This window comes from Leucoraja erinacea, chromosome 28 (assembly GCF_028641065.1).
Source record: "Leucoraja erinacea ecotype New England chromosome 28, Leri_hhj_1, whole genome shotgun sequence".
Classification (NCBI taxonomy): Eukaryota; Metazoa; Chordata; class Chondrichthyes; order Rajiformes; family Rajidae; genus Leucoraja; species Leucoraja erinaceus.
Window position 1 is genome coordinate 8,399,102 of NC_073404.1, and position 144,179 is coordinate 8,543,280.

General features: G+C 43.1%; 1 protein-coding gene across 2 annotated transcripts; it reads left to right on the plus strand.

Annotated features, from left to right (window-relative positions):
* The first annotated feature begins 13,145 nt into the window (after nt 1–13,145).
* Nucleotides 13,146–110,809, plus strand: rpa1 (replication protein A1). 2 transcript variants are annotated; one of them, XM_055657648.1, is made up of 18 exons: nt 13,146–13,207; nt 13,879–13,918; nt 25,931–25,978; nt 30,962–31,034; nt 39,324–39,432; nt 49,818–49,906; nt 51,949–52,032; nt 52,431–52,563; nt 63,803–63,905; nt 75,830–75,898; nt 79,277–79,469; nt 79,892–80,031; nt 88,281–88,429; nt 91,248–91,377; nt 97,332–97,508; nt 98,081–98,188; nt 101,577–101,663; nt 110,312–110,809. In XM_055657648.1, the coding sequence occupies exons 1-18, from the start codon at nt 13,161–13,163 to the stop codon at nt 110,414–110,416; spliced, it is 1,884 nt and encodes a 627-aa protein (XP_055513623.1). In that variant the 5' UTR covers nt 13,146–13,160; the 3' UTR covers nt 110,417–110,809. The 2 variants fall into 2 exon arrangements, with proteins under 2 accessions (XP_055513623.1, XP_055513624.1); XM_055657649.1 differs by lacking the exons at nt 13,146–13,207; nt 13,879–13,918 and adding an exon at nt 16,781–16,941.
* Nucleotides 110,810–144,179: the final 33,370 nt, after the last annotated feature.

Below are 144,179 nucleotides of genomic sequence, written 5' to 3' on the forward strand. Positions count from 1 at the left end.
AGGAGGAAATCATTTCAGTGGCTCGCCTCAAGCCCGCCCACGTGGATATCGATGGCCCGGTGGTGGTGGCTCATCCCCGGCGTAGAGGTCGTCTGCTGGCCGTAGCTGACCAGGCACGCGTGTACTGAGCTCAATCCTCGTTTTTTGTTTGTCAATAAAACGTCATTTAACTCAACCTGCCTGTCTCGCTAAAAAGCTATAATTTTCCAAAACCTCATGAATAAATATATTTTCAAGTTTTGTCACTGATTTGTAAAATGAAGATTGCATTTTAAGTTAGAAAAACATTTCTGCAGGAATTATGTATAAATGTTAATTTATTTCCTTCCTGTGTTCAGCCAATGTACTGTATCGGTAACAGCTCCTTGTAATTAGAATACTTTATGAATTTTAACGTGAATGCAGTTGTTTAATTGTGACTGAGGATTTAATTGTTCTCATTAGCATCAGCATTGATTTCATGTGGAGTTGCTGAAGAGTTGTCTCTTTCAGAGCTCATCTCCCACTTGCTAATTTTGTCTCCTGTCTTCATCCTGTTTATCTTTATCATTCTCTCCACCCACCTTCCTTTTCCTATCTTTAGGTCTGCAACTAACACACTTTCATCATATCTGTGCCCTGTTGCCTATTCGTTTATGATTTATGCAACTATTCCAGCAAAAGACTATTTTGTAAGCAATTCTTATGATACCAATCATTCTTTATGGTTATTCACTGCATTCATTTAAAATGAATCACTGATGTTCTACTAATTGAAGAAACTGCTTTAGATCTCGCCATATTTTACAGGCGGCACAGTGGCGCAGCTGGTGGAGCTGCTGCCTCACTGTGCAAGAGACCCAGGTTTGATCCTGATCTCGAGTGCTGCCTGTGTGGAGTTTGCGCGTTCTGCATGTGACTGCACAAGCTTCCTCCAGGTGCTCCAGTTTCCTCCCACATCCCTCAAAATATACCGGTCTGCAGGCTAATTGGACTCTGTAAAATGCCCCCAGTGTTAGTAGTGGATAAGAAAGTGGGATAACATACAACTAATATGAACGGGTGATTGAAGTTGCCGTTTATTCATGGGGCTGAATGGTCTGTTTCCATGCTACATCTCTAAAATGTTCATGGAAGTCCAAGCCGTTAAATTGAAAGTACTTACATATACCACACAATGTAAAGATAGCTGTTTGATCCAAATTGGTTCAATCTGATTTTATCATTCAAAAAAATTCACAGTAGCATCTCTCATCAGGACCAGACCATTCAGTGCTGTTAATGACCAGATGTTTGGTCTATTTTTGTGCCAATGATTTTAATTTTTGTCCATACACTCTTATAAAAATTCTTCATTAATAAATTATAAATTGTGGAAGTTGAAACATGCAACTAGAGTGGTTGCGTGCTACAAAAAGTATAGTGCACACTATTTGATTGGTCTATTTTGAAGCGCATAGTAATCATAGTTCCACGGTCTGATTGGTTAAAACCTTTCCAATTGCCTCATGCCTCAGGCCAACCATTCCTTAAACACTCAGATGGTTTTTTGTTACTTTAGATTCAAACTTTTCCAGGGACCTGCCCATCCAGCCTCCATAAACTGTCACCCATCTAAAACTCTGCTGGGCAGACCTATCTCTCCACATCATCGTCTATGTATATATTTTGCTTCCCTTATCCCTAACCAGTCTGAAGAATGGTCTCGACCAAAAGCATCACCCATTCCTTCTCTCCAGAGATGCTGCCTGTCCCGCTGAGTTACCCCAGCTTTTTGTGTCTATTTTCGGATTAAACCAGCATCCGCAGTTCCTTCCTACTCATATTATGTCTTGCTCAGCCATTAAGATCAGCCATTATCATATTAAATGGCGGTGCTGGCTCAAAGGGACGAATGACCTACTCCTGTTTCTATTAACCTTATTTTCAAAGCTTAGGAAAAATAGCTGATCAATCAATGTAAATCCTCATACCTTCTTAACACTGCAATAGTCCAAATTATAATCTCTCTCCCATTACTTTGGTGCAACAGTTGTTGATCTGGCATTTATATTTTCTCCAAAATTATCTCCTATTATTCATATCTCATCATTGCCAATTGTGTTGCGTACTATCATCCCTTTTGCACTTGGATTTTCCTGCCTTCCATCCAGTCATAGACTTTACATTTTAATATTTTTTCCCTATTACCTTGTTGGCGCCTCTGTACTCGTTTAAAGCCTGCTTATTTTTTTCCCGCTTCTAATAAAAGGTTATTAACCAAAAACATTATTGATATTTTTCTCTCTGCAAATGCCACCTGAGCTGCTAATTATTTTCAGCATTATATAGAACATTGCACGAGAACAGGACCTTCAGCCCACTAAGTCTGTACTAAACATCTTGCCAAGATAAGCTCTCATCTGCTTGCACACAAATCATATCCCATCATTCCCTACACATTCAGGTGCCTATCTAAAAGCTTCTTAAGCGCCATTATTGTGTCTGCCTCCACCGCCACCCCTGGCAGTGGGTTCAAGGCACTCAATGCCCTCAGTGTAAAAAAGACTCCCCCACATCTCCTTTCAACTTTGTCCCTCTCATCTAAAACCTATCTGCACAAGTCTTCTGACCCTATCTCTGCCTCTCATAATTTCATATATTTTGGGTCCATGTTTGTAATTTTAGGAAATGCACATCATTTTGCTTTAATATCTTTGATTTCCGCATACATGCATATGATCAAACAATTACAGCTTGCATTAATGTGGTGCATATAAAGATGCCAAATGAGCCATGGCACTCATAGGAGAGTATTAAATAAATTGGCAAATAACCACATAAATTAGTCAGTAAGTTGGAGCATTCTGTCTGAATGTTATATCAAGCTTCTTCAGATGTAAAAGAGGTTGAGGACAGAGATGGCAGATCAGGGGTGGGAGGGATAATTAACATCACAGGAAATTGGAAGCTTTGGATCCTCCTTAAGCACTGAACCGAGGTGTTCCATAAATGGCCACCAGATCTGAATTAGCTTTCCCCAAAGTCATGTGTCTGGTGGCAAAATCTCATTCAGATTGGAAGAAATACAGAGGATAATCTGTTTAAAAGAGAGAGTGGTAGAGTGGAAGGCGAGGACCAGAAGAATCCTATCCTTGGGAAACCAAGAGTCAATCCAGAAGGCCTTTTGCACTTGGCTTCGACCATTACTTTTCTGGACTCCCTTTACTGTACAGTGCTTACTGATGTAAAGAGCTGCATGGGAAGAAATGCAAGTGAATTGCTGCTTCACCTCAAAGGAATTTTGGGCCCTTGGATGGTGGGAAGGGACAAGATTAAAAAAAGTATAGGAGTTGTATTTCCTGTGGTTGCATGGAAATGAGGTGAAAAGCTCTAACTTGGTGAACTTGCAAAGGGAATGGTTCCTTCAAAATACTGAAAGGGAATGGTAAGTGAAGATGTGTTTGGTGATGGAATCTCATTGATATTGGCAGAAACTACAGTGGATAATCTGTTGAAAATGGAGACAGGTAGGGTTGAAGGTAAGAAACAGGAGAATCCTATCCTTGGAAAACATGGGCATGGGAGACGCGGTTAAAGGAAAACACAGTTGCATTTTTCATTTTTTCAGTTCTGACTAATGATAATTGACTAAACATTAATTGTTCCTTTTTCTTTAAATGTTCACCAGCGTGCAGGGTTTTCCAGCATTTTTATTTTTATTTGAATTTTCTGGCATCTGCAGTTTTTTTTTGTTTTTCAGTGTTGACTATCTGCCTGGTCACTCAGTTGATAATCATTGTTTGGCTTAGATGAGATCCGATGAGAAAAAAAAACTACGTAGAGGGAAAAGAGCATGCACCTCATCTTATCTGCATTTTCACTGGCAGCAGGACAGATAAATAGATGCAAGATTAAGTCAGTCTAGAAAAGGCCTTCTGGATTGACTCTTGGTTTCCCAATGATAATGTACCTGCTGGATTTTTACCTCAGCACTAACTACATATATTTTGCTTCCTTGATGGCAATGTCAATTTATCTCTGTCTTTAATACACTTAGTGACTGAGCCTCCACTGCTTTCTTAAGCGGAGAATTACAAAGATTCATCATCTCTGGATGGAAAAACTCCTTCTCATTCCTGTACTGAATTGTCAACCTCTTATTTTGAGATTGTGACCCCTGATTCCGGACAGCTCATCCTCATCTCCCTATCTACATCCTTGTGTTCCTAAAAAAATATATATATTCATCTGTGATCATCTCTCGTTCTTCTAAAATAAAGGGAGCATAAACCCATACAACAAACTAGCCATTAAAACAGACAATCTGGAGAGCCTTCACTAAGAAGGGTCTCGACCCGAAATATCACCTATTCCTTTTCTGCAGTGATGCTGCCTGACCCGCTGAGTTACTCCAGTTTTTGTGTCTATCTTCCCTTTACTGTAATATGCTTACTTAGGTGGGGAGCCAGACTTTTACATAATATTCTCGATATGGTTTCACTGCGGCCTCATATAACTGGAGCAAGACATCTCTCCACTTGCACTCAAATCCTCTTGCAATAAAGGCCAATATTGCATTTGCTTTCCTAATTCGTGATGATGCAAATAAAAATGCCATCTAGTGGACGAAGCATGATCAGCATCTTTGAATCAACTCTCTCAATGATTGATAAACACATCACGTTCCAAAAGAATGAAAGTGTTTTTATTTAATGGTCCATGCTTCAGAGGACAATTTCCAAATCGACCTCCATTGTTATTATTACATACTGTATAATTGTGTGTAACTCAACATAGGTGCAAGCAAGACTTGACTTTCATATGTGGATCGGAAGGGTTTAGACAGATGTGTGCTAAATCATAAATGGGACTAGCCCAGAATATCAACTTGGACGGCATGGACAAGGTGGGGCAAAGGGCCTGTTTCCATGGTCTATAGCTCTATGACTCCATGACTGTTACTTTTTTAGATTGTAGCCATTTTCATTTCATCCTGACCATGGGTGCTATCTGTGAGGAGATTGTATGTTCTCTCTGTGGGTTTTTTCCAGGTGCTCCGGTTTCATCCCGCATTCCAAAGACGTGCAGGTTAGTAAGTTAATTGGCTTCTGTAAATTGCCCCCGGTATGTAGAATGTGAAAATGGGATAACGTAGAACTAGTGGTTCAATGGTCGGCATGGACTCGGTGCGCCAAAGGGCATTTTTCCACGCTGTATCTCTCTAAATTAAACATATACGGTGCCTCTCATATTCTTCTTCCAGCAATTGTTTGCGACCATTTTCAGCTGGAAAAGCTGGGAAATTGATCCATTGCTACTTCTCTCTATGGCCCCAAGCGCTGGAGTAACTCAGTGGGTCAGTCAACATCTCGGGAGGACATGGATAGGTGAGGTTTCAGGTCGGGACATTTCTTTAAATGTACACAATTGTCCAGGTTTATCTTGTCCACGAAAGAGCAAGACATTTCAACACACCAATTAATGATCCTCAATTCTCGTGAAGAGTTTTTAGGCTTTAGACTCTAGAGATACAGGGTGGAAACAGGCCCTTCGGCCCATCGAGTCGACACTGACCAGCAATCGCCCAGTACACTAGCACTATCCTATACACTAGGGACAATTTATAATTTTACCAAAGCCAATTAACCTACAAACTTGCACGTCTTTGGAGTGTGGGAGGAAATCGGAGCATCTGGAGAAAATCCACATGGTCACAGGGAGAACGTACAAACTCCGTACAGATAGCATCTGTAGTCAGCATCGAACTGGAGTCTCTGGCTCTGTAAGGTAGCGACTGTATTGCTGTGCCACTCTGCCTCCCTAATGAAATGTTGAACTGTTTTTCTTTCCACCTGAAGAGTCCAGCATTTTCTGTTTCTTTTCAGATTTCCAGCATCTGCACTCGTAATCATCAGCATATTGCAGTAATTCTGACTCACATCAAATTGCCTACTACTCAGATAATTAAAATTGAGTCGTAGTTGTTTGTCACTTTGTCTTCTAATAAGACCATGACATCTAGTGTTGGATTGTGTACATGGGTCACTGATTAGACCAATGTGGGCTTAATGGATCCTTCCAAACTGGTTTGTTCGCTCACATTTCAGACGACGTATAGCTCGCTGTTGGCTTCTGTCGTCGTCCAACATGTTGACAGAATTGGTCGCCGCCGGACGCGTCACAGAGTTCATCGTGTCCTCGTTTCTGGGGATCGCTACGAGGAGGCTTCTGTCGCGATCCCCTCCAAACTGGTGACAGAGATGTAGGAATGATCTAACATCAGTGGTTCTTCATTTTCACGATTCTATTTTCATCTTTGCTTCCTCCATTCTAGCTTCCTCATATCAGCGAGCACTGTTTATTTTGTGGGTATGCCAGACAGGATGATCCATTGCATGTTGTTCCCTGTGGAATGTGTCGATGTTGAAACTCTTGAAGGATGTTCCAAGAGACTCTTTGAATCTCGTTTTCTGCCCACCGCACGATCTCTTGCGCTCAGTCAGCTCTCTGTAAAATAGCTGCTTTGGTATTCTGTCATTATTGGTATTCTGACACATCCAGCCCCTTTCTTTTAATGACGTGCGGATGCCTGGGAGGTTTATTTGGGACAGAATCTGTGTGTTCGAAGTCTTGTCTTGCCACTTGATGTGAAATATTTTGTGCAGGCAGATCAAATGGAAGCGGTTAAGCAGTCTGGCATATCTGCTGTATAGGTTAATGTCTATGTCTTGCGAGTGTAAAATTTAACCAAGCTTTCCTGCACATCAGTGCAAGCTTGCACTGAGTGTACAGTCATCAGCAAAGAGGAAGTCCCTTAAGTTGCTTTTTCACACTTTGATTTTGGCTAAGGTTGAAAAGAGCACTATCAGTTCTGTATTTAAGGTTGATCCCACCTTCTTGACAGCATTAGACAGCTTTGCAAAAAACACAGCATTAACCTTTGTGGAAGTAAGCATAAAGCTTTTATTCACACCATCGGTGACCAGGAATGTGTCTGGAGTCTCTCCATCAGCCATTATGGCCATATACTGCAATAGAGCTATCGGACAATTGTGAGGAACTTTTTGAGGCAATCATACCTTGCTGTGACATTGCATAAGCCTCCACGACAGAGCTAAAAGCTTTTGTCAGATCTACCAAGGTGATGAACTAGTTGCACTTTAATTCCTGGCACTTCTCTTGGAGATGTCTTGTTGCAAAGATCATGTCTACTATTCCAAGACCTTCACGGAAATGACATTGGTTTTCTGGGAGTCGACCTCCGTCAAGGTGAGTGATTGGCCTGTTTAACACGACTAGCAAGGATTCTACCAGCAGTCGAGAGTAAAGAGATTCCTCTGTGAATATCACAGACTTGATAGTTCCCCTTATGTTTGTATAGACGTGTAGTTGAGGTGTCTTTGAAGTCCTGGAGTGCTTATTCCTGGTTCCAAGGGACATGAGGTTGCTCTGTCACTTTCTCAATCCTGAGTGGCTCCCATTCTTTGAAGATTCTACTGGTATTGCATCTGCTCCTGGAGCTTTTCCACAAAACTGTGACACTGGCATTTGAACTTACGCAAGGTCTGGGGATTCAGCAATATCAAGGTTTATTGTAAGATGTGGAAGGTGATCTAATGCTTTATCCCTTACTTTCGGTGGTCTATTTCGGACAAAGACGAAATGCTCTAAAATGGAGACACAATGAACTGCAGATGCTGAAATCTAGTGTAGAATACAAAGTGCTGGAGTAACTCAGGTCATGAAGCGCATCTGGAGAACATGGATAGGTGATGTTCTGGAATCCTTCTTCAGACTGATCACATTAGGGCTGGAATAATTGGAATAGTAAATGGTCGGTGGATACAGGTAAGTGGGGTGGGGGGGGGGGGGGGGGGGGGGGGGGGATGGGGGGGGGGGGGGGGGGGGGGGGGGATGAGCAAAAAGGTGAACTAAGGCTAGTCCTGAAGAGGAAGCGAAAATAGGTGTTTAGAAATTTTTGCAAAGTAATTATCAAGAAATAACTGAAATATCACATTTATATAAGTAATCAAACCCTTTGCTATGACATTCAAAATTGAGCTTGGGTGCATCCTGTATCCATTGATTATCCTTGAGATGTTTCTACAACTTGAATTGGTTATACATGATTTGGCACACACCTGTCTATATAAGGTCCCACAGTTGACAGTGCATGTCAGAGCAAAAACCAAGCCATGAAGACAAAGGAATTATACGTAGACTTCCGAGACAGGATTGTGTCGAGACACAGATCTGGGGAAGGGTATAAAACAATTTCTGCAGCATTGCAGGTCCCGAAGAGCACAATGACCTCCGTCACTCTTAAATGGAAGAACTTTGGAACCACCAGGACTCTTCATAGAGCTGGCCGCCCGGCCAAACTGAGCAATCGGGGAGAAGGGCCTTGGTCAGGGAGGTGACTAAGAACCCGATGGTCACTCTGACAGATCTCCAGAGTTCCTCTGTGGAGATGGGAGAAACTTCCAGGACAATTATATCTCCAGAACTCCACCAATCAAGCCTTCATGGTAGAGTGACCAGAAGGAAGCCTTTCCTCAGTTAAAGGCACATGACAGCCAGCTTGGAGTTTGCCAAAAGGCACCTAAAGGACTCTCAGACCATGAGAAACACAATTTTCTGGTCTAATGAAACGAAGATTGAACTCTTTGGCCTGAATGCCAAGCGTCACGTCTGGTGGAAACCAGGCACAGCTCATTACCTGGCCATCACCATACCTACCATGAAGCATGATGATGGCAGCATCATGCTGTGGGGATGTTTTTCAGCGACAGGCTCTGGGAAACTAGTCAGGATCGAGAGAAAGATGAACGGAGCAAAGTACAGAGAGATCCTTGATGAAAACCTGCTCAAGAGCATTCAGGACCACAGACTGGGGTGGAGGTTCCCCTTCCAACTGGGCAACGGCCCTAAGCACACAGCCAAGACAATGCAGGAGTGGCTTCATGACAAGTCTGTCAATGTCCTTGAGTGGCCCAGCCAGAGCCCGAACTTGAAGCCGATCAAACATCTTTGGGGGGACCTGAAAATAGCTGTGCATCGACGCTCCCCATCCAACCTGACTGAGCTTGAGAGGATCTGCAGAGAAGAAAGGGAGAAATTACCCAAATACATGTGTGCCAAGCTTGTGGCATCATATCCAAGAAAACCTGTGGCTGTAATCGCTGCCAAAGGTGCCTCAACAAAGTACTGAGTAAAAGGTCTGAATACTTAAGTAAATGTGATATTTCAATTATTTATTTTTAATTACTTTGCAAAAATTTCTAAACACCTGTTTTTGTTTTATGGAGTATTGTGTGTAGATTGATGATTTAAAAAATTTATAATCAATTTTAGAATAAGGCTGTAACGTAACAAAATGTGGAAAAGTGAAGGGGTCTGAATACTTTCTGAATGCACTGTAGGTGAAAGTGCAGGGTGAGGGGGAGAGAGAGGGGCAGAACTACTATGCAGTAGTTGAAATGTGTGTGCTATGGAGAGGGGAGGTGGTGCTTCGGCAAGATCATAAGACATAGGAGTGGAATTGGGAAATTCAGCCCATGAATCTTCGCCTCAATTTGATCATGGCTGAACTATTTTTTTCCCCTCAACCCAACTCTCCTGACCTCCCCTTAACCTTTGACGCCTAGAAACCTATCAACCTCTGCTTTACAAATACCCAATAACTTAGCCTCCACTACCGTCTGTGGCAATGAATTTCACAGATTCACCACCCTCTGGCTAAAGAAATTCTTCCTCATCTCCATTTGAAAAAGAGGGAGTGGGGAGGTTAAAGGGAAGGGTAAGTGGCAAAATTGGAGAATTCAATATTCATACCATTGGGTTGTGCTCTAAGATCTGTTGCTTTTCAGTGATGGGGGCCAATCCATCTGCACTTAGTAGAGGTGAATCACCAGCTGGCTGAGAACTACACTATATACAGATTTTTAGTCTTTCTGATCAGCTTGGCTCTGTGTTTCATCTGCCTTGTAACTGAGCCATGGACCCTACATCTTGTGGAATTTTTTTTGGGCACTCTGCAAATGTTGGAAAAGGCATCCTTTTAAGAAATGAATGTAGGATCGCTCTGGTATTTTTTGTCAAGCAGAGACTTGATTTCTTTTTCGTTTTCATTTCAACCAGTCTGGTTGTTTCCATGTCTTGAGGCCATATTTTTCATAGACAGTTCTGTGTACAATCTCTCTGAGTAGGGGCCAGTTCAGATTAGCCAGCTGGTCATTCAGTTCTGACACAAACTCTTGTTTCACTGCTTCAAAGTCGTGCTTCGTGGATGCCTCTTAGTAAGGATGTGGAGTCGAGCAAAACACAAAGTGCTGAAGGAACTCAGCGGGTTTAGCAGAATCTGTGGAGGGAATGGAGAGACGACTATTTTGGGTCATACTGAAGAAGAGTCCCATCCCAAAAACATCTGTCCATTTTCCTTGGCAGGTGTGCCTGACACATTGAGTGCCTCCAGCACTTTGTGTTTTGGTCAAGATTCCAGCATCTGTAATTTATTGTCCCTTTGTGTGAAGATTGAGTTTGGAGATAATGAGCCTGTGATCTGTCCAGCACTCTACACCACATACGGCGTTAGTCACTCTCACATCATGCTGTGTTTTATTTCTAGCGACAACATAATAAATTAGACACTACTGCTTTGAGCGTGGATTTATCCAAGTGAATATGTGATGATTTGGTTGATGAAACATGGTGTTAGTTATGATTATGCCATGCAGGTTGCACAGTTTAAGTAGCAGCTGGCCATTATTGTTACACTTTCCAGCTCCATTGTTGGCCAATGGCTTCTTTCCAGGCTTGGTCGTCTTTTCCAACTTTTGCATAGAAGTCTGTGACCCAGTTAGAGCTGAGATCACCAAATTCAGATCTTCATTTCACTTGTCTTTGGTTTCATTTACATTTGACATTGTGGGGGCATATACACTGTTATGTTTAATTTAGTTTAGTTTAGAGATACAACTGGGAAACAGGCCCACACCGACCAGCAATCCACGCACACTAACACTATCCCACACACACTGGGAACAATTTACAGTTTTATCAGCCAATAAATAAACCTGTACTTTTTTGGAATATGGGAGGAAACCGGAGAAAACCCACGCAGGTCACGAGGAGCAGTAAAAACTCCGTACAGCCACCACCTACAGTCAGGATCGAAGCCGAGTCTCTGACGCTGTAAGGCAGCAACTCTACTGCTGCGCCATCATTCTGCCACTGACCAGAGAGCATTTTGTTTATCCTTCAATATGAATTGTAGAGTCATGATCCTTTCATTAATCCCCTTGGGGAGATGTGTTAACTGCTGAATTTAGTCTTGATGGCAAAGCTCCAGATTCACAAACAGATTCTTCCCGACAACCATCAAGTTCTTGAACACTTCAAAACATTAACTAAACTCTGAACTGTCTCAGTTACACTAAACACTTCAGGTATTTTTGAACTAGTATTGGGGTTATTAATGTATTGATTTTTTTTGATTTATTATATTGCCTACGAGTATTGTGTTTACAGGCTTGTTATGCTGTTTCAACTAAGAATGTCATTGTTCCGTGGTCAGTACATGACAATTAAGCACCTCCAACGTGATCCCACCACTAGCCACATTTTCCCATATCCACCCCTTTCCGCCTTCCGCAGAGAACGTTCCCTCTGCAACTACCTGGTTAACTCATCCCTTCCCACCCAAACCACCCCCTCCTCAGGTACCTTCCCCATGCAACCGCAGGAGATGCAACACTTGTCACTATACCTCCTCACTCAACTCTGTCCAGGGACCCCGACAGTCCTTTAAGGTTAGGCAGAGGTTCACTTACACCTCATCCAATCTCATCTACTGTACCCATTGTTCAAGATGTGGACTCTTATACATCAGCGAGACCAAACGTAAACTGGGTGATCGTTTTGTGGAACACCTTAGCTCAGGCCTCCTGAACCTACATGATCTCCTGGTTGCCGGACACGTTAATTCTCATTCCCATTCCTACACAGACATTTCTGTCCTAGCTCTCCGTCCTACACAGACTTTTCTGTCCTAGCTCTCCTTCCTACACAGACATTTCTGTCCTAATTCTCCTCCATTGTCACAGTGATGCTAAACGCAATTGGCGGAACAGCATCTCATATTTCGCTTGGGCAGCTGACAGCCCAGTGGTATGAATATTGATTTCTCTCACTTCAGGTAGCCCCGGCATTCCCTCTATCTCTATCCCTCCCCCACCCAAGTCGCACTAGCTTCTCATTTTCACCCTACAAACAGCTAACAAAGGCCTGTTTCCTTTATCATCGTTATTTTTTTGCATATCTTTTATTCGTTGTTCTTTATCTCTCCACATCATCGTCTATATCTCTCGTTTCCCTTATCCCTAACCAGTCTGAAGAAGGATCTCGACCCAAAGCATCACTCATTCCTTCTCTCCAGAAGCTTTTTGTGTCTATCTTCGGCTTACACCAGCATCTGCAGTTCCTTCCTACACAAAAACTCTGACTCAATTGACTCTTGATCCTTTGCAATTTGCATACAGGAAAAATAGATCAACAAAAGATACCATCTCCCTTGCACTAGATTCAGCTCTTGACACTTTGACTTGCTATCTGTAAAACAAAAGCTCACTGTGCTGTAATAAAAATGGAATGTTCTTTTATTTTTTGTACACTTTATTACTTGTAAAAATAATTGGATACGGGGAAAATAATTGCTTGTCTGTGCAGGATGGCTAGAGGCAGAAAGTCATCTGCTGAAATCTCCAGAAAGAGGCCCAACCATATTTGGCAACCTTGATCAGTGAAGGAACCAAGAACAAGTGAGCAAAGCATGCAGCAATATAGGAAAAAGGCAGCAGAATTTCAAATGGGCAAACATTATATTTTGAATAAAGTAGAATTCAAGCTAGAACTGAGAACATATCATTCGGTCCGAAGAAGAGTCCCAACCCAATAACATCACTTATCCATGTCCTCCATAGATGTTGCCTGACCCGCTGAGTTGCTCCAGCACTTTGTATTTGGCATTTGGAATGGGAACCTGCTTGTGTTATTTCAGACAGCTCAACGTTGACTACAAGATTCCAGGCTGACATTCCAATGCAGTACAGAGGGTGTGTACAGATCGATTGATCAATTAAAGCTGTCTTGATTGATTGAAAGAATCAGCATGCCAACAGGCCTTTCAGCCCATCGAGTCAATGCCGACCATCGATCACCCGTTCACACCAGCTCTATTGCTGAGTTTACAATACAATACAATACAAATTTATTATCATTTGAGCCCCAGTGAGACTCAAACGAAATGTTGTTTCCACAGCCATACAAACAAAGACACTGTCTTACAGACATACACATAATTAAATGGCACAAAACATCCATCACAGGAAGCCACTGTGATGGAAGGCAAGTCTTTTCTCTCCCCCTGTTCTCCGTGTCTTCCCGACAAGCTCAAGGCGGGTGACTACCCACGGCCATTTTAGGCCATTTACGGCCCCCGCTCCCGGTCTGAAAGTCAAGGTTGGAACCCCCAATGCAGTCCCACGGCCAGAAGGGGGTGATGTACAGACGGGCTGATTGATCAAGCGGTCTCTCCCCCCGGACCCGCGAGCTCCCGTTGTTGGACCTGTGGCTGCGTGAAAGCCCCAGGAGTCGAGCAGCAGCGAACCACCCTTTCAGGCCCCATCCCCACGATGTCAATGCTCGCACCGCATCGATCGTTCAGGCTGGAGGCCGCTCCACGGTGCTAGGCCCCAACGACAGCCGAGACCCCAGGGAAAAAAGTCGGGTCTCCCGCAGGGAGTTTAAAAGTTTCCCCCCCCCCCCCCCCCCCCCCCAAGGTCCTTTAAAAATACTGGACAAAAAATAAAAAAAAGACAGACAGGCTGTAGGGGCCGCTGCAACGTCGCGCCGCCAATAAGAAGCAAGAAGGTCCTACTGGCGGATGTACAGGGCCCTGGTGAGTTCACACCTGGAATATTGTGTGCAATTTGTGTCTCCTAATTTGAGGAAGAACATTATTGCTATTGAGGGAGTGCAGCTTAGGTTCACGAGGTTAATTCCCGGGATGGCGGGACTGACAATATGATGAAAGAATGGGTCGACTAGGCTTGTATTCACTGGAATTTAGAAGGATGAGAGGGGATCTTAAAGAAACATATAAAATTCTTAAGGGATTGGCCAGGTTAGATGCGGGAAAAAATGGTCCCAATGTTGGGGAAGTCCAGAACCAGAGGTCACAGTTTAAGAATAAGGGGTAGGCCATTTAGGACTGAGATGAGGAAAAAAAATTTCACCCAGAGAGTTGTGAATCTGCGGAATTCTCTGCCACAGAAGACAGGTTAGACCAATTCACTGGATGTTTTCAAGAGTTTAGCTCTTAGGGCAAAAGTAATCAAGGGATATGGGGTAAAAGCAGGGACGGGGTACTGATTTTAGATGATCAGCCATCAGGGCCGAATGGCCTAAATCTTCATTTACTTAATTTTGATCGCAATTATACAAGGTAACGAAGTTTTAGATGCATTATCCCTTCTAGAATTGCCATTGTACCTGTTTTTCTCTTGTCTGGGAATGCGATAGAATTAAGGAAGCATGTTTCTCAGTGGAAAGTTACTGAATACTGGATCACAATAACCCTGGAATGTCGGTAGCTATTTTGATTAAAAAAAACAGCGCAGCAATAACTGGTAGACCACCCGTGCCTGTTACCGTTAGTTGCGTAGAAACATTGCAGTAAATGGGGGCTTAGAAATGGCTCGAAGAGGGGGAAGTGGCTGCTGCTTGAAAGATAAGATAGAATAATGTCAAGATGTCCTTGTATTATGTTTGACTTGTATTAACCAACTGTTGGTGAATAAGATTGACATAAACAAAAAGTATGTTATGACTAATTAAATAATTGGTACCCATGTAGTAGATACAAAACGTTGTTTATTGCACAGAATAACTGTTGGCTAAATCTGCTGCGAAGTCAATAGAATAGTGAGCAGTTAACCATCTCTCCATATCATGCAATAAAGTCTCTTGAAGGAAACCTCAAAGTCTCTGCTTTTCCTTTTCCTTTAATTTCCCTCTAAGTTAATTTTTTCCACGCACTCTTGCACCTATTTTTCTATGTTTCTGTATCTAACCCATTTTTGCATCCAACCCATACACATTAGGACCAATTTACAGAAGTCAATTAACCTACAAACCCGCACCTGTTTGGGATGTGGGAGGAAACCGGGGCATCCGCAGGAAACCCACACAGTCACAGGGTGAACGTGCAAACTCCACAGACAATGGCAGAGGTCAGAATCAAACCCAGCAGCACAATTGTGCCAACATAATTGCAATTGATAAAACCAAAGGAGACTCAAGAAACTGCAGATGTTGTAATGGATGCTGGTTCCCACCCAAAACAGTGCATTCCTTCTTGGAAATAAATGTAACCTGTAACATCCAGGATCAGCAATAGCTTCTACCCAACAACCATCAGGCTATTGAACACTTACAGTATCTCTAATTACGATCTGCCTGGAGAGAAGGAATGCGTGAATTTTCGGGTCGAGACCCTTCTTCAGACTAGTTAGGGATAACAGAAAGGAGAGATACAGACAGTGATGTGGAGAGATAAAGAACAATGAATGAAAGATATGCAAAAAAGTAACGATGATAAAAGAAGCCATTGTTAGCTGTTTGTTGGATGAAAATGTTGCACCAGCTTCTCGTTTTCACCCAACAAACAGCTAACATGCCTGTTTCCTTTATCATCGTAACTTTTTTGCATCTCTTTCATTCATTGTTCTTTATCTCTCTACATCATCGTCTATATCTCTCGGTTCCCTTGTCGCTAACTATTCTGAAGAAGCCTCGACCCGTAACGTCACCCATTCCTTCTCTCCAGGGATGCTGCCTGCCCCGCTGAGTTACTACAGGTTTTTGTGTCTATCTTTGGTTTAAACCAGCATCTGCAGTACCTACTTACATGATCTGCCTGGGACGGTTGCACTTGGGATTTTGGGCTTTCTTTTGTTTTTGCATTTTTAGTTTTTTCTCAATTGCACTTAATAGAATCCCCTTCAATTTTGTTTGTTTATACTGTTATCTATTGAGAATATGTTTACAAACTGCTGCATGTAATAATTCCATTGTGTAAGAAGGAACTGCTGATGCTGGTTTATGAAAAAAAGGACAAAAAAGTAACTTAGTGGGTCAGGCAGCATCTTTGGAGAAAAGGAACAGGTGATGTTTTGGGTGGAGACCCTTCTTCAGACTGAGAGTCAGGGGAGATGGGAACGAGAGATAAAAAAAGATGCAAAGAACAGACGAATGAAAGGTATGCAAATAACAAATCAAAGCCCGTCTGATGATAAAGGAAAGGTGGAGCCCACAATGGTCCATTGTTGGCAGTGGAGAAGGAGAATTTCATTGTTCTGTTTCGGGACACATGACAATAAAACACTCTTGACTCACCACAGATGCTGCCAGACAATGAACTACTTCAGCACATTCTGACAAAAGCAAGCTCTCTCTCAATGGTTTGCACGACATCGCGTAGGACTATTTGACAGAGCGGGGCTGTTCACCAACGTTTATTTGATCATGTTTATCATCCAACCGGTGTAACTAACAGCACTACCTGGAGAGAGAGAGAGAATCAGGGCTCCGATCGTGTTGTGCCAACTTTGGTGCCAACGTCTCTGACCCGCGCCATCGCCGCGCTCCCAAAGCTCAGTCCGCGCGCACGCGGAGCCGCCGACGTCAGCACGCAACCCTGGCCGTGCGTGCGCCGCACTCGCGCAACGAGCGTGGTGAAGCCGAGTTGCGTGGGAAGTGTTGGCAGCGCGCATGGGCCGTGGCTGCGGTGACCGGAGAGAACGCGCGCGAGTTGTGGAGAAGCTTTTGGCGCCAGAGCGGGAGTGAGAGCGGCTGCTGAAATATCAAATCTGTTTGGAGGCCGGAGAGATGGCGGCTAGACTGTCCGAGGGGGCTATTGCGGTATGTCTGCAGCGTCTTTATTAACTTCTTGGAAACAGTGGCTACGTTGCTGGTTACACAACACGCCAGCATCGCAGTTGGCATTTTCTTTCTAATTAACATTTCCTCATGTTCTTTAGTGCTAGTTTGAGAGAAGTGACATGTAAAGCAGCCATACACTGGACAGTACTTTAATAAGCCCTGTTTGGTATGATAAGGTTCTGTGAATGGTATGGAACTGCCTCTACATACCAAACAGGCCCCAGACCTTCAGCTGGAGAACACTGCAGATCTGGTATTGCCATATTTCCCCAGGCATGGAGTGAAATGTAAATATGTCAGAGTATCTATGAGCAGGGAAGCTGCTCTTTCCAGGTCAGTGTTTTCTTAAGTGAGCAGAATTTGGATAATTCAAATTTCGAATGTGTTGCATTTCTATTGTGCCTTTGCTTTTATGATTTGGATGGATAGGCTGTGGGGAAACCTTTACAAAGTTTGTATCATGAGGGTTTTAAATAAGGAGACGATCAAAGTATTTTTCTCAACGTTGGGAAAACAAACTAGAGGGTATAGGTTTAATGTAAGAAGGGAAAAAGATTCGTAGGCGACATGTGGGACAACTTTTTGACACAAGATGGTGCATATAGAGAACAAGCTGCTGAGGAAATAGTGGAAACAAGTACACAAGACATTTGGACACTTACATAAGTAGGAAAGGTTTAGAGGAATATTGTCAAGGTACTGGCAAGTGAAACTAGCTTGGTTAGGCAACTTGGGATTGGCATGGACCTGTTCACTTGGGCTGAAGGTAAAGGATTCCTGTTCACTTGTTGTATATCTTTTGCATGCCTGATGTTTCAGGGAAATGCAGTTTATGGTTACAACTCTAGCTTTAAGATAGTTGAATAGGACGGACTTCAATATTAGGCAGGAAAAGTATTTAAGTACAGTAAGTCCGCATCAGATATGTGGGAGTCATTTAAAGACCTGATTGTCTGAGGGATCAAATGCTCCCAGGTGGTAAACCACAAAAGCAAGTTTTGAGGAAGGTGGGATTGGGGAAATAAAGTAAGCAAATGTTGTCCATGCGTTAAAGAGTCAGGTTAAAATCAGAGGATATACAAAAGAGGAAATACTAGGTAATCCACAACATGTTAGGCCAGGTGAGCCTTGTTTGACCAAGGATACAGTCATGGAGGATAGTGAGATCAGTGTAGGGTTTACCATTGCTAGGGCAGAGATGAAGAAATAAGTTGTTGTTTCTTGGAAAGCATAGGATTTAATCTTCCTTTTTATCCCAGGATATTGAGAGAAGGAGATCGTACAGGCCTTATAAACCACAGGCAAGGACAGGGAGTAGCAAATGTCCATGTTAAGCAGGTCATCCACAACATGTTAGGCCAGTACCTAACAGGGATGGCTGAGTGATTTGTTTTTAGGTGGTGTCGAAGAGCGATTGAATAGGACCGTCAGGGCATGCCTTACTAACCTGAGTGATGGTTTTTAAGTGGTGACGAAGGCGATTGAAGATAGGGCAGTGGATGTTGCCTACATGAATTTTAGAAAGGCTTTTGACAAAAGATCTATTAGTAGGATGGCCCAGGAGATTAAGATGCATGGGATCAACGGTTTCTTGAAAGTTTGGATTCAAAACTGGCTTGCCCATAGTTGTGAAAAGGTATTATTCCGGGTGTAAGTCAGTGAGGTGTGATGTTACACAGGGATTTATGCAGGGACCTCTTGAGATGTATAAACTATTTTGACATGAAAATGGGTTGGTTAGCAAGTTTGCACACAACAAAATTGGTTGAGTTGCAAATAGTGATTGAAAGGATACAGTGGGGTTTGGATCATCTACAGGCGGTGAAATGCCAGATGGAGTTTAATCCGAATAGGCATAAGGTGTTGAACTTCGCATGGTTGGATGTGAAGGGAAAGTATACGATTAATGGCAAGACCTTGAACAGCATTGATATACAGAATCTTGGGGGTTCAAATCCATAGCTCCATGAAGGTGGCAACATGAGTAAATGGAGTGAAAAAGAAGGCATATATATTTGCTTGCCTTTGAGTTGTGGCATTGAGAATAGGAGTCAGAAAGTTATGTTGCAGCTTTATAAAACTTCAGACTGAAGAAGGGTTTCGGCCCGAAACGTTGCCTATTTCCTTCGCTCCATAGATGCTGCTGCACCCGCTGAGTTTCTCCAGCACTTTTGTCTACCTCCGATTCTCCAGCATCTGCAGTTCCTTCTTAAACACAAAGGCAAGCTGGTGTAACTTTGTGAGAGGGGCAAAGAGACGTGTGAGGTAAGTTTTTTTGCAGAGACTGGTGGGTGCCTGAAACGCACTGCCAGAGGTGGTGATGGAAGCAGATTCAACAGTGGCATCTCCAAGAGGCTTTTAGATTGGCACATGGATATACAAAGAATGGAAGGATATGGATCACATGCAGTCAAAAAAATATTAGTTTACTTTGGCATCATGTTTGATACAAATATTGTGGGGTGAAGGACCACTCTTGTGCTATACTGTTGTGTATATTATGTAAGATCCCATAAATGGCAATGTGATAATCGAGACGGTAACGCTGCAAAACTCTGATGTCACTATGAATGTCAATATTCAAACACCAATCTCCAAGTCATTCACTTGATTACTGAAGCATAAGGCTATCAGAGATCTTCCTAATGGTTATGGCTCAAGGATGAGCTGGTTGAATCACCAGCCTTCAAATAGCTTTAACATGATTGGCAGTGACCTTGGATAAAATCTTGTTATCGACATCAAGACATGAGATTGAGTGTTTTATGATCATACTCTTGACCCTCTGCTATTAGATAAGGGTGATAATTCCCTTCCTTGTGGATTCTGAAATGTTGCCAAATAGGGCTGTACACTTGCAGTTCCACAAGGCCAAGTGTAACAACTGGCGAGCTGTCATTTCCATGAGTCTTACATTTTTTTTGAAGGAATGCATTGACCTCATCAGTTCATCTAGGGTTAATGGTTTGTCAAGACTCTTCTGCTTGCTGTCATTTAAAACCTCCAGAAGAGATGGTTGTAGGATGCTGTGCTCTCTATGGCATTTAGGATTGTTCAGCTGAAGATGAAAAGATTTATAGATTTCTTATTTGTCACACTGGCAGAACATTTCTGAGCCATTTTTACTACATGCTGTTGATCACAGAACTCTCTTTGTGAACCTTTTAGAAGGAACACGAGCATGTGTTGTTCTGCTCTGCAGAATTGGCTCTGGATCAGATGATTATCTTGGACAATTCTTGGGCAAGGAACAATTCATCCCGACCCTTCGCTCTGTGTAATTTTGCATTGTTTCACATAGTTGGCACTTTTCCTTCTGATTCTCTTACTTTCTGAAAACTTTTGTGGATGAAGAACTCGTTGCTTCAAGAGTCAACTGTGTTTAATTGTCATATGTATCAATAATGGATCAATTAAATTCTTGCTTGCAGTAGCATGACAGACCTATAGCATAGTACACTCTTAACAAAATACAAAACTTCAATAAATTAGCAACTGCAATAAAAGTGCAAAAAAAACCTCCAACGTCCTTAGTGCAACTAAGGACAGTCCATAAAACTTGATGGTTGTCAGGAAGAAGCTTTTCTTGAACTAGGTGGTCACGGTTTTCAGACTCCAATGCCCTCTTCCCGATGGTAGGAGTGAAATGAGAGTGTGGTCAGATCAAGTCATGTCAAGTTTATTTGTCACATACACATACGAGATGTGCAGTGAAATGAAAGTGGCAATACTCGCGGACTTTTGTGCAAAAAGACAAACAACCAAACAAACTATAAACACAATCATAACACACATATTCTTTTTCATAATAAATAATGGAAGGAAAAACGTTCAGTAGAGTTAGTCCCTGGTGAGAAAAGCGTTTACAGTCCGAATGGCCTCTGGGTAGAAACTCCTTCTCAACCTCTCCATTCTCACCGCATGGCAACGGAGGCGTTTGCCTGACCGTAGCAGCTGGAACAGTCCGTTGCAGGGTTGGAAGGGGTCTCTCATGATATTGTTGGCTCTGGAGTTGCACCTCCTGATGTATAGTTCCTGCAGGGGGATGAGAAGTTCCCATGGTGCGTTCGGCCTAACGCACTACTCTCTGCAGATTGGTGTGGGACTGACGTTGGCTGTCCTTTTGAGGCAGCGCCTATTAATTCCATCTGTGTGGGGAGGTCAATACCCGTGATGGATTGTGTGGTGTGCACCATTTTTTTAATCTTCTTTCCTGGGCATTCGACTTGTTGAACCAGGCCGAGACACAAACAGCCAATATGCTCTCTGCTGTACACCTGCAGATATTCAAGAGAGTATTCCTACCAGTTTGCCACCAGTGCACCAATCTCAATTCCGCAATTTGCATAATCCCTCTTAGATTCATGTTTTTTGGCATCAATGGTTTCATATGCAGCTTCCATAACCCATTGTCACCCCCTGAACTATCTTTAGGTAATAGAGACAGTGATCAGAGAAAGACACTGGCCTTCCAGATCGATTTTAGATTGTGTTTTATAGTGGTGCTCCATCTGAAGGGTTACTGAAGATTTTATGCAACTTGACATATTTTACTGTTCCAATGAATAGTTAGGGTATGACTGAGTTTTGCTGATGTCTCTGCAGTTGAAATCATCCAGATAATTGGCCTGGATGTTGTCAGCAACAACAGGAAAATAAAAATCACGTTGTCTTCAGTGATGAACAAGTTATTTCCATTCATAGAAACATAGAAATAAGTGCAGGAGTAGGCCATTCGGCCCTTCGAGCCTGCACCGCCATTCAATATGATCATGGCTGATCATCCAACTCAGTATCCCGTACCTGCCTTCTCTCCATATCCCTGATCCCCTTAGCCACAAGGGCCACATCTAACTCCCTCTTAAATATAGCCAATGAACTGGCCTCAACTACCCTCTGTGGCACAGAGTTCCAGAGATTCACCACTCTCTGTGTGAAAAAAGTTCTTCTCGTTCAACAGAATACTCAAGCCAATGGACAATTTGCTGCATCCTGATCAGATTGATTGCCGTGGAGGTCACCATTGTGACCACTGCCAATTAATGCTAAGGGGCAGTAATCCACACCCTGGCTAAAAGAGCAGCTCGCTTTTCATCTTTGTGAGATAACTGAAGGTCATAACAAGGTGGATAATGCTTTTGACATTGCACAAACTATTGTTAGTGATTAAAATGGACTGTTTAAAGTTGTACCATAATAGATGTGTGGTTTCAATGTTCCAGGGCGTGCATGTGCAAGGTGTACCAGAACTGGGTACAGGTTTTGATCTCTCCAGCTGCAGATTTCCAATCTGGAGAAATGTGTGGCTTTATTGGGAAGACCCATTTCATTCACATTTAATTACATGATTTCTGTTCCTGGATTCCCAGCATGCATTGTTCTGTATGCCATCACTCATGGTTTCAGAGAGCTAGAGCATGGATCGGTCTTTGTGTTGGTGGTCCAGGTTTTGTATGTTGGTCCTGTTGCTCCCAGCACTAGTACTCTGCCTTTTATTTGAAGTGTGTTGTTGGTATTCCCTTTTTGAGTCATCCCAGTGTAACTGGATCCTCGATTTCCTCATCGGCAGACCATAATAAGTACAAATTGGCAACAACACTTCCTCGTTGGTAACCATCAGCACAGGAGAACATAAGGCTGTGTTCTGAATCATTTGCTCTATTCGCCCTATACCTAAGTCTGTACAGCCAGATATAGTTCCAACATTGTCTTTAAATTCACTGACAACACTACAGCGAGATGAATAATGGGTAATGATTCAATATAGGATGGAGATTGAATGGTGACAGAACAACAATCTGGCTTGCAACATTAAGGTGAAGGAGATAATTGTTGACTTTAGAAGGGGAAAGCAGAGGAACCACAAACCTGTCGTCTTCATTGGAGAGAGTCAACAATTTTGGAGATCGTCTCATGCAGGAATTTGACGATCTGATCTGGGCCCAGTTCATTGATGCAATCATTAAGAAAGCCCATCAACCCTTCTACGTCATTTGGAAGAATGAGGAGATATGGTATGTCAATGAATACTCTTTCTAACCTGTACAAGTGTACAGCAGAGAGGATATTGACTGGTTGAATCACAGCCCCTGGTTCGGCAACTCAAATGCCCAGGAAGAAGGAGATTATAAAGAGTGATGGACCCCGCCTGGTCCATCACAGGTACTGATCTCCCTATGGGATCTATGAGATGCACTTCCTCAACAAGATAGCCAGTTTCATCAATGACCTACAACACCCTGGCCACGCTCTCACTTCACTCCAGCCATCAGCAGAAAGGTATAGGATCCTGCAAACCATGACCACCAGATTAAGAATGGCTTCTTCCCAACAACCATGCACACTAACCTGAACCATCTTTGGTTGCACTAAAGACTGGGTAGTTTTGTGCACTAGTATTGTGGTTATTAATTTATTGAATTTGGGTTTGTTTTATTATCTGAAGGCATTGTGTTTACAGGCCTGTTATGCCATGCAAGTAAGAATCTCATTATTCTGTTGTTGGTGCATATGCCAATTAAAAGCTCTTGATTCTCATGACATTTTACTCTGAAACCAAGTAGTATGTCAATGGTAAACAAAAACCTGTATGTGACTGACATTCCAGTAGGAGAATTACAAAAAATATGCAATAAAGAATACAATTATCAAGAAAACATAATTTAAAATCAAATATTTAGGTACATTCCAGTGTTGAAAATGTTTTTGTACTTCTTTTCCTGCTTCCTTTGAACAGTGAAAATCTACATTGGATGTGGATGTCATTGGAAAGATTGCCATTTATTCTTTAATTACCTCTAAATTGACAATATTCATGAGTCAAGTTGTTGGATTTGATACCATATGCAGACAGATTTTGTTAATGAAAGAAAAAAGCTGGTGATACATAAGTGGGAAGCCTAGGTGGAAAGACAAAATATTTTAAGGTTATAGTTTGTCAAGTATCATTGGAACTAGTAAAGCCAATCATCAGATGGTATTTAAGTACTAATAATGTAATTGTCAGAAGCTGAAATGCTGTTCTTTGAGACTGAGTTGAGCTTTGTTGAAACAGTATAGGAGGCAAAAGACAATTGAATGGGATGAAGAATTAAAGTAAATGCTCAAGGACTCCCTTGTAGATGACATAAGAGGATCCGCAAAGTGATCACCCAATCTGCGTTTGTTTTTCCAGTTAAAAGACGATCGAGTTGTGAGCACTTAAAAGATGTATTCAAGAGAGAGTTAGATATAGCTCTTTGGGCTAAAGGAATCAAGGGATATGTGGAGAAAGCAGGAACAGGTACTGATTTTGGATGATCAGCCATGATCATATTGAATGGTGATGCTGGCTCGAAGGGCTGAATGGCTTACTCCTGCACCTATTTTCTATGTTTCTCTACACTACATCAGAGTCTGTTATGGGATTCCTTTGTTAAGTATACAAAGGTGTGGCCTGCAGAAGATCATCAACTGAGTGTAACCAAAATTTCAATACTGGGGATTTTCAATTGAGTGTCGATGTCGGTCCACTTATTTTTCCAAGGAATCTGGAGATATTTTACAGAGACATGGCGGCATTTTTATTTTGGCTTGTGATGCATGCTGGAAGTGGCACACTCTATTCTGTGCTCTTTTATGACTAGAGATTTCTGGCAGATATGAGATGGTTCAATGATATAGTCAAAGCCTTTCTGAAATGAAACATTCTCACTGACTCTAGGGAATCCTTATCCCTTCACCGATGAAAGTGGAGAGGGACCATTCGGAATAGTATGGATAATTTGGAGGTTTGGAGCATAAGTGGCAGAAGGAGTGGTTCATCTCATAACTACCCACCCACTCTCTCCACCTGTGGAAGACTGCAATTCCCACACTGGCCCGATTAGTCACCTTAGAACCCAGAAAAACTGGGTGGAAATGAGCATCCCTGATTGCAAAGTACTGCTGGGGAGGAAGTAGAAGGAAGACACTAAAACGGAAGACGTACAAATGGTTTGCTGCATCCCCTTGTATAATGGGAGGGGAGATGGTAAAAGTGCATGTATTGCATCATCTGTGATTGTGTAAGAAAGGGATTGCTATTTTCAGGAATGGATAAGTGAACCAGGGAGTCTCGAGAGGGGGAGATGTGTCTCATGATGACGTCAAATTGACAGTGGCCAAAGTTATGTAATATGATCGATTGAATGTGAAGACTGGTGGGGTGAAGGTATCTGTTTACTGCCTCAATTTTGGAAGAGAGGAGTTGGCATGAGAGAAATATACGTGGTGATTGGGCCATGCATGGTTAAGGTTTTGATGAAATGTGGAGTGGGAAGGAAACCGCTGCAGAAAAGGCCAGGTTTTTCAGAAACACGGTTGTGGAAGTTGTAGTTGTCAAAATTGATATGACAGACCCAGAGGGAACAGGAGAATGAAAAAGAATTGTGACAAAGTACGTGGGAAGAAATGTAGTCAACATAGCTGTGGGAGTCTGTGCGCTTGTAATGGATATAGGTCATTAAACTATCCACTGAAATGGAAGTAGAGAAAGAAAGAGAAGGGAAAGGAAAATTCTGAGATGGATTGTCCACAAGTGAGATCGAAGAAGTGATTGACAGAACTCTGCAGTCAATGGTACATAACTTTAGATAATAATCCCTGTAATGTAACCACAATGTGACTATCATGTAAAGATGGGAGGAATACCTTCACATAATGCTGAGTAACTTTGATTTTGTGACTGCAGTCTGAATTCTGGAGATTTATTTTGGGGGCAGTACTAAATAGTACAACCTTCTATAATGTCAAAGAAATGGTGCAACAGTTGTAAAACTGCGGTGTAACGCTTGAGTCATGTGTTGTAAATTCCTTTATCAACACCGACATGAAGTACTTGAGAATCCAAATGTTCGCATGTGTATTAAATCAAATGTCTTGGATTTTATATTCCTGTAGTAAAAGCAAAGTTTATCTTTACTAATAACTCTTCAACTTTGTTTTGCAGTCGATAGTTCAAGGTGGAACTCCTTCACAGCCACTTTTACAAGTTATTGTAAGTAACCTAATTTGTGCTCAGCTAATGACTTTATAATTAGATCCACTGATTAGCCATTATGGAAAGTTGTATTGTTATGCCTAAAAGTAAGTCCTGTAACACAGAAAATAACTGTTTGTGAACTTTATGCCACTTTAGTTTAGATACAGCATGGAAATGGGTCCTTAGGACCCGTCGAGTTCACACTGACCATCACTTTTGTTAGGGGCAATTTATGGAGGTCAATTAACCTATGAACTTGCACATCTTTGGAATGTGGTGCCTTGAGAAAACCCACTCAGTCTCACAGAGAACGTACAAGCTCTACACAGGAAGCATCCGAGGTCAGGACAGAACCCGGGTTTCTGGCGCTCGAGACAGCATTTCTACTGCTGCGCCGCTGTAGAAGTCATAGAGGGAGAGTGTGTCATACAGTGTGGAAGTAGGCCCTTTGGCCCAACTTACCCACACTGACCAATGTCCCATCTACACTAGCCCCACCTACCTGTGTTTGGCCTATATACATTTAAACCTGTACCTGTCCAAATATTTCTTAAACATTGCGATAGTATCTGCTTCAACTTCCTCCTAAGATAGCTCACTCCATATACCCATCACCCTTTGTGTGGAAAAAGTTCCTATTAGATTCCTATTAAATTTTTCCCCTCTTCATCTCAAACCGATGTCCTCTGGTTTTCAATTACCCTGCTCTGGGCAAGAGACCCTGTGTGTCTACCCGATCTATTCATCTCACGATTTTGTACACCTCTGAGATCACCTCTCATCATCCTGTGTGCCAAGGAACAGAGTACAAGCCTGCTCAACCTCTCCCTATAGATCAGTGCCTTGAGTCCTGGCAGCATCCTCGTAAATCTTCTCTGCACCCTTTCCTTGACACCATCTTTCCTATAACGTGGTGTCCTAAACTGAACACAATACTCAAAATGTGGCAACATCTTCTATAACTGCAACATTACCTCCCAACTACTATACTCAATACTCTGATGAAGGCCAATGTATCAAAAGCCTTTTTGTCCACCCTTCTATCTGTGGTACCACTTTCAATTAACAACCACTTGTAGCTGCACTCCTAGATCCCTCTGCTTTATAATACTCCCCAGAGCCCTACCATTCACTGTGCAGGTTCTGCCCATGTTAGTCTTTCCAAAATGCAACACCTCACATTTTTCTGTATTAAATTTTCTCAACCATCCTGGCCCAACTGATCAAGATCCTCTTGCTATTTTTCACAGTCATCTTCACTATCTACAATACCACCCACTTTTGTGTTGTGTGTAAACTTGCTAATCATGCCATGTATTTTCTCAACTAAATAATTGATATAGATGACAAACAGCAATGGGCCCAGCACTGAATCCTGAGGCACACCACGAGCCACAGGTCTCCAGTCTGAAAAGCAATTTTCCACCATCACCCTCAGCTTTCCAGAAGCCACTTTTCTACCCATTCATCTATCTCCTTGGATCTCGTGGAATCTAACCTTCCAGAGCAGCCTACCATGTGGGACCTCGTCGAATGCTTTGCTGAAATCCATATATACAATGTCTACAGCTCTGCCTTCATCAACACTTGTCACGGCATATCAATTGCCAAATCATCTTTTTTTTTTAACTTGATCCATCTTTTGTTGCAAGGGACTTTATTCACTTACAGACAAATAATTTTGATAATATTAAAGTTCTCTGTCCTTGAATATACTTGACAACTGATCCTCTTGTGCCTTGGGTTAGAGAATTCCAAAGTTTCACTATTGTGTTGGTGATAACATTTCTTTCATCGCAGTCCGAAATGACCTATCCTTTATTTGGATTTCAACCATGGCAAACATCATCATGATTAACTTCCCCCACCCCCCCTCCCAAAAAGTAATCAAATTACGTAAGGGTTCTTCATGTTGGTATAAGATTGCCACCCCATGTGTTTCTACTTGAGTGGGTATTGGCCTGTTCTGTTTAATCTCTCATTGGATATATCTGAATGACCAGGAATCAATCATCTGTCGAGTCTTCATGGCATTTCCTTAGGTCGGCAGACCAGAGCACACTATTTTAGGTATGGCTCTATAAAATTTTAGCAAACCTCAGTGGTGGAATGCCCAGTTTGCTGTGGGATCCATCATGGGTTCATACCTGTGAAGAGACTTGGCTGCTTTGCCAGAAAACATAAGGGCTTCATACCTGTGAAGAGACTTGGCTGCTTTGCCAGAAAACACAAGGGCTTATTTGATGAGAATGACAGAGCCATCACAAGTGTCCTCCTCAATTGCTTTTTCTCGGTGATTGAACAGTTGGACCCCAAATCATTATAGATTCTGTCAGTCTAGAATAACAATGGATGTAATCTTCACCTTGAGCAGAAAAATTACAGCATCAGCCAGTGTATGTGGCTGATTTTGACCTCGTAAGCCTTTTGTTCCTTTCAAATTTGCTGCCCTCAGAAATCTGTCTTATGTCTTCCTAATGGGATACAAACTGATTTTAACCAAGGGGACCATCGTCGACCCGAGCATCAAAGACTGGTGTCAAGCAAGACTGCATGCATGCTCTATTTTCTCAATCACGCTGCAATGTTGTATCTTGCCTCCAATAACCTTGTCGCTACAGTGAAGCTAAGCTACAGGATTGATCGGAAACTGTTCAACTTCGACTGCAGAACCAAAAATCACTCGACCACAATTATCAAACTGTTGTATGCCAGACGATACTTGTGTGTGCCTCTGTTTGTTCATTGGCATTTAAGCATATTCAAGAATGATTTGTAGATGTTTATTACAAATTCTAAAGATTCTATGTTGATCTTTCCCACTCCCAATGAGATCACTGGAAAATGTGGATAATCTTTTATACTTTGGGAACCACCTCTCAAAGAAGGCAGAATTAATAATTTCCATATCACAAATCAAAATCTTGTAATCCATCAAGCTGCAGTGATCCCTGGCCATTGTAGGAGTTTTATGTTCCTTGTAGGGCACCGATGCAGAGTGTAGGAGTGACCTGTTTCTTTCTCATGGTCATAGAGTTATTGTGTGATATGGTGTGGAAACAGCCCCTTCGACCCAACTTGCTCACACCAGCCACCATGTCCTGGCTACACTTGTCCCACCTGCCTGCGCTTGGTCCATATCCCTCCAAACCTGTCCTATTCATAGGGGATATGTCCTATCTCCAGAGAGTAATCTTCCTTCCATAATGATCCAAAATTTCCTCTGAATGATAGGCTACTTGTTTTCTAAGGTCCTCTGCCCTGATCAGTGATGGCCTCCCGATTTATGAATCTCTTAGAAATGTTTTGACAATGTTTAAGAACCATTTAGACAGGTACACAGATAGGACAGGTTTAGAAGCATATGGGCCAAATGCAGGCAGGTGGGACATGTTTACCATTGTGGGCTGGTTGGGCCGAATGGCCTGTTTCCACTTTGTAGGACACAATGACTCTTAACTGGTGAAGTCATGTTTGGTGAAGCAGCTGATGGAATAATTTGGATATTTTGAAGCGTGCAAAATTCAAAAGTATTTAGCATATTAAATTGTGTTAACTACTGACATTTAAAAAAAAATAACATTTAAATCATGAAAAACTAAATTATATGATTCCAAACAGAAACATAAATTACCTTAAACATGCCTCTATCCTTTACTACTATTACTCTCTATTGAAATGAATGCTATTGCTAAACTTGCACTCGGTCAAATCGGGCACAGACTCTGATGCCATATTTTTCAGCAGAACTGTCAGGACCTTGTAAGACGTTCATGTTGCAAGAAGAGCAGAGTGCGTTTAACATTAACTGGCTCGTCAACTGAGAGACAGTTCGGGATGTCCACATTTGTGCTTTCTTGCATGTATCTTGGTGTTTTATTTAATGGATATATGGTGCATTATCATGCTGTATCTCTAAAACTAAAAAGTTGGGTAACCAAGCTGTCCCTGGCCCATATCCCTCCACCTTTCCTATCCATGATCCTGTCAAAGTGTCTTTGAAATGATCTAAGTGTACTCGCTTCTACGGTTTGCTCTGGCAGCTCCTTCCATGTATGCATCATCTTCTGTGTGGAAAAAGTAGCATCCTCTCAGGTTTGTTTTAAACCCTTCACCTACTTTAAACCTACAGTATGCCCTCTACGTTTAGACTCCCCTCCCCATAGTCTATTCAAAGGGGAGGAGGACCCCCCCCCCCCCCCCCCCCCCCCCCCCCCCACGCTTGGTTTATTCGCTAATTTGAGTACAATTCATAATCCAGCTACTTCGGTAGCCTTGAAGCATTTGTTCTCTCACTTCCATGCAATCCTATTTACAATTTGGTAAATGCAAACTCCATGATCCAGTTCAGTAAAAAAATATAATTAAAAAAAAACCAACTGAAAATATATTGTGTGTAACCTAATTAAGTATTACTAAAACTTAGTTTACAATGCAAAATATACGGAATCATTTGCTGGTTCACTAGTAGTGCAGTTGCCAGTCCTTTGTAAATTAAATTTGCATTTTAATACATTTAAAACGTATCCATAGGTGTCTTTGTTGCTCAAAAGAGGCAGCTTAATTTTTAAAACCGCTTCAAAGGCCTGCAAACAAACAGCAAACACAATTAGCAGGAATTCGCTATGGTGATTAATTCCGCCTGAGAGCTTGCCAAATTTATGGGTGGTGCTGTCTTCGAGCAAAACATACTTTAAACTAGCACAGAAGATTGTAGAAATTCAATTTGCACTTTAAAAATTTCAGCCTCATTATTGTAAATAAGGCTGAATTGCGACATATGTAATTTGTCCTTTTATTTGAGTGCAAGCACAAAATTGAGGTCCAGCACCTGTTGTGACTACAGAAATGAACTGCTGAAATTTTTAATGATCGCAGTCCATTTGGGTGACTCTACTGGAATAGGTTCCTTTCATCTGCTGGTGCATTTGTTATATATAGTTATTAATGGACAAAATTACCTTTGCGCTGTAAGTAAATTTATCCTGTTGTTTATAGAGTATTCGACGAATTACAAATGGGCCCCCAAGGTATCGCGTACTAATGAGTGATGGAATCCATACACTGTCATGTAAGTATTGAAGAAATAATTTATTTGCATTAGCTAAATAAAAATGATTTAATTGTTCATCCAATTTATGGAATTTTATGCAAGGTATTAGTATGCTAATTATGGATTATGGATATATTCCAATTTTAAACTGGAACTACTACAACCACTTGTCTGGTGCTCTTAACATAATGAGAAGTTATTTTGCAAATGCAGAGCAGGGATTAAGATAACTGATAGATTTGGGTTTTGAGAAGGCTTTAAATAATGGAAGGTATGTGCCAAGGTTATGTGAAATTATTTTCCCCTCCATAAAGTAGCACAGTGAAAGGTAATCTCACAAAGGAAATGGGAGAAAAGGAGAATGCATGCCTGAACCTGAAAGATAGACACAAAACCTAACCGAAGATAGACACAAAATGCTGGAGTAATTCAGTGGGACAGCCAGCATCTCTGGAGAGAAGGAACGGACATTTCGGAAAGATGTATCCTGACCCAAAACATCACCCATTCCTTCTCTCCAGAGATGCCGCCTGTCCTGCTGAGTTCCAGCATTTTGAGTCTATCTAAAAGAACAGAGGTTGAGGGATGGGAAGTGTATTATAAGAGGTTACTATATTTGTACAGATAATCACATTTTCCTGGGATTGGTATGATAACTTGGTTTTTGTGTAGGTTAAAATAACTTTGGGTCAGTTGGAATTTTAGGTATTTACTATTGTTCAGTAGAGTTTAAATAATTAATGAGGTATGGCAGGCTTTTCAGACCCATAGAATACCAGAAGCCTTTTCATATTTGGACAACTATTGGTGCAGGAAATGGTATCCGATGTTGTGGCGGTACATTCAAAAGGTGATGTTTTGCTCGTGGTACATTTCAGGAGATGTCACCTCACTACCATAGAGTGTCGGTGGAGCACGAATGAGCAACAGTCAGGGCGATTGAAGAGAACAGGAATTGAAACGAATAGGCAGGGAGTTCAGGAGACCCTAAAGTTAACTTGTTCTCTCACTAGTGTTCATTACTAACTGCTGATGGTAGATAGATTTACACCAGGGAGTACAAGTAGAGCCAGGTTCATGGCACAAATGGCTGCCTCAATTATACAGGGAGGGAGCGAGGAAGTGAGGAGAAAAGCCAAGAAAGGTGTTTCTGTGATTGCAGAGGTGATTAAGTGGAATACTCGCTTCCAAGTTTCAGCTAAGGATATCGGTGAGCAGTGGCAGAAAATTCTGGTCAGTGAGGTGGTGATCCAAATGAATGTGTTGTACAACATAGAATTGTCCTTTGGCCCACCATGTCCATACTGATCTTTTTACCCATCACACTAATACTGTTTGTCCTCATTACATTTATTACCTTCTACGCTTGGCCAATTCAAGTCGCTGTCTGAATATCTCTTAAAAATTGTTATTGCATTTGATTTTACCACCATCTCTGGCAGTGAGTTCCAGATGTCAATGTATGTGTGAAAATTTCTCTGAAATCCTTCTTAAAACTCGTTCCTCTCACCTTAAACCTATGCCCGGGTATTTTTGATACCTTTACCATATACAAACAAATTCTGACACTCTAGCCTATCTGTGCCTCTCATAATTCTGTATAGCTAGCTCTTAGGTTATTCTTCTACCTCCTTTGCTCCAGGGAAAATAAACCAGCAGGACACCTCCTCCTACTTATCCTTGGACCATGATTCCACAGACCATAATCCTCTCAAACCATTTCTGATTTTATCACTTCTGCTGTCTGCCCTCCAGAGCCTCTAGCCTTATCGTTTCCCAGCCACGCACATTTCGGTTTTATCTTCTCCCGAAAGTCCATAAACACAACTGCCATGGCAGATCCACTATTTCTGCCTGCTTCTATCCCACTTAAATCATTTCCATGTACTTCGGCTCCATCCTATCCCCTCTGGTCCAATCTCTCCTGAGCAATGTCCAAAATACCTCACACGCCCTTCGTCTCTTTAATGACTTCCGCTTTCCGAGCCCACATTCCCCCATCTTTACAATGAACGTTCAGTCGCCCTACATCTCCATCCCCTACCAGGAATGCTGTAAAGCCCTGCGTTTCTTTCTCGACTGCAGAACCAGCCAATTTCCCTCTACTAACACTCTACTCCGCCTAGTCCTCACTCTTAATAACTTCTCCTTTGACTCCTCCCACTTCCTCCAAATCAAATGTTTAGCTATGGGCATTCGCATGGGGCCCATGCCAGTTTATGCCTGCCGATTTGTAGGGTTCGTTGAACAATCCCTCTTCCAGGCGCACACTGGCCCATTCCCCAAATTCTATATGTTATATTGACAATTGCATCGGTGCTACCTCCTACACTCATGCAGAACTCGTGGACCATTAACATCACTACCAATTTCCATCCTGCACTCAAATTCACTTGGACCATCTCCGATACATCACTCCCCTTTCTTGATCTCACCGTCTCACGGGAGATAGACTATAGATTAACATCTATTATAAACCTACAGACTCACGCAACTATCTAAACTACACTTCTTCCCACCCTGCTTCCTGCAAAGACACTATCCCAAGTTCCTTTATCTCTGCTGCATCTGTACATAAGATGAGGTGTTCCATACCAGGACATCCGAGATGTCATTCTTAAGGGAACAGGGGTTCCCCTCTTCCATCATAGATGAGACCCTTGTTGTCTCCTCGGTGCTTTGCCCTTTGCTCACTCGCCCCCTAGTTGCAACAGGGACAGAGTCCCCCTAGTCCTTGCCTTTCACCCCATTAGCCATCGCATAGAACACACATTCCTCTGACATTTTCGCCACCTCCAACAGAATCCCACCACTGGTCACATCTTCCCGCGGAGACCGTTCCCTCCGCAACTCCCTAGTTAACTCGTCCCTTCCCACCCAAACCATCTCTCCCTCATACCCCTGTTGCAACACCTATACCTCCTATACCTCCTCCCTCGACTCTCTCCACTCGCTCCAGGGACCCCAACAGTCCTTTCCGGTTATGCAGAGGTTCAGTTGCAACTCCAACCTCATCTAGGGTATCCGTTGTTCAAGGTGTGAACTCTTAAACATCGGCGAGACTAAACGAAGACTGGGCGATTGTTTAGCTGAACACCTTCACTCGGTCCGCCTGGACCTACCCGATCTCCTGGTTGCCAAACACTTTAATTCCCCTTCCCATTCCCACACTGACCTTTCTGTCCTAGGTTGCCTCCATTGTCAGAGTGAGGCCAAACGTAAATTGGAGGAACAGCATCTTGTATTTCGCTTGGGCAGCTTACAACCCAGTGGTATAAATATTGATTTATCTAACTTCAAATAACCCTTGCATTCCCTCTCTCTCCATCCCTTCCCCACCCAAGTTATACCAGCTTCAAAGTCATCTTCTTAAGTCTCATTGTCTACTCGTTCTCAACATGACACGGCTAACAATGACCTGTTTCCTTTATCATAGTCACTTTGTTGCATATCTTTCATTTGTTCTATATCTCTCTACATCACCATCTATATCTCTCTTTTCCGTTTCACCTGACTCTTGGTCTGAAGAAGGGTGTTGTCCCCCCCGGAGGTGTTGTCTGACTCGCTGAGCTACTCCAGCTTTTTGTGTCATCTTCATCCTTTCTAATCTCTCCCCATCATTGAAGTCCTTCAATCCAGGCAGCATTCTGGCGAAATTCCTCTGCACCCTTTCTCATGCAATTACATCCTTCCATGGCATGGTGACCAGAACTGAATACAATAGTCCAAGTGTGGTCTAATGTTTTGTGAAAAAAGGTTAAACATTTGTGTCGAGGATTGTCAAAACTAAATAGCACCTCAATGAGAAATAATGTATTTTGACAAGACCCTACTTAAAAAAAAAAAAGAAGATTCTTTAAGATAGTTTTAGCTGTAAGTATTTGTGAGAAAGAAGCCTACTAAATAAAGTTGGTGAGCTACATGTTCAGTTGATCATGGAATTACAATGTCTTGATGGCGGAGGCCTGGCTGAGAATAGGCAGGAAGGGGTTCCAAACATTCCTGGATACAAAGATGGGAAAGATGGAATGTAACAAAAGAGGAGTGTGACAATATTGTAGAAACAAGGAATTGCAGATGCTGGTTTTCCCAGGAAAGATAAAATACTGAAGCAACTCAGTGGTGAGGCAGCATCCCTTGGGAATATGGATAGGTGATGATTCTAGTCTGGACTCCTTGATTTCATTGAATGTTGAAATGCAGAAGAGAATGTTCTGGAATGAACAAGGGCAGAAGCATATCTTTTTAGAGGTTAAGAAACAACAAAGGTGTGGGTACACTTTAGGAACTGTTGTATTGGCTGATAAGTAGTGTGAAGGATATTGAGGATTTAAATTGCAGGAAAATTATAGAGTAGAGATGATAAAAGCAATAGAGTAGTGAGAATGGGATTTGAACTATTAAGTAACTGAAATAGAATAATTTGAAGGACAAAGTAGGTTTGGAGTTTTTGCAATCTGTTTAGGAGAACTTTCCTGACTGGTACATTTCTGCAGGCACTTGTCATAGCAATGTTACAAAATTTTGAGATTTTAAAAATCAAGTCTGCAATTTATCCCATCAGATAAAGCATAACAATAAGTTTAATTTGACACCAAATTCACTTTCATATCTCAAGTATTAAAAATGTTATGGCCATTTTCATACTCGGAAATTAGCATCTTGTTCCCTATTGATTTTCAATGGACATTACAAAAAAGCTGTGATCTTGGATAGTCAACAGGCCATTTCTTAAGGAAAGATTAAGATTTTTAAATAGCCTAAGTGTCCAAAGATTATTCACAAATAATTCACAATATAACATGATTTTTATATCTAATTTACATTAATTTATAGGCCAAATGGAAGGAATTTAGTGTTCAATTGCTGTAAATAAATGCCCATTTAAATCGGCTTTCCAGTGGGTTTCTGTGAACGCGCTGGTTTAGAATGTTGACAGCGCGCTGGATTAGTGCCCTCAAATGCCGAGAAAAATACTGCGGGATATAAAAAGCCCAAAATGAACCACTCGCTATAGATAACTTGATATATAGGGTTATATATATGGCCCATTTAATGTAAAAATAAGGTACATACCTTTAATTGTTTGCTTTATAAAACCCTGGGGCTGCGAGATGTTGCGGAATCAGATAGTAATTTTAAAATTATCATAACTATATTATCGAGGCCTATAAAACTAATAATACCTTTTGCGACCGGGTCTTGCAGCGATTTTTCGTTAATGATTTACTAGGCTGAACATCTGCGATTAGTACAGCCTAGTAAAAATCGCGTTTTAAACCCGCCCCCTCCAAACAGCGCCAAAATCGCCGACATGGCTGAGGGCAGATTCCCAATGGCGATTCAGGTAGGTTTTGTAACATACCTACTTGTCATTGTTTGAGTTGGTTCTACTTAATGAAGTGGGTCAAGTGAAACAGGTTTTATGGAGGAAGTTCTTGAAAACAGTGCTTATTATACAAAGATTCAGTTATAGGATTCAGAAGGGAGGTGGTTAAATGTCTAAAAGTAAAGAATTTGCAGGGCTTTGGGGATAGATTTGGAAAATAGGACTGGGTAGATTACCCTTGCATGTAGTCCCTCTGTGCTGTAACTATACAGTAAGCTCTTGTAGATGTGGAAAGCAACAGTAGTGATGAGATGAAACTGTATCCCAGCTGTTAATATGGTATCTGATATAATTAAGGCTTTGGAAAGGCTGAATCCATTATAGCATTTCCTCCTACAGCCTCTGTGATCACCAGTAAATATATCCTGTTCTTTGCTGTCATCGGCTAAACAAGACAAATTGCAGTATTGTTCTACTTCACTGAGAATTCAACTTTTATCATTGTCTTCTGTCTCAAATTAGCTTCCACATATTAACCAACATTCTCTCTTGCACAGTCTTATCGACTATTGCTCTTTTTCTTCCTGTTTATACTTGGCCATTGGCTTTACATACAGTATCATCCTTGTGTTTAAGGTGGCTGACAGTGGAAAGAATTTTGAATTTTAATATAGTTGCAAAGAAGTCTGGGCCTTGGCGATGTGTTGGGGTTGGTGAGGGGAAGTACTACATGGGGGAGAGCAAATTACTGCATTTAGACAAGAGCTAGAGAGTAAATTGGGAGTAGCTGTTATTGGGCGTCAACTTCTGACTCAGTTGATGATAAAAGCTGTTCAGATGCGGCATGTTACAGTAAGGAAGAGAGACAAAGATGGCAAGGTACGGGAAGATGAGTGAGGTTGTAAATTTGCTAGGTGTCTCACATCTGTGGTAGGGCATCTAATGGGGAGGTTTCTTAGGAATAGGATTTACGCCTATTGGAAGATTGGGGACAGTCAATGGGGTTTTCTGTGGGGCAGTTCATGTTCCTTCCTACACATCATGTCCTACAAACTTGGTTTAATTTTTTTGGTTGATGATGAAGGTGATTGAAGATGGTAGGGCTGTGGATATTGTCTGCATAGATTTTAACGACATTTGACGTGGTCATGTTCGGCAGATCCAGAAGCAAAGATTTATGCATAGTTTGTTTTTTGTGCATTGCATGAGAGGATACGGTAGAACTTTATTCATTCCCGGGGGGAGATTGGTCTGCCAACAGTCATAACACACAACAAGGTTCACGAATACTTGATGTTAAAATTAAATTAAAAGTGGAAAAAAAAAGAAAATGACAAGCGACTGTTGGCTGGCTGCTGTGTGCACAGCGCCTTAACCGGAACGAACGAACAAACAAACAAACGCAGGCTTATCCCCTGGGCAGAAGATTCTAAAACTCCCACACTGGGTCCCCCTTTGTTCTCCTACCGTCCCTCACGGCATTCCCCCCACGCCGGGTCCTCCATTGTTCTTCACGGCAGTCCCCCCACGACGGGTCCCCATTGTCTTCGTCTCCGCCCGCCCCCTCCCCTCATGTTCATCAAGCATTGCTGGGGCTCCTGCTGCCACCGCGGTTGAATTCAACTTGACTTAATGATGCATGGAATCTATGGTGATTTGGTAGTTTGGGTTTAGAACTGGCTTACATACAGAAGACTCAGAAGTGGTGGAAGTTGTGCTGTTCTGACTGGAGATCTGTGATCTACAGTCTTCCGGTTAATTAAGTTGTTTGGTAAGTTTGCAGATAAGAACATTGACAGAATTGTGGACAATTAAACCTGTTAGAAGGATCCACCTGGAAAAAGATAGACACAAAAAGCTGGAGTAACTCAGTAGGTCAGACTGCATCTCTGGAGAAAACGAATAGGTGGCGTTTCAGGTCTCCCAGAGATGCTGTCTGACCCACTGAATTACTCCAGCCTTTTGTGTCTATCTTCGGTTTTAACCAACATCTGCAGTTCCTTCCCCCACCTGGAAAAAGATAATTTATAAATATGGGAGGAGAAATGGCAGATGGAGTCTACTCTGGGGAAGTGTGGGATGTTGTACTGAAATACAAGAGGAAAGTGTACAGTTAGTGGCAGGACCTTTTAAACAACATCAATGTAATAGATAGCATGATAAATAAGCCATATTACTTGTCAGATTAACACATCTAATTGTCTTAAACTGCACAATTGTATTATTTTATAGGCTTGCCATCATTGATTGTGATAGACACAAAATGCTGGAGTAACGCAATGGGACAGGCAGCATCTCTGGAGTGAAGGAAAGGGTGACGTTTCTGTGTCAAGACCATTCTACAGACGACTTGAAATGTCACCCATTCCTTCTCTCCAGAGATGCTGTCTGTCCCGCTGTGTCACCCCAGCATTTTGTGTCTATCTTCAGTTTAAACCAGCATCTGCAGTTCCTTCCTACACCATTGGTTGGGATGTGGAGTATAAGAATCAGAAGCCATTTTGCAGCTGTGTAAAACTTTGGTTTGGCCAAATTTGGAGTATTGTGTGTGGTTCTGGTCGCCCTGTTACAGGAAAGGATATTGAGGCTTTGGAAAGGATGCAGTGGACCATGATGTTGGCTGGATTATTGGTTGTAAGGAGAGGTTAGACACACTCAGATTGTCATCTCTGGAGCATCAGAGGCTGAGAAGAAATCCCATAGACCTGTATTTGAATTGCTAGACAATGCAACTGCCGGTGCAGAAAATGGTTTATGGCATGGCCAAAGTTTTCTGCCCAATTTTGTAACTGTACCATGGGAAACCCCTTTACTAATATAATTACAGATTTTAGAAAATTAATTCGCATTATTTGAATTTGAGTTGTCTGAGATATTCCATCTCATTTGAGATATCCCTCTATTGTGAGAATAACCTATACAGTATTACATTTTTAAACTTTGAAGTGGTAAATTCAATCCATTTTTTCTTGTTTTAGCTTTCCTCCTCGCAACTCAACTGAACTACATGGGAGATGAGGGCCTTATTGCAGTAAACTGCGTCTGCCAAATCAACCGATTCATCTGTAACACAATGAAGGATGGAAGGTAAGGAGCATAAATTAAGTCTAGTATTTATGAGCTATGAAATGCTAAAATGATAGAGGCTTTCGGTTTAAAAGGATCCTGCCAAGTGGGGAGGCGATAATTTGATGCTGAGTAGTAATACATTTCCAAGTGTCCAATTCAAAAGAAAATAAACAGAAAATCTGGCAAAGGCAAGTAGATGCAGTCAGAACAAAGTTTAAAGAAATTTAAATTTATGTAGCCCATTTCAAGTTCTCAATGTATCAGAGCACAACAGTAGCAGTCATGCATCTCAATCAGGCAGTGTGGTTCTAAGTTCAACTACAGGAATAAGCACAGAATCCGCCATCAATGTGATACTCCGGGAGTGGAACACCTAGGCTGTTCTGTACATGAGGCATTAAACATTGTTCGTGCCACTTGCTTTGGGTGGATTTAAAAGATCCAATTAGCACAATATGAATAAGAGCAAAATAGTTCTCTCTTGTATTCTGGCAATATTTACCCTTGCTCACAAAAACACATTTCTGGCTGAAAACCAGCTGTGCCTAAAGTGGCTGCAGCATTTCCCCACATCATAACTTTACACTTCGAGTACTTCATTGACTATAAAATGATCTGGGTGGTCTTGAGTGTTAGTTTCTTTTGTCAAAAACTGAAAGGAATGGAAAAATGTTTTAAAGTGCTCTTGAGTTCAAGCAAATATAATTGCCACTCATCAGCCTCCATGTGACTGTTATCCAGTTCTTATTGTGGTTGGGAAAATTCAGCTAAGAGCTGCAAATGTTACTTCCCGTTTAAGTGCCACGATATACAGTGCCATCCATAATGTTTGGGACAAAGACCCATCATTTAATTATTTGCCTCTGTACTCCACAATTTGAGACGTGTAAGTGAAAAAACCACATGTGGTTAAAGTGCATATTGTCAGATTTTAATAAAAGGTATTTTTATACATTTTGGTTTCACCATGTAGAAATTACAGCAGTGCTTACACATAGACCCCCCCCCATTTCAGGGTGCCATAATGTTTGGGACATAGTCATGTCATGTAAATGAAAGTAGTTATGTTTAGTATTTGGTTGCATATCCTTTGCATGCAATGACTGCTTGAAGTCTGCGATTCATGGACATCACCAGTTGCTGGGTCTCTTTTGTGATGCTCTGCCAGGCCTGTATTGCAGCCATCTTTAGCTTATGCTTGTTTTGGGGGAAAGTACCTTTCAGTTTTTTCTTCAGCATACCCAAGCCTTGCGCAATTGGGTTCAGATCGGTGGATTGACTTAGCCACTCAAGAATTGACCATTTTTCAGCTTAAAAAAACTCCTTTGTTGCATTAGCAGTAAGTTAATCTTTGTCTCATCTGTCCACAAAACCTTTTTCGAGAACTGGGGTTGCTCTTTTAAGTACTTCTTGGCAAACTGAAACATGGCCATCCTATTTTTGTGGCTAACCAGTGGTTTGTATCTTGCAGTGTAGCCTCTGCATTTCTGATCATGAAGTCTTCTGCAGATAATGGTCAGTGACAAAACCACACCCGACTCCTGAAGAGCGTTTCTGATCTGTCGGACAGGTGTTTATCGATGTTTCTTTATTATAGAGAGAATTCTTCTTTCATCAGCTGTGGATGTCTTCTTTGGCATGCCAGTCCCTTTGCAATTAGTAAGGTCAACAGTGTTCTCTTTCTTCTTAATGATGTTCCAAACAGTTAATTTTGGTAAGCCTAAGGTTTGGCTGATGTGTAAAAACTGGAGGAAAGACGAGGTGCTGAGAGCTCTCTTATACCTGCAATACGGAGGCAATTAAACACATCTGAGCAATTACAAACACCTGTGAATCTATGTGTCCCAAACATTATGGTGCCCTGAAATGGGGGGGACTATGTATAAACACAGCTGTAATTTCTGCATTCTGAAACCATAATGTATAAAAAAAAAACCTTTAATAAAATCTGACAATGTACACTTTAACCACATGTGATTTTCCAGGGCTCTCGCTTAACTTTTTTTCCCTGTTGCCAGCCGGGCAACCTTGGCAGCTTTTTAGGTTGCCAAATGACATTTTAGGTGGTCATTTAAGATGGCTTGCATGATGCGTGCTCGGACGAAGTGCGCAGTTACCAGTCGGAATTATGCATTCACATATTATTTCTGCTTCAAATAAAGTCACAAACTAACATATTCACCAATCAAGACATCATATATACCACAATGACATGCTGCAAAATTATAATACGGTACCTCAACTCTTTTTACACATTGCAATTAATGCAATTTTTATTATTTCTTTCCACTTCCAAACAAAAATATGGTTGGATTATTCAGTGTATGATCAACCTGTGTCAATAAATCCTGGACCTTGATAACATATATGCTTAACCATGCACACTACAAGCATGTTTTCTGTGAAGGAACGAACATTATCATGACATCGCCATAGCATGGGTCGTTATTGCTGTTGTTAAACTGAGTTCTTTCAATCTAAAGTCAACTTGACTCAAACACTTGTTGCTGTTAAAATCAATTCTTTATTCAGCTGAGACTAGTCTCTTGAACCTTCCAACACAGAGCTGATGCTCTGGGGCGGGTCCAGAGAGGAGTAACTTTGATACAAACTCATGGCATTTATATAGGTATTAGACATTTTAGATACAGAGGGTATGACAAGCTAGTAACCAATCATCTGAGTCCTTCTGGTGATTTACAACATCAGTCACATGATCCCCCTTACCTGGCCTCATTACAGCCTTTGTTTGCCTGTGCTTTATAACTGTTTTAGAATTATTTTATTTCAACACAGCAAAACCCCAGTAGGCTCTTATGAAAGACCATTCCTCAAAATACAAGATACGTGTATAACACAATGATCACACAAGTCATACACACTTTCTATATCATCCGGTGGGCGGCGCGACTCTGGTCAGCAGCGGCCTCTGCAGTCTGTCCGCGTTTTATTATTTTCTGTCTGTGTTTTTATGTAGTTTTTGTTATTTTTTTTGTTGGGGTGTGTGTGTGGGGGGGTGGGGTGGGGAAACTTTTTAAATCTCTCCCTGCACTGGAGACCCGACCTTTCCTCGTCGGGTATCCGTTGTCGTTGGGGCCGCAACGAGGAGCGGCCTCCAAAAGGAAGAGACCGGGGACTCTGGTGCTACGACTCACCGTCGCCGTCGCGGGGCTGGCCGAGTCCGGAGCGGGTGGAGCGGTGGAGGAGCGCTGCTGCTGCTGCTGCTGCTGCTGCTGCTGCTGCGGCCCGACCGGAGAATCGGAGGCTCCAACGGCAGGTCTGTGGACGGCGGCACCGGGAGCCCGCAGGTCCCTGGAGGGAGACCGCTTTTCAGGGCTCTCGCAACGGCGACTTCCCCCGCCCGAGTTGCGGGGTTGAAGAGCTCCTGGAGCGGGGCCTACATCACTGCCCCGCGCGGCTTGGAATGGCCGCGGGACTCTGCGACCGCACGCCGGGGGCTCTAACACCAAGACCCGGTGTGCGACCTCGCACCACCCGGCGTGGCTTTAATGGCCGCGGGACAATCGCCATCGCCAGCCGGGGGCTTTGACTTTGACATGGGGGGGGGGGGGGGGGGGGGGGGGGGGGGGGGGGGGGGGGGGGGGGGGGGGGGGGGGGGCAGTGCAGTGGAGAGATAAGTTTATTTGGCCTTCCATCACAACGATGTGATGGATGTTTATGTAAATTATGTTGTGTCTTGGGTCTATGTGTTTGTAATGTATGGCTGCAGAAACGGCATTTCGTTTGGACCTCAAGGGGTCCAAATGACAATTAAATGTATCTTGTATCTTGTATCAAGAGAAAATATATTTCTATAAATCTAAACAATTTCTAAAGTGTACCTTTCTATTAAGCCAATACATTTCATAGTTGGTGTTATTATAATTTTACACATTTTGAAATACCATTACCTATGTCTTTAAAACATTAATTATATACGTTTGCTGAATTACAGTTTCTAAGTTCAAAACTCACATTTCCATCTCCCATCCAAAGATACATGGGTCGTAAATCTGTCAATTTACTTAATATGAGTTTGGTGCCTTTCCTGTTATCGGGAAGTAGGATTTCCAATCTCATGTACCAGGCAGAACACAAGAGACTACATCTCAGACCATTACGTCAGAATTCCATCTGCTTCAACCTTCTATAAACTACTCCCTCAATCTAATTATTTCTCAAAGCAACTATTCTTTCATTTGCATCTTATTCCTTATCACACATTATAATTGTACACAGCCAAAGCTAACTGCAGTCTATCATCTCTCAGCCTTGAATTCTCTCAAACCTAGCAAAACAAGCCATAACTCTTCACCTTTATGTCACATTCAGAGCTCAAAAATGTGCCACAGAGACAGAGCAGATGGCCTAAGAAGAGGCCCCTTATTCAGCTTCTCATTCTTCAACACAAAGCCATATCAAATACAATTTCCTCCAGTGTTATAATTGCCCCAAACAATAACCTAAGCTAAGCAGGTTCTGGTTCAGGCCTCCATGTTTTGATTCATCTTTGCCTGTGTGTATGTGTCTGTTTGCACTTTATTTCAGTTCAGGAAAACTTTAAGCTTTTCTTTTGCAAATTACCTAGCTTATATAAAAGTCACTATCCAAGCGGTTCTATTTGTATAATATTTCCTCACTATTGGTACAGAAACACTTTCGCTTCCCACATAATTTATCCACAACAAAATATACAGGTTGCAAGGAATTTTCTAAAGGCATTTTATGATAATAGCTGACAAAACTGACTATACCCATCTGACATTACAGTAACTAACATGAGATGGCCAAAGGACATAAATGCAGCAAATGTTTGGTAATATATTTAAAGGTGTCAAGACACCACATTACCAGACATTCAGATTAGATGTATGTGGCAATGAAGATACCCAGTTTGTAAGCACCATTTAAAAAAAAAAAAAATTGTTGATAAACGCTTTTTCCATCAGTCCCACTTCAGTTAAAATTTCAACTGAAATATCCCGACCAAATTTGTGATGTATATGACTGACTGTAGAAGTAAAACCTGGATAAATGCAACGTATAGTTGTGAATGTTGCTCATTAAATAACTACAGTACTGATACTCCATATTAACAGCATTGATTTGCCATTAAAATGAATTCTGTAATAACGTGTCAGTGACAATTGAACACTGCGGTTTTAATGTTTCACGTGTTCAAAATTTAATTAAACCATCTTTATGGATTAAAACAAATAATAACATTCGGAATTAAAACATATTTGATTGCATTCCGTTATCAAACAGAGTCAATGTTAGCTCTGAAGACATTTCCAGCACAATAGGGTCGGGAGGGGGGGGGGGGGGGGGGTGTATGAAGCGGTGGGAATTGGATGGATTGAGGCGGGGGAATTAGTGGGTGTTGGTTGGAGTAGGTAAAATTATGAGGGGAGAGCGCGGGGGATGTCAGTGGGGTTGAATGGGGGGGATCTGTGCAGGATGGATGGGGTGAGCAGTGCAGGATGGATGGGAAGGGGGTTGGTACAGGATGAATTGGGGGACCAGTGGGATTGATGGGGAGTGGCAGGAGAATCAATGCGAGGTGGCTAGGAAGATCAATGCAGGATAAATAGATTGGGGGGGGGGGGAGTGGGGAGCACAGGAGATGTCAGTGAGGACTGAATAGAGACAGGAATGGGGATCAGTGCGTGATGAAGAGGAGGACTCTCATGATAAGGGGAGTGGAGGGGGGTGTATGTGAGAGGGAGAGAGAGAAAGGAAGGGGCAGAGGAGGTGGGAAGGAAGGCCAGCGCTCCTCGTACAACACATGTCAGGCACAGAAATCACAACCAAAATATGGAGGGGACCCCGGGCAGAATGTCTTGGCGGCCGCGCGCGCATGCGCACACTCACACACACGCGCGAGGCTTCGGAGGCTTCTGTGAACGGTAATTTCAGCTCAATCCAGCGCTAAATGCAGCTCAGCTGCCTGTCTCGCCTACAGCCCCGTCTCAATCCAGACATGGCTGCTGGTTAACCTGGCGGGACAGGCAGAGCTAAGCTGGGTTTTGCGCTGGCTGTGGGCCTGGGGGTGCCGCGCCCGTCTGACTCCCGACGCCTCTGGCCATCCCCGGGCATGTGGAGGCTCTCGGGTGGGGACGGGGATGGCCCAGCGATTGCAGCACCGGAGACCGGGATCGATCCTGGCTGCGGCGTAGGTCTGCCGAGAGTGTTTTGGTTCGTCTTCCTCCTCCAATCACCACCCCCCCCCCCCCCCCCCCCCCCCCCCCCCCCCACCTCCCTACCCCTACTCTACGTCCGCCTCTGACCGACACCTCCCTCCTCCAAGGGTCTGTTTTGAAAGAGCAGTTGGCGGAGTGGCAGCAGCAGCTGCCGCTAACACACGGGCGGGGCAGGGTGCGGGATGAGCCCGTCTTTAGCTCCGACCCTCCGTCACGCCACACTTAGCATCTTTCCCACAACCGTCGCCGACACAAAACGTCACGTTCCTTTTCTCCAGAGATGCTGCTGGACCCGCGGAGTTACTCCAGTTTTTGTGTGTCTATCTTCGGTATAAACCAAGTTGCCAAGCCGGGCAAAATGACACGCCGTTTAGGTTGCCCGGCGGCAGTTTGAGTGGTCATTGGCACCCGGGCAACCGTGAATTTCGAGCCCTGTTTTCACTATTACAAATCTCAAATCGTGGAGTACAGAGGCAAATAAATAAATGATAGGTCTTTGTCCCAAACATTATGGAGGACCCTATATATCTGCATGTAGTTATTATCATCTCCACTGCACATTAAACAATATGACAATCACTTAATACATCATTAAAAAACTTTCTGGGGGAGGTGGGAGTTACTGTCAAACCCTTATAATTAACATGATTTGCCATAGAGAAAAAAAATGGATTCAAGAGGCCGACAAGTTTCAACAGCATTGTTTCCATCACAGGAGCTGTGGTTGTCTAAGAGCTTGAACCACCACCATTTTCTCAAGGATAACTTAGGATGGGGTTTAAATGGTGGCTTTGTCCTTAATACCTTTGACTGATAAATGAGAATTTGAACAAAACGATCTATCCTATATGTGCGTGTGATCCAGGTAATTGAACAAACTGGATAAATTGTTTCAAATCAGAAACCAATACATTAAAGTAGTATTCCTTCTGTAGATTGTTTTATCAGTTTAGATAAGTTAAGGAAATGTATTTTCATTATTAAATCTCCCCTTCTTGGATTATGTGGTCTTAGCTTGACCAGTTATATTTAAATAATGGAGAAAATGGGGGATCGGCTCCAATTATCACCCATCCATAAATATATGCAATATCAAAATACATTTTCTGAGACCAGCCACCAACTATTGGATGCAGAGGATAGTGACAAAGTGCTAGAGTAAAGCGAGTCTGGCAGCATCTCTGGAGAAAACGGATGGATGATGTTTCAGGCCGGAACCCATATTGAAAGCAGAGGAGTGATTTATTCTCCGAATGATCGTATCAATCCTGAAATTCCCAGGTGTTGCTGAGTAGAGTCCAAAATTGTTCAATCCCAGCTCTATGAAAGACAGGGCAGATTGCATGAGACAAATTGAGTTGTTAAGTACGGAGAAAATGATTAACCGCACTAGACTAGACATTGATTTTTTTGTTGTTAATTTACTGTATTTTGCCTGATAATTTAGGAATCTTTATTTGGGCTTTTTCTAAATTTTTGTAATGGAGAATGCTCCACTGCGGGGTTATGTGCCAATCATTAATACGATGACTGCTCCATACCATGCCGTATTTGACAATGTGAACAACTTGCCTGGGTTTTGATTCTCGATCCATATTTGCTGTCCACTGGATAACTTTTTCTTTTGCAGCGTTGTAATTATCCAAAATACAAATAAAATTGCGCCATAGAATCAGAGGATTTTGCAGTGTTGAGCTGGCCGATAGTCCCCCCCCATTTCAGGGCACCACAATGTTTGGGACACATGGCTTCACAGGTGTTTGTATTTGCTCAGGTGTGTTTAACTGTTAAAACTGTTAAACATTAGCCAAACCGTAGGCTTACCAAAATCAACTATTTGGAACATCTTTAAGAAGAAAGAGAGCACCAGCGAGCTTACTAATCGCCAAGGGACTGGCAGGCCAAGGAAGAACTCCACAGCTGATGACAGAATGAAATTCTCTCTATTATAAAGAAAATTCCACAAACACCTGTCCGACAGATCAGAAACACTCTTCAGGAGTCAGATGTGGACTTGTCAATGACCACTGCCAGCAGAAGACTTCATGAACAGAAATACAGAGGCTACACTGCAAGATACAAACCACTGGTTAGCTGCAAAAATAGGATGGCCATGTTCCAGTTTGCCAAGAAGTACTTAAAAGAGCAACCACAGTTCTGGAAAAAGGTCTTGTGGACAGATGAGACGAAGATTAACTTATATCAGAGTGCTGACGAGCAAAGTATGGAGGAGAGAAGGAACTGCCCAAGATCTGCTCGTTCAAACAAACGCTGGACTGGAGGGCGTCATCTCCGGCCTGGATCGATCGCCTCAGCGCAGAGGGAGAACAAGGAGGGAAGAGACGGAGACTAAGACTTTGCCTCCATCACAGTGAGGATGTGCTTGGTGAACTCACCGTGGTGGATGTTTAATTTGTGTTTATTGTATGTTTTGTTTTTATTGGTTCTGTGTTTGACTGCAGGCAACATAATTTCGTTCAGACCGAAAGGTCTGAATGACAATAAAGGAATCTAATCTAATTTAATCTAATCTAAATGCCTCAAAACTCATTGGCCGACAGTTCATTCTACAACAAGCCAATGATCCCAAACATACTGCTAAAGCAACAAAGAGTTTTGCAAAGCTAAAAAAATGGTCAATTATTGAGTGGCCAAGTCAATCACCTGATCTGAACCCAATTCAGCATGCTTTTGTATGCTGAAGAGAAAGCTGAAGGGGACTAGATCCCAAAACAAACATAAGCTAAAGATGACTGCAATACAAGCCTGGCAGAGCATCACCAGAGTAGACACCCAGCAACTGGTGATGTCCATGAATCACAGACATCAAGCAGTCATTGCATGCAAAGGATATGCAACAAAATACTAAACATAACTAGTTTTATTTACATGACATTGCTGTGTCCCAACCATTATGCTGCTCTGAAATGGGGGGGGGACCATGTATAAATACTGCTGTCATTTGTACATGGTGAAACCAAAATGTATAAAAATGGCCTTTACTAAAATTTGACAATGTGCACTTTAACCACGTGATGTTTTCTATTACAAATCTCAAATTCAGTACAGAGGCAAATAAATAAATGATGGGTCTTTGTCCCAAACATTATGGAGGGCACTGTAGGTCGAATTGTATATTTTTTCCATTTTCCCCCCTGAATGGTTTCCCTTTTTGAATGAGAGATACAGCATGGAAATGGGCCCACTGACACCACGTCGACCATCGATCACCTGTTCACATGAGTCCTATGTTATCTCACTTTTTTCGGCCACTCCCTTGCACACTTGGAGTAATTTACAGAGGCTAATTAATCTGTAAACCCAAACATCTTTGAAATGTGGGAGGAAACCAGAGCACCCAGAGGAAAACCGCGCGGTCACAAAGAGAATGCGCAAACTCCATATAGACAGCACCTGAGGTCTGGATTGAATCTGGGTCTCTGGCACTGAGGCAGCAGCTCTACCAGTTGTCCCACTGTGCCGCAGAAATATTTTTTTTCCCCGTGAAGTTTTTCCTCTCATTCCTGCCCTAATTTGCCCTCTTGGATAGCTGTGGTTGTAAACTTTGTCAAGTAAAAACTCCTTTGCTTGTATTTACAATAGAAAGTGTTGTGTAATTACACACTTGTATTCTCAAATAAAAATAATCATAATCTTCAAGCACAATATAAACAAGTTAACACTGCATGGCTTGCCATGCGTGGTTAATTCGTTCATAAAGTGAGATGGTCTAAAGGGCCGATTTCTGTGCTTATGGGCAATAGTCATCTAGCAAGAGTTAAATGGCATAGCTGTGCAAAAATTGGAAGGAGGAACTTGGGGAAAGTATTGTCATTGCACTTAATGTTGGCAGTCCTACAGGCATGTAATGTTGCTAATGGTATGGCACTCATTTGATTTCTGAAATGACCTCCCTCTAGTACGTTCCTATTCCATTAGGTTGCTATAATTATTTTCTGTAAGGAATTTAATGTCTTAATATCAGGTTTAATTTTTGAAACTCCATCTTCTGCTGAAGTAGTTGTAATTTGGAGGAGGCTCATCTCAACGAATTTCGATCTTTTGCTGTTGATGAGATTCAGGGCTTGCTGGGATTTAGCAAAATGAAATCAAGTGTGACGGTCCATATAATTAAAATATTAGCAATGTAACCGTTTGACAACAAGTTTTTTAAATGTGCTTGATTTGCTTCCGTTCTAGACGTGCAGTGGTGATTGTTGACTTGAAAGTTGTTAGAACAGCCGATCAAGTGAATGGAAAGATCGGTAATCCAACGCCTATCAATGAAGGCAAGTGACATCTAACAGAATTTGTCCCTACAGTTAGGTTAATTTGTCTGGTGTGAATGTTTGTGAACACTATTCCTTTTTTTCTCTTCCTCCATCGTACCTACCCTGGCATACGTCTTTGCATGCATTTGTTTTTTTTTAATGCATGCAGCCAGCCCAGATGCTTGTGTCAGCAGGTCATTGTAAAATTAACTGAAATACATTTATTTTTCTATTAGGAAGGAACTGCAGATGCTGGTTTAAACCGAAGATAGACACAAAATGCTGGAGTAACTCAACGGGCCAGGCAGCATCTCTGGAGAGAAGGAAAGGGTGATGTTTTGGGTCGAGATCTTTCTTCAGGGGTCACGACTCGAAGTGGTCACCCACTCCATCTATTCAGAGATGCTGCCTATCCCACTGAGTTACTCCAGTATTTTTTGTCTATCTTACATTTATTTCTTGTGCCTGAATATGTGATTTGTGCAGCGTTTGCTGAATTGTGATCAGGAGTGGAGCTCTGCCCCGATTTCTCTTCTATGCTAAGGATGTTGGTCCATTTGTACCATTCTGCTGTAGTATCAGCATTGATTGGGTTTATTATGTAACATGTACCAAAATATAGTAGACCTCCGTTTTAACGGACCCCTTTATAAAGGATTTGGGTTATTTTTGCGGAAGGACCTGCCAACCCGACCCCTCGGCTCGCACTACGTCCCCGGCCACTTACACCTGTTACTCCCAACTCCCAACATGTACTGACAAGCCATCCTTCGTTCACCGTACTGTCTGGTTGACGCTGCTGTTTTTGCAGCTCGTGTTGTACCCCCTGGGACAGCGCTTTCTTTGGGCTGCCGCCAACGACAGGACGTGCTCAGTCACATCCGCATCTACCTGTAAGCCCATTGTTTTGTCCACTTCCCACTACACTGCTGCCACCACCACCACCTCCCGTCATTCTGTCCACTCGCCCCCCCCCCCCCCCCCCCCCCCCCCCCCCCCCCCCCCCCCCCCCCCCCACCTCCTGTCGCCAACATACTCCAGCTTGGAAGCAGCAGCAGCAGCAGGTGAGAGGGGAGGGAGCCCCACAGTGACAGCGGCCTGAAGAAAGCGCAGCTGCCAGGGGGCTACATCATGAGCCGCAACAACAGGCCACTCACCCGACCCTGCTGTAGCTCGTCAAGAACTGCTCACTGCTGCAGCTCAGTACTGTAAGGGCAAATGACACAAAGTGTGGAGTAACTCATAGACTGAATCAATGTAAACAAGGATCCCGATGTCACGTATCCATATTCTCCAACGATGCTGCCTGACCCGCTGAGTTACTCCAGCACTTTGTGTTCTTTTGTGTAGCCATCATCTGCAGTTCTTTGTTTCAACTACATACAATGTTAATACCGTACTCGGTTGTAGCGGACAATCAGTAATAACGGACACCCATCCCGCCACCACTGTGGTCTGTTATAACAAGGGTTTAGTGACAGTGAAAAGCTTTATTCATGTGCTATCCAGTCAAATTATACTATACAGAGTACAATCAAGCCATATGCATGTGCAAAGATAAAAATACTAGCGGCAGAGTATAGTATTATACAACGTTGCAGTTACAGAGAAGGAGCAGATTTTTACAAAGTACAAGGTCTGTAATGAGGTAGGTTGGGAATTTTGGACTACAGCCTAACTTATGGCAAGACCATTCAGTGGTCTGATAAGTGGGGAAGAAGCTCATTCCTGAATTTGGTGATACGTGCTCTCAAGCTTTTGTACCATCAGCCAAGGGGAGAAGAGGAAATGGCCAGGGTGACTCAGACTGTGGATTAGATCTGAAACTTGAAATCTTTTGTTTTTCTATGCACTTAAAGCAGTCGGCATTTAAAGTAACTTATCTGATTGAATGATATTATAAGCCTGCATGCTCCACTTTGTGCTGATTTCCAATTAAAGTGACATCTCTACAATTTGGACTTGTTTGTACCCAAACTGATTGGAGTCTAAGCTTGTGAAAATGTTCTTTGCAATTGATTCCTAATTGGTTTCATTCAAAAACATTTCTTTACATACAGGTCAAACACAGCCGTTGGCTGCTGTTGCCAACCAATCAACAACCAAATCAGTGCAGAATGACTCCACATTGGGTACTGCTTCAGGTAAGACATTGAGGGTACATATTAGGTGCAATAGTCTATTTTTTTTAAGAGTGCTCCTTTTTGATTTTTGTGTTATAAATGCTTGGGCTCCTTTCAAAACGTACCAATGAACATTTTGCAGCTTCATGCTAAATAGTACAAACTTCATAATTTTCCTCAAAATATTAGAAAATTAAGGAATAGGAGCAAGTGAAAATCTCTTGAGAGAACTGCATGATTGGATACACGGCTGCGTCCAACAGTGTCACGGAATGCATTGGTTTTAATTAATAATCACGATGCTTTGTTATTGTTTTTAATTGTCCACTTGAGGGAGAAAACAATCTATTCTGCAGAATTGAATAAATATAATTTTTCTGTTTTATAGTATTAATATACAAAATAATTCATGCTTGTAGTTCACAGTATTCCTGCCAAAGTTGAGAACCAGCTGCCTAGTAGACCTGGAAGTTTCAGAAGTCAACCAAATAGCATTGCAGGAACACAGGCAAAAGTGGTTCCTATCGCCAGCCTGAACCCCTACCAATCTAAGTGAGTACACTCAACTTGTTCAAGGTGCATCCTTGAATGATCACGGTTTATACCTTGTATCTTGTGGGCAGGTTTGGTTTGAGGTTCATTTGGCCTTGTGCTTGATTGTGTAAATGTGTCTCTGAGGAAATGGATGAATATTGATGTCTGCCTCTCTCAAATGCAAATAAATTAATGCAGGTGCACAATTGAATCCACTTTGTTACTTCTCTGCATTAGACGTCTAATCTGTTTATATCATTCTCCACTCTGTTCCGCTCTGAAACATTTCAGCTTTTAATTAACAGTTGTGGATGACGTATTATCAAACATATGTCGCGATAGTTGCAAAATCCATATCCATAAGTAAAAACATAAGACACAAAGAGAGGTGGTTTGGCTCATCAAGCTCAATCTTTCACAGAAGCGGATATAATTTGCTCTTTCATGGTTTGTGTGAAGCTTATTCTCACAAGGGATATGAAGAACGGGTTTAAGAAAAAAAATTAGAAAAATCAATATGTCTGGCTAATCGCTAACTCCCCAAGAATATTACTGCAGAATTGTAGGAAATAAATATGGCATTACATTATTCAAGTTGCATTTCACAGCTGACATTTCCATGATTGCAGCAATACAGGAATACATGAGTATTTGATCACCTTTGTGCACTTGGCCCTGAAACCTTAACTGTCTTAAGCAAATATTTATCCATTTAATCAAATTTATCATGAGCTGCTTTTTGCTGGAGGGCGATTTCATGTAATCTGTTATCTTTCAGTATCCTCCAATAATGTTAAATCCATCCTTACATTCTATAATACTGCTCTTGATATTTGGCTGCAGCTGAATTATGCAGATAGGTCACGCTGCTTTCTGCTGACCTGAGAAGGCAGACTTCACCCCAAGGAGCAATGATGTGAATTTACAAGCAACCACTGATCCCATGTGTTAAAGAACCAATGAAAGCAATCTCCTACTAAGAGTGCAGTCCCACTTTCACGACCTCTGCCGAGTTTGCCCATGACTCCCTACTCGCAGCATGGTCGTCACAAGATCGTAGGTAGGTTGTAGCAGGCCGTGATGCTATTCGTAGGTACTCGTGGCATCAAGTAGGTCGGGGTGTTTTTTTGAGCATGATGGAAAATGTCCACGAGTAAAAAAGGTTGTGAATTAGGTTGTGAAGGTGGGACAGGCCCTTAACTGGAAAACTAGGTGCTGCGACTAATCTTAAACAAAATCACACAAGGTCCTCCACAGTTAAACTTTATGCACATTATTTGAAATCATTCCATTTAGTTTATTATTGTCATTGCCAGGAAGCGAGCGGGCAAGATCATCTCTGACCCCTCTCACCCTGCCACAAACTCTTTGAATCACTTCCCTCTGGAAGACGACTCCAGACTGTCAAAGCTGCCACAGCCAGACATAAAAATAGTTTTTATCCACGAGTAGTTGCTCTACTCAACAGCAAAAATCTGTAGCCTCCCTTTGATCTGGTATTTTGTTGGTTCACATGCTTGATCAATGGTGTTTTATCATTAATGTTTAGTGTTTTCCGAGTCATTCGTAACTGTCACTGTATGTCATGTTGTTACTTGTGGTCGGAGCACCAAGGCAAATTCCTTGTATGCGAATACTTGGCCAATAAACTTACTTACTTACTTATGTGTACCAAGATAGAGTGGAAAAACTTTATTTTGCATGCTACCCAGGCAAATTATACCCTACATGAATACATTAGCTAGGGCAAAAGTGAAGATATAGTGAAGAATTTAGTGTTACATCGATGGTGGAAGTACAGAGATTTAAAAAAGGTCCAAGGGCCATATTGAGGTAGATTGGAAAGTGAGGAATTCATCGCAAAGGTGGTTATGGGATAAAGCTAGATTGCAGTGTTCCACTATAATTTGTACTCTAAAGGGCAAAGACCAAGTCCAGCATCTTGGTAGTGGACAGTTTTGCTCAATACTCACCTTTTTCTACCTAAAGGTGATCAAGACAAATGTCCTTTGTTATATAATGTGTCATCTGAAACGTGATGCAACACAACTGTCATTTGTAAAAAGGAGTAGACAGCACCAAGGGAAAGCTGCTAATTTAAATTTAACGTCTGTGTCACCAGATAATGTAATTATAACTACATTGCTTTGCCTGTATCATGCCTTCCCCACCAACAATACTCAGCAATTCCCCAATGATGAAATGTGTTTGTCATTCTCCATTTCCCAATTCATGAATTCTTATCAGTTTTGTGTGCTGCCTCGAGTACAATGGTGTCGTTTTTGAAGATGACTTATCTTGCAATGGAACTATTCCTGTGGATTTGCTAATTATATCGTGATGCACTCCCATTTTGAGCCTTGCATTCAATCTTTTGGGATGCAAATTCCAGGTTTCCATAGTACTTTGATCAAAGTGTTTCTTCTTATTGCTAAATTCCTGAGCTCTCAATTTAAGTTTGGTTCCCTTTAGAGTCATAGCGCTATAAATGAAGACCCGTTATCTTCTGAATCATGTCATTAAGCCAGTTTTCAATTCGCCGAACTGATTTGCAACTAATTCTAACTTGAGTCTTGCATGGAGAGATTATTAAATGTCCTTTGCAAATCTGCCTCAATGGTTATCTGTTGATTTTGTTGCCATCAAAAGAATTTGAGTAATTTTCAGCACTGATGTATTGATTTTTATTCTAATATTAATCCAGAGTAGGTAAATTACTGCAGCACTGCAACGCTAGGCTTTTGTTATTTTGTTACCTTAATTTTCTCCATGGCTCCAGATATTTGTCCATAGACATTAAAAGGTGTCTTTTATATCTCCATAGACATATTTTCTATCAGCTGTCAAGCTGTCCCCCACCTCGTCCCCCCTCGCCCTTGCCAGCTTTCGCTCCCATCTTGCCCTCCTCTAGTCTGAAGAAGGGTCCCGACTCAAAACATTGCCAATCCATTCTCACCACATGTGCTGCCTGGCCTGCTAATTATACATTTACACCTTCTGAGGCATGACTTTAATGTCATGTTTACAGTTCATTATTTCTGCCAGTTCACCCAACTAAATGATCTATAAAACCGTATTCCATCTTATTTAAATCTTGTCCTTCCCTACTTGAAACTTTTTTTGCATTTATATCTTTTGGCAACAAAACGTAACTTTCCTCCTGCTATCTGGGTAGCCAAAGAAAAAGGAAGCTGTACTTGTCTATCTTTCACAGACTAGCTCAATGCTCAATGGTTATATATCACTTTATTATGTGTCTAACTTTCAAAACTAATATGGGAATTGTAAGATCTAATTTGCACGCAGAAATGCAATGTTATTTTTTAAGGGATTAATAATGCCTGGAGCACTAGGGAGATTCGTACAATGCCCAAACCAATATTCTAGGAATTAGTACATCCTTTGTGACAATAAGTGTAAGATATTATGGCTTCAGCATGTAGATAGAAACAAGCACAGGTTTTCAGTACACGCTGTGTGGGTCGTCTTTATTTTGCAAAAGCACACTGCGCATGCTCACACATATTCACGAGACTGATAAGATATAGAATATATCACATGACACAAATTATATCATTCCAGTACTCAGTTCTTAAAATTTACAGTTACCATTATATACACTGCTCACTCCTTAGAAAGCAAAATAACTTGTAAATTAGACATCCCTTGATGGGATCATATGGTTTATGTGCGCACTTCTAACACGTCCTCCAATTTCTACCAAGTACCTCCTGGGACTACACACTTCAACTACTGTTCCCACCTCCAATTCGGTTGCTTTGTAAGGGGGGCTAGGAACACGTACCTGATCATGTGTATCGAACCTAGTTCTTTGTGACGTTTCTGATCAGATTGTTTGCGTTCAACCTTAGGAAATAGGTTAGGTAGAACTAAATTCAGTCTAGTTCTGGGCCTTCTTTTCATGAGAAGTACAGCTGGCGTATATATACCCTGTGGTAGATTGTGATGTGGTACATTACTTCAGTAAGAAACTAGCTGCTGTGACATACTGAAATTTGAATTCCCTACAAGAACTTGATTATTGAGAACTCCTTTGATTATCCTGACTGACCTTTCAGCTGCGCCGTTAGATGCCGGATAGTAAGTTGGCACTAAGTTATGCTTGATATCATTTAGCTACATGAAAGTTTGGAACCATTCAGCATGAAATAGTGGGCCGTTGTCAGAGACAAGCTCTTCAGGTATTACATGACACGCAAAGATAGACCGCAATGTGTCTATTGTTCTTTCTGGTGTTGTGTTTGTACCCATATGTAACCACCTCAATCCACTTTGTGTGGCTATCTACCAAAATAAGAACATTATTATTCCTGTGTTCACAAAAATCCACATGAACTCTCTGAAAAGGTCTAGTAGGCCAAGACCATGTTTGCAAAGGGGTTTGGGCAGGTCTACTTCTACAATTCTGACAGATGCTACATTTGCTTGCGATTGCTTCTATGTCATTGTCCAATCCTGGCCATTACATGCAACCTCTGGCTGTAGACTTCATTCCAACAATACCTGTGTATTCACTATGGAGATTCTTTAAATAATCTTTGTCTTCTCTGTGACCTCATTTAATCCACCCTTGCACACATGACAGTTCATGTTGTCTATTGTGATAAGGTTTTAGTTCATTAATACATGGTTTTATTTCTAGCCATCCACACAAAGTTTGTTCATATACTTGATTTAGCACTGTGTCCTTGAGTTTCAGCAGAAATTTCAGCTGCTGTGACTGGAAAGCCACTGCTTCTGTGACGTAGACAGCACCTTCACTGCCCACATCTGAGTCTTCATGAGGCAAACGCGACAAATGCATCAGCGATAGCATTTTCTTTTGAGCTGCGGTACTCAATAATGTAGTCATTACTGTGACAGGAGAACTGTCCAGCGCTGCATCCTCGAGGCTGCCGTCATAGGTATTGCTGACCGAGGACTAAGAATAGCGAGAAGTGGCTTCTGATCAGTAACGGGGGTGAATTTCCTAACCAACAGATACTGATGGAATTACTTGATCACAAAGATGATACCAAGGTCTTCTTTCTCGATTTGTGCATAATTACGCTCACTCTTGGTAAGTGTGTGTGATGCAAATGCTATAGGTTTTTCTTGTCCATGTTCCATTACATGTGGAATCACAGCTCCTACCCCACAACTAGACGCATCACAAGCTAACTTTAACTCGCGATTTGTATCGTAGTGAACAAGTAATGCATCACTGGTCAAACTCTTCTTGCATGCATCATAAGCATTTTGTTGTTCTTTGGACCATTCCCAATGTTTATCCTGTTCAACAGCTTGTGAAGAGGAGCTAGCTTTGTTGCTAACGCTGGTAAGAAGCGTGAGTAATAGTGACCATACCCAGGAAGGAGCGGAGTTGAGACGCATTCTGTGGTGTTGCTGCGTTTGCAATAGCTTCGATCTTTTCCTTCACTGGTTGTAGTTCATGTTGATCCACTTTCAAACCAAGATACACTACTTCATTCTGTAAGAATGCACATTTGCTTCTTTTCGACTTTATGTTGTGATCTTCAAGCCGTTTCAACACTTCACCGAGTCTCTAGATTCTCCTCAGTAACAGTCGCAATCAGCAAGTCATCTTGATTGCTCAAACAATGTGATGTTCCTGGCAGAATCTTGTCCATTGTAGCTTGGATGATTTTTGGTGCTGACATCACACCATAGGGTAGTTTTGTGTAGGGATACAGCCCCATGTGTGCGTTATTTGTGAGGTACTGCTGGCTCTTAAGATCAACATTTAGCTGAGCATATGCATGTGACAGATCTAGCTTGGAGAATACCTCAGAACCAGCAAGTTCAGCATATAAATCTTGTGGGGTTGGTCGTGGATACTGTTCATCATCTACTGCCTGGTTGGTGGTCACTCTGTAGTCTCCACACAATCTCACTGTGTTGTCCACTTTTTAACAACTACTATTGGAGTAGCCCAATCACTGCGATCTGTTTTAACCAGTACACTGTTTTGTTTCAACTTTTTGATTTCGGCTTCCACTTTACTTTTCTGCGAATATGGCTCTGGTTGCAGTGTACAGTAGACAGGTTCCACATCGGGTCGAATCCTGATGTGTGTTTGCTCACCCTTTATGCCATCATAGCTGCCGTTGAACACAGCATGATGTTTCTGCAACAACTGATCCAGTTGTGTTTGCGCTTCAACTTGGAACACAGATTTCCAGTCCACTTTTAGTAAACTGAGCCAATTTTTGCCCGTCAACCTTGGCCTATTGACATAACTGCAGCAACTTCAAAATCTTGCCTTTGTGTTGTACATCACAAACTATCTGTCCACATGTCTCCAATACTTCTCCAGAGCACGTTTTCAGCTGAACGTTTGTTTCTGTGATAGGCATGTTGCTAAACTTGGATTTATAGGTGTCTTTGCTTATAATTGTGCAATCAGCAGCGGTGTCAATACACATAATAATGTATTGATTGTTCACTTTGACCTTTGACTGAAAGTCTTCCTTTCTAGACCCACTGTTCGTAGTGTAGATGCCATACAGTCCAAGTTCATTATTCCCTGACTGTTTTTCGAGGTTGTGAATCCCACGCATTTGGTTTAATCGAGCCTTTTGTTTTGCTTTGTCCTGTGATGGCGCTCTACAATATGACCTTTCCTTTGACAGTTGTAGCACTTAGTCCTTGAACTGCCACTTATTTGCTTTGTGTTGACCATTGCATCGATAGCACATATCTGCACTTTTCCCAGACTTTGCTGTGAAGGCCTTTTCCCTGTCTTGTCATGCTTGTGTTTTGGAACTGTCTTTTGACTGTTGACTGTGCCAGCATGTGTTGGTCGAAACTTTGACATGCCATCTACGTGCCCAAAGCAGGTTTGCATGCCAAATCAAAGGTAAGGGCTGGTGTGTTTAGTAATTTTGATTGGATTCGCACATTCAGCGTTCCACTTATAAATCTATCACTCAAAACTCGATCCAGAAATGTAGCAAAATTGCAGTGTAGAACCAACTTCTTCAATGAGATAATGTACTCACCCACAGCCTCACCAGACTTCTATTTTTTTTGTGTGACATTTGTAACTTTCTGCAATCTCTATGGGCTTAGGGTTGAAGTGAGCATCAAGTTTTGAGAGAACGGTCTCAAATGAAACATTCCTTGCTTTCTCTGGGGCCAGGATGTTGGTGAGAGTTTCATAAACTTTAGGACCAATTTCAGTTCATGGAAAGGCAGTCTTTCATTCCTGGATGCCCTTGTTTTGTGCTCTTATCTGCACTTGATCAGCATCCTCAAATATAAGATATTACGGCTTCAGCATGTAGATAGAAACAAGCACAGGTTTTCAGTACACGCTGTTCAGCACACGCTGTTCATGGGTAATTCAAAAGACAGCGCCACTAATTAAGCACAATGCTGAAATATTATCCTTGATATTATGCTGAAATTCTGTGGAGAAACATGAATTTGCAACCTATTACTGATGTAGAAGAGCCACTACTGAACCAAAAGGTTTCATAAAACTACCTGCTTCATATCTGCGTCTCAATTTTAAAAGGTGCTGAGATTGTTATTGTGCTGCTTTGCCTGCATGATAATGGGACTAAACAGATGGTCAAAGAGGCATGTTTTAACGACCAGCATGGGAGGAGGGATGAGAAAAGGGGAGGTTTTGAAGGGAGACAGAGTTGAGGGACAAGCGTGTTTACTCATTTGCACTGGGAACGGAACAATGACATTCTCACTTGCTGCAGCTTTACGGCACAAAATACAACACCACCACAAATAAATGTACAATATTACAATAATTTATGAGCAATATTAAGTAACCAGGCCGTAATAGTGCAAACCATAGAATGTCGTGCAACCTATACAATTGTATAGTATGTTGCTGAGGTGGGGTTGTGCAAGGTGGTTTAAGGGCTTGATAGAAGAAGCTATTCTTGAATGTGGAGGTAACTCCTGTACCTTCCCGATGGTAGCAGCGAGGTGTGGCCAAGGTGGTATTGGTCTCTCCTATTATTTGCTGCCTTGAGGTAGCACTTCCTGTGGATCCCTTCAATGGTGGGGAGGTCAATAATTGTGTTGGCTGGGCAATATTCACCACCTTCAATAGTCGAAGAAATGATGAATTATCTCAGCGGGCAAGGCAGCATGTCTGGAGAATGTGGATGCACAAAGTTTCTGGTTGGGTCCATCTTCTGACCCGGAATGTCACCTTCATATACTCCAGCATTTTGTGCCTGTCTTTGGTATAAGCCAACATCTGAATTTCCTTGTTATTAAAAAGCCACCTCCTTCCTTCATAAGTTCAGTAACAGGAGCATAAACAGGCAATTTGGGCCACCAATCATGGCTGATCTATCTTGCCCTCTTAACCCCATCCTCCTGCCTTCTTCCCATAACCCCTGACACCAGTACTATTCTTGAATCTTTCTCTGCCTTAAAAAAATATCCATTAACGGCCTCCACAGCCTTCTGTGGCAATGAATCCCACAGACTCACAACCCTCTAACGAAATAAATGCCTTCTCTTCTCCTTCCTAAATGAACATCCATTAATTCTATGACAAAGATAGACACAAAAAGCTGGAGTAGCTCAGCGGGATAGGCAGCATCTCTGGAGAGAAGGAACGGGTGATGTTTCGGGTCGATCTTTCTTCAGACTTCTATGACCTTGGTACTAGACTCTTGCACAAGTGGAAACATCCACTCTGCATGCCCATGCATGCTTTCGAGTATCTGAACCATGCCATGATGTAACCCATCAGTATGCTCTCTACTTGTAGAAGTTACAATGGTCTAAGCCCAGTTGATGGCTGGGCACCAATACTGGAGCAAAATTAATTTCTCTGACTCGGGTCTTTCATGGGCTGGGATTGGGACTTTGGCTTAACATAGAAAGTAGGTGCAGGAGTAGGCCATTCAGCCCTTTGTGCCACCCAGAATCAGTACCCTGTTCCTGCTTTTTACCCATATCCCTTGATTCCGTTAGCCCAAAGAGCTATATTTATATCTCTCTTGAACACATCCAGTGAATTGGTCTCCACTGCCTTCTGTGGCAGAGAATTTCACAGATTCACAACTCTCTGGGTGAAGTATTTCCTCATCTTAGTCCTAAGTGGCCTTCCTCTTCTTAAAATGTGACCCCCTGGTTCTGGACTCCCCCAACATGGAGAACATTTTTCTTGCATCTAGCCTGTCCAATCCCTTAAGAATTGTATATGTTTCTATGAGATATCCTCTCATCCTTCTAAATTCCAGTGAATATAAGCCCAGTTGATCCATTCTTTCATCATATGTCAGTCCCGCCATCCCGGAAATTAACCTGGTGAACCTACACTGCACTCCCTCAATTGCAATAATGCCCGTCCTCAAATTAGGAGACCAAAACTGCACACAATACTCCAGGTGAGGTCTCATCAGGGCCCTGTACAACTGCAATAGGACTTCCTTGCTCCTATACTCAAATCCTCTCGCTATGAAAGCCAACATGCCATTTGCTTTCTTCACTGCCTGCTGTGTCTGCCTGCTTACTTTCATTGACTGATGTACGAGGACACCCAGGTCTCATTGCACCTCTCCTTTTCCTAATCTGACACCATTCAGATAATAATCTGCTGCCTTCTTCTTGCCACCAAAGTGGATAACCTCATATTTATCCACATTACATTGCATCTGCCCGCTCACCCAACCTATCCAAATCACCCTGCAGCCTCCTAGCATCCTCCTCGCAGTTCACACTGCCACCTACCCTTGTGTCATCCGCAAACTTGGAGATATTACATTTAATTCCTTCAGCAAAATCGTTAATGTAAATTGTAAATAACTGGTGTCCCAGCACTGAGCCTTGCGGCACCCCACTAGTCACTGCCTGCCAATCTGAAAATAACCTGTTAATTCCACATCTTTGCTTCCTGTCTGCCAACCAGTTCTCTATCCATGTCAATACCTTACCCCCAGTACCGTGTGCTCTAATTTTTCACACTAATCTCTTGTGCGGGACCTTGTCAAAAGCTTTTTAAAAGTCCAGATCCACCACATCCACTGATTCTCCCTTATCCATTCTACTTCTTGCATCCTCAAAAAATTCCAGAAGATTCGTCAAACTTGATTTCCCCTTAAATCCATGCTGACTTTGACAGATCCTGTGACTGCTTTCCTAATGCGCTGCTATTACATCTTTAATAATCTTCTCACTCCCTCCCCCCACTGATGTCAGGCTAACTGGTCTATAATTCCCTGTTTTTCTCTCCCCCTCCTTTCTTACAAAGTGGGGTTATTGCAAAGAAACTGATGGTGAAACTGTTGGGTGATCTTAGAGATTTAGAAAATCATGAGAGGCAGAGATAGATGAACAGACAGAGTTTTGTTTATTGCCACGTGCACCACGGCACAATGAAAAGCTTTTTTATTACGTGCTATCCAGTATGTGGAAAGACTATACATGATTACAATCAAGCCATCCATAATGTACAGATACAGGATAAAGGGAACACGTTTGGTGCAAGATACAGTGCAGTAAAATTTGATTCATATAGTCCAAGGCCTTCCAATGATGTGGATCGTAGGTCAGGAGCGCTCTCTAGTTGGTGATAGGATGGTTCAGTTGCCTGGTAACAGTTGTCCCAGATTGTGGAGGTGTGCTTTTCCAAACATTTTTACCCCTTGCCTGATGTTAGGGGGAGAAGAGTGAGTGTCCGGAATGAGACTTGTCCTTGATTATGCTGGTGACCTTACCGAGGCAGCATGAAATATAGAGTGGAGTCAAACTGAACTAGAAATAAATTGTTACAATGTGTGCTTTAAATTGTTTCTGTGATTTATAGATGGGATAGAATTTGATTAACATTGGATGTTGGTGATTTTTAACTTTTATTGTTGAGATAACATTGAACAGTAGTAATGTGGTTACTGTATAAAGGGAATATTCATATTAGGAAAGGTTTTGAAGGACTTGGGCCAGGTGCAGGCAAGTGGGACTATCTTGGTAGGAAACTTGCTTGTATTTCTGAACGTTTTCAATGTGCAGCAGAAAGATTATCTCTTTGACTTTGTAGGGGAAAAGTCATGTATCTCTTGAATTTGTTGCATCAATTCCTTCCAATGTTTTGTAAGTATCTAAACAGATTAGAATGTTTTACAAATTGATTTTTTTTTTTAAACGTGCCAAGGTATTAACAAGATTGCTAGGATAATCTCTACAGAGTCTATTTTGTTGAATTGGCTTAAGTTGCAAAATAACAAGGCTCTATTAAATCTTACTTTTTCCCCAGGTGGACAATCCGGGCTCGTGTTACCAATAAAAGTCAGATTAGAACGTGGAGCAACTCCCGTGGAGAAGGGAAACTATTTTCTATGGAGCTGCTGGATGAAAGTGTAAGAATCCTACTCGGCATGAATGCTTCTGTTCAATCAGTTTTCTGCTCTGTTTGTTCACCAATAGGGGGTGTTTGTGCCAAACTTCTCCAATTTAAGCAGCCAACCTTGCAATGGTCAACAGGGGGCAATCTTCCATTGCTACTCAAGTGGGAGATTTTTTGCAAATGGTTACCAAACTGATCCATTTTTGTTTGGTCTGTTTATACTTAGCACAATTAGTCAACTTATTGATTGAATTGATGGACTTATTTTATTAAACTTTTAAAATTGCACATTGATTTGTTTTAATTTTTTTTTAATGGGCTATATTAGGATTATCATTGGAGCTCTGTGGAAAGGGTGGAATTAAATTCTATTTAAAATTATTGTAATAGATTTTGAAATATTTGTTTGTACGTTCGGGACCTGCACAGGCCAAAAAATGTCACGGCCTGGCACCAGACTGTCCCACACTTTTTGAAGACATGCCATCATCTGGATTTTCTGCGGTTGCCACAGCCAGCACTGATCCAACATTTGGTTTTGTGCCATCTTGGTTATAGCACTTAACGGAGGGGTTTAGAGCTACTCTCTAATTGATTTGACAAACCGCCTCTCAAGTATCATTTTCATCCAGCCTTGCTAAAAATACCTGCAAAAAAAAAACGCGCTCTTGTTAGCTGATCCAGTGCTGTTGCCTGCCTGTTAAGTTTCTGAAGGTTGGTGCATATGTTGCATTAGTACATCCCTGCTGATTTAGAATATAATTTTAACAGCTACAAAAAATTATCACTTTCGTTTACAGGATCTATTTTATGTAAGAAGTCTTTAACCCTTTTGCTAATCCCAGAATGGTTTTGAATAATCCAATTTCCAATTTCAAAACCATTTTGTTTTGCTAAGTTATTTGTGAATTGGTTTCAGCTGCTGACAGTTTGTGGATTGAGTGAAAGCGTTTTAACTGACAGGTGGCATCTGTTCGGATCGCAATGGGAGAGCAGTGATGTAAATCTTTTCAAACTTCATGCTCCTCTCACCCGGAACTCTCAATGTGGAAATAACTTATGATACTCCACTTATTAGCTATCTAAACAATTGCTGCTTTTTATATTTTAATATTCTTTCTTGCATGTAGAAGGTTAAAAGGAAAACGTGTGTTAACCATTAAAACGTGCATTTTATGAGGCTGGTGGCGAACTTCCATGTGTAGGAAGGAATAAAGGGGAGGCCATTTAAGACTGTGAGAAAAAACGTTTTCAAACGTTTTCACCCAGAGTTGTGAATTTGTGGAATTCCCTGCCACAGAGGGCAGTGGAGGCCACATCACTGGATGGATTTAAGAGAGTTAGATAGAGCTCTGGGAGCTAGTGGAATCAAGGGGTATGGGGAGAAGGCAGGCATGGGGTATTGATTGGGGCCGAATGGCCTCCTGCACCTATTTGATATGTTTCTATGAACTGTAGATGCTGGTTTAAACTGAAGATTAACGCAAAAAACTGGGGTATCTCAGTGGGACAGGCAGCATCTCTGCAGGAAATAAATACAGTGCCCTCCATAATGTTTGGGACAAAGACTCGTCATTTATTTAGTTGCCTCTGTATTCCACAGATTTGAGATTTGTTACGGAAAAAATCACATGGTTAAAGTGCACATTGTCAGATTTTATTAAAGGGTATTTTTTATACATTTTGGTTTCACCATGTAGAAACTACAGCAGTATTTATACATAGTCCACCCATTTCAGGTCACAATAATGTAAATAAAGGTAGCCATTTTGTTTAGTATTTTGTTGCATATCCTTTGCATGCAATGACTGCTTGAAGTTTGCGATTCATGGGCATCACCAGTTGCTGGGTGTCTTCTCTGGTGATGCTCTGTCAGGCCTGTATTGCAGCCATCTTTAGCTTTTGCTTGTTTTGGGGGCTAGTCCCCTTCAGTTTTCTCTTCAGCATATAAAAGAATGCTCAATTGGGTTCAGATCAGGTGATTGACTTGGCCACTGAAGAATTGACCTTTGTTGCTTTAGCAGTATGTTTAGGATCATTGTCTTGCTGTAGAATGAACCGCCGGCCAATGCGTTTGAGGCATTTGTTTGAACATTTGCTACTACAGGTGCACAACCTTTTATCCGGTGTTCCAGAAACCGAAAAGCTCCGAAAACCGGCCATTTTTTCCAGATGTCGTCTGCGCACCAAAGCTCGCGTTTGGCGCCAAAGTTGACCCAAAACGACCCACGGTCAACCCAGGTCTGTACTACTGTAGCGGCTGCCTCCTCCCTGGAGACCGGGAGACGCTTAAACATCTGTAAATCATTGCTTAAATGTTAGTCAGTTAGTTTGGAGGGCTTTTATGTGAAGGGGGGGTGAAGGGGTAAACTTTAATTCTTAGTCCCCTACCTGGTCGGAAAGGCGGGGAGCGGTCAATGCCTTACCGGGTCGCCGTGCAGTAAGCTCCGCAGCGCTGTGGCCGTTGGGGCTGCGGGCGGCGCCAGTTGTAGTTCCGACCCCGGCAACTCTACCCCTGGCTGCGAGGCGCTCCAAATCCAGCGCGGCCTGCGGCCGGACGCCCCAGCTCCGCAAATGTCGGGAGTCGGCAGCGTCGCAGCGCTGGGAAACCAGCGGGGAGCGGGCAATGCCTTACCGGGTCGCCGTGCGGCAAGCTCCGGAGCGCTGTGGCCGCCGACACACAACATCGCGGAGCGTCGCTGGATTTGGAGCCAGGGGTAGAGTTGCCGGGGTTGGAGCTCCAACCGGTGCCGCCCGCAGCCGGACGGAGCCCCCAACTCCGCGGCTCCAAATCCAGCGACGCTCCGCGATGTTGTGTGTCGGCGGCCACAGCGTTCCGGAGCTTGCCGCACGGCGACCCGGTAAGGCATTGCCTGCTCCCCGCTGGTATCCCAGCGCTGCGACGCTGCCGACTCCCGACATTCCCGGAGCTGGGACGTCCGACCGCGGGCCGCGCTGGATTTGGAGCCGCGCAGCCAGGGGTAGAGTTGCCGGGGTCGGAGCTCCAAGCGGCGCCGCCCGCGGCCGGACGGAGCCCCCAGCTCCGCGAGGTTGGGAGTCGCCGACCAGGTAGGGGACTAAGAATTAAAGTTTCCCCCTTCACCCCGACTCCACCACCACCACCACCACATAAAATCCCTCCAAACTAACTGACTAACATTTATGCAATGAGTCTCCCGGTCACCCGGGAGGAGGCAGCAGCTCCAGACTTTTCAAGCCGCCCGCGCTACCTACCTAATCTACGCTAAAAATCTTCCATTCTGAAATCCGAAAATGTCCGAAATCCGACAAGTGTCTGGTCCCAAGGCTTTCGGATAAAAGGTTGTGCACCTGTACCATCAGCAGTTGTATCATCAATGAAGATGAGTGAGCCAGTACCTTCAGCAGCCGTACATGCCCAGGCCATAACTGTTTCACAGATGAGGTGGTATACTTTGGATCTTGGGCAGTTCCTTCTCTCCTCCATACTTTGCTCTTGCCATCACTCTGATATATGTTAATCTTTGTGTCATCTGTCCACAAGACCTTTTTCGAGAACTGTGGTTGCTCTTTTAAGTACTTCTTGGCAAACTGAAACCCGGCCATCCTATTTTTGCGGCTAATCAGTAGTTTGCATCCTGCAGTTTAGCCTCTATATTTTTGTTCATGCAGTCTTCTGCGGACAGTGGTCATTGACAAATCCACACCTGACTCCTGAAGAGTGTTTCTGATCTGTCGGACACGTGTTTGGGGCTTTTTATTTATTATGGAGAGAATTCTTCTGTCATCAGTTATGGAGGTCTTTCTTGGCCTGCCAGTCCCTTTTGCGCTTAGTAAGGTCACCAGTGCTCTCTTTCTTCTTAATGATGTTCCAAACAGTTGATTTTGGTAAGCTTAAGGTTTGGCTTGTGTCTCCAACTGCTATATTCTTGTTTCTCGGTCTCATAATGGCTTCTTTGACTTTAATTGGCCCACCGTTGGTCCTCATGTTGATGAACAGCAATAAAAGTTTCCAAAGGTGATGGAAAGACTGCAGGAAAGACTAGGTGCTGAGAGCTCTCTTATACCTGCATTAAGGAGGCAATTAAACACACTGAGCAATTACAAATATCTGTGAAGCCATGTGTCCCAAACATTATGGTGCCCTGAAATGTAGGGGACTATGTTTAAACACAGCTGTAATTTATACATGGTGAAACCAAGATGTATAAAAATGGCCTTTAATAAAAATCTGGCAATGTGCGCTTTAACCGCATGTTTTTTCTATTACAAATCTCAAATTGTGGAGTACAGAAGCAAATAAATAAATAAATGATGGGTCTTTGTCCCAAACATGGAGGGCACTGTAGGTGAATGTAAGGGTAAGCGTCTTAACCTGAAACGTCACCTATTCCTTTTCTCCAGAGATGCTGCCTGACCTGTTGAGTTACTCCAGCATTTTATTTTTAAGAAGGAACTGCAAATGCTTGAAAATCGAAGGTAGACAAAATTAGCGAAACTCAGCGGGTGAGGCAGCATCTATGGAGAGAGGAGGAGATTTCCTGTTTTCTTTGCTCCATCGATGCTGCCTCACCCGCTGAGTTTCTCCAGCATTTTTGTCTACCAGCACTTTATGTGCATCTTTGGTCAGCTTCCATGGTTGTGCTCATTGCCCTGGTAATGGACTGGCACGGCTAAGTACATGGCGATTCCTCGTTTTTCCCTCAAAGATCAGCTAGTGCTGCTGTTACAGACCTGGATTGGGTCTTGGCTGGAGAGCCCACAATTTGTAGCTGAGTGTGGGTAGGCAGTCTGCTTCGACATGACTTCCTTGGCAGGAAGTATTATTCAAACTGTTGCCTGGGCACAGCTTTAGTTTGCTTTTTCTCATTGCCTTCCAAACCTTTCTCGCCATCCAGAGTAGTTGGAACACATTTGTGGCTAAAGATAACAAATGATTGGATTGAATAGCACCGCTTTCTTGCCTTCTCTTATTCCAAGCTTTGGGTCCACAATCTGCTGCCTTCCTTGGGAGCCCCCAACTCCAAATACTGAAAGGTTATTACTAGCTCTGAGTTCCAGGGTTCCTTCTATCTGGGAATGGGAAAGGCAGAAACAAAATAAACCAAATTAAGGTGGTTATAAAACTATAAGGCATCGATAGGTTAAACATAAATAAGATGCCTACATTTGATGGAAATAGATACGTGAGTGTGTAGTATTTTACCCTGAGTCAGTGTATCATGACCAGAGAACATAGGTTTAAGATGAGAGGGGAAATAGGAACCCAAAGTGCAAGTTTTTCGCTGAAGGTGGAGGATATATGGAACAAACTGCCAGAGGAGGTAGTTGAGGCAGGTACTACAGCATTTAAAAGACATTTGGACAGGTACATGCATTGGAAAGGTTTCAAGGGATGTTGGGCCAAATGCGGGCAGGTGGGACTAGTGTAGATGGGGCATCTTAGTTAGCATTGGCAAGTCGGGCTGAAGGTCCTGTTTCAATGCTCTATGACTAGTGCAAGAATTCTGTGCAAATCTCTACTTCACAAGTGCGGAGAATATGGCCATTCACTCACTAATGTAAGGAATGAATAAGGCAAATGAACAGGCATATTTAAGAGGAAGTTTTATTCCCACTCAGATGCACAGAATGAATAGCTTGTGGTAGGGTCGGGGCACTTCATAAAGAAATTCAAAAATGTCACCTCATTCAGGACCATCAAGTGTTTAAGACTAAAAATGTTGCCAGACAGGATAAGATTCCTTTTGTTCTGGAGTCCTTGTGCAATATCGTTAAAGTTTAGTCTACCACAATTTTGAAAATATTTTTAAGATCAATGTACACAGCGGAAAGATACTGAATTATGAGAGCAGATCATAGTCTCCATTAAACAGTTGACCTTAGACCCTGAAACAACTCAAGATGAGTTTTGTCCCTGACTCTTCCAGTAATTTTTATTAATTATTCAGTCTCTGGTCACCAGCGAGACCAGCATTTACTGCCCGTTCCAAATTGCTCTCTGGCAAACGGTCTTACATTGATGCTGCCCATGTTGGGGAGGTACCACCAGGATTTGATCCAGTGACCATGAAGGTAGGGCATAAGGGCAATGAACCAGCAGCTCAACGAGAGAGGACTAAAAGCAATGCTCTTCCTATGTGTCTTCTGGCGTAATCCTCTGGAGTGGTGGTGTTCAGTTGGGATACTGTGAAAGGAGTTGAGACAGGTTTTTGAAGTCCACTGCTGGTTGAAGGAGTGACTGTTTAGCATTGATTGTTATCTGGGTGATGTCAAGCTTATTCATTTGTTGATGGTTGTGTACACATCCAGGCAAGTGGAAAACATTCTGTTACTCTCCTGGCCTACCTTGTCAGAAGGCAAGATGTTTTCTGCCATCTGGCTAGATCAAGTAAGTCAGTGGTGAGATCTCCAGAACGTGAGATTCGGGAATGACAAAGACATTGAATTTATTTGGACAAGTATATGGATAGGAAGTGTTTAGAGGCATGTGGGCCAAATGCAGGCAAATGCGACTAGCCTGGAAAGCCAACTTGGTGAACATGGATAAGTTGGGCCAAAGGGCCTGTTTCCATCTGCAGATGAATCTGACTTGTATTGAATGTCAAGGGAACGCTTTAAATTTAGATGGTCTTCTGAGTGACATTAAATGCTCAGTATATTGGTTTATTATTGTCATTTGTATAGTGTGTGTGTGTGTATATATAATATGTATGTATGTGTCGATGGTGACACCGGGACCTCGCGGGTCCCTGTTGGGAGACCGCTTTGCGGGGCACCGGCAACGGCGACTTCTCCCGCTCGAATTGCGGGGTTGAGAGTGACCTTACATCGCCCGGCGCGGCTTTAAATTGCCGCGGACTTGCTAGCATCTGCCGGGGGCTCCAACATCAAGACCCGGAGCAGGGCCTTGCATCGCCCGGCATGGCTTTAAATGGCCGCGGATTTGCTAGCGCCCGCCGGGGGCTTTGACTCTGACATCGGGAGAAGAATAGAGAGCAGGGAGAGACAAGACTTTGCCTTCCATCACAGTGAGGAGGAGATTCACTGTGATGGATGTTTGTGCAAATTGTGTTGGTGTGGGTCTTGGTTCTTTTCTTGTATGGCTACAGAAACCAAATTTCGTTTGAACCTCATGTGAGGTTCAAATGACAAATAAATGGTATTGTATATTATTGTATTGTATTGAGAGAGAGAGAGAAAGCTCAGATTTTTTTTTAAAAGCGCAAGGGCTGTAAAAAGGTAGATTGGAAGATCAAAAAATGTGTCCCAAGTATGATGTCCATTCAAGAGTCCAATAACAGCGGGAAGAGGCTGTTCTTGAATTTGGTGGTTCATTGCTTTCAAGCTTTCCTTTCTTTGCCTGATGGGAGAGGTGTACAGAGGGAACGACAAGGGATATGAGTGGTCCTTGATTGATGGCTGCTTTCCCGAGGCAGCGTGATGTCAAGATAGAATCAATGGGGTGGAGGGGGGGATGAGGCTGGTTTGCGTAACACATTGGGTTGTGTTCCCAGCTCTGCAATTCCATGTTGCCTTGGGCAGAGCAGTTGCCAACCAAGCTGTTACACATCCAATAAGATGATCTCTATGGTGCATCTGTAGAAATTGGTAAGAGTCATTTTGAGATGTGCTGAATTTTTGTGGGTCCAGGAGTGAGGAGATGAGTTTGGTTGGAATAATGATTTGAAGGCAAAGGAGTCTGGCGTAGATGTCCGTGTTGGCATATGTTCCAGGAATGAATGTTAAGGCCATGAAGATTGGTCTTCTGCGGTCTTGTTGCAGCAAATTGCAGTGAATCAATGCTATCTGTGACCATAATTAGTCAGTTGAAGCACTTCATGAGGGTGTCAAAGCCACCAGGCAGTAGTCATTTTGGCACCCTATCTTGTTTTTCATCTATCGTATAATTTTGACCCCCCTCTTGTTACTGGACGAGGGTTACTTTGTCTCTAGAATTGGAGTTTTAAGATACTACTATTCTTCAACGAATATTTTTGCAAGTGATCCTCTGATGAAGTGAATGTCAATGAAAAAGCACCTAAGGTAATCATTATATGACATTGTCCTGAATAACCCCTGCAACAATATCCTAATTTAGAACATAGAATAATATAACACTGGAACAAGCTCTTTGGCCCATGATGTCAGCAAGATATGGCAAATCAAACTAATCTCTTCTGCCTGCAAGTGATCCATAACCCTCCATTCCCTGTATATTCATGTGCCTATCTAAAAGCTTTTTAAATGCCACTATCGTATTTGCTTTCACCACCACCACTGGTAGCATATTCCAGGCACTAACCACTCTTTTGTCGTTTAACGAAAGTTGCTCCCCTCATCGACCAAACTTTTTCCCCCTTTCACCTTGATCCCTCTCGTACTTGACATTTCCCCCGTGGGAAAAAGATTCTGACTTGCTATCTATGCCCCTCAATTTTATATCCTTCTCTTGGGTCTCTCCTCAACGTCCGATTCTAGAGAAAGCAATCTAATTTTGTCCGGCCTATTCTTGAGCTAATAGCCTCTAATCCAGACAGCATTCTCCTAAACCTCTTCTGCTCCCTCACCAAAACTTCAACATTCTTTCTGTAATGAGGCTTCCAGAAAAGATCTCAAGATAATAACCACCAAATGTTGCCACCATTTTCCTTTGTACTGGATTTACATGCACCTCATCCGCATTCCCATTGACTACAATTTTGCTGGGATTTTTTTATGCTACTTCTGGTGACATGGTAACAACAGGATTCTTGGCAGACATTCAAAATTTGCATTTATATCTTTTTATTATAATAAGATGCAAATAATAAATTGTGTATAATCTTGGATCTTCTGATTTGCAAATTTTAAAGTCTGTAATAAATTGTAGACATGGTTTAATTTCCTGGAGTAGTTTTGAATTTTTCATACAATCCAGATAGAGGATTGAGTGTGTAGCCTTGTTAGGGGTGCACCTGAATCTTCACTGCCGTTTATAGATTCTGAAATATATCAGCAGGGATCTGATTAATGCAGCAAGGAAGAGTTTGGGGTTGAAGTTACACGCATGGAATTTACATCCAAAAACTGGTACATGCAGGTGTTTATCCTCAACGCAAGACTTCACTTACTCTAATTACTAATTCCTAATCTAATTACTCTAATTAGACTCATCTCCGTCTATTCTTTCCTGTGCATAAATCAGGCCGCCCCTCAGATCTCTGAAATTTATTTGTTTCTTCCATTCTATATAGTAGAACAGAGCAGCACAGGAACAGGCCCTTCGGCCCACGATGTCTCAGCCAAATTTGATGCTAAGACCAACTCTTATCTGCCTGCACATTTCCCTCCAATTCGCTGTAAATCCATGTGCCTCCTCCAAAAGTCTCTTAAATACCATTGTTGTATCTGGGAAGCAGGTAACGAGTTGCTGCCCATTCGAACATGAACTGTACAAGTTGGGTTTATTTTGTGTATGTTGTACATATACAGCCAGGTGGCTGCTGTGAGTTGGGTTGTACCCTGCCTGTGGGTGCCTTTTTAATTTGGGTGTGGACATCAGGTCTGATTTGCTCTTTGGGATAATATTCTGGATATACTTTGATGTTTATTATTTGTACGTGGTTGCTTTGAGATTAGGTATGGTCAGTTTTTGACCTGTATGTGGCTAATTTATATTTATGCTTCCATGTTTGGCAATTCCCAGCTTTTCTAACCCCCAAAAAAGTAACTCGGCCAAGGCACACCCCAACTCTCAGCAATCACGCAGGTGTATCTGTCTAACCTAAGTTTTAAAAAATCGGACTCCTACAGGTCAAGTCCGAGCAACGTCTTTATCTGGTACAGAATCCTTTTTTGTTTCATCCTGAACAGTTGATGCAAGTCATACAGAAACTAAATAACGTGGTATATTAACAGTGTGCTCTTCCCAATCTAAGTGAGCCTGAAGCATTCTTAGCGTTAATGTTCTAAATGTGTTCACAGTCAGTTTAGCACCTCTCCCTTTGACAGGTCTTGATGTATTGCATCTGATTCATACTGTTTTGAGTTCAGCATTTTTGCATTTGGGTATGGATTTTCACCGCTATCAACTGGGCTATAATTTTAAAGTGGATTGTACGCTCTTCATAGAATCCACCTAATTTCCGAAAGCTTTATCAGCTTGAAATATTAGTCCTGTTTCTCTGCAAAGATGCTGCAATCTTACTGAATGTTCCAGCATTCAGTTTTTACTATGTTTTTGAAGTTGTTCTAAACTGAGATTTTTACTTGTAGCTTTTTTTTTACATTTGCTGTTTTACTGCTACTTTAACTTTATATCCTTACAAGTTCATGATAGAATCTGCAGATTCATTTATTCTGCGATTGCAGCATTAGCAACACTGTAATCTCAGTTTTATTTTCTAACTTAAACAAAATGTTCTTGCCTTCTGTTAATGCTGCTTTTCAATTTTGTAGATCATGGTAGCACAGCTGTGGGGGGTGGGTGCTGGCAGATTATTTTTGCTCAAGATTCCAGCATCTGCAGTCTCTTGTGTCTCCAATGTTGATTTTAGATTGAATCATCAGGGGTATTCCATTACTACTCTGAACATTCTCCATCCTAATTAGAAGCTTTCAACAGAAGGATTTACAGTGATCAGATCTGGATATTGTCTTTTTATGTACTAGGGATGCCAAATATTGGTACTTTCAGCTGTCGGGAGCCTTTTCATACTTGTATGTGCTGCATTAAACTCTTTTTACTCTTTTAATTTCTTCCAACATTTGTAAGAGATGTATGTTATCATTAAATAGGAAACTTTGAGGGGAGAAAAAAAGCTTCCATTTATTTTCAATAGCTTAAATTATTTTTCAATGATCAATACAAAGATATTGTTTTAGATGCTGCTGTGATTTTCAAAGTTCACAAATTTATTGGAATAGAGTAGAACTGTAATAGTCTGGCACCTTTGACTGGCCATACAGGCTCAGCAGATTTTCTGGACTGTCAAATGATACTTATTAATCTTCCCCCCCCCCCCCACTTTTTTTAAACAAGCTACACATTGTATAATACATTTTCCAGGAACTCTGCTTTTAAAGGCTTGAACATTGACCTCCAATTTCCGGCAGCCCTTGCTGTTTACTCCTCTGCTCTCCCTCAGCCCTCTGGCTCCTCCTCTTCCTTTCTCCTTTCTTCTCCCCACCCTGCCCCCACCCAACATCAGTCTGGAGAAGGGTTTCGGCCCGAAACGTTGCCTATAAATAAAGTTCTATCGTATCATAAACTATCTACGTTCCTAACCCTTGGTGTTTCAAACCCAAACCTTGTCTCTGTGCACACAGTCCGGAGCCTCACCTGTATTCTGCGCCACTGTGGCAGGGCACCCTATTCATTTCCCAGTTCACAGATGGCCGATATGTGAACCAGATGTCAAACAGTCACTGTTTCGAACATAGACACAAAATGCTGGAGTAACTCGAGCATCATCTCTGGACAGAAGGAATGGATGACGTTTTGGGTCGAGCCGCTTCTTCAGACTGAGAGTCAGGGGAGAGGGAGCTGAGATATTCCAGATGAATTACTCCAACATATTGTGTCCATCTTCGGTGTAAACCAGCATCTGCAGTTCCTTCCTACACACTACGGTTTTGAACAATCAGATGTCACATTATTAAAGTTTTACTGTACTTTAACCATTGTTTTTTAATGAACAGCATTAAAAATTATTATACATGAAAGTTATCACACAAATGAAGTGTCATTTCTCGCCAAGTTACCGGCACAGTAATTTCTTGTTCTTAGCCTCTCTGAGACAGTTCCTGACTGAGGAATAGTGTTTTGTACACTGTTGGAGGGGTGTAGTGAAATGCTGTTTTACCTGCTGGTGGTTATTAATGGCTTCAATAAACGCTGATTAATTTTGTGCTTAATTTAAGTTCTTCTTAAATGGATGCAGAATTCCTATTGATTTGAATTGCTTTATTTTACAGGGTGAAATTAGAGCCACGGTTTTCACTGATCAAGTGGACAGGTTTTTTCCGATCATTGAAGTAAATAAGGTAAAGATACCTTTACTTTGAAATTCATAATCCATGATAGCATTTAATACATTGAAATAATAGACAGAGTTTTGTATTTTTAAAATATCTTCCAGCTGGTGCTGGAGAAACTGCAGAGAAGGTTACCTTGGAAATGGCAAAATACTATAATAACATTGGAGTCAGTACAAAGCAGATTCACCAGGCTAATTCCTGGGATGAAAGGGTTATCCATGCCACAGAGACCAAATAGTTTGAGCTAGTTTGCATCTCTTGGAGTTTGGAAGAATGAGTGGGGATCCCATTCAAACATGAGAATCCAAGGGTGATGATGAGAGGGTGCCTGACATCGTAAATGTTGGCTGGTCTCAAAGCTGGAATAACTCAGTGGGACAGGCAGCATCACTGGAGAGAAGGAATGATCTTGACTCGAAACGTCACCCAGGCCAATTGTTAAAGCAAGGTTTATCAAAAGAGCTTATTTAATTATTTCCAGTCAACCTCCTTATTTCGTGACATAATTATGTCATGAAGAGAGCCCACGGTATCAAATGTCAAGTCAAGAGTCGAGAGAGTTTATTGTCATGTGTCCCAGATAGGACAATGAAATTCTTGCTTGCTGTAGCACAAGCATGAATACATAGCAGCTCAGTGTGTAGAGGCACCAAATATGGTGAACAAATGGGTTACTTTATTCAGGCATAATAGCACGTTAGTCCTCGAACACAAAGTTGTTACTTCTGAGAGGCTGTTGCCTCGTGGGCTGGAGCTGTAGGCACCAAATATGGTGAACAAATGGGTTACTTTATTCAGGCATAATAAGTTTGTTGTACAGTGCCCAAGCACTGGGTTAGTGCCACAATCCAACACAAAGATTGTCTTACTTCAGAGTTTGTTTTGCTGTTTAATAGCCTCTGTGGGGAAGAAGCTGTTCCTGAGCTTTCAGGCTCCTGTACCCCTACTGATGGCAGCAGAGAGATGAGTGTGGCCAAGATGGTGTGGGTCCTTGATGTTGGCAACCTTTTTGAGGCAGCGACTGCAATAGATCCCTTCGATGGTGGGGAGGTCAGAGCCGATAATGGACTGGGCAGTGTTCACAACTTTCTGCATTCATTTCCGCTCCAGGACGCTCAAGTTGCCAAACCAAGCCACGATGCAACCAGTGAGCATGCTCTCTGTGCACCTGTGGAAGTTCGAGAGAGTCCTCTTTGACATACTGACTGTTATCAAGCGCTGATGTGCTTTCTTTATAATTGCATCAGTGTGCTGGGACCAGGAAAGATCTTCGGAAATATGCACGCTCAGGAATTTTAAGTTCTTGACTCTTTCCACTCTTGACTCTTGATGTAAACGGGACTGTGGGTCCCCATCCTACCCCTTCCAAAGTCCACAATCAGTTCCTTGGTTTTGCTGGTGTTGAGGGCCAGGTTATTGTGCCGTCACCATTTGGTCAATCGGTCGATCTCACTTCTATACTCTGACTCGTCACCATCAGTGATTCGTCCTACAACAGTGGTGTCATCGGCGAACTTGATGATAGAGTTCACACCATGGGCTATGCAGTCATGAGAATAGAGTGAATACAGCAGGGGAGTATAGAGTGAGCACACAGCCCATGTGACGAGAGGCACATTTCCATTCAGACAAGGGTCGGGATGCTTGCAGAGGGATGCTCAGCCAATTGCAGACTACTATCACGTTGCATTTGGCAATAAAGGGGGCTCTGGTTTGGACGAGGGGATTCTTCACGTTGCAGATTTGCTTTGAAGGCTTGTGGCCAAGTTTGCGGATTATACGAAAATAGGTGGAGGGGCAGGTAGTGGAGAGAAAGCAAGGGCTCTGCAGAGGGACTTGGACAGGTTGGGAGTGTGGGCATAGAAGTGACAGATGTAGCATAGTGTGAGGTCATGCATTTTGGTAGTAGGAATAAAGCCGTAGACTATTTTCTAAATGTGGAGGGAATCCAGAAATCTGTGGTGCAAAGGTCTTGGGAGTACTGGTGCAGGATTCCCAAAAAGTTAATCTGCTAGACTAATCAGTAGTAAAGAAAGCAAACTCAGTGCTAGTATTTATTTCAAGCGGGCTTGTATACAAAACAGGGATGTAATGCTGAGGCTCTGAGGTGCAGGTAAGGCCGCATATGGAATATTATGAGATGTGCTGTTTCTGGAGAGGGTGCAGAGAATGTTTACAAGAATGATCCTAGGAATGAGTAGGTTAACCTATGATGAACATTTGTTGGCACTGGGCTTGCACTCGCTGGAGTTTAGAAGAATGAGGGGGGACCCTCATTGAAACATACAGAATAGTGAAAGACTTAGATAGAGTGGATGTGGAGAGGATGTTTCCACTAGTGGGATAGTCTAGGACTAGAGGTCATAGTCTCAGAATTTAAGGACATTCTTTTAGGAAGGAGATGAGCAGAAATGTCTTCAGTCAGTGGGTTGTGAATCTGTGGAATGATTAGCCATAGAAGGCTGTAGTCAGTGGTTATATTTAAGGAGAGATAGATAGATTCTTGATTAATACAGGTGTCAAAGATTATGGCGAGAAGGCAGGAGAATGCGGTTAGGGGGGAGAGTTTGATCAGCCATGATTGAATGGCGGGGTCGACGATGGGCCAAATGGACTAATTCTACCCCGATCATTTATGATGTTAATTACCAAGAACATTTTCACTATTCTTGAAATTGTTCACTATTTTCTCCTTGCATGAACTGGTGGAAAAAATTTAAATATAACAAAGTGACAATGAGTATGTTACCCGGTTGTGGACTTGCTGCTTGCACATTTGTTTCTATTATCAATTTTGATTCATGGCCAGTGATCTACTCGATGTGTAGGAAGGAACTGCAGATGCTGGTTTACACTGAAGATAGACACAAAATGCTGCAGTAACTCAGCGGGTCAGACAGCATCTCGGGAGAAAAGGAATAGCTGACTTTTCGGGTCTGATCTGAAGAAGGCCTTGACCCAAAACGACACCTATTCCTTTTCTCCGGAGATGCTGCCTGACCTGCTAAGTTATTCCAGCTTTTTGTGTCTGTCTTAAGTAATCTACTGCGTGTGGGTCATTTATTGGGCACTAGTGTCAAATCGAGTAGGAGCACTTCATTCACTCGATGCAGCATGCCTCTTGACATTTTGGGAGTGCGAAAGACATTGCTTTCCCTTTTCTACTAGTTTCCCTCGTTTGAAATGAAAATCTTGCAAGCGTTATAGATGTGAGCAATCATGATCAATTTTTTGACTGAAGCTTCGCTCATGCCATGGCACTATTTTATATACAACCTGTCCGCAGAATTTTTTGTTTCTAGATATAAGAATTGAAGGTGTGTGGTCAAACTTGAGACAGGATATCAAGCTGAGTCTAAAAATGTGCACATTATGTTATTCCAGGTATATTTGGTATCAAAAGGAACATTGAAGACTGCTAACAAACAGTACACATCCGTGAAGAATGATTATGAGATGACATTTAACAATGAAACTTCCGTGATCCCGTGTGATGATGCAGATGACTTGCCCACAGTACAATTTGAGTTTGTACCAATTAATCAGCTTGAAAACATGAACAAAGATACGATGCTTGGTGAGGAATTCTGGTGGGAAATGTTGGTGTGGGGTTGTATAACAATATAACAAACTGTTATAGTACTGCTTCTGGTCACTGGATGGTGCTGCCTGAAAATAAGTTAATAGAAAATATGCTTTGGACGTTCTTTGCTAGTCTCCGCTGAAATAGTTTTTTTTAAATCTATAAATATGGAAATGGGTTAAATTGATGGAAAATAATTTGGCCGCTAGTTCCTGTAAAACAAATTAAATTGAGATGCTAAGAGTGCCAATGTGAATTGAAAATGGAGAAAAGGAGGTTTCAATACATGTTGATTCTGAAACATAACATTTCTGGGCACTTGAATTTATTTAAAAAAAAAAAAAAAATGTTGACTTTTTCTCTCATGCTGTGCTGTTTATTTTAAATTTTCACTTTTCAAAAAAATCTCATTCCAGATGTAATTGGAATCTGCAAGTCATTTGAAGACGTCAGTAAGATAACAGTGAGGTCAAATAATCGCGAGGTATCCAAGAGAAATGTCTACCTAATGGACATGTCTGGGAAAGTTGTCAGTGCTACACTGTGGGGAGAATATGTAAGAACCTTTTTCCAGAATTGACTAGTAGTTTTGCAGACTTTTAAGATAATGTGAATATTCTTACAACTAAATTTATGCTAATCAGTTATACCCTGTTAATTCTGTTTGCATAAACTGTGCTCAAGGTTTGAATGAAGCAGTGCGCATGCATCTTCTAATTGCAGCTTAAACCAATTTTTCGAAGCTAGGGTGTGACAAAGCGCGTACTGTGGAATTTGTTTCTTAACTCTTCCTGGGGACCTTGATAGCTCAACAAAATAAGTCACGAGATTAAGTTTAGTTTGGAGATACAGCATGGAAGCAGGCCCACCGAGTCTGACGACCAGCAATCCCCGCCCACTAACGCTATCCTACACGCGCTAGGGACAATTTTACAATTGTACCGAGCCAATTAACCTACAAACCTGTACATCTTTGGTGTGTGGGAAGAAATCGGAAGTCCCGGAGAAAACCCTCACAGGCCACGGGGAGAATGCACAAATTCCCTACAGACAGCGCCCATAGTCAGGATTGATCCCGGGTCTTTGGCGCTGTAAGGCAGCAACTTTGCCACTGTGCCGCCGACCACTTTTAATCAGAGAAAGGGCCCTGACCTGAACGGCAAGGAGGATGCAACAAAGTTGATTCTCAATCATCGCTGAAGTATAGCTTTGTTATTACTTGTAGGTTCGGTGTCAAATTTCATACATTTCCGTAACATCAGAAATATCAACAACATCAGCATCGATTGTTGTTTAAGGAATGGGTGGAAACATGGTTATTATTAGCATAATTGACAGTATACCTCCAAGGACATAATTATACCTTGTATGCTGTGATTTCCCTGCATAGCACGCAAAACATAGTTTTTCACTATCTGTAGATGAGACAATAATAAACCAATACCAAGATTTTCTGGCAGGGTTATCGTGAATATAAGATTCACAAACGAGGCCCATAGATTGGAGACAAAGAGAATAGCGGGGGGAAAAAAGTTTGGAATTAAAAATAGATAAAATATTCAAAGGTTTTAAATGGAGCAGATTTGAATGGGAAAATGTGAGATTGAACTCAAACTCAACCACAATGTAGACTGATTTAATGAGTGGGCAAAAATTGGTAGACAGATTGTAATATGGAGGAATGTGAAACTAATCACTCGATCAGTAAAAATGGGATAGCTACAGTGCCCTCCATAATGATTGGGACAAAGACCTGTCATTTATTTATTTGCCTCTGTGTTCCACAGTTTGAGATTTGTAAAAGAAAAAAAAAATCACATGTGGTTAAAGTGCACATTGTCAGATTTTATTAACGGGTGTTTTTAAACATTTTAGTTTCACCATGTAGAAATTACAGCTGTGTTTATACATACAGATGCTCCTCGACTTACGATGCTTCAACTTACGATATTTTTACTTTACGATGGTGCAAAAGCGATGCACATTCAGTAGAGACCGTACTTTGAGTTTTGAATATTGATCTTTTCACGGGCTAGGGATATGCGGTACGATACTCTTGTTATGCTGGGCAATGGCAGCGAGCCGCAGCTCCCAGTCAGCCACGCGATCACGAGTGTAAATAACGATGGCGCAGCGGTAGAGTTGCTGCCTTTCAGCGAATGCAGCTCTGGACAACCGGGTTTGACCCCGACTACGGGTGTTGTCTGTACGAAGTTTGTACGTTCTTCCCGTGACCAGCGTGGGTTTTCTCCGAGATCTACAGTTTCCTCCCACACTCCAAAGACGTACAGGTATGCAGGTTAATTGGCTTGGTAAATGTTAAAAAATGCCCCTAGTGTGCATAGGATAGTGTTAATATGCGGGGACTGCTGGTTAGCCGAAGGGCCTGTTTCCTCGCTGTATCTCTAAACTAAACTAAACCGATAGCACGGCCAGCGAGATGCCGCGCCTCTGCTTGCTTGCTGGACGCCGCCACTGACAAGACGCGCTCTGACGATTTGCTGACCAATGCCTTCTTGGGCAGCTGCACCAGCTGTGGTTGAGCCGATTATTGTTGCTGTCGACGGCCCATCTAGGCCGTTGCCCCCTTATCAGGCACTGGGCCAGCCTGAGGCAGGATGGTGCTGTTTCCACCGCCGCCTCCTCCCTCTGCGCCCTCGCCTCCCCATTAGCCGGGAAATTCCGGCTTCCTCAACTATGCCGGAGTAGCTCGGAACCCATTCTTTCCTTCTCTTTCTCTCGGTTCCAATCTCTCACTAGGAGCGGTCGAAACTTGTGGAGCGATGAGTGCCAGCAGCCAGAGGTTCTCCCCACACACCACAACACTCGTGTCACTTTGACAGCGCTAGTCCAGCGACTGCTGGAAAAAAGATCATTAAATGTTAAAAATCTCCAATTAATGTTTTTGCAATGTCAATCTTTGAGATTAAATTATCCTATATGAAAATGAATGTTTATCTAAAAATGAGAAGTAAACTTCACTTGCTGTTGCTGGAGTAGTGCTCTCAAAGTGACAATTTTGATAAAATTTATTTGCCACACAACCAGGGTCGGTGGAATTTGGGTTGTCTGCAGCGGTACAATAACAAAGAACACACAACCACAATAAAAATGTAACACAAACATCCACCACAGCATTCATCACTGTGGTGGAAGGCACAAAATTTGACCAGTCCTCCTCCATTTCCCCCCCGTGGACAGGACCAGAGTCCAGAGTCAGTCCAGGATCGGCTCTTCCTCACCGGAGACCGCGGCTTTAAGTTGGTGCAGGCCAGCGATAGAGATTTAAAGTCTCCGCCACAGCCAGAAGCACCGTAGACTGCAGGGCCGGCGGTCGAAGCTCCACTCCAGGGGTGATGTTAAGTTCACGCCGGGCCCGCGGTAGAAGTTAGCCGCGGGCCGACAGTGGTGGCTTCTTCTTCCCCCCCACCCCCTGGGTCCCCCACGAGGGATCCCGGGCTGTAGACGCCGCACCAGCTGGAGCTCTGCAGACCGTGACTTCAGGCTGCCGGCTGCCCCGGGCCAGCGAAAGTGAGCGCTCCCCTCCAGCGAGCCCCAGCGAGGGCTCACCCGCTCCACGACGAGAGTCCACGCTGCGCCCGCCGCTGATGCCCCGAGCGCGTCTCCGAGAAAGGCCGCGCCGATCCTTGATGTTAGGCCACGGGGGAGGCGACCTGGAAATAGTCGCCTCTCCATGGAGGAGGCGACCAAAGCAGTTTCCCCCTTCCACCCCCCACACAAAACACACCGAGAAACATCAAACACGTACTTTAAAACATTAAAAAAAAGTTGAAAAAACTAACACGCTGCTGACATGGCTGCTGCCAGAGCAGTGCCCCCTACAGCACCCCCTACAAGAATGCTGTGCTCACTTGATCACTACGATGTGCTGATGAAAAGGAATACTGTGTGCATAGAAACGCACCTCGAATACATATTGCTAAACAAAATGTTAGCAGAAGTGCTCAACATCAAGATCGTGCTGCTTCCCAAGAAAAGAAACGGACATGGCACAGCAGAAGAGAGAGAATGTTTGGTAGGTTAGGTATATTAAATGCATTTTCAACACAATATTTTCGATTTTCGATGGGTTTATTGGAACGTAACCCCTTCGTAAGTTGAGGAGCACCTGTAGTCCCCCCGCCCCCATTTCAAGACACCATAATGTTTGGGACACATGGCTTCACAGATGTTTGTAATTGCCTCCTTAATGCAGGTCTAAGAGTGCTCTCAGCACCTAGTCTTTCCGCCAGTCTTTTCATCACCTTTGGAAACTTTTATTGCTGTTTATCAAGATGGCGGACTGCGGGGGTGATGCGCCGTTGTGTATGGCTGCTCCTCCTGCGGTCCGTCCTTTCTCCCTTTTTTATTTTTATTTTTAGTCCAATTCCTCCCTCTCCGTCCCTACCTCCTCCTCTTAATCCCCCCACTCTCTCTCCTCACCTCCCCGGGATCGCGATGTAGGCCACCGCCAGCCCCGTTTTCTCCACAACGTCGGGGATTAAGTTGTACTTGAGGTCGGGGGGGAGGCTGAGCGGCCTGGAGCCGGGGGAGGCCGAGACTGCAGCCGAGACTAGTCCTTGCCCCGAGTCCCGCTCCGCTCCCTTCCCGTGGGCCAGGTGCGGCAGCGCCGCAGCCCCCAGACCTCGCCCCAGCCTCATCGCCGTGGTGATTTTTCGGGTCCCACACACGCGGATGCCGGGCCCACGCAAGGGGCGACTTTCAGTTGTTTTTGGATCTGCACGCGTGGATACCCTCAGTCACTTCCTCCCACCCTCCATAACCCCTCTCCCCTCCCTACCTCCCTCCTCTCCCTCTATCCCCCTTCTCCCCTTATCTCCCTTCTCTAAGATGGCGGACTGCGGGGGTGATGCGCTGTTGTGTATGGCTGCTCCTCCTGCAGTCCGTCCTTTCTCCCTTTTTTATTTTTGTTTTTAGTCCTGTCTGTGGGAACTTTTAATTGGAAGTCTTCTTTTTCTGTGTGGTGGGTGGGTGGGGGGGGGGGGGGGAGAGGGAAACTGTTTTGATCCCAGTCCTACCTGGTCGGAGATGCAGTTTTCTTCCGAACCGCTTCTTCGTCCTCTCTGTGCAGCCTACCATCGAGCTGGAGCAGCGCTGGAGCGACGATTTCCTGCCGGGACTACAGCTTCGCCGGCGGTGCAGATGCTGGGACACCAACACCAACACGGAGCGGGCGATGGCTTACCGGATCGCCTTCGGGTAAGCTCCGGGGCACTGGGAACGCCGACTGCAACATCGCTGAGCTGCGGCTGCAGAGCGTCCAGCCGCGGGCGGGCGGCCCAGGATTTTTACACACACGGGCACCTGTGTCCGAGTTCACCAATGTCAGCGGTCCGGCCAGCGCGGCCTGAGAACTTTGGACATTGCAGTCTTCAGGGAGGAAGCTGCCGCTTCAGTCCAGGCCGCTGAAGAATGTTCACCCGACGCCGATGATCCAGCTTCGCGGCAGAGGGCCTGAGAAAATCGAGTTGGCTGAGGAGGCCACATATAGACCCCGACCTCGGGTGGACTATGAGGGGGAGAGCTGGATATTTTTAGTGCCTTCCCTCACAGTGAATTCTGCTGTGGGGGGACGTTTCATGTTGATTTCTATAGTGTACTGTTCTGTGTCTTTTTTTCTTTTTCTCTTTTTTGTTTTTTGTATGGATATATTGACATTTGGTCTGTTCTATTAATTTAATCAAACTCTGTAAAGCACTTTGGTTCAAATACTGGTTTTGTTGAAAAGTGCTATATAAATAAAGATTATTATTATTATTATTATTATTTATCAACATGAGGACCAAAGTTGTGCCAATGAAAGTCAAAGAAGCCATTATGAGTCTGAGAAACATGAATAAAACTGTTAAAGACAGCAGCCAAACCTTAGGCTTACCAAAATGATTGGTGCATCTTTAAGAAGAAAAAGAGCACTGGTAAGCTTACTAATCGAAAAGGGACTGGCAGGCCAAGGAAGACCTCCATAGCTGATGACAGAAGAATTCGCTCTAATAATAATGACAAATCCCCATACACCTGTCCGACAGTTCAGAAACGCTCTTCAGGAGTCAGGTGTGGATTTGTCAATGACAACTGTCCGCCGAAGACTTCATGAATGGAAATACAGAGGCTACACAGCAAGATGCAAACTATCGGTTAGCTGCTAAAATAGGATGCCCATGTTACAGTTTGCCAAAAAGTACTTAAAAGAGCAACCACAGTTCTGGAAAAAGGTCTTGTGGACAGATGAGACGAAGATTAATAAACACCCATCATTTATTTATTTGCCTCTGCTCCACAGTTTGAGATTTGTAAAAGAAAAAAAAATCACGTGGTTAAAGTGCACATTGTCAGATTTTATTAACGGGTGTTTTTAAACATTTTAGTTTCACCTTTTAGATTAACTTATGTCAGAGTGATGGCAAGAGCAGAGTATGGAGGAGAGAAGGAACTGCCCAAGATCCAAAGCATACCACCTCATCTGTGAAACACGGTGGTGGGGATGTTATGGCCTGGGCATGATGGCTGCTGAAGGTATTGGCTTGCATATCTTCATTGATGATACAGCTGCTGATAGTAGTAGCAAAATGAATTCTGAATTGTATAGACACATCCTATCCACTCAAATTCAAACAAATGCCTCAAAACTAATTGGCCGGCGGTTCATTGTACAGCAGGACAATGATCCCAAACATACTGCTAAAGCAACAAAGGAGTTTTTCAAAGCTAAAAAATGGTCAATTCTTGAGTGGCCAAGTCAATCACCCGACCTGAACCCAATTGAGCATGACCTTTATATGCTGAAGAGAAAACTCAAGGGGACTAGCCCCCAAAACAAGCATAAGCTAAAGATGGCTGCAATACAGGCCTGGCAGAGCATTACCAGAGAAGGCACCCAGCAACTGGTGATGTCCATGAATTGCAGACTTCAAGCGGTCATTGCATGCAAAGGATATGCAACAAAATACTAATCATGACTACTTTCATTTACATGACATTGTTGAGACCCAACCCTTATGGTGCCCTGAAATGGAGGGACTATGTATAAAGACTATAATTTCTACATGGTGAAACCAAAATGGATAAAAATGGCCTTTATTAAAATCTGACAATGCGCACTTTAACCACATGTGATTTGTTCTATTACAAATCTCATTGTACAGTACAGAGGCAAATATATAAATGATGGGTCTTTGTCCCAAACATTATGGAGGGCACTGTAAATGTTTTTAAATGTTAGGAGTCTGGGAATTATCTGCATTTATGAGAACGTGGATTGTGGAACCGTGGTGTTGGTCTAGTGAGCATTGCGGAAAGCAGCAGGAGGCATGTTTTCTAGGGAAAAAAGATTGAAAAAGGAGTAAAGATTGTCACGTTGAGCTTGCTACACCAGAATTGTATGCAGAATTCAGCATTCACTTATAGCAAAGATAAAAGGGTTCACCAATGTGTTAACATGAATAGGGATTGCAGTCGAAAGACCTTGAAAAGAGTTGTGGAGTGCCTATTAAGTGGTGTACACTGATAGATTGTTTCAATAATCAATGAATCCACACTTTAAGGTTACAGGTGACCTCCGTTGGGAAGGAGGTAGAGAAATGTGTTCCGAAAAAGTGTTCTGCATAGATGCGTGCATGAAACTTTCTCCACAAATTCTGCGAGCAAATTTTATCCCATATCTCAAATATTCAGCTCGTGGTTTGTGAATTGTCTAAGGGCAAATTTATGTTGCCCAAATGCCCATAACGTACTGGTTGCTTGTACTGAAGGTTTAGGGAAAAAGGCCAATAATTATTAGGTTGAATTTTTTTTCCACAAATTAAAGTACCAACATTTTTTCCCCGAGTGTATTACATAATTGCTGAAGAAATAAGTGTAGAGCTGCTCCTCGGCCTACGATGGGGTTACGTTCCGCCAAACCCGTCGTAAATCGAAAAAGTCGGAAGTCAGAAACGCAATTAATACAATTCGATCACGTGACCGGAAGTGATGTGCGGCTCGCTGCCATTGCCAAGCGTTTTCTCCATCCTAAAGTCAAAATATCGTAAGTCGAAGCATCGTAAATCTGGGAGCATCTGTAATTAAAGGTTTCTGTGCAAAGAAACATGGAGAAATTGTAACCATGTGCTGTTACGTTGATTCTGCTTTTAGTTTTGTTTGTTGTCACATTTACCAAGGACAGTGAAAAGCTTTTTTGTTGCGTGCTCTCGAGTCAGCAGAAAGACTGCATGATTACAATTATGCCGCTCACACTGCATATATACAGGATAATGGAAATAATCTTTAGTGCAAGATAAAGTCCAGTCCATTTAAGCATAGTCCGAGGATCTCCAAAGAGGCTATATGGTAACTCGCGACCACTCTCTAGTTGGCGATAGGATGGTTCAGTTGCCTGATCACAACTGGGAAGAAACTGTCCCGGAATCTGGGGATGTGAGTTTTCACACTTCTGTACCTCTTGCCTCGTTGGAGAGGGGAGAAGAGGGAATGTCCGGGGTAAGACTTGTCCTTGATTATGCCAGTGGCCTTACTAAGGCAGCGTGAAATGTGGATGGAGCCAAACTAAACTTTAAAAAAATTGTTACATTGTGTGCTATTACATTGTTCTGTGTTTTGCAGATCGGATGGTATTTGATTGAGATGGGATGTTGATGATTTCTAGCTTTTAATGTTGAGAACGCGTTGGACAGTAGTAATCAAGAAGATAAATTTCACAGAACGAAAGTGTTGGCCATTTGATAATTTCTCGGGATTATAGATGGCAGTCTCTGGTCTTCAATTAAAGATTCTTGCTTTATTTTCCAGGCGGAGAAGTTTGATGGATCAGAACAACCAGTGATAGCTGTTAAAGGAGCCCGCCTTTCAGATTTCGGAGGCAGATCTCTGTCTATCTTGAGCTCCAGCACCACCTTGATTAACCCTGACATTCCAGAGGCATTCAAACTGAGAGCATGGTGTGTTTTTGTTCCCTCCTTGATAGTAGTATTTGATTCTTAAAATGTTTTGTGTATATATTATATGAACACTACCAGGTCTGAAGAAGGGTCCTGACCTGAAATGTCCTCCAGAGATATTACCTGACCCACTGACTTGCTCCCACGCTGTTTTTTTTAGTTCCATGTAGAACATTTTTAGTTCATAGTTTAAATGAATCTGGTGCTGGACTGTTGTGCACTTTGTGTTCAATACGTTTGGTTACGACACCTAACATACAGGTGCACTGCTGATCCCTATTCATGTAGATTCAATTATCAAAATTATAAAAGGGAGAAAAATAAATTGCTCGTCTCTAATTTGTTGCTGTGGGGCACTAGAAAATGTGAGCATATTTAATACCTTTCAAAAGTACATACTTTTAATGCTATATCTCATCTGTTGGAAATGGTTTATACAAGTAACCGTGTAGTGCCACTGTTGCTGCATTGACTTTACTGACTTCGACATACAATGCCAACACAGATCTTTCTCAATTGTGATGGTTGTATGTGATGTTTTTCTGAAGGAGATTAATTTTAAACTTTGAATCTAGAGTAGGCCTGCCTGCCATTCAGGAAGTCTGTTGCTGATTAGACTGTAACCAGTTCTACTTTCTCACCTAAACTCTGTTCCCTTTCACATCATTGCTTATTGAGAATCTAAGCAATATTCTTCTATCTCTTTAGCAATATTCAAAGACATTGCTTCCAATTCAAAGACTGCACTTGCATCGCTGGTCTCTTATCTTTGTCCTTGGGAGCTGATTTTATGAGCAACACAAGGCCAAAGAACAGATCAGTAATGTAGAAAAGCATACATTCCTGAAATGTACCTCCCAAATTTTAGAGGGAAAATTTTGTAGCTTTAAACGATGAGTAGCAGGAATTGAATTAATAGTCTGCAACTGTTTTAGATTAGATCTGTGTTAATCTACAGTAGGACCATTTGTCTTGCCAGTAAGTCTGTAAAAATGCCTCCAACTGGCAGTTGGTGTCAATAGTGAAAATCTTTCTTGTAGTTTCCTATCAATAATTCATCTTGCAGGCACACAACACTAGCTTGATTTTTTTCCACTGCCTGCGTGCAACAGTGGGGGTAGGAAAACTGTTTTCAATTTGTGTAATGCATTATATTGATAGATGTAGACATTGAAATCAAACCTAGAAGGATCTTAAAATGATGCTGTCATATTTGGGAAATTGCACTTAAAGGACATTTTGGAGCCAGACGGTTTGAAATTTAGATCACCCTAATGTAAACCCAGCTTTACAGAACACTAACGTGTGATTGCGGAAGTTGGAGCAGTGCTATTTAATTCTGTTGACACCAAGTTGGGTGATTTCCTTGTGGCCTTTTTCAAGGCTTTACTTTGGACTGAAACGTAGAGGTTATGCAAGTGTAGATCAAATGTTAATGGAACTGATTAAAGTAGTTTAAAATTGTTTGAATTTAAATCTCTTTACAAAACAAAATGGTATTTGAAAGCCATTGGCGGTAGATTTTCACTTTTGAGTTATTAACTTGATGCTTGATCTGCACCCGGACCAGGTAACACTCGGGTCTAAATTTGGGACACGGCTCTATAAATCTGAAATCTATAAGTCTGAAGAAAGGTCTTGACCCGAAACATCACTCATTCCTTCTCTCCAGAGATGCTGCCTGTGCTGCTGAGTTACTCCAGCTTTTTGTGTCTATCTTCTCTATAAATGCTTGACTGACTGCTTCTAGTAAGTATTGATTAAGAAAGAACTGCAGATGCTGGGAAAAATTAAAGGTAGACATAAATGCTGGAGAAACTCACCTGCTACGTTTCTCCAGCATTTTTGTCTACCCTAGTAAGTATCGAGAGCTGTTCTATTGTTTTCCACCACACTCAAACCCAACAAACTGCAGGGACATTAGTGCTGACTCGTGGGCAGTTGTAGACTCCTGGGATTTGGGTGAAGATCCACAAGACTTGTTTTGTGCCACCATGGCTGACTTCATTTGTTGCTTCCTAGTGATAAAATAATATCTTTTGCCTACCATTATCTGATACATTGAATCAAGACTCCACTTCACTGAGGATGTGGTGTGTGCTGAGGAATGTGTCTATCTGTCAGAGTATCGCATTCACCTGAATCTTTGTCTTTCTCTGCTGTTCCTCTCTCTGGCTTTTTTCTGTCTTTTGTCTTTTTTTCTCTTTACTGTTATTTTTTCTTTCAGTCTATTTTCTCTCTGTCTCTTTTCTCTCCCCCCCCCCCCCCCCCCCCCCCCCCCCCCCACCAGCTTACACACCCACACACACAATGGCATCATGGCATTCTGGTGTTGGATTGAAAAAAACTCCCAAGATTCCAATTCTTCTTTCCACTTTTAACATGTTGATGAAGGTGTCAGTGTAAACTGAGAACTGAATTTAGGATATGTAGGATACTAGTGCCTGTGGAGTTATGTTGCATTAAAGACTCAATATTGTAGAAAATGGGCATGAAAAGATTGTTATTTTTCCCTGAGTTCTGTGTCACCTGGTCATGTCATTTGCTGTTGGCCCCACATGTGGTGGATTAAACTTGCCATGCAGTCAGTCCAGCATGGACTCGGAAGATTGATTCCTGTAAAAGGTTTTTGCTTTACACGCTGAAACTTAAAAGATTGTAGGATGATCTCTTAAGGTTATAAATATTTCAATGTTTCCACTCCATGGCCATGTTTGAATGCTTAGTGTACTTCAGAGTTTATTGTTTGCATCTAACATTTGTTCGAATTAGGAAATATTCACATTGAGATATTTTACATGTTAACTTTATCATGCAGGTTTGATTCTGAGGGCCGGGTGATGGAAGGGACATCTATTTCTGATGTAAAGGGTGGTTCTATGGGAGGAAACGCAAACTGGAAAGTGATGCTTGAAGTTAAAAATGAAAATTTGGGTCATGGAGATAAGGTGAGTTCAAAGATGGGCTGATTGTTATGAGCCCCAACCCGTCACGATGGTAATTCCAAATATCATCGTTGCGTTATATAACAGTTTCTTGCTGAGAATTTTGAGTGAATTGTATGACTTTGAGGCCGGTGCTGCACCAGAACACTCTTATCCAACTAATTTTGTGTTCCTCTCACTTCAGCCTTTCTTGTCCCCTTCCCTCCTGAATGCTAAACTCGTTTGTTTTAAATTAATTTCTGTGCATGCCTCTGCACATTAATGTACTGCCCGGGTAACAGTTTGGGAGATTGGTCTGTGCATCGCATGCTATTTGCCTCAAGAATATTGTAGTCGTACTGAGCCATTCTTACCTGATCTATGCTTTTTCCACTCATCCACCCAAAAACAACTAATGATTTTTGTGCAGGCTGGCAAGCAAACTTGATTTTTGTTTCCAGGTCGGGGCTTATTAACACACTGCTATAACAAAATACTACGAAGTTGTGATGCTTAAGCTTACTGTGTCTGACCATGTTTGCAGCTGCAATGAATGAGGGCTCGACATTGATATTGTTCACATGGACTTTAACAAGGTAATACATGGTGGACTGGTCTGAAAAGTTATCAAATGGGATCCTGAGATAGCTAACCAAGTGGATACAAAATTGGCTTAAAGGCAGGATACAGAGAGACAGGTGGTTGAGACTTATTTTTCAGATTGGATGCCTAAAACAAGTGGTGTGCTTCAGGAATCGGTGCTGTCCACTGTAGTTCATTATTTGGGTGTGAATGTTGGTGTCACAGGTTAATAAGTTTGCTGATGACACTACAATTGGAATGGATGGTGAAGAAGGTTATCCATGATTCCAACATGATCGTGATCAAGTGGGCCAGTGAGCCAAAGAATAGCAAATTGAGTTTAATTTGGATAAATGCAAGCGTGTTGCATTTTGGCCAAGCAAACCAGGGCTGGACATTTACAATAAATGGAAGGGTCCTGGGGAGTGTTCTAAAAAGGGGACCTGAGGGTGCAAGTACATAGTTCCTTGAAAGTGGCGACACAGTGGACGGTGGTGAAGATGACATTTGGGACTCTTGCCTTCATTGGTTAGGGAGAAGGCTACAGGGGTTGACTGTTGTGCTACAGCTGTATAAGATGTTGATAAGGCCACATTTGCAGAGCTTTATACAGTTTGGTCACTTTGCTGCAATAAGGATTTCATTAAGCTGGAAAAGGGTGCAAATATAGTTTGACATGTTGCTGGGTCTGCAGTATTTGCATTATAAGTGGAGGCATCTTCCTTCCCTGGAGTGCAGGATGCTTAGAAATGCCAATAGTGGTATCAAGAAGTACACACATGAGGTGAATAGTCATAGTTGTTTCCTCAGTAGGAAAGTTTAAAACTAGAGAGTAGTCTAAGGTGAGAAAGGAAAGATTTACCTGAGGGAGTACTATTTACTCAAAGAAGAAGGGGGTTAGGCAGGTATATTTAAAAGATGCTTGATCAGCTACCCAAACAGAAAGGTTTGGTGGGAGAGCCCCAGGTGCAGGCAAGTGGGACCAGTTTAGCCAACTTGGTCGGCAGTGAAGAAAGGGAGATTTATTTTGTCGTTGGTTCGTGTTTATCAGTTTCTCATGATCTAAGTTCATTTTGAAAATCTAAACCATTTGATTTTATCAACCAAACAAGATAATTGTAGTCTTCATCATCCAGCTTTTGTTTTGGAAGAGGAAAGAGTGAATTCAGACGATGAAACTTGTTCTGTGTGTCTGCTTTTGATACCTGGATATTTGCATTTTCACAACAATACAAAACAGTGATTTAACATTGCTTTAAAATTCATCTACTTTGTAATAAATTTTAATTTAGTTTAGAAACAGGCCCTTCGGTCCACCAAGTCCACACGAACCAGCGATCTTCACACACTTACACTATCCTAGAATGAAGCACACTAGGGTCAATTTACAATTATATCAAGCCAATTAACCTACAAACCTGTATGTCTTTGGAATGTGGGGGGAAACCAGAGATCGTGGAGAGGACCTATGCAGGTCACAGGGAGAATGTATAGACAGCACCCATAGTCCGGCATTGTAGGGCAACAACTCTGCTACTGTGCTAAAATGGGAGGACTGTTAATGTAGCATGTTATACTTTGCATCTGGCTCTCATCAGCATTTGGCACTCACCCTCCCAGCTAATGCACTTTGAGGTTTATAGAATGCAAAATAAAAGTTATATACGTTTATTTGATAGTCTTTACTGCCCATCCCACCCATTTCCATTAAACTTTATACAACACATCTTTTTTTCTCCAAACAATTAAAGCATTTTTTATCCAGCATTCCTCCAGATAATATTATAAAATAATTTGGCATAAACGAGAGTCCGTTACCGAATGGTTACATGGTTAGGTTGCATTGTACACCATACACTACTTGGCACTGCACAAAAGTATGAAGCAATTGCCTTTTGAAAGGCTTATTCAAATATATTTATAGAGACAGTAAAAGGCTCAAACAATTCATTTGTTTAGGTACTGTTTTTCTTTCTGTTAAACTCTTATTTAGAGCATTAAAGTTTCAGTTTCCAAGGGATAAGTGGCAAATGTAGATATCTTCAGTGAATAAGTGGGAAAAGGTAATATAGTGTTATTTATTGAAGTCTACTAAATTGCAGACTGACAACTTTATTTGTTTCTCTGCTATAATTGTAGACATTGGCATTAATAATGAATGAAGTTGATACAAATGCAGGCTAAGTGATGGGGCTGCTGGAAGTAGTTTTATTGACAAGAAATCCATGTAGGTGTAATGTAATTGCTTTTTTTAATGTTGTGCACCCATACCTCGGAAATTTTCATTTGGATTGGTTTACTTCAAGGAAGACATTCATTATAGTTTTGCTTTTCGGGGAGGATAATACTTTTTTTTTTCAAACCATGCGCAGGGCTGCCAACCTTCACGCATTGAGCATGGGAATTGCGCATTTCGCCAAATTCTCACACTCTCACACTGATCACAAATTTCTCATGCTCTTTGAAAAACGCGCCGAGGGCCCCAGCTTCAGACAGAGAGCACTGCCAGATGTGAGCGAGGAACTGTTGTCCGTGATGTCTGGATCCCAAAGCTCAGCGCTTCGTGTTTCAGAGTTAGCTAATGTTATTGATTTGTAATTGGCCTGATTTGTAATTAGTTGACAAAACCTTAATTTATTATTCCGGAGTATCCAGGGGGATGGGATAAGTGTAATATTGAAATGACATGCAAGGTGTCAGGCTGTCTCTCACAACATACAGCCCCGATAACTCATTATTTCCTTCAGTTAAATGTTGGGAAGGTAGCACTTGTCATTTGCCACTCAACTATTATGTTTGTTTACCTCACTGACTATTTCTAACCCCCACCTCCCCAAATTCCTTTGACAGGTTGAATAGAAATGTCCCCAATCTTGCTTTTTTATTAAGTGAACATGTAGATGAACATCCTCAAGGAGTGTAATCAGATGGAAACTGATTCAGATGCGATGTTTAAGAGCTTGTTCAAAGAAGGGGCCTATTTTAAAGGAGTGACAGAGATACTTGCAGTGGAATGTGTGAGGAGGCTATTATTTGTCATTAGTTTTAGCTTGAACCAGGATATCTGAAGATTCAGAGTTTAATATAGTAATTGTGCTGATACTGACTCCAACCAACCACGTAATGAATATCATCCATTCCGGAGGTTTTATTTTACTGATGACATTCAAACTTCACTTGGATTTCAATCACTTCAATGTAAAAGTAATTGGGAATGGGGAGCATTGGAACAAAAATTTGCCCTCGGTACATATTAACTAATAGAATAATGTATGCATGTTGGTAGATGTAATCAAAACAATGATCTTTTTATCATTGTAGTGTTATGAATACCACAGAAAATAATGTTATGACAATAGACAATAGGTGCAGGAGTAGGCCATTTGGCCTTTCGAGCCAGCACCGCCATTCAATGTGATCCCCAATCAGTACCCCGTTCCTGCCTTCTCCCCATATCCCCTGACTCCGCTATTTTTAAGAGCCCTATTTAGCTCTCTCGTGAAAGCACCCAGAGAACCTGCCTCCACTGCCCTCTGAGGCAGAGAATTCCACAGACTCACCACTCTCTGTGAGAAAAAGCGTTTCCTCGTCTCCGTTCTAAATGGCTTACTCCTTATTCATAAACTCTGGCCCCTGGTTCTGGACTCTCCCAACATCGGGAACATGCTTCCTGCCTCTAGCGTGTTCAAGCCCGTAACAATCTTATATGTTTTAAGAATGTTCTCTGAAGATCACATTTGAGTGAATAATATTGCGTAAATATATAGTTATTGAACTTTGCATTTCGGAAAAGTACCAGCAGAGAAGAAGACTGCAAGGCACTGAAAATATTGGGGGTGAAAATGATTTCAGGCCAGTCTGTTAGGAAAATGAAGGAAATGGTAACAGAATACTTATACAGTTGAGTGAGTATAATTTCATGGATGAGAAATTGTGTTCAACCAATTGATGACTTCTTTGACAACGTAACTAGCATGTTAGATAACAAGGAAGCCAATGGATGTAGCAAATTTTGTTATACAAAATTTGGTCTGTGAAATGCCCCATAAAAGATTACCGCATTAGATAAGCACCTGAGGACTTGAACGTAATAGGTTTATGTGAGGGCCAGATATATTTTCAGTGCAGAGGGGCTAGGAGCAAGGCTAAGTGCACATCCAGAGTCAAGGCCTGGAATAGTACTAGGTGTGCAGTCAAAGCTGGGACAATGGGAGTGTTCAGCACTGGGAACCTAAGCAGGTAAGCTGCTATGATCAGGGTAGAATAGTGGGCCAGGTGTAAGGCTGGACTCAATGTCAGGAATGAGAAAAGGTATGCAACTGGAGTCGGGGTCAGGAGTAGTACCAGGTGTGCAGTGAGACCCAGGTTGGGCCAAGTGTTTGATTATAATCTGATTTCCATACATGAATATACGAAGATCATTCATGTGCTGCACCTGTTGATCAGAGCCTGGCTCTACTGTGGAATGTAATTAGGAATATAATTTGGCCTAACCTTATTTATAGCTAATCCAATTTAAAGCATAAATATTGCATTCAAGTGTAAGTTAAAAGACTCGCTACAGTATGCACCAGATTGCACAATTTCAAGCTGAAAAATTCAAAAACTCCCTACCAATGGGAGGGGGTCCCTGTCCACCCCCCCACCCCCTGTCACTATGCTCCCTCGGGCTTGGTCTCTTGCAATTTCTCACTCCCTACTCTCGCCCAATGTTGGCAGCCCTGCTTTGCAGCACACCTTGCAACTGATTCACGGACAATAACTGCACGAGGGAATTGTCTTTATTCACCTCAGTTGCCCTTGAGAAAGTGGAAACGAAGTGGAAGGAAAGGCCCACCAAGCACATATATTACTGCTCAAAAGGCCAGAGTTAGAATCCAGTGCAGATGATTCAGTGTGTCCTGTTGAGCACATCTTGTATTAACTTTTAATTTAAACAGTTGCACTCTGATAGTCCTTTGGAAGTTTGTATATACTATTAGTTCAATTGGATGTTATGATTATGCCGTGAAAATTGGCACCCAAGCATTTTGTAATGTGATTGTTTCTCGGCAGCACTATGGCGCAGGTGGCAGACTTGCTGCCTTGGCGCCAGAGACCTGGGTTCGATCCTGATCTCACGTGCTTGGTGTTTTGCGTTTGCTTGCTGTCCTTTTGACCGCGTGGCTTTCCTCTGTGTGCTCTGGTTTCCTCCCACATACCAAAGACATGCGGGTTCGTAGGTTAATTTTCCTCTGTAAATTTTCCCTAGTGTATGGGGAGTGGAGGCGAAAATGGGATCACATAGAATTGGCGTGGACTCGATGGGCAAAAATATATTTTTCCATGTTTTATTGTTCAATCATCAATTGGTCATTTTTTCTCTCATAATCACTCAAATGGTATATCTTCTACAGCCTGATTATTACACAACTGTAGGTACCATTGTGTACCTAAGGAAGGAAAACTGCATGTACCAGGCATGCCCGACTGCAGATTGCAATAAAAAGGTTGTGGATCAACAGAACGGCCTTTACAGGTGTGAGAAGTGTGATCGTGAGTTCCCCAACTTCAAATATCGAATGATCTTATCAGTAAGTATACTTTAAGAACATACTTTTTCCCCGAGGTAAATAAGTTAATTCCTGCACAGGTAGACAACAAATGCTGGTGAAACTCAGCGGCTGAGGCAGCATCTGTGGGGAGAAGGAATGGGCGATGTTTCGGGTCAAGACCCTTATTGCACCGCATAATTTTCTAAGCAAAACACACAGTGCTGGAGGAACTCAGCGAATCAGAGAGAAGCAGGCTTTCTCCCCCATTACAATCAGTGTGAAGAAGGGTCATTAATGAAAACAGTGCCTGTCCATTCCCTCCACACATGCTGCCTGACCTGCTAAGTTCTTCCAGCACTTTGTTTTGCCCAGAATTTCAGCATCTGCAGTTCCAAGTGTCAGCAATTTCTAAGGTTCTGAATGCTTATAATTAGTTCCAAGTTGATGAGTATACAGAATTCAGACGAGCTGACCATGTAGAGTACAAGAAACTCGCCAATTTTACTGTCAGTCTGTTGCTACAGGATGGACGTGTCCTTTACATACAACTGTTAAACATTCTTGTAAAATAGCATTTTAGATGTAAATCAGTCTCTTATTATGTCCTGAAGGTAAATCTCGCAGATTTTGGAGAAAATCAATGGGTAACATGTTTCCAGGAAACAGGAGAGGTAATTCTTGGTCAGAATGCCAATTATCTCGGAGAGTTGAAGGACAAGGTGAGTGTTTATTAGGTTTCTTAAATATATTTTAGTTTCAATTTTTGGACAGGAGCAGCTGAATTTCTATTTTTTCCTTTTGTTTTGGATCATTAATTCTTTTACACTTCTTGCTTTTGAAGAAACTATCAACTTGCACTAGCTTTCCATTCCCAAGGCACTGAGTACCAGTGCTGAAAACTGAGCTCTTGGCTGAGAATATTTGCTTTTTAAAAACCACTATCGTTGAATGAGTGTTTTTGGCATTTCGAAGCTTTGTCCCCATTTGTTCCTGCAGGTTTTAAAGGCCTCAAATGTGCTAATTTATTGAAACAATTGGTCCTGCACATGAAAATTCTGCAAATAATAGTAAGCTGGTATGATAATGCAGCATTTCGAAACGATGCAGAAATTCTCTTGTATTTTCATATACGAAAGGTGGTCTACTTTGCAAAGTTAAGGCAGTAATTTTTCCTGGGTCTTCTGGTTATTACATGAACATCACTTGCTGTTGAACATTCCTCAACTAATTAACTCAAGACCATTTTGCGCTCTCTCAGCGTGTATTTCTATTTTAATTTTTGCTTCCTCCCATCATTTGGTGGATTATTGGTTAAATTCTTTGACTAGTCAGATGCCATAGTCATAGAGGGGAAAATGCTGGTCTTACTCAACGGCATACAGCATCAAAGAGAAAGGAGTTAATGTTTTGAGTCAATGACAATTTCATCCAAACTTGATAAATTGAACATATTTTATGATGCTAATGATAAATGATTTTATATCCTTTCTGATTTTTTTTCTGTTGGTAAGGAGTAGCCAAGGCACAGATAAATATATTGCTGTTGGTAAGGAGTAGCCTGGGGCACAGATAAATATCTTGCTGGTGATCCCTGTGACATGAACACCTGACAAATGGACATCCTACATACAAATGAACTCCCATAATATTGTTCAATTCAAAAGTCCAATATATGTGCATGCTATTCTTATAGATAGCCAAAGTTTTCTCTCCATTTTTAGTAGTTCAGTTTAGCATTAACGCATGGAAACAGTTCCTTCAGCCTACTAGTCCACACCGACCACCAATCACCCTGTACACTAGTTCTATCCTACACTCCTGGGACGATTTACAGAAGCTAATTTATAGAAGTCAATTAACCTACATACCTGCAATGACTTTGGAATGTGAGAGCAAACCGGAGCACCTGGAGAAAACCACGCTGGCACAGGAAGATCGTACAAATTCCATACAGACACCATCTGTGGTCGAGGTCAATCCCAGGTCTCTAGTGCTATAAGGCAGCAACTATCGCTGCACCACAGTACCATCCTAGTAGTTCTTTCTCATCAATTTTATTATGTACTTTTGGTTCATGACAATACTGTCAAGGTGTGGTTACCATATTGAGTGATATTTGTGCATTTTCTGATTTATGGGGTGAAAAATCAATTCCTGGATATCTGTAAAAGCAGAATCCATTTGTTACCCAGGGAAGGAGCGTACAGCCAGATCGTAAAGTGTCAGCCACTTTCTTTCTGGCTTACTTTCATCTCCTGGGAGCAGCCCTCTCTAATCTTCTAAGTCTATGAAATCCAAACATGGCAAACCAGTGCAAATAAAACAATATTTCTAGCCTAGTATTTTAAGGCTCTCTGTGTATACATATGCGGAACTGATGCCAGAGTGGATATTGTCCCCTCTGTGAGATGGTGTTCATTCTTAGTACCTCCTTTTTCAGCTAACATCAAAAATGGCTGGAGCCCAATTCTCTTCCTGTTGAATTCTTGAAAGCGAATAGTAAATGAAAATGGATCACTGATATAAAGGACAGCTTTTAAAGAGTATATTCAAGGCAGTTCCATCAAAAGGTCCCTTGTCAACTTCTCCTTGCCTTTGGCTAGTCGGTATTGTACTTCTGGCACTTAGTTTCAGCTCTTATTTTTCTGGATTCTTACCTTTAACTTGGCATAGTTTTGGGATTGAATTGCAGAGTAAATATTGTTCAAACTGTTGCAAAATCCCTGCACATATGTCCACTTCTGTTATACATAAAAGTGCTGGAGTAACTCAGTGGGTCAATCAGCATCTGTGAAGGGAATAGTTAGGTGGAGTATCAGATCTGAAGAAGGGTCACGATCCAAAACTGCCTCCATAGATGAAGCTTGACTTACTTCAACATTTTGTATTTTGTTCGAGATTTCAGCATTAGCAGTTCCTTGTATCTTCACTTGTTTTAGTTTAGTTTGGAGATACATTGTGGAGATAGTTTAATTTGGAGATGCACTTCAACCCACCGAGTCCGTGCCAACCAGCGATCCCTGCACGCTAACACTATCCTACGCGTACTAGGGACAATTAACAATTTTTACCAAGCCAGTTAATCTAAACCTATACCTCTGAAGTCTGGGAGAAAACCGGAGCTCCTGGAGAGAACCCACGCAGGTCATGGGGCGAATGTACAAACTCTGTACAGACAGCACCCATAGTCGGGAATGAACTCGGGACTCTGACGCTGTAAGGTAGCAACTCTGCCGCTGCGCCACCGTGCCGCCCAACTTGTATTGTTATTTTAAAGTGTACTTTCTATTTGTGATATTCCACCCCCCAACTTGTGCCTTTTCATTTGGGTATAGAAAGATGTAAGGTCAGAAAATATTCAAGAAGGTAAAACAGCTATTGATCTCAAATTGGCATTGGTCACCAAACGAGTTAAACTGGAAATACATTTTATGTGGGTAAAGTTTTCCAGTTATATAACGCATTTCCTTCATTTATTTGAACAATTTGGAAAAAATATTCTGTAGTGTTTTCTGGCATTCATGCAAATAGTTGAATATTTTTTAGCTTGGTGGCATTACTGGAATAACGGGTGTCAGTATGATCTTGAGTTATAGTTTCTGCATTCAGCGCTCATGCTCGTATAAATACAAAACCAACGAGGCAGAAATGACAGGGTAATAAATAAAACATAATTAAAGTGAAATATGATTGTAGTGGGTGCAGAAGTATATCCAGCTGCTCGGTGATATTTTTCTGGTTTGGGGCTGGGGTTAGAGTCTTTATCACAATGCATTAAAAATAACGAGGATGGCTGGCCCTTGTAGATTCCCACTGGTTTGTGAATAGATCTAGAGAGGATTTGCAAGATGTACCTGGTCTGTCGTTTCCTGTCCCCTCTTTCCCAGTACTCTGGAGTCTAGATGCATCCTCAACATATTCAAAGCTCATGGTGATGAAACTTAATAAACATGCTCAAAATCTTCTAAAATATGGTTCATTTGGTTGCCTTTCTTCCCAACATCCAGGATGCTATTTGTTATGTCAAGTTGCATTTTTTTTTGGGGTCGTCAACATTTTGAACTTTTCATGATTTAATTATGCTATACTTTTAAAATTTCTCTACAGAATGAACAAGCCTTTGAAGAAATTTTCCAGAGTGCAAACTTCCAGACCTACATCTGCAGAATCCGTGTCAAACTTGAAACCTACAATGTAAGTGTATTAATCTAGAGTAGGTTTTAAATAATATTGATTTTTTTTTCAATAAGATGTACTATTGGCAGGGTAGTCTGTGATGAAAAAATAGCAGTAAAGGAGTCCTGTAATGCTAACGTCTGATGATTTAACTTCCCAGTTGAGTTTACAAGCATTTGACATGAAGAGATGATTGTGACACTTTATTGATTGGAATCAAATTAACAATAATTCATTAATTTTGTGAATTTTGTGCATCTGTTCCCAGGATAGAAATGTCGAAGACTAGAGGGCATAGCTTATGTTGGGGGGTGGGTGGGGGGGCGGTGGGTTTAAAGGTGTATGCTTTGTTTTAGAGAGTGGTGAGTGCCTGGAATATGCTGCCATGGGTGTTGGAGGACTTGGATATGATAGTGGCATTTGGGTAGGCGCCTGGATATGGAAGGATTAGAATTATGCGCAGGCAGATGAGATTAGTTTAACTTGGCATCATGTTCGGCACAGAGATTGTGGGTCAAAGAGCCTGTTCTAGGTTACATTTCTGCTTATTACCCCTAGTTCCACAGATGGATATCATGGAAAGAGTGCCTGCTCAACTCGACTCCATTCCTTTAAAGTCTGACACATAACAATTTCCCAAATTATTTGACTATCCCATTGCTAAGACCTTCTACAAGCCCTCTAAACCAAACTAGATCTGTTCAATATTGTAATTTTTACATTAATTCCCACGCACCAACAGCCAGTCTTTTTATCCCAGTTCTTATGTACTTCTGATTTTGTTGAAGATTACTCTGTGGGGTCACTCCATCATTCATGTCTGACATCCTCTCACCTTTAACAAATAACTATTGGGGAAGTAAATGGAGACTGTTATTACTCAAGCCTGTTTCTCTGTTCAAGTGTGAGTAGATTGATTGTCCATCTCACGTCCATTCTTCTGCCTTGTTGAGTTTAGAAATGTAGCATGACCCTTCCATGAGTCCACGACAACCATCGATCACCCGTTCACACTAGTTCTACGTTATCCTGTTTTCTCATCCGCTCCCTACCCACTAGGGTCAATTTACAGAGGCCTACAATTAACGTACAAACCCACACGTTTTTGAGAAGTGGGAGGAAACCAGAACACCCAGAGGAAACTGGCGCAATCGCGGAGAATGTACAAACTCCACGCAGACAGCACCTGAGGTCAGGATTGACCCAGGGTCTACCGCTGTGAGACAGCAGCTCTACCAGCTGCATCACTGTGCCGCCCTTATGAGAATTCCCATATCAGTAATTCCCTTGGTTTGCATGTACCTTATGCAGCATTCATAAATCTCCAGACAAAGGTTCATAAACCTCTGGTTTGGAAAAAAAAGCTAATCAAAATCCTTAATAATTGAAACTTAGCTCTGAGCATGCACCCTCCTCCAGCAAGAGGATATGGCACTGAGCATCAACTCTCCCTTTCATAGTTTGTCGTGTTCGAAAAGGTCTTCTGCTATGATGCGATTTGAAAAGGCTGTTTTCAGCACAAGATATTAACTATGGAAGTTGCTCTGAAAAGAAATCTTCACCATTGTGCACATTTTTTTTGCCAACTACAGTTTCCACCACCTGCTGGGAAATCTATGCATCTGCTGGATTGCATTAACTTTGCTGGAGAGTCCTGCTGAATGTTTAGTGTCAGCAACTGTCCTTGAAATTGCTGCTAGCATAAGTTAACCAAAAGACGGAGATGAATCTCAGTGAATCTTGAATGTTTAAATTGAAGATGCGGTGAACCCAGTAAGATCCGAGACTCAGAGCACAAGATCAGCTGTTTAGAGCTGAGAAATGTCTTCTGTCCCTTTAACATTCAGGGCAATAGTTACTCGATCATGAATATGTATAACTGCAATCAAAAGTATTGCCTAATATCAAGGGAACGGATTTTGGAAATGGAGCAGGAAAGAAGTGTTGAGCTACAAGATCAACCATTTATAGTTTAGGAGGCTCAAAATTGCTCCCTCTCCACTACCTTGGTCAAAAAGAAATGTAGGAAAATAGTCTGAAGAAGGGTCTCGACCCAAAACGTCACCTATTTCCTTTGCTCCATAGATGCTGCCTCACTCGCTGAGTTTCTCCAGCATTTTTATCTGCCTAGGAAAATAGACTTGTCATATTTGACCTCAAATATTGAGCAGTTGATTTAAAAGTTGAGATTTTACAATTGTTTTCCACTCTACCCTCAAACTTTTGTTTATGGCTTTTCCTCCTCATCTTTTATCTCTTCGCTATGTTTAATTGTATTGATTTTTCAATCTTTGTACAGTGTATTTTTGCAGTCCATCAAGATGTTGCTGCCTCTTCCAGGTTTTGTTCTTGCTTGTACTGATAACGATTTGTTTTATCTTGTGCTGCTCTCTGCACTCCTGCCTACATTGTCGTCACCAGTTTATCACCTCCAGGTTCCCGCCATTGGTCACAGGATAATATTCGGGCTTTTAGCCTTGATTTATTCTTGTTTTGGATTTCATGTTTTTCATCCCGTGTCCATAATGTTAATGCATACCCAGGTCAACAGACAGCCGATAGCATAGTGAGCAATCAAGCTAAGACTCCACTGTAATTGTGCCTTTCTCGTTTTATTGTGCCCCTGAGTGATCATCCTGACATTAAAAGGCGCCACCATGGTAGACTATGAATTCAGCTCTAACTCCCAAAAGTTTATTGAATAGTTGCAAGCCATCAACATGCCTTTAATAACTACTGTGAAATATCACTTTCTCCAAGTGCACCAAGACGGCACGGCGGTAGAGTTGCTGCCTTACAGCGGCAGAGATCTAGGATCGTTCCTGACTAGGGAGGCTCTGTATGTAGTTTGCACATTCTCTATGTTACCACATGGGTTTCCTCCCATACTCCAAAGACGTGCAGATTTGTAGATAGACCCAAAAAGCTGAAGTAACTCAGCGGGACCATCTCTGGAGAGAAAGAATGGGTGACGTTTTGGGTCGAGACCCTTCTCCAGAGCAGTAGGTTCCTTGGCTTCTGTAAATTGTCCCCAGTGTACAGGATGGAACCAGTGTACGGTGTGATTGCTGGTCGGCGAGGACTCGGTGCACCGAAGGGCCTGTGTCCGCGTGGTATCTCTAAAGTAATGCCTAAAACACATCAAATGGCAGTTCATCTTCGTGGAAGCTACCTGGTGAACTTGCACTAACTCAACTTTGATAAGAACGAATTTGCAGGCTGCTCACTATAAAACACCTTGAACAAACCAAAAGGTTTGGGCCCGCGGTAGGCACTAATTTAAATAAAATTATTAAACTATATAATATCCCATCAAAATTAATTAGGATGCAGTATGAATTTTTAATCCCACGTGGAATGTTGCCAATGCCATGATATATGTTTTTTTCTGTCTTCAAACAATGCTGTCAATTTTAGAATGTACTCTGATTATAATGCGCAAAAGCAGGTTTCGAGGTTATGTTGGTATCCACTTTATTTTTCATCCTTTAATTCAAAGGCTGCTCCTCGGCTCTCCAAATGCACTTGATGAATCAAAACATTTTTTTCACAATTCTGTCAGATCCTATAATGTGCCAATTCTTAAGTGCATCCATATCCCAAATGACTCTCTTGGGCTAAGCCCATTAATTTGGGACCTTGTTGTTTAATTCAGAGCTTGGCTTTCTATACCAGATCTGTTAAATCAATGTCCTTTACGGTGTTTGAAATGTTGCCTGCTTTGTGTTCTGCGCTACATGGTAAGCTGCTCTGGAAGGTTAGATTGCTTGGCATCTAATGAGAGCTCGTGAATTAGATCCATAATTTGTTTGATGGTAAGAATAGAGGGTGATGGTGAAAGGTTGTTCTTCAGACCAGAGGTCTGTGACAGAGTGTGTCTCGTGAGCTTATCATTTGTCATCTATATCATTCGACTTGGATGATACATAAAAGACATGGTTAATAAGACACTAAAATAGATGGCATCATAGACAGTGATGAAAGCTATCAGGTATTACAGCAGCTTCTTGAGCTGAGTAACTGGGCCTCGGAATGGCAAATGGAGTTTAATTCAAAGTGAGAAGTATTGCATTTTGAGGTCAAACTAGGGTAGGACTGATCGGTAGGGCCCTGGGTTGTGCTGTAGAATGGAGTGACCTAGAAACATGTGTACATAGTTCCCTGAAAGTGTCATCACAGATAGACTGGGTGGTGAAGAAGGCATTTGGCATGCTGACCTTCATCAATCGGGGCACTGAGTGCAGTTGTTGGGATGTTATGTTGCAGTTTGAGTGAAATGATGGTAAGGCCGCATAAGGAGTATTGTGTTTTGTTTTGGTGACCCTGCTATAGGAGCAATGCCATTACCAGGCTGTAAAGAAGGCGGAAAACATTTGAGGATGTTGTCCGGACCTGAGGGCATAAATTATTGGGAGAGGTTGGGCAGCCAAATATTTTATTCCTTGGATCATATGAGACCAATGGGTGACTATGGAGAGGTGTATAATATCATGAAGAGTATAATTAGTGTAAATGCACATGGTCTTTTTTGTGTGGTTGGGTAATTTAGAACAAAAAGCAAGGGTTGATGTGATGGGGGAAACATTTAATAGGAACCTGAGGGGCAATGCTTTCACACAGAAGGTGTTGCGTAATGGAAAGGGCTGCCAGAGCAAGTGGTGAGGCAGGTATAATAACATTTAAGACATTTGGGCAAAAACTGTGCATTCAAAAAGTATTCTGACCCTTTCATTTTTTCCACATTTTGTTACGTTACAGCCTTATTCTAAAATGGATTAAGTTCATTTTTTTATCATCAACCTACACACAATACCCATATTTTAAAAAGTGAAAGCAGGTTTTTAGAAATGTTTGCAAATTAATTAAAAAGAAACAACTGAAATATCACATTTACATAAGTATTCAGACCCTTACTCAGTACTATGTTGAGGCACCTTTGGCAGCCACAGGTCTTCTTGGGTATGATGCTACAAGCTTGACGCACCTGTATTTGGGTAATTTCTCCCATTCTTCTCTGCAGATCCTCTCAAGGTCTGTCAGGTTGGATGGGGAGCGTCGATGCACAGCTATTTTCAGGTCCCTCCAGAGATGTTCGATCGGGTTCAAGTCCGGGCTCTGGCTGGACCACTCAAGGACATTCACAGACTTGTCACGAAGCCACTCCTGCGTTGTCTTGACTGTGCTTAGGGTCGTTGTCCTGTTGGAAGGTGAACCTCCTCCCCAGTCTGAGGTCCAGAACGCTCTGGAGCAGGTTTTCATCAAGGATCTCTCCTGTACTTTGCTCCGTTCATCTTTCCCTCAATCCTGACTGGTCTCCCAGTTCCTGCCACTTAAAAACATCCCCTCAGCATGATGCTGCCACCACCATGATTCGTCGTAGGTATGGTATTGGCCAGGTGATGAGCGGTGCCTGGTTTCCTCCGGACGTGATGCTTGGCATTCAGGCGAAAGAGTTAAATCTTGGTTTCATCAGACCAAAGAATCTTGTTTCTCATGCCTTTTGGCAAGCTCCAAGCAGGCTGTCATGTGCCTTTTACTCAGGAGTGGCTTCCGTCTGGCCACTATAACCAAAAGGCCTGATTGGTGGAGTGCTGCAGATGTAGTTGTCCGTCTGGAAGGTGTTCCTATCTCCACAGAGAAACTCTGGAGCTCTGTCAGAGTGACTATAAGGTTCTTGGTCACCTCCCTGACAAAGGCCCTTCTCACCCGATTGGTCAGTTTGGCCAGGCGGCCAATTCGATGAAGAATCCTGGTGGTTCCAAAGTTCTTCCATTTAAGATTGACGGAGGCCACAGTGCTCTTCGGGATCTGCCATGCTGCAGAAATTGTTTTACACCCTTCATCATATCTGTGTCTCGTCACAATCCTGTCTCGGAGGTCTATGGACAATTCCTTTGTTTTTATGGCTTGGTTTTTTTCTCTGACATGCACTGTCAACTGTGGGACCTTATATAGATAGGTGTGTGCCTTTCCAAATCATGTACAATCAATTTAATTTACCACTGGTGGACTCCAATCAAGTTGTAGAAACATCTCAAGGATAATCAATGGAAACAGGATGAACCTAAGCCTAATTTTTAGTGTCATAGCAAAGGGTCTGAATACTTATGTAAATGTGATAGTTCAGTTATTTATTTTTAATTACTTTGCAAACATTTCTAAATACTTGTTTTCGCTTTTTCATTCTGGGTAAAATGAATTTAATCCATTTTAAAATAAGGCTGTAACGTAACAAAATGTGGAAAAAGTGAAGGTCCGAATACTTTCTGAATGCACTGTACATAGATAGCAAGGGCTTAGAGGGTAAGTAGGACTAGCTTAGATAGGCACCTTGGGCAGCATGCACTAGTTGGGCCAAAGGGCCTGTTTCCGTGCTGCATGGACGCTTCCTTTCCTCTTTTCTTTTCCCTTGCCTTACTGTAGCCTTGACTATAATCCATGCCTTTTAAAACAAAGATTGTTTCTCTAATGCCATTCTATCTAGTCTCTCAGCTTCCAGAGCTCCATACAGTGCAACTCATTCTGAATGCTGCTACCATCCACATCTTTACTCACTTGGAGCCCTACATTACAGCTCATTTATTCATATTTCAGTTTCAGAATCTTTTTTTTTTTACTTCCAAATCCCTTTGAGGTCTCAATGTAATATGTCTGTTTTAGCCAAGTTCTATGCCTCTACTAGCTTTTCTGATCAACTAGTTTTCCTATCCTTGGATCTACCCTCTTTAATCTCTGTGCATACGTGGAACTGCAGATGCTGGATTGCAAATCAAGGACGCCCTGTGCTGGATTAACTCGGCGGGCAAGACAGTATCTCTGGAGAACATGGATAGATGATGTTTCGGTTCTGAAGAAGGTACTGAGCTGAAACGTCACCTATCCATGGTCTCCAGAGATGCTGCTTGACCTGCTGAGTTACTCCAGCACTTTGTGCAAACGAGCATCTGCTGTTCCTTGCGTTCACATTTTACTGTTGTACTGTGAAATCTCCTCATGGTATACCGACCGTGAAGAAGTTCTCCTCTCTCCGATGGAAGTGTTGTGAGAGCCCCCCTTACTGCTGCCATTCGGTGATCCCTGCTGCTCTCCTGCTCCACGGCCATGTTCTGAACCGGATTTGCCTCCACAGCCATATGTTCAACCACCATCTCCTGCCTCGTCGCTTCCATGATTTCTGAATATTCAGACAACAGATTATCAGTCTGCTTGAGCATCTCGACCTGTAGCGTCACCTGTCCATTCCTTCCACAGATACTACCTGACCCACTGAGTTCTTCCAGCACTTTTTATACTCGAGTCTCACAGGATATCAGTGTTTTACAGCACTCCTATCTGTGCATGCACGCAATTCCTTGCATGTTGCAAGTAGTTTATGTGCGTGTGTATCACTTTACTTCAACAGCTTAGGTTTTTGTAGTATGTACAGAACACAAAATTGATGGGCCGAATGGCCTAATTCTGCTCCAAGAACACATCAACATAATAATTTCAAGGAATTTGAAAATGTTTAACAAATAAAACAATTTTTATTTATATTTATATAAATGTATATAAAATATAAATTAAAAATATTTTTTTTTTTAAATGGTTTTATTTGATAAAACTTTTCAAATTCATATATGTATCTCTCCAAAGTGTTAATTATTCATTGCTGTAAACCTTGTACTGGTTTTCTAGCAATCATAGGTCCCACTGAATGAATCTTTGCCAAGAGCCCTAATAAGAAAACATGTCTTCTAGCCAGACCTTAATCCCCCCTCTGGCCCCCTCATTTGCCATTGTTCTCCACTACTGCTTAGTTAAAAACAAATCCTGTGTTTTCTTTAGTGTGTGCTGTCGTAAAGAATCATGGAGGCTTTTATAAAGCAGTACACAATGTAAGATTGCTCGACATAAGGGTTTAAATTTGGACCAGTCGTACTGGCGAAACAAGGCCAAGAACAAGGACAAGAATGGCTTTAATATTTAGTGAGAAACTGCTGGTGGTTACTATATAAAACATGTCCTATGGTCCAAATGTCCATGCTGACTAGCGATCACCTGTATACTAGTTCTATCCTACACACACTAGGGACAATTTACGAAAGCCAACTAGCCTAGAAACCAGCATGCCTTTAGAGTGTGGGAGGAAACCAGAGCACTTGGAGAAATGCATCCAAACGAAAGTCCGATAAAGTTGCTCCTTGGCTCCCTGTCCCTTATACTCGTGCCCTGTTACAACCTGAATGTGGCAAATGGTGGTGGAGGCATGGGCTTGGTTCCTGTTCCCACCAGAAACTCTGTTCAGAAGGTTGACTGACGGCTTTAATTGCACCTGACTTTACAATGTTTGAAGGAGACGAGTCTTTTGCACAGGCTAGTAATTTTTGAATATAGCAGAGCTTGAACCTCTAAGGAATAAGTCAGAGTATTGGAACTACAAGTGTTTGGGGTAAATCGTGACTTCGGCCAACTTGTTAAAGTGCAGCAATTTGCGGGAACATTTTACACCGGCAGCCACTCTTTAGAAGTAGATTGAGTGAGACAAAACACCACCTCTTGTTATCTTTTATGTGCATTAAGAGGATTTTATTGCAAGTTGAACAACTGGAGGTGATCTATGATAATAAGGCAATGAGAGCAAGTCTGTGATATAGATTTTAATTGTTTCTGGTTCGTATTTGCAGGATGAATCTCGCATCAAAGCGACAATGATGGATGTGAAACCAGTGGACCATAAGGAGTACAGCAAGAGGCTGATAATGAATATTAGGAAACATGCAGCTACATAAGCTTACTGAATGCTGAGTAGATGTGAAGAATGAGCGCCAGTGGAAACCGGGGTGCTTCAGATATTCAATTAAATATACTTTCTTTCGTGCTTTGAAAATGGAAGACTATTTTAATTTGGGATCGGTTGCAGAATTCTGCGTTTCCAGAATGACAGTAGAATTGCTAGCCGTGTGATTTATAGAACTAGAGGTGCCGAATTCTGATCAACTTGTGCTAAATGACGAGACGGAATTTGCATCTGTGTAAATAGGCTTTCCTACCGTGGTATAGTTAACCTATGCAGGATAGACAATAAAGCCATCGATCCCCCCCCACACTCACATCCTTCCACTTTCATACTTGCACAACTTATTTCAGTTCAACTCTGTAATAAACATTGATGATAAACTTAAGAGATTGAAGTGTTTTTGTTTGAATGGTCTCGTTTCGAAACAACGATTTGTTGATGAAAATGATGTACAGCAGCCGATTTTGTAATGTTTGCTGTTGATGTCTTGTGGCATCAAAAATATGTTTTCTCTTCGACGTTCTTTCCTACTCAATCTTCCTGTGGTCTCCTGTTTATTCAGCTTTATTTTCTCTGTTATCAGTGGCTCAGTGAGTCAGAAAGTCATGTTTATGAGTCTGCTCGAGAAACCTGAACAAATAATCAGATTTCCAGTCCAGTGCCATGCTGGGAGAGTGTTTCGCAGTATGTTAAAGACTAATCGTTGCCATTTGATAGTGGGGGCAGTGTGAGGGGTTTATCTGCCACGCATGTTGACTAAGTTCAAGTATAGAAGTGTATCAAATTACAAAAGGCACAAATTGCCATCGCCCGCCGGGGGCTTTGACTCTGACACCGGGAGGGGAATGAGAAGTGCAGGGGAGAGATAAGGTTTTTTGCCTTCCATCACAGCGAGGAGGAGATGCGCTGTGATGGATATCTGTGTAAATTGTGTTGTGTCTTGGGTCTTTTTTTCTTGTGTGTATGACTGTAGAAACAACATTTCATTTGAGCCTCTATGAGGTTCAAGTGACAAATAAATTGTATTGTGTATTGTGTAGGGTAGGCAGCCAGAGCCTTTTTCCCAGGATCGAAATAATAAAAGAGGGCAGAGCTATATGGTGAGAGGGACAAACTTTAAAGATGTGTGGGTTAAAGTTCATTTACAGAGTTTTGGGTGCCTGGATCTCGCTGCCAGGGGTGGTGGTGGAGGCAGACATGATAGTGGCATTTTAGAGACAAGCTGCGTGATTATGCACGGAGTAGAGGGGTGCCGTAATGTTCCATGTGCCTTCACCTCCTTCAGTGCCACCCTACCTCAAATGTGGCTTTGCTTCAGATTCAATTAAGGCATTGATATAATATCTGAGCTGATTGCATTTAATCCGTTTATCAGGACGGCTTGATGTTAAGACTAATGCTTGATCTTGTCTCATGATTGGGTAGCTTATATCCTTACTTGAATCTATCCAAGGAATACTAAGCTTTGGAAGTTAGAAGGATCCAGTGCCACTTGCGATCCACCTTCTGGGATTGATGTGCCTACTCTTGTATCTGAGCAATTCTGACCTGAGTTGTATTGACTTGATGTTACTATTCCTTGGTTAATCTGCTCGTAAAGATGTCCAAATCCTTCCAAGATATCAGATTTCATATGTGAGGAATAAATTGGGTAGATGCACAGAGTCTCTTAGCCAGATTAGGTGAATCGAGGACCAGAGGACATGGGTTTAAGGTGAAGAGGGAAAGATTTATTGGGAGTCTGAGGGGTAACTTTTTCACACAGAGGGTGGTGGGAGTATGGAACAAGCTGTCAGAGGAGGTAGTTGAGGCAGGGCTACCCTAACAATCACAAAACAGTTGAACAGGTACACGTATAGGACAGGTTGGAAGGATATGGACCAAGCGCGGACAAATGGGACTAGTGTAGCTGGGACATGTCGGCTGGTGCAGGCAAGTTAGGCCGAATGGCCTGGTTCCACACTGCAGCATTCTATGACTCTTAAGTGGCCCATCATTCATGATAATTCTCAGCACCAGTCCTCTGCAAGGCTGCTTTCTCAGCCCTTTACTCCCTGTGCACTTGTGACTGTGCAGCCAGATTCTGCTGTAGCTCCATTTACAACCCTGCAGTTGACACCACCATAGACGACTGGATCTCAAACAATGATGAACACAGTACAGAGCGGAGAAGGAGAGCTTGTTGGCACATTGTCAAGATGACATTCCCTCCCACGATGTCAGCAAAACTACGGAGCTGATCATCGCCTTCAAGAAATGAGTACACGCTCCAGACTGCATTATTGGTGCTGATGGGGAAATGGTTATTTGGGTGTAAATATTACAAATCCACTTCCTCAAAAGACTAAGGAAATATGTGTTACGTCGACAATTTCTGCAGATGCCCCACAGAAAACACCCTATCCATATGCATCACAGGTTTAAGTAGCAAATGTCCTACACAAAGCTACAAGGTCACAGAGTTGTGGACGCAGCCCAGTCCACCAACCAAACCAGCCTCCCAACACCCTCCATCTATGATTCACAGCCTAAGAAAACAGTCAGCCTACTTTCAGGGCCTGTCCCACTTGGCCGTCATTTGCGTGTCACGTAGATGGCATGCGAAGATTTTGTACATCACAAAATCCTGCGACGCCGCACGTCACTGCCTATGTCATCATGCGCGCATCACGTGCGTGTCACGGCGTAAATTACGAGCAAATGACTGCCAAGTGGGGGACAGGCCCTTAAGGAACATTCACATCCATTCATTCCTCCCTTCTGAAAGATGAGACAGAGTCTATAAACCATGTATCAACAGATTCAAGGACAGCTAACAGATCTCTTATGCTTGGAATAAACTCCCAATCTTCCAATCTACCTCATTGCAGCCCCTGCACTTCTCTGCAGCTGCTACATTGTATTCCGAAATCTTTACCTTTTTGCTGTACCTAAGGTACTCGCGAATGGTATGATCTGCCTGCCTGGATAACACGCAAGGCAAAGTTTTTCACGGTCTCGGTGCATGCATATGATATTGATAAACCAAAACTATTTTTTACTCAACTAACAGAATGTCTTGCAATATTATGTTTAAAAGTATAGCAAGCCGAATTTCCACATTAACACGACATTTTCGGAAATAAAGCTAGTAATAGCTTGGATATTAAGAAGCTAAAAGCAAAGTGCTGGAGGAACTCAGCAGGCCAGAGAGCATCTATGGTGAGAAATGATCCGGCTGACCTTCAGAATAATATAATAATAATAAATTTTATTTATGGGCGCCTTTCAAGAGTCTCAAGGACACCTTACAAAAATTTAGCAGGTAGAGGAAAAACATGTAAGGGGAATGAAATAAATAGACATGACTAGTACACAAAGTAAATACAGAATTCAATACAAAACACAGTATGAGGCAATTAATGCACAGATGAAAAGGGACGGCACGTGGAGCTAAGGATAGGCAGAGGTGAAGACATGGGTCTTGAGGCGGGACTGGAAGATGGTGAGGGACACAGAATTGCGGATCAGTTGGGGGAGGGAGTTCCAGAGCCTGGGAGCTGCCCTGGAGACGGCTCTGTCCCCAAAACTGCGGAGGTTGGACTTGTGGATGGAGAGGAGACCAGCTGATGTGGATCTGAGGGACCGTGAGGGTTGGTAGGGGGAGAGGAGGTCAGTGAGATATGGGGGGGGGGGGGGGGGGGCAGATGGTGGACGGTTTTGTAGGTGAGGACCAGGATTTTGTAGGTGATCTGGTGGGAGATGGGAAGCCAGTGAAGTTGTTTGAGGACTGGAGTGATGTGATGCCAGGATTTGGTGTGGGTGATGAGTCGGGCGGCTGCATTCTGGACCAGTTGGAGTCGGTTGATGTAGGTTGAGCTGATGCCAAGGAGAAGTGAGTTGCAATAGTCCAGTCGGGAGGAGATGAAGGCATGGATGAGTCTTTCAGCAGCGGGCGGTGTGAGAGAGGGTCTGAGTTTGGCGATGTTGAGGAGATGAAAGAAGGAGATTTTAATGACATGGCGGATGTGAGGCTCAAGGGAGAGGGTGGAATCAAAGATCACGCCAAGGTTGCGGGCCTGAGGAGATGGGGAGACAGTGGTGCCGTCGATGGTGAGAGTGGGGTTATTGATTTTGCTGAGTGTGGCTTTGGAGCCTATGAGGAGGAATTCTGTCTTATCGCTGTTGAGTTTGAGGAAATTATGTTGCATCCAGGTTTTTATAGCTGACAAACAGGTTGATATGGGGGTGGGGAGATTTGGTGCCAAGGTAGATCTGGGTGTCATCAGCGTAACAGTGGAAGTCCAGATTGAAGTGGCGGAGTATTTGACCAAGGGGGAGGATGTAGATGATGAAGAGGAGGGGGCCGAGTATGGAGCCTTGGGGAACGCCTTGAGTGACTGTGGCTGTAGCAGAGGTGTGGTTGTGGAGAGAGATGAAGTGGGATCTGTTGGAAAGGTAGGAACGGAGCCAGCTGAGTGCAGAGCCTTCAATGCCGAGGTCTTTGAGTCTGGTGAGCAGGATGTTATGGTTCACTGTATCGAAGGCTGCGCTCAGGTCGAGGAGGATGAGGATGTTGAGGGAACCAGTGTCAGCAGAGGTGAGGAGGTCGTTGGGGACTTTAAGGAGAGCAGTTTCTGTGCTATGGAGGGGGCGAAAGCCAGATTGGAGGGGTTCAAATAGGTTATACGCAAGGAGGTGGGAATCGAGTATCAAGAGTATATTTAATTGTCATTTGGACCCCTGGAGGTCCAAATGAAATGCTGTTTCTGCAGCCATACATTACACACAAATAGACCCCAGACACAACATAATTACATTTTACATAAACATCCATCACATAGCTGTGATGGAAGGCCAAATAAACTTATCTCTCCACTGCACTCTCTCCCCCCCGATGTCAGAGTCAAAGTCAAAGCCCCCGGCTGGCGATGGCGATTGTCCCGCGGCCATTAAAGCCACGCCGGATGGTGCGAGGTCGCACACCGGGTCTTGATGTTGGAGCCCCCGGCGTGCGCTCGCAAAGTCCCGCATTCCAAGCCGCGCGGGGCAGTGGTGCTAAGCCCCGCTCCAGGAGCTCTTCGACCCCGCAACTCGGGCGGGAGAAGTCGCCGTTGCAGGAGCCCCGAAAAGCGGTCTCCCTCCAGGGATCCGTGGGCTCCCGGTGCCGCTGTCCGCAGACCCGCAGCAGCAGCCTCCGACTCAGCAGCAGCAGCGGCGGCAGCAGCAGCAGCAGCGGCAACGCTCCTCCACCGCTCCACCCGCTCCGGTCTCGGCCAGCTCCGTGACGGTGAGGTGAGTCGGCACCTGAGTCCCCGGCTTCTTCCTGTTGGAGGCCGCTCCTCGTTGCGGCCCCAACGACAGCTGAGACCCGACGAGAAAAGGTCGGGTCTCCAGTGCAGGAATTAAGTTGCGACGCAACGATACGCTCCAGGGTTTTTGAAAGAAAGGGGAGGTTTGAGATTGGGCGGTAGTTAATGAGAGAGGAGGGATCAAGACCAGGTTTCCTTAAGATTGTTGTAACAGCAGCAGTTTTGGAAGCGGAGGAGACAATTCCTTGGGACAATGAGGAGTTGAAGAGATTAGTGAGGTAGGGGCAGAGAACGGGGAGGCAAGACTTCAACAGGAGAGTGGGGAGAGGATCGAGGGAGCAGGTAGTGGGTTTGGAAGAGCTGATGAGTTTGGAGATTTCAATAGGGGTGACCAGGTCAAACTGGGAGAGGAAGCAGTGTGGAGGAGGGGTAAGGAGGTCAGTGGAGATGTTGAAAGGAGGGGCCTTGGTAGGTGGTGGAGTAGATGCTGGGGAGTCGGGTACAGGGGCTAAAGATTGATAGATGGTGCTGATTTTATCAGCGAAAAAGTGGAGGAATGAGTTGCAGAGATCCGGAGTAGAGGTAGGGAGAGTGTTGGCTCGAGGCTTGAGGAGGTTGCCCACTGTGGAGAAGAGGGTTCTGTGGTTTAGGCAGGGTTCGGTGAATATGGAGGAGAGGTAGGCAGATTTTGCAGCAATGAAGGCATCTTTGTAGTAAGTGAGGTGGAGTTTGTAAGCTTCAAGGTGGACTGTGAGAGATGATTTATTTGTAAGCCGTTCGAGTTGGCGACCAGTCTGTTTCAGTTTACGAAGTGCAGGTGTGTACCAGGGTGAAGATGTGTTGAAAGTTACGGTTCTTGTTTTGAGGGGGGCCAGAGTGTTGAGGGAGGTAGACAAGGTGGAGTTGAGATGGTTTGTGAGATCATCAGGTGAGATGGGGGTTGAGTCTAGGGGGAGAGTGGTGGAGAGCAGGTCAGAGAGATGGTGGGGATCGATGGATTTTAGATTACGGAAGATGATTTCTCGGAGGAAGCGGGGGCGAGGTGTCAGAGAAGGGATGGTGAACCGTATAAGCTTATGATCGGAGAGGGGGAAGAGGCAAGGATGGAGGTCGAGTACCGGTTGATTTGTGGAGCAGACCAGGTGAAGGATGTGACCTTTGTCATGGGTGGGAAAGGTGACGTGCTGAGTGAGAGAGAAGGGTCCTGACCTGAAATGTCTGTCAATTCCCTCTGCAGATGCTGCCTGACCCGTTGAATTCTTCTAGCACGTTGTTGTTTTGCTCAAGATTCCAGCATCTGCAGTCTCTTGTGTCTCCATATTAATGTGCTGATCAGAGATGCAAATTCCCAAATAGTATAAAACATTTTATAAGTTTTGGAATTGAGTTTGTCACTTTCAAGGATGGAGAAAGACAAATTTGCCGTTCAGTGCTTATATTAACTCTATTAAGTTGGGTGCACCATCTGTTTTTTAATATTCAGGAAGCTAGTGAGTGTACAAAATGGGTTGATACGTCAGATGCAGACAAGATTAGAATGAAGTTATGTTCTATTTTAATGATAGAACAGGGGTGACACAGTGGCTCAGCGGTAGAGTTGCTTGCTGCCTTAGCGCCAGAGGTCTGGGTTCGATCCTGATTACGGGTGCTGTTTATACGTTCTCCCTTTGACCTTGCAGGTTTTCTCTGGGAGCTCTGGTTTCCTTCCACATGCCAATGGTGTACAGGTTTGTAGGTTAATTGGCTTAAGTAAAATTGTCCAATTGTCCCTGGTGTGTGTAGGATAGTGCTGGTGAGCGGGCATCGTTGGTCGGCGTGGATTCAGTGTGCCAAAGGGGCTGTGTCCGCCACGTTGTACGTATCTCTAAACTAAACTAAACAGGCTTGAGGGGGCTGAGTACCTCCCTGTCAGTTCACTGCCAATTCTCCCACTTTCCTATAATACTGATAATGTTCTGTACAATATCCCTTTGAAGCAAAGTGGCTGAATTAAATTAAAGGAAATCAGCCGACTAGGCAACATCTGTGGTGGAAAATGATAGACGACATTTCAGGTAGGGACCCTTCAGAAAAATATTGCCCGATCAGAAAAGTCACCTGCCCATTTATCCTGCTGAGTTTCGCCAATTTCTCTAATTTCAGGTAGTCCTTGCTTTCTCCTTCTTTCCCCTCCCCTTCCCAGCTCTCCCACAGCCCACTTTCTTCTTCTCCCCCCATCCCTTAATCTGTCAGAAGAAGGGTCTCGACCCGAAACATCACCCATTCCTTAGATCTATAGATGCTGCCTCACCCGCTGAGTTTCTCCAGCATTTTTGTCTAGCTTTGATTGTTCCAGCATCTGCAGTTCCTTTCAAGTTGCAGATTGATGTGCAGGGTGATCTTGTGGATTTGCAGGGAACTCCAGAAACACTGTTTTTATGATTAAGCAGATGGATATAATTAAACATTTGACTGAACTAAATTTGATTACATTAAGGCGAATCAGTTGTACAGCATTCTCAACTATCCGGATACAATTTCCAGTTGTTCTGTACTCCAAGGGGTTCCAGCGTCGGTTATTTTGTCCAAAATCAGTGAAAGAAACTGTTGCATATTTAATGCACATGTTTTCTCTGGGTGTTTTTGTTTGGAAAGGAGCCAGTGGAATACTTGGACATCTCCTTTTGTTTGGTTGCATTTGTCAGTATGCAGAGCTTTGCATTCATTATTAAAATGACAGTAAACGTCTTGTTGAGAACAGTTGTCACCATTTTAATAAAGAGCAATATTGGGATCCAACATGGCAGTGGAATGTGAAGATGTCTGGTGTAGTGATTAAGTGCTGTGACAAGCAGTAAAATAAGGAAAGTATGATGAATACGCAGTGCCTCAGTTTGAGTGCCACTTGGTTAGGACTCCATAACAGCTATGAAATTGGCAAGTGCAGTCTGTTTTCACTGACTTCGACAGCAAGATCTGGTGTAAAATGACAGAAACTGCAGTACAGAAACATCCCAACTGATCACTGACAGTATTTATGCGCCACATGATATAATTAACCATTTGACTGATGCAGAGAGAGTGATCTCGGGGTCCAAGTCCATAACTCCCTGAAAGTGGCACCACTAGTAGATAGAGTGCTAAAAAAGGCATAGGATGTGCATGCTTTCATTGACCGGGGCATTGAGTCAGGGAGGCATGATGCAGCTTTTATAGGACTTTAGTTAGGCCACTTTTGGAGCATTGTGTGCCATTCTGGTTGCCCCATTACAGGAAGGATGTGGAGGCTTTCGAAACTGATATTATCAGAATTTTGCCTGGATTAGAGGATATTAGCTATTGGGAGAGGTTGTACAGACTTGTATTAGGTGGTGTGGCGGCGTAGTGGTAGAGCCACTGACTTACAGCGCCAGAGACCTGGGTTCGATCCTGACTATCGGTGCGATCTGTGCGGAGTTTGTACGTTCTCCCCGCCACCGCATGGGTTTTCTCAGAGATCTTCGGTTTCCTCCCACATTCCAATGTCGCACAGGTTTGTAGGTTGATCGGCTCGGTATAATGATAAATTGTCCCTAGTGTGTGTGTGTGTGTGTGGGATGGTGTTAGAGTGTGGGGATTGCTGGTCGGCACGGACCCGGTGGGCTAAAGGGCCTGTTTCCGTACTGTATCTCTAAACTAAACTAAACTAAACTAAACCTGGATTGTTTTCTCTGCAGCGCTGGAGGTTGCAGGGAGAGCTGATAGAAATGAATGCAACTATAAGAGGTACAGATCGGGAAGGCGGTCAGAATCTTTTTCCTGGGATGGAAAAATCATATATCAGAGCGCATAGCCACAAGGTGAGATGGGCAAAGTTTAAAGGACGTGTGCAAGGCCAAGTTTTCTTTGCACAGAAGGTGGTGAGTGCCTGGAACATGGTGGTTTTTGAAGCAGGCATTAAAATTAAATTTGGACGGCCATATGGATATGCAGGGAATAGAGAGATGTGGGTTACGTGCAGATAGATAAGTGATGGTCTCGGCAACATATTCAGCATAGACATTGTGGGCCGAAGAGCCTGCTCTTGTTTAGTTTGGAAATTCAGCGTGGAATTGGGCCTTTCAGCCCACCGTAGCGATCATCGATCACTTGTGCCCCAGTTCTTAACTTACAAACCCGCACATCTTTGAATGTGAAACGTAACCGGAGCACCCGGAGAACCTCCACATGGTCACAGGGATAACGTACACATTTTGTACAGACAGCATCCGTAGTCAGGGTTGGTCCTGGGTGTCTGGCGTTGTGAGGCAGCAACTCTACCGCTCGGCCATGTAGTGTACAGAGTACTGGCCTGTGTTGTATGATGTCCCAACCTATCAGCTCATAAAACTGTCCCTTATTTTAGATTTTCCCCCATCACAGGAAATAGGAAGACCTGAATTTACTTCAATGTAGTGTTTTGTCCCATATTAATGTATATATACATTATATATACATTAGGTCGATTGGGCAATGGGGATGGAGAAATAGTTAACATTCCAGACGGACAACATTCAATTGAAATATTCACTCTTTAGTCCTCCCAATGCTGCGTAACATGCTAGGTTCTCAAACATCTGCAGTTTTTTTTGCTTTTGAATACATTGCTTCTGTTAATCTGTAACTCTGAGCAAAATAATCCAGAGGTAATGTAGGTTACCTCTTGGGTTGACATGACTTTAAAGTTTGTTTTCATTTCTCTCTGGTTCTTTAAAGACATGGTGGTGCTTTGTACTGATCAAAGCATGCATGCATACAGGAATGGTTTTGCTCACCCACCTCTCTCTTCACCATCCTTATTGCTGACCAACTGGAGTTGGCTGTGCAGCGGACTGGTAGGTTGTGCTGTAGGGAATGTGCACTGAGGAGGCACAGAAAAACACTGCAGACACTGGAATCTGGAGTGAAAAGCAACTTGCTGGAGGAACTTAGTGGCTCAGACAGCATCAGAAATGGACAGTCAACATTTCTGAGCTGAGGAAGGATCCCAACATGAAACATTGCCTATCCAATTCCCTCCACAGATGTTGTCTGGCCAACTGAGTTTAGTTCAGTTTAGGGATACAGCGTGGAAACAGGCCCTTCGGCCCACCGAGTCTGCGCTGACCAGCGATCCCTGTACACTGGGACTATCATACACACCAGGGACAATTTACCATTTACAGAAGCCAATTAGCCTGCAACCCTGTGCATCTTTGGAGTGCGGGTTGAAACTGGAGCACCCGGAGAAAACCCACGCAGGTCACAGGGACAATGTACTGTGGTCAGGAAGGAACCAGGGGGTCTCTGGCGCTGTAAGGCAGCATCTCTACCCCTGTGTCACCGTGCTGCCCAAGTGCTTTTTTTTCTTTTTACTCAATATGCACCGTGCAGTTTTTTGTTTTTTTTTGCTGCTTGCAAAGTTGCTCCACTGCCAATAAGTAATTGAATAAGCAACTGAATTAGGACATAATTGTGTGCCTTACTGTAAGTTAATGGCTGGAGGCCCAAATGATCATGATATCAAGGCTCCATCTATTGCAACAGTGCCACACAGGAGATCCATCAATATATTAACGCTGCTCTGACTGCAAGCTTCTGAGAGAACATTTAACCTAGTTTTTTTAAATGATTTTCATTCCTCTATTCTCTGCAGCATTGTGGAGTGTGGAAATAAGTATAATTCTTGGAATCTTCAGGCCTTTGAAAATAAATATTTATTTTAAATGTAAGGTTGTCATGTTGATTGAACGTGGTTCCCCACAAGGTTAAAACATCGGAGTTGTTTGAGTCGAGACCCAGTGCTTGCGGAATTTGAATTTACTATTCAGAAGTGAAAAGATCTGCGATTATAGAAATGGAAAGTAACATGTACAGGTTGTGGATCAATAATGCTTTAAAGCAAAATTTGCTGTACATGAACTTTACTTTTGATTTCAGTCTTGTTATCGTACATTGTGTGTCCGGAGGCTATGTATTTCTGTTGTTTAAAATTGTGTCCACTGATACATGGCTTGAGCCCAGACTTGACATTGAGAGTAAACTATAACTGCTTGGAATTCCCATTCTTCCCTAATGGGTGGGGCAGGTGCTTTCAACAATTGGGAAGGATAAACCATTCTTATGCCTCATGCAATGTGTTCAAGGTAACAATGTCAGGAGCCTGCCATCTGGCATGGGAATAGAAACTAGTAAATTCTGTGTATGAATCTAAAAGAGAGAAAATAAAAGTAATCGAGCTTTGTTTTCAAGTAATTCCCCATCCAACTGGCATCCATTATTAAGAAGTAGCAGCAGGGCATTTAGAAAATCGTGATACCATCATGCAGAAGCAAAAGGATTTAGCCTGAAGAAGGGTCTTGACCCGAAACGTCACCCATTCCTTCTCTCCAGAGATGCTGCCTGTCCCGCTGAGTTAAGCCAGCATTTTGTGTTTATCTTCGATTTAAACCAGCATCTCCAGTTCTATCCTACACAGGATTTAGTCATAGTTATACAGCATAGAAACAGGCCCTTCGGCCCAACTTGTCCATGCCAACCAGTCTCTGAGCTGTTCCTCTTTGGCCCTTATCCCTCCAAACCTTATCTATCCATGCCCCTGCCTTATAAATGTTATTGTACCAACCTCTACCACTTCCTCTGGCCAAATTTGTTCCATGTATCCATCATAGTCTGCATGAAGAAGTTGCCCATCAGGTTCCCTCCCAGTCTTTCCTTTTTCACTTTAAACCTATCTCCCAACCCTGGGAAAAAAATTGTATGAACTTCTGTGTTCACGCCTCACCATCCAAAGCAAGGAGGAAAGTCCAGGCCTAGCCAATCTCTCTTTATAACACAAGCCAAAGATGGACACAAAATGCTGGAGCAACTAAGTGGGTCAGGCAGCATCTCTGGAGAAAAGGAACGGGTGACATTTCAGGTCAGATCCCTTCTTCGAACTTGTAACTCAAGCCCTCTGGCCTCGGTAACATCCTTGAGTATTTTCTGCACCTTTTTAGCTTAATGATGTCCTTCCTTTCAGCTTGATGACCAGAACTGCACACAATATTCCTCCACATGTGGTCTCACCAATGCAAAAAGCCAATTGTATTTGATAAATGTATTGGGTTTTTTTAACCAGTAGGGTGGATTAAGGAGAGCTGGCACATCTAGCATATTTGGGTTTTGACCATTCATTAAGGTAGCATTGACAGAACACTGTATAATGCCCAGAAACGTTGAGCAATGAGCTCCAAAGGAGGAGGGGGAAGGAACTAGTGATGGTAATAGGGGAGCGGAAAGCTGTGCGTTGGAGGCAAACCTGGGTGAATAAAGGATAGTTCAAGAGACATGCACCAATTGGTACAGTGAGGAGAGCAAGCACTAAAAACACCAGCAGCTCAAGTGGCTGCATATGTTGCAATCTGGAGCCCCATACAATCCATGGACGGAAAAGAATGGTCAACGATTCAGGTCGAATCCTGCAACAGGACTACAAGTGGAGCGGGTGGAAGGTTAAACAGTAGCAAGACCCGGAACGTCACCTACCCATGTACTTCAGGGATGCTATCTGACCAAGTGAGTTACTCCAGCACTTTGTGTCCCTTAGCGAGAGATGATTGGTAGACTGTAGAGGGGTGAAGGAGGGTGGGCTTACGGAGCTCGGTGCAGGAGGGGAAGGGGTGGATTGGGGAGGCGGCTAGAAGACTGAGGCTCTATAAGGCGCTGGTCAGGCCGCATTTGGTGTACTGTGAGCAAACCCCATACTGTGCTGGCTCTGGAGAGGGTCCAGGGGGGGTTTACAAGAGTGATTCCAGGAATGAGTTGGTTAACCTATGATGACAGTTTAACAGCACTGGGCCTGTACTCGCTGGAGTTTAGGTTGAGGCGGGTCCTCGTTGAAACTTACAGTATAATGAAAAGCATATATGGAGTGGATGTGGAAAGGATGTTTGCACTGGTGGGAGAGTCTAGGACCACAGGTGGAAGCCTCAGAATTAAAGGCCGCTCTTTTAGAAAGGAGGTGAGGAGGAGCGTCTTTAGTTAGAGGGTAGTTAACCTGTGGAATTCATTGCCACAGAGGACTGGAGGGCGTCAGCAGTTATTTTTAAGGCAGCGATAGACAAATTCTTGATTAGAACGGGTATCAAGGGTTATGGGGCGAAGGCAGGACAAAGTGATTCGAAGGCAGAGATCAGCCAGGATTGAATGGTGGAGAGGACTCGATGGGCCGAGTGGCCTAATTCTACTCCTATGACTTGTGAAGGTGGATGGAGGCTGACAGAAGAAAAAAAGAGGGTGGTTGGAGCCAGGTGAGGAGCGGGTGAAGGTGGAGACATCTGTTGGAGGAACACATAGGCTGCGAGTGCTGGAATCTAATCAGGTGGGTCATGACGTGAGCAATGAGGGGAGAGGTAATGTCGGGAAGTGGAGGGGGAACTAAAACAGGAACATTCAATGCTATTGTGGTGTAGACTATCGAGGTGCAAGAAGAGGTATTGCTCCTCTAGTTTGCATTGGGCCTCACTTAACAGTGAAGGAGATGGAGCGTGGACAGGTTGATGTGAGAATGAGCGGTGGTGTTGAGCTCGCATGCATGGCCATTGACCTTGGCACGGCCATTTGTGGTCAGAGTACAGATGCTCAGCAAATTGGTCGCGATTGGTCTCACCGATGTAAAGGAGGTTCACGGTGGGAGCACCGAATGCAGTACATGAAGTTGGAGGAGGTGCACAACAAAGGGATCTTTGGCTGGTGGTGAGGGATAAGATGCAAGGATAAGTGGTGCACCCCCTACAGCTACAAGTTCACAAGTTATCGGAGTAGAATTAGGCCATTTGGCCCATCGAGTCTACTCCTCCATTCAATCATGGCTGATCTCTGCCTCCTAATTCAATTTTCCTGCCTTCTCCCCATAAACCCTTGACACCCGTTCTAATGAAGAATTTGCCTATCTCTGCCTTTAAATTATATACTGACTTGGCCTCCACAGCCCTCTGTGGCAATGAGTTCCACAGATCAACTACCCTCGGACTAACGAAGTTCCTCCTCACCTCCTTTTTAAAAGAGCGCCCTTAAAGTCTGAGGCTATAACCTCTGGTCCTAGACTCTCCCACCAGTGGAAACATTCTTTCCACATCCACTCTATGCCTTTCATTATTCTGTAAGTTTCAATGAACTTTCTAAACTCCAGCGAGTACAGGCCCAGTGTTGCCATGCGCTCATCATATGCTAACCCACTCATTCCTGGAATCATTCTTGTAAAAGGGGAAAGCGGTTGAGGTTGGTGAGGAGGAAACGAGGGGACCAAGGAGTCACGGAAGGAGTTGTCCCTGCGGAAGGTGGAAAAGAGTGGGATGGGGAAGACGTTGAGGATGAGGGGCTGGTGTTGGGATTACATCACAGCTTTGACAATGATGAAGGTTGACGTGCTGGATGTGGACACTGGTGGGGTGAAAGGCCAGGATGAGGGGAACTCTGTTCTGGGTGGGGTGAGAACAGAAGCCTGAGATGCAGGAAACGCAAGAGAAGGTTACACCCACAGTGGACGGGATACCATGTTCCCTGAAAAAGGAGGACATCCCATTTGTCCTTGAATGGATTGGATTGGATTCAATTTTATTGTCATTGCAGTTTTCAGTGCAACGAAGCCTGCAGTCATAACATAGAATAAATAACAAAACACACACTCAACACAGTTTAAAGTCCCAAAGTCATTGTCTCTTCCCTCCTTGCTCTCCCTCTGCGCCGAGGCAATCCAGGCCTCCTATGTTGTGACCCCGCCGGGTGATGGTGAGCATGTCCCGTGGCTGAATCCGAGCTCCACAAGCGGGCTGGTTCAACTCCGCGGCTCGGGGCGGTCGAAGCTGCCGAAGCTGCCGCCCTCCAGTCCAGCGGACGCAGCTGTAGTTGCGGGAGGTCCCCATCTTGAGAGCAGATGCAGTGGAGACGGAGAAAGGGATGGCATTCCTACACGAGGCAAGATGGGAAGAAGAGAAATCAAGATGGTGCAGGAGTCTGTGGGTTTGTAGTTAATGTCAACGATTAGCTCCTCTCCTGAGACAGAGAAATCTAGAAAAGGGAGAAAAGTGTGAGACATGGTCCAAGTGAATTTGAGAGTAGGATGGAAAATGGTAACATAGGGGATAAAATTAATGATTGCTCCTTGGTTGCAGGAAGCAGCACCAACGTATTTAGTTTTTTTCGTTTAGAGATACAGCGTGGAAAAAGGCCCTTCGTTCCGCTGAGTCCGTGCTGACCAGCGATTCCCACACATTGACACTACCCTACACACGCTTGGGACAATTTTACATTAATTTATCACAAGCCAATTAATCTACAAACCTGTAAGTCTTTGGAGTGTGGGAGGAAACCGAAGATCTCGAAAAAAAACCCACACACGTCATACAAACCTCCATACAGACAAGCACCTGTAGTCAGGATCGAACCCGGACCTCGGGCACTGTGAGGCAGCAGCTCTACCACTACGCCACCGTGTAAAATGGACTGTTGCCAATATAATACCTGAGAAGGTGTTGGGTGGTGCATTCGTCTTGGAGTGAAGTGGGAGAAGGTTAATCCTTCGAACATGTCAAGCCACATGTCGAGCATGTCGAGCCACATGTCAAGATCATGTGAAGCATGGAGACACGAGGAGTTTTCTAGTATCTGAAGTAATGAGCTGGAGTTCGAAGAAGATTGCCGGAACAAGTTGGAAAAACCTTGGATGGATCTTACAATCTATAATATCTACAATAAAGAAAATATTCATTAAAAGACTGTGTGCTGAAGCTTTATGAAATGAGAAGCTCTGAAGGTCTCTGAGGCAGCTTGCATGTGTACCAAAGATATTCCCCATATCCCGTCTCACCCAATTAGTGGCAATTTTCTTCATTGCAACCGCTTCTATTGAGAGCGCAGCTAAATCAGCTTCTGCTCTCAATTGAGCAGAAGCCCTCGAAACTGAACTGGCTGAGCAACCAGATCTGCGGCCTGATCTTCGTGAAGATACATTTGAGATACTATCTCCCGGTTCTATTTCATCACCACATGGCTCTTCTGGCATAGCTCTGCCCTCATCTTCATCTTTATTCATGATTTAAAAGAGGTCTTGGCAGATTGCCAAGTCTTTAAATTAGTCGAAAAAGTCTCTGCTTCTTTGTAATACACATTTTCACATTTATCAACAATTTCTTCCAAAACTAAAACATACCGATAATGTAGAGAACCTCTCTCTAATTCCAGGTGCAAAATAAATGATGCTAATTCAAATGGAATGTGCTTTATCATAAGAGATTCAAAACAGTCCAAGGTCGGTCGGCCTTTCCCAGACGCTGGAGAAAACAACTTCTTTGGCTCTGTAACAGAATTCTTTTAATTAAAACCGTGATTTTAATTCAAAAGGTAATAATCGATTCGTACTGACAAATCCAGTGATACATCTTCAGATATGTTCCGATGCTGATGATAGACCTCAAGGCTCTTCCTGGCCGAGATCTTCTTCAGTTCCACGATTGGAACCAATCTTCTTTCTTTGGCTATGCCTCTCCGAGGTCTTAGCCCTGCCGTCTTCAATTAAATCTTCTGTCCCACTCTCTGGGACTGGTATTTCTTCTTCAGTTCCACGATTGGAACCAATCTTCTATGGCTGCGCCTCTCCGAGGTCTTAGCCTTCGTCCTGCTCTGGCTGCGCCTCTCCGAGGTCTTAGCCTTCGCACTTTGATCTTCTGTCCCTATGTCAGGGACAGGTATTTACCCCCGCTGGAGGTTCGCTTCTACTTATCTTCTTCTGTCCCACTCTCTGGGACTGGCAATTACCCCCCTGCCGGAGGTATCCTTCGACTTAATGTAGCGGCAGATTTTTCAAATCTTTCAGGAAATTAACTCCCTAGCCACTAATTGGGTGAGACGGGATAAGGGGAATATCTTCGGTACACATGCAAGCTGCCTCAGAGACCTTCAGAGCTTCTCCTTTCATAAAGCTTCAGCACACAGTCTTTTAATGAATATTTTCTTTATTGCAGATATAAAACAGTAAGATACATCCAAGGTTTTTCCGACTTGTTCCGGCAATCTTCTTTGAACTCCAGCTCATTACTTCAGATACTAGAAAACTCCTTGTGTCTCCATGCTTCACATGATCTTGACATTTGGCTTGACATGCTCGACATGTGGCTTGACATGGTCGAAGGATTAACGTCGAAGGATTAACGTTCTCCCTCTTCAATCCAAAACGAATCTAACCAACTAAACCACCACGCAAGCAGTTAAGCTGCATAAACACGCCCAAAGACACGTCATAAATCCCACCCACGTTATAACGGGCAGTCTAAAATTTAAAGGAACATGCCATCCACAATGACATGCCAAACAGGCCAAATGGCCACTACAGTAATGAAGAATATATGTTAAAAAGAAAACTTGGTTTCAGTGCTTGTTATTCTAAATTCTAGAGAACAGAGGTCCTGTCTACCTAACTTCTCATACTACAAACCTGCTATCTCAGGAATCCATCTGGTGAACCTTCTCTGATCTCTGTTCAGGTGGGGGGACCAGACATGTACACAAGATTCCAGATGCAGTCTCACCAGGGTCATATATAATTGGCACAATATGCCACTTGTACTCAAATAATCTTGCAATAAAGTGCTAAAAATAGAGGTGGGAAAAAACAAAGAGGGGAAGAACACAGAGTCTGCAAATTGATATAGATAGATCAAGATAGTGGGCAAAACATTGGCACATTTGATGCAATGTGAGGTTATGAAAAAAGCAAAATATTATTTGGTGGTAGACAAAAATGCTGGAGAAACTCAGCGGGTGAGGCAGCATCTATGGAGCGAAGGAAATAGGCAACGTTTCGGGCCAAAACCCTACTTCAGACTCCAACGCAGGTGTGGGACTTCAGGATTCTCTAATTTGATCACAATAAAACAGGGTCTGGTCTAAATGGTGGGGATCATTAATGATAGATGCTGCCTTCTTCAGAATGCCTCATGTGAAGGCCTTTGATGGTGAGGAAGACCATGGTGGACCTGGCTGAGTCCATTTCTCTCTGCGGCCTCTTGCATTCTTGGGCAATGGAATTGCTTTATCGGGCCACGATGCGTCCAGTCAGGAAACTTTCTGCGGAAGTCGGTAGAAGTTTGTTAGAGTATGCAATGTCATGCTGAACCTTTTAAAACTTCTACGTAAGTGGAGGTACTGGCACGCCTTCCTTGTAATTACCTGTGCTGGGCCCAGGGTGGCTCATTCGAGATGTTAATATCCAGGAATTTGAAGCTACTAACTTTCTCCACTGCCGGCTCACCTAGTGTGTGGTCTCCTGACTTCCTCTTTCTGAAGACAACAATTAGTTCCTTGATTTAGTTTAGTTTATTGTCATGTCTACCGACATACAGTGAAATGCTTTTGTAACACGCTAACCAGTCAGCGGGAAGACTGCACATGAATCCACCAAGCCATCCACAGTGCACAGTTGCATGATGTAGGGGATACTGTTTAATGCCAGATTAAGCCATCTGATCATCCATGGTCTTTAATGAATGACAGAGCAAGCTCAAGTGGGGTTTATGGTGGGTTCAGGGTCTGTTGTGAGCTAATATCGTCCCAAATGCTTCAATGATCTTGACAGTTCTTGAATCGGCCGTGTATACTAAAGCACCAAGTTGTCGCCAGGTACATTGTTGAGTGCAGTATCCACTCCTGTGATTCCTGTTGGATACTGTATGTGTGTGTGTTGAAGTGAGATAGTGTTGCTTGTTGCTTGCAGTGTACGAGGACCATTGAACTCTGTGTGAGTGCGTAAGAGTGTGAAAGCTGTAATGAAATACTGTCCTGGTTGGGATGGAACCCTGATCGAAGACCAGATGCCTCGCAAGTCGCAACCAAACTGGCGAGTCACTCGATTCCCCCATCACTGCTTTGACGATTTGCCTTATCACAATGTCCATGGACTGAATGTGCAGGAAGGGACTACAGATGCTGGTTTAAACCAAAGATAGATACACAAAGTACTCAGCGGGACAGGCAGCATCTCTGGAGAAAAGGAGTGGGTGATGTTTCGGGTCGAGACCCTTCTATCAGGCTGAGAGTCAGGGGAATAGGGACCATTTTGGGCTCCACGTCTCCTTGATGGTCTTTGCTTTTTGCATATCTTTCATTCATTCGTCCTATGCTCCTTCCATATCTCTCGATTCCCGTTCTGATTCTTAGTTCGAAGAAGGGAATTGCCCCGACACGTCACTTGTTCCTTTTCTCCAGTGATGCTGCCTGACCCGCTGAGTTACTCCAGCACTTTGTGCCCGGCTCCATGGGCTGAGTTACTTAATAGGAAACCGAGACGCTCCGGAGTTATCGCACCTCCTGGTGATTGCCTGCATTGGCCGATTTCAATGCCAGTAGCTATATCGTGTGCGGTAGAAATCAAATACGGTTGTACGAAGGCTTCTGAACCAGCGAGAGGATCATGTAAATGCAATGGACTTTGTCAGTTTTATCTCCCATCAGTAATGTCCTCTCGCACTGTCCCTGTGAAGACAACACCCCCCCCCCCCCCAAAAAAAAGACAAAGTGTAACACGTGTAGTATGTGTGCTTAAATTGAACCTAATCCATAACACTGACAAATATAGGCTGCTTTTTTTTTTTTAAACCCGATAAACAAGGGAATGGCTGGCGGAGAAAAAAATCTTGGATTTCTCACAGCCACCCCATTTATCATATCAAATAGGATACAATGTGAGCCGTGGAGGTTTGCAAGCAGCATTTAGACGTCAACTATTTTTGTATAAGCATCTAATGCATTGCCTTATCAGTGAGATTACTGGGACCGCGGACAAAGAAGGTGCAGCTCAACAAAGACACAAAGAAATAACTGAACAGGAAAATCAATCACGGGCCGAACAACAATGAACGTCACCCATAAATCCACACTATCCAGTGTCTGGTGTCAAAGGAACATGTTTTCATGCAAGTCAAGAGTCGATAAAGGGGTTCAGTCTGCAACAGAATGGATTGATCTGTTTATTTATGTGTACATAGTTTATTTATGTGTACATATGGTATATAGACACACTGATCTGTTCTGTATTTATGCCTCCAATATTCTGTTGTGCTGCAGCAAGCAAGAATGTCATTGTCCTATCTGGGACACATGACAATAAACTCTGTTGACTTGAAGCAGGTGAAAGTGAACCTTTATTTTAATAAATAAAATAAACTTCTGCAGCCAACAAGTAAATTCCTATTTTCTACAGCTTTTCATTTCAATTCCCTATCATGTCACGTCCCCTGAAAAAACACAAAAAGCTGCAGTAGCTCAGCGGGACAGGCAGCATCTCTGGAGAAAAGGAATGGGTGATGTTTCGGGTCGCGACCCTTCCTCGGACCCGTCTCGACCCAAAACGTCACCCATTCCTTCTCTCCAGAGATGCTGCCTGTCCCGCTGAGTTACTTACTCCACTTTCTGTGTCTATCTTCGGTTTAAGCCAGCGGTTCCTTCCTACACAAGCCAAATCCCTTGACTGACGAGATCTGGAGCACCAGAGGTAGCGGGGGGGAGTTGTTAGAAGTGCATACAGTTGTACATTACTGATTTCTGAGAGAATTCCTGATGCTTTTCACCTCTTCCATTCTCATTGAAGGTGCACTTTAAGGCTTAAAAGGATCATGCTTTTTTAATGGAGCCATTTCTCCTGCATTTCTTTAGTTCTCCTTGCGGTTTGATCCTTGCATGTAGGGCTTTTATCAATCCCACGCCCCTGCTTTGCTTCCCATTTGGGAAATGCATTCAATCCCTCCACGGGCTGAAGACCAGAGAGAAGGCAGCTGCTGGAAACGCACAAAAAACAGACTGCTGGAGGAACTCATGAGCTCATCAGCACCTTTAGAGGCCGTTTGATGTTTCAGGTCAGAAGCTGGTACCAGGACATGTCTCGATGCTGAGGTTTTTGGATTCACATCAGCCAGCTGTTATTTTTCACTCCCCGGCTTAGTAGTTTAGTTTTAATTTAGAGATACAGCACGCAAACAGGCCCTTCGGCCCACCGAGTCCGTACCGACCAGCAATCCCCGTGCACTAACCCTGTCCCACGGTACAAGTTCATTCCAAGAGCTCTCCTGAGTTTAAAAAAAATCAAACTCGTGGTAAGCACGGAGAATGATCGTAGCGGGTACGTCGGAGCTCGGGGATGTCTCTTACGCTAACGGCAGGTACTCGGGAAGACTCGCTAACGGCAGGTCAGCACGGGAAGACTCGTGAAGATTTTTCAACATGATGAAAAATGTCCACGAGAGCCCCGAGTACCGACGAGTGGCCATTACCGTAAATCTCCGTGTTCGAATCAGGGCAAACTTGGGAGAACTCTTGGAATGAACTCGTACCGTGGGACAGGGGTTTAACACTATCCCATGCTCACGAGGGACAATTTACATTTACACCAAGCCAATTAGCCTACAAACCTGTACGTGTTTGGGGTGTGCGCGGAAAGCGAAGATCTCGGAGAAAACCCACGCGGTGATGGGGAGAACGTACAAACTCCATACAGACAGCACCAGTAGTCAGGATCGAACCTGCGTCTCTGGCGCTGTGAGGCAGCAACTCCACCGCTGCGCACTCTGCCGCCCGCCCGAGTATTGAGGAAGGTTGCATGAACCTGTAGCACAATCAGCTGCACAGATCAGCTTCAAGTATCTTCCATGTTGGTTCAGTTCTGGGCAACACAGTTCCCAAGTGCAGGTGGTCTACTGCAAAATAATCCATGAGAGGTGATCAAGTTTCGGATCACATTCTCCGGGCTCTGCGGCCTACCATCGCTGGAGCACGAAGCTGCCTCGGACTGTCGTGAGCCCCACCGCTGGGCAGGGACTTACCATCGGAGCGGATCCCTTGCCTGGTCACGGGGAGAACGTACAAACCCCGTACAGACAGAAGCCGTAGCCGGGATCGAACACGGGTCTCCAACGCTGCATTCGCTGTAAGGCAGCAACTCTACCGCTGCGCCACCGTGACCGCCCGTGTCTGAGAGGCTTTTAGACAGCCACTTGAATAGGTGGGGAATGGAAGTATATCGATCACGTGCAGGCAAAGGAGATTAGTTTAACTTGGCATCTTGTTCAACACAATCCTTGCGGACTGTTCCTGTGTTGTACTGTTGTATGTTCAGAGTGGATTAGTTTCATTTGGCATCATGTTTGTCACAGACATTGTGGGACCGGCGAGCCTGTTTCTGCGCTGCCCACATCTAAGGTTTATGAATCTACTTTTTTTTTTTTTAATCTTGGATTTCAGAATTTTCTCACCTGGCTCCCAGGCATCGAGTCCTGTGCGTGGAGATTTAATCCCTTCACAAACCCTCAGATTTGTTACAGTGACACAGCTCTGGCTGCTGTGAATTGATGATTGGAGGGTAACATTTAAAGATTTTCTCCTCGACCAATGTCAAAGGAAACAACGCCGTGTATAATGAGCAGCCAATTCAATATATTGTGTATTTGCATCAGTGCCAACATGTAAAAGCGCTTGGCTGTTCCACATTGGTAGCTTGCAACACAACGGTATGTACATTGAAGTCCCCAAGTGTAATTAATAACCCATCCTCCTCCCCTCCTCTCTCTTTGCTGAACCTCATCCATCCTCTGCAAACACACATTTCTCCCACTGGACTGCTCCTCTTTTCCACCCACACCCCGCACCTCATTATAGCACCAGAGGCGCAGTCCAACTGGCAGCCCCGCCAACCGTCTGTTTGTTTTTTCGTCATTTTTTAATTTTTAGTGTGTGTTAAAAATTGGTGTCGACTGAAGAAGGGTCTCGACCTGAAACGTCGCCCGTTCCTTCTCTCCAGAGATGCTGCCTGTCCCGCTGAGTTACTCCAGCATTTTGTGCCTACCTTCAATTTAAACCAGCATCCGCAGTTCTTTCTTACACAAAGAGTGTAATTTAGATACCTAAACTAACAATCCAGAAGCGAGAATTTATATTTCACTGCAGCATCTGTGGGGGATTTAAATTTAAATAATAGCTTAGAAGTTTTTGGTGGGGAGGAAAAGCTGGCCACTAGTAATGCTAAACATCAACATATTGGATTTGTATAAGAGCGCCTTCTGCCTCACCGATCTTGGCCAGGATACCAGCGCTAACTGTCCTGCACGTCTTCAGGGGAACGATCTTTAGCTCAGTGTAGCATCTCATCCACAAGTCAGCACCTCCAACAGTTCTGTGGATGCGTTTGCCTCGATTGTTCATGTAGATGTTTCCTGGATTAGAGGGTAGTAGCTGCAAGGAGAAGTTGGACAAACTTGGGCTGTTTTCTCCAGAGTGCCGGAATTTGAGGAGGAGACCTGAAAGAGAAATATATAAAATTGTGAGAGGCTTACATTCAAATAATTGGTTAGAATTGGTTAGCAACCTGGAGGGTAACTTTATTCACATAAAGGGTGATGGGGGTATGGAACGAGCTGCCGGAGGAGGTCGTTGAGGCAGGGACGATTGCAATGCCTAAGAAACATAGAAACATAGAAACATAGAAATTAGGTGCAGGAGTAGGCCATTCGGCCCTTCGAGCCTGCACCGCCATTCAATATGATCATGGCTGATCATCCAACTCAGTATCCCGTACCTGCCTTCTCTCCATACCCCCTGATCCCCTTAGCCACAAGGGCCACATCTAACTCCCTCTTAAATATAGCCAATGAAGTGGCCTCAACTATCCTCTGTGGCAGAGAGTTCCAGAGATTCACCACTCTCTGTGTGAAAAAAGTTCTTCTCATCTCGGTTTTAAAGGATTTCCCCTTTATCCTTAAGCTGTGACCCCTTGTCCTGGACTTCCCTAACATCGGGAACAATCTTCCTGCATCTAGCCTGTCCAACCCCTTAAGAATTTTGTAAGTTTCTATAAGATCCCCTCTCAATCTTCTAAATTCTAGAGAGTATAAACCAAGTCTATCCAGGCTTTCTTCATAAGACAGTCCTGACATCCCAGGAATCAGTCTGGTGAACCGTCTCTGCACTCCCTCTATGGCAATAATGTCCTTCCTCAGATTTGGAGACCAAAACTGTACGCAATACTCCAGGTGTGGTCTCACCAAGACCCTGTACAACTGCAGTAGAACCTCTCTGCTCCTATACTCAAATCCTTTTGCAATGAAAGCTAACATACCATTCGCTTTCTTTACTGCCTGCTGCACCTGCATGCCTACCTTCAATGACTGGTGTACCATGGTCTCGCTGCATCTCCCCCTTTCCCAATCGGCCACCATTTAGATAATAGTCTGCTTTCCTGTTTTTGCCACCAAAATGGATAACCTCACATTTATCCACATTATACTGCATCTGCCAAACATTTGCCCACTTACCCAGCCTATCCAAGTCACCCTGCAGTCTCCTAGCATCCTCCTCACAGCTAACACTGCCCCCCAGCTTAGTGTCATCCGCAAACTTGGAGATATTGCCTTCAATTCCCTCATCCAGATCATTAATATATATTGTAAATAGCTGGGGTCCCAGTACTGAGCCTTGGGGTACCCCACTAGTCACTGCCTGCCATTGTGAAAAGGACCCGTTTACTCCTACTCTTTGCTTCCTGTTTGCCAGCCAGTTCTCTATCCACATCAATACTGAACCCCCAATGCCTTGTGCTTTAAACATGCCTTGAAACATTTAGACAGGTACGTGGATGGGACAGGTTGAGAGGGATATGAGCCAAACGCAGGCAGGTGGGACGGGTGTAGATGGGACCTGTGTTGGAAGCACTGTAGATGCTGGCTTACACTGAAAATGGACACTAAATGCTGGAGTAACTCAGCGGGACAGACAGCATCTCTCCATCATAGAACTAGCTAATCAGAAAACAGAGATGCTGTCTGTCCTGCTGTGTTACTCCAGCATTTTGTGTCTATGAATTGTAGTGGCCATTTGGCCTGTTTTACATGTCATTGATGATGGCATGTGCCTTTAAATTTTAGGCTGCCCGTTATATTGTGGGTGGGATTTATTACGTGTTTTTGGGCATGTTTGGAGCTTAGATGCTTGCGCAGAAGTTTAGTTTTTAGATTAGTTTAGAGAGACAATGGGGAAGGTTAACCCTTCTACCATGCGGGATCATGCGGGCCATATGCCAGATCTTGGCAGTGTTACGGAGACACGAGGAGTTTTCTAATGTCTAAAGTAATAAGCTGGAGTTCGAAGAAGATAGTAGTAACGAGTCGGAAGAAATCTGGATGTATCTCACTGTTTTCTATCAACAATAAATCATTTATTCACCATAAGACCGTGTTTTGAAGCCATATCTGTGAAGAAGCTCTGAAGGTTTCTGTGAGTGAGCTTGCATGCGTTTAGAAGGCATCCCCTTCAACCATTCTCATCCAAATAGCAGCTAGGGTGCTAATTACCCGAAAGATATGAAAATCTGCCGCTACGTGTATCATGGGACATGTTGGCCGGTGTAGGCAAGTTGGGCTGAAGGGCCAGTTTCCACCCTGTAAGATTCTATGACTCTGATATTTGTTTGGGGAAAAAGTTGGCCATTAATAATGTAACCATAAAACTATTGGATTCTTATAGGAACCACGCCTGGCTCACTAATATACTTCAGAGGGGAGGATATCTGCTGTCCTCGCCTGCTCTGGTCTGTGTGTTACTCTTGGATTCATTCAATGCAGTTGACTCCTAATGCCCTGAGCAAGTCAGCCGTAAGGAGTGCTGAGCCTCACAAAGGCCTCTCAGGAATCTCCTTCTCAAGGGAAATTAAAGATGAGCGATTGATCTTGGCTCTGTCAGCATTGTCCCAGCTCTTGAAAAATTACACATTACACAGACCGTCCATTGTCCTGCAGTTCTATTTTGTGCAGTTCTGGTCACTAGGCAGCAGGAACGATACAGAGGCTTCGGAGAAGGTGCTCATCGGGATGTTTCCTGGACTAGAGGGTATTAGCTGCCAGGAGAGGTTGGACAAACTTGGATTGTTTTTCCTGGAGCGTCGGAGGCTGAGGGGAGACCTGATAGACATTTATCACATTATTGGAGGCATCAATAGCGTAAATTGTCATTCTTTTCCCCGGGGTATAAAAGAGGCCATAGCTTTAAGGTGAAATGTATAAAGGATGTAAGGAGATGCTTGGGGAAAGATTTTTTACACAGTGCGGTGGGTGCCTGGAACATTTTGCCTGGGATGGTGGTGGAAATGAACAAGGGTTTTATTTATTTTTAAGAAGGAACTGCAGATGCTGGAAAATCGAAAGTAGACAAAAATGCTGGAGAAACTCAGCGGGTGAGGCAGCGTCTATGGAGCGAAGGAAATAGGCAACGTTTCGGGTCAAAACCCTTCTTCAGACTGAGAAACTCAGCGGGTGAGGCAACATCTATGGAGCAAAGGAAATAGGCAACGTTTCGGCCCGAAACTTTGCCTATTTCCTTTGCTCCATAGATGCTGCCTCACCCGCTGAGTTTCTCAAGGGTTTTATTTAAATAGTTAGTTAGTTTAGTTTATTATCACGTTTACAGTGAAAAGCTTTTGTCGCATGCTAACCAGTCAGCGAAAAGACAATACATGATTACAATTGAGCCATGCAGTGTACAGATACATGATAAAGGGAATAATGTTTAGTGCCTGATAATGTCCAGTAAAGTCCGAGGGTCTCCACTGAGTTAGGTAGTAGCTCAGGACAGCTCTCTAGTTGTTGATAGGACTGTTCAGTTGCCTGATAACAGCTGGGAAGAAACTGCCCCTGAATCTGGAGACGTGCGTCTTCACTCTTCCTGAGAGTGATGCCATCTGGAGCTATGCTCCTGGTAGGGTCACCCATGGCGGAAAGGTCGAGGGGGAGATCTCTGACAAAGAGCAATACAACCAAGACCTCAATGGTGGAACAGGCGGAGGACGATGGCTGACTTTTGTGGAGCGTCACAACGGCTGGGAAGGCGGACGAAGGCTGCAGCAGAAAAGGGTCTCCAGTCGTCTTGGACTCCATACCACTGGATCTGACCCAGATCCATCAAGGACCGTGTGGTGGCAGTCTGTGCACCAGTCTCCCCATGTTAAACAAAGTCACGCACAGGCGTCCTCCCTTGAAAGGACAGTCATACTTGTTTTGTGTGATTGCCGATGATGATATCTTTAGCCTGGGAGAGGGGAGAAGAAGGAATGACTGGGGTGAAACTGGTCCTCGATTATGCTGGTGGCCTTGCTGTGGCAGCGGGAGGTGTAAATGGAGTCAATGGTCGGGAGGTTGGTTTGTGCGATGGTCTGGGCTGCGTCCACAATTCTCTGCAATAGAATTCTCAGTTGAAGAACCATTTGGAGAGACACATACATATTCATACGGGGAATGGAGTGAATTGGTCATGTGCGGATAGATGCGGTTAGGTTAATTTGGCATCATGGTCAACATAGACATAATGGGCCGGACCAAGTGCAATGGACCAAGCCCAGGACACGACGGCCGGTGTGGGAGTGGGGAAGGAGAGTTAATGCTTTGTGTTCTAAACTCTGCATCTGTGCGAAGACCCCAAAATTGTTTCCATCTCCCTCGTCACGGTTTAATGAAAAAACATTTAGCCTAAAGATACAAGTCAAGCAAGTCAAGTCAAGTTTATTTGTCACATACACATACGAGATGTGCAGTGAAATGAAAGTGGCAATGCTCGCGGACTTTTGTGCAAAAGACAAACAACCAAACAACCAAACAAACTATAAACACAATCATAACACACATATTCTTTTACATAATAAATAATGGAAGGAAAAACGTTCAGTGGAGTTAGTCCCTGGTGAGATAGGCGTTTACAGTCCGAATGGCCTCTGGGAAGAAACTCCTTCTCAACCTCTCCATTCTCACCGCATGGCAACGGAGGCGTTTGCCTGACTGTAGCAGCTGGAACAGTCCATTGCAGGGGTGGAAGGAGTCTCCCATGATTTTATTTGCTCTGGAGTTGCACCTCCTGTTGTATAGTTCCTGCAGGGGGGTGAGTGAAGTTCCCATAGTGCGTTCGGCTGAACGCACTACTCTCTGCAGAGCCTTCTTGTCCTTGGCAGAGCAATTCCCAAACCAGATGGTAATGTTCCCGGACAAGATGCTTTCCACCGCCGCTGCGTAGAAGCACTGGAGGATCCTCAGAGACACTCTGAATTTCCTCAATTGCCTGAGGTGGTAAAGGCGCTGCCTTGCCTTACTCACGAGTGCTGAGGCGTGTGATGCCCATGTCATATCCTCGGAGGTGTGGACTCCCAGATATTTAAAACAGTTCACCCTATCCACAGGATCCCCATTTATACTCAATCTACAGCGCTTGGAGATACAGTACAGCGTGGAAACAGGCCCTTCTGCCCACCTAGTCTGCTCACACACCAGGATCAACTTTTCATACATAACCTTGCCAGGGCAATGTGTCCTAAATGAGGAGCCGTTCAAGAGCAGCAAGGATTAAGGAAGTAATGAAAGGAAGGGAACACGGGTTTTAAAAAGGAAGAGTGAGAAACAAAATCAACGTGGGAAAGGTTTGGAAATAAAATTCTAGATCCAAGGCAAAGTTTGAGGATTTCATGTACCAGAGGTTCTTGGTTCTTGGTTTCTTGGTCCTCCAAAATATTCCAAATGGAATTTAAACTGGAGGTTCAGAGATATAGATCGAAAAATAGACTTGAGACTTGAACAACTGTGTAAGCAGCATGCAGAAGTAAACAAGTAAGTAATTTAAATAATGAATTATTTGAATATCCAAGTAAATGACCAAGACATCAAATTGATTGTAATAACAGCTGAAATTTAAAAATAAGTTTAAATATTTTCCCACACTTATCGCAATTATATACGGCTCATTGCACAAAAAATAAAATTGACCTATGATTGCTTGGCACTGCACATTTGTATATCAGGCTCAGTGCCTAGAGATTGAGGCGGCACCTATGGAGCAGCGGTAGAGTTGCTGCCTTGCAGCGCCAGAGACCCGGGTTCGATCCTGACCACGGGTGCTGTCCATATGGAGTTTGCACTTTCTCCAGGCGGGATTTCTCCGGGTGCTCCGGTTTCCTCCCACATCCCCAAAACATGCAGGTTTGTAAGTTAAATGTGTAGGAAGGAACTGCAGGTGCTGGTTTAAACCGAAGATAGACACAAAAAGCTGTAGTAACTCAGCGGGACAGGCAGCATCTTTGGGGAGAAGGAATGGGTGATGCTTCGGGACGAGACCCTTCTTCAGACCAATTGGCTTCTGTAAATGAATGATTGAGTGAATGGTACTTTATTTTTGATACGTTATGATGCTTTATTGTCACATGTGACAAGTGACAGTGACAACTAATTGCCCCCAAGTGTGTAGGATAGAACTAGTGTATGACTGATCACTGCTTGGTCTGGGCTCAGAGCGCCAAAGGGCCTGTTCCCACCCTGTATCTCGAAACTAAATTAAACTCGTATTGCTAAACCTTTTTGATGGAAATGGAGTTGCCTTTCATTAGCCCATCACACTGCGAGCACGGTCAGCTTTCTTAATACCGAACTGTGATCTCTGCAGAAGTAATATATATTAAAGACAAATCTGTATTTCCAAACAGCGAACTTGCTGTGCATCATCTTGCACGTTGGCGATAGTTTATTAAGGAATAGAACAATTATCCAAAATAAAACAACTGTGCAGCAGAAAATTCCTTTAGCAATTGAAACTGTGAAATTGCTAACGAGGTGAGTTAATAATGCGTATCTAAATCTGGAGAGAGCTAAAGCTGTAAACAGGACATTTCTGTGGTATTAATATTGTGAGCTCACATTTCAAAAAATTATTATTAACCCCATGATTCCTTAAGTCTCTTCTTATTCCATTACTGAATTACATAGCGGTGTGCAATTCCCTTATGGCAGCATTGGTATACCTCATCTTACGAGATCATTGCTTATTTGATCATAGAATTCATCGCAGCCAATTTCCTTCCTCTTTACATCTATATAGTCATGTCATAAGGAATAGGAGTAGAATTAGGCCATTCGGCCCGTCGACTACTCCGCTATTCAATCATAGCTGATCTATCTCTTCCTCCTATCCCCATTGTCCTGCCTTCTTCCCATAACCTCTGACACCCATTCCAATCAAGAAAGGTCTATGATTCCGGCCCTTATGTTTCCTCTGCTGCATCAAATTCACAATCTTTCGACCCACACTCATCACACAGCCCCAGGTCCTCTATTTCCCATTAATCTTCCCTCTTTTTTCACCCTCCTTCCACCAATATCGCCCCCCTCCAGGGTTTACATTGAACTCCTCCTCATCTGGCCTTATCTAACACTCTTTTGTCTCCTTTTCACCTCTGGGCTTTGTCACTTACTCCACCCATCTACCAACCACCCTCCCCCTCCGTCACCTATATCCACCTATCACTTCCCAGACTTTATTTCACCCCCACCTCTCTCTTCCAGCTTTCTCCCCTCTCAACTATTACAATCAGTCTGAATTAGAGTCCCTCCCGACACAAAATGTCATCTGTCCATTACTGCACAGATGCTGCCTGGCCCGCTGAGTTCCTCTCGCGCTTTGTGTTTTGCTATCTGTGATTGTTGTTGGTGATAACTCACGAGGAAATATCTTTTGCAGCAAGCTTGCATCCTGAAATCGAGCAAGAACGCGTGGGAGGATCATTTCCATGTCATATGGTGAAGTGTAAATCCTTTGCAAGATGAAACGTTCTAAGATGATGCCTTCACTTGGTGCAAAGATGTTCAAAGCCATGTAGTGTACCTGAAAGGTGACCACCTAGAGAGGACGTTCCTTTAAGAAGGAGATGAGGAGAAATTTATTTAGTTCGAGGATGGTGAATCTGTGGAATTCATTGCCACAGAAGGCTGTGGAGGTCGTCAATGGATATATTTAAGACAAAGATAGATAGATTCTTGAGTAGTATGGGTGTCAGGGGTTATGGGGAGAAGGCAGAAGAATAGGGTTAGGAGGGAGAGGGAAAGATAGATCAGACATGTTTGAAGCGGAGTGGACTTGATGGGCTGAATAGCCTAATTCTGTTCCCATCACTTATGAACTTATGATACATTCCACCAGAAAGGGCGAGAAGAATTTACTGAGCAAATAGGAAAATTAGAAAAATCACTCTGATTCAGACTTTGTTGGACTGGATAGTTGGGTCAGTCTGAAGATGGGTCCCAACACAAAAAGCCTGCGTCCATTCCCTCCACAGATACTGCCTGACCTGCTAAGTTACTCCAGCACTTGGTGTTTTACACAAGATCCCAGCATCTGCTATCTCATGTCTCTGGATTCTGGTTTCTGTATTTTAGGTAGAGTATTAGGTAATAAGCCTTGATTACTTTTTAATGCTGTGATTGAACATAAAAGTTATTTTTGAACATTTAATGTATAAAATCATGAGAGGAATAGATTGTGTAAACGCACAGTCTTTTTACCCAATGTAGGTTGAATCACGAACTAGAGGACATAGGTTTTAGGTGGAGGGGAGAGGAAGTTTTAATAGGAACCTGAGGGGTAACATTTTTTACACGAACTACTGGAGGAAATAGTTGAGGTAGGTAGTATCACAACGTTTAAGAAACATTTAGGCAGGTACATGGATAGGATAGGTTTAGAAGGACATGGGCAAAATGCAGGCAGGTGGGTAGGAATAATGCTGATGAGCGCATGTTGGCCAGCTTGGGCCAATGGGCCTATTTCCATTTTGTATGATGCTGACTCTATAAAAAAAAATATCAATGGAATGTTTTTGTTTTCCTCATCCCTTCTAGATTCATTGCAGAACCAACAGGTCACAGATGCTGGAATCTTGATCAAACACAATGTGTTGGAGAAACACAGCAGGTCAGGCGGCAAATGTGGAGGGAATGGACAGGCAACATTTCAAATCAGGACACTTCATTGGACTCTAGATTCCATCCTTTTAACATGGAACAATGCATCTGTATCTTATCAACCACCACCTGGAAGCCTTGAGGTCTCTGTTTTAGCCACATTGTTGGAGGGACAAATGCGGTCTGACCCGCTGAGTTACTCGAGCTTTTTGTGTCTGTCTTCAGTTTAAACCAGCATTTTCAGTTCCTTCGTAGCGATTGAAGCCTTCCCTACATATTAGTTATGTACGGCTTGTACCACTGTAACATAACATCCCAACTTCTATACTCAGTACCCCGATTGATGAAGGCCAATATATACATAGCCTTCTTCAAAACCCTATAGAAACATAGAAAATAGGTGCAGGAGTAGGTCATTCGGCCCTTCGAGCCTGCACCGCCATTCAATATGATCATGGCTGATCATCCAACTCGGTATCCTGTACCTGCCTTCTCTCCATACCCCCTGATCCCTTTAGCCACAAGGGCCACATCTAACTCCCTCTTAAATATAGCCAATGAACTGGCCTCAACTACCTTCTGTGGCAGAGAATTCCAGAGGTTCACCACTCTCTGTGTGAAAAATGTTTTTCTCATCTAGGTCCTAAAGGATTTCCCCCTTATCCGTAAACTGTGACCCCTTGTTCTGGACTTCCCCAACATCGGGAATAATCTTCCTGCATCGAGCCTGTCCAACCCCTTAAGAATTTTGTAAATCTCTATAAGATCCCCCCTCAATCTTCTAAATTCTAGCGAGAACAAGCCTAGTCTATCCAGTCTTTCTTCATATGAAAGTCCTGCCATCCCAGGAATCAGTCTGGTGAACCTTCTCTGCACTCCTTCTATGGCAAGAATGTCTTTCCTCAGATTAGGAGATCAAAACTGTACGCGATACTCCAGGTGTGGTCTCACCAAGACCCTGTACAACTGCAGTAGAAACTCCCTGCTCCTATACTCAATTCCTTTTGCTATGAATGCTAACATACCATTCGCTTTCTTCACTGCCTGCTGCACCTGCACGCCTACTTTCAATGACTGGTGTACCATGACAGCCAGGTCTCGTTGCATCTCCCCTTTTCCTAATCGGCCACCATTCAGAAAATACCTGTGATGCCACTTTCAGGGAACTGTTTTGCAGGTCTGGACACAAAATGTTGGAGCAACTCAGCGGGGCAGGCAGCATCTCTGGAGGGAAGGAATGGGTGACGTTTCGGGTCGAGACCCTGATTCAAGCATATTCATCAACTGCCTGACCAAGGGAAAAGAGAGTTACAATTTGAGTCACAGTTAACATGTAAATCCATTTGTTGGTATAGGGTTCTGGCCCCGATGTTATTGTCAATGTATGTGCACTGGGGTTACACAAAAAAGCTGGAGAAACTCAGCGGGTGCAGCAGCATCTATGGAGCAAAGGAAATAGGCAACGTTTCGGGCCGAAACCCTTCTTCAGACTGATCGGGGGCGGGGGTGGGTGAGGACAAGAAAGGGAAAAGGAGGAGTAGCCCGAAGGCTGGGGGGTGGGAGGAGACAGCAGGGGGGCTGAGGAAGGGGAGGAGACAGCAAGGACTAACAAAATTGGGAGAATTCGATGTTCATGCCCCCGGGGTGCAGACTCCCCAAACGGAATATGAGGTGCTGTTCCTCCAATTTCCGGTGCTGCTCGCTGTGG

Excerpts from the sequence above, each read along its gene's own strand:
- rpa1 (XM_055657648.1), top strand. The coding sequence starts at position 13,161 with ATGCCGACCATCGATCACCCGTTCACACCAGCTCTATTGCTGAGTTT. Across the intron at positions 52,564-63,802 it reads CTGAACCCCTACCAATCTAA|GTGGACAATCCGGGCTCGTG; the intron begins GTGAGTACACTC and ends CTTTTTCCCCAG. Across the intron at positions 63,906-75,829 it reads TGGAGCTGCTGGATGAAAGT|GGTGAAATTAGAGCCACGGT; the intron begins GTAAGAATCCTA and ends TTTATTTTACAG.